Below are 124,804 nucleotides of genomic sequence, written 5' to 3' on the forward strand. Positions count from 1 at the left end.
AGTAGCTGGGGAGACAGGAGAAAAAGTTTTGAAAGAGCCTCTTCGCTTACCTCGTCTGGGTCTATTTGCTGACAATTAAAAATTGCTGCTCTGTGAGCTGCAAGTGTAACCCCCACTTGCTGCCATTCATGTGTCGCCCAGGTACGTCTGACAGGACTGGGTTTCTGGTTCTCCGTACATGAACGTCCCCGGGAAATTAGGGGACCTAATAAATGCTTATAAATATCTGCAGGGTGGGTGTCAGGAGGACGGGGCCAGACTCTTTTCAGTGGTGCCCAGTGACAGGACAAGGGGCAACGGGCACAGACTGAAGCAGAGGAAGCTCCAGCTGAACCCGAGGAAGAACTTCTTCCCTCTGAGGGTGACGGAGCCCTGGCCCAGGCTGCCCAGGGAGGCTGTGGAGTCTCCTTCTCTGGGGATATTCAAGCCCCGCCTGGACAAGGTCCTGTGCAGCCTGCTGTAGGTGACCCTGCTTCAGCAGGAGGGCTGGACTAGATGACCCACAGAGGTCCCTTCCAGCCCCTACTATTCTGTGATTCTGTGAAAGTGTGAGACGGAGGCACAGAAAGGCAGAGACTTCCCCAGTGGGAATAAAACCCACAGATGCCACTTTGCACTTCGAACTTACTCCTGTTGCTTCGCGTTGTTGAAGGTCTCTGCCAGGCTTTCAGGTCAAATGAGCACAGGATGTGGCTGTGGGTGAGGACAGGAGGGGCGGGCACAGCCACCTGTAGCTGCTGCCGCCCCGTGAACAGCAGGACACGTTGGGATGAAGCCTGGCCTCACGTGTCCCAGAGCGTCTCTCGTCAAGCACAGCCCTGCTGCAGTCTGCATTAGTGATATTAATGGCATAGTCTGCATTCTAGTGACATTAATGGCATAGTGGACTCTGATAAGCTATGTCAGAATAAATTAAATAATAAAAGCATTAGTTCATAGAATCACAGAATGTCTTAGGTTGGAAGAGACCCACAATGACCACCGAGTCCAACTCCCTGCTCCTCGCAGGACTACCTGACACTAAACCCTATCACCGAGAACGTCGTCCAGATGCTCCTTCAGCTCTGACCGGCTGGGTGCCGTCACCGCTTCCCTGGGGAGCCTGTTCCAGGGACCGGCCACCCTCTCCGTGAAGAACCTTTTCCTCCTGTCCAATCTGAACTGCCCCTGACGCAGCTTCGTTCCCTCTCCTCGTGTCCTGTCGCTGGTCACCAGAGAGCGGAGATCAGCACCTCCCCCCAGTGCCCCCCTTGAGGAAGGTGCAGACGGCGATGGGGTCACCCCTCAGCCTTCTCTTCTCCAAGCTGAACCAGCCCAGTGACCTCAGCCGCTCCTCCCGAGTCCTGCCCTCGAGACCCTTCCCCATCCTGGCCGCCCTCCCCTGGACACGCTCCCGTAGCTCAATGCCCTTCGTGTCCTGAGGCCCCCAAAGCTGCACCCAGTGCTGGCGGTGGGGCCGCACCAGTGCAGTGCGGAGCGGGACGATCCCCTGCCCCGACCGGCGGGCGATGCTGGGCTTGGTGCACCCAGGACACGGCCGGCCCTTTGGCTGCCAGGGCACGCTGGGGACTCCTGGTCAGCTGGCCATCGACCCAGACCCCCAGAGCTCCTTCCGCGGGGCTGCTCCCCAGCTTCTTGCCCCCCAGTTTGCACGTGTAAGTTAAGATGGTTCGCAGCAGAGGTTGTGGCAATGGAACATCTGCGTGGCACAGGAGGGAGAACTGGCCTGGTGTTCTATCAGCCAGAGGGCTCGCTGGGAAGCTACTTTTTGCCTCAAGTAGCCGTTCCCCAGGAATTCGTCATTCTCAATTAATGATTCTTTTATGGCAAGCATAGGCAGGAGCAGGGAACTGATGGGAGAAGGTGAGCACTGGGTTGCTTTTCCAGGGACTGGAGTTTCACTCTGCGCCTGATTCGCATCTGTTTGAACCTCCCCCGGCAGCACAGAAGGATTTGTACGGGAGGGCCTTTTTCTATACCGTGCCCCAGAAGGTTTGTTTGAACAGGGGGAAGGCGGCAGCAGCCGTGGAAATACCTGCTCACTACTTCCTGGCTTTCAGCATCTCATTGCTTCGTCAGAGCCTCTGACTTCACCTTTTTTCATTTATTAAAAATTGCTGAGTACAAAACTCAAGGGGATAAAAAGCTGGCAGATATTTACTCTAGAGACCAGGAGCTTGTTCCTGCACTCCCCGCAGCGAGCAAGCCGGCTCCGTCCCCGGCTGCGGTACGGCGGGGCCGGCCCTGGGCGAGCGAGCAGTCGCCTGTCCCCGCCAGTCCAGCACCCACCCAGCGCCGCTCCCAGCACCTGTTTTGTCCATTTTGGTCCTTGTGCTTCCTGTCTTGGTTCCTCCCACTCCCACCTTCTGCGGGCGAGCGGGACGGACGTCGTGGAAGCGTCGAAACGGCGCGCTTCCCGCGCGGCCAGCCGCAGAATACCGAGGGCTGGTGGGCAGCTGGGCTGCGCTGGTTTTTGAGCTGAGCGCCCGGCAAGCGCTGCTCAGCGCTGCGCAAGTCCCGCACGCCCTCCCGAGAACGCCGCGAGCCAGGCCCCCGCTTCCCGGCGGCCTCGGGGAGCTCATGCTGACGGCGCCGGCATCCCCTGAGCCCGCGCATCGGGGAGGGGAGGGGGGCTTCCCCCGCTTGCAGCCCCCAAGGCGAGGCCGGGGCAACCAGTGTGGCCCCCGGGGCCTCTTGGCAGCTCATGTGACCGCCATCGGACCTGTGACCATCGGACACATGGCCATCAGGTGCGTGGCCAATGGATGTGTGGCCATTGGATGTGTGACCGTTGGACACGTGGCCATCAGATGTGTGGCCATTGGATGTGTGACCATTGGACACGTGGCCATCAGATGTGTGGCCATTGGATGTGTGACCATTGGACACGTGGCCATCAGATGTGTGGCCATTGGATGTGTGACCACTGGACACGTGGCCATCAGATGTGTGGCCAATGGATGTGTGGCCATTGGATGTGTGACCATTGGACACGTGGCCATCAGATGTGTGGCCATTGGATGTGTGGCCATTGGATGTGTGACCATTGGACACGTGGCCATCAGATGTGTAACCATCAGATGCGTGGCCATCAGAAGTGTGGCCATCGGATGTGTGGCCATCAGATGTGTGGCCATCGGATGCATGGCCATTGGATGAGTGACCGTTGGACACATGGCCATCAGACACACGGCCATCAGATGAGTGATCATTGGGTGTGTGGCCATCAGATGTGTGACCACTGGATGTGTGGCCATGGGATGTGTGACCATCAGATGTGTGGCCATTGGATGTGTGACCATCGGACACGTGGCCATCAGATGTGTGGCCATTGGATGTGTGACCATTGGACACGTGGCCGTCAGATGTGTAACCATCAGATGCGTGGCCATCAGACGTGTGACCATCGGACGTGTGGCCATTGGATGTGTGACCATCGGGTGACCATCGGACACGTGACCATCAGACACGTGGCCATTAGATGTGTGGCCATGGGATGTGTGACCATCAGACGCGTGGCTATCGGCGCTGTGGTCTGGTCGCTCTCTCTGGGGGGTCACGTCAATATTAGCGCCTCAGAGAAAAAGCAGCTCCGGGCTTTCAAGCCCCCTCCCGTCCCACCTCACCCAGGAGAAAACCCGTGGACAGTCCCGCCTCGGCCACCCCGCAGCCCCCGTGCGTGGGCGCCGGGACCCCCGAGCTCCGCCTGTGCCTTGTGGCTCCCGGTGCCGGCCCCGGGCCGCGGGGCCGCGGGAAGGGCGGGGGCAGCGGGGGGCTGCGGCCCTGGGGCGCCCGGCCCAGGCTGCGGGGGGGGGCGGAGAGGGGGGTGCTCCGCGGCCGGGGCTTTGCCGTGACGGCCCCCCCCGCCCCGAGCCCCCGCGGCCGGGAGCCAACACCGCCCCTGCGGCGTGGAGGACCCCCGCGCGTTGCCATGGCGACGGCGCTCATTAAGCGCACGCATTTCCCACCTGCCCAATTGCCGCCCCCCTTCCCCGCGCGCACACGCTCGCGCGCGGCCCGGCCCCGCGCGCCCCCCCCCCTTCCCCCCCCCCCCCCCCCGGCCCGGTGCGGCCCCGCTCGCAGCCCCGGGCCGGGCCCTGCGGCCGCCGCGGCCCTGCCGTAAGGCGGCCCCGCGCCGCGCAGGCCGGGCCGGGCCGGGCAGCCCCGCCGCGGCTCGGAGCAGCGGCCTGGCCGGGCCTCGGCCGCCGGGCCCCGCCGTGCAGGTAAGGAGCGCGGCCGCGCCGCTGCCCCGCCCGGGGCCCGCCTCCCCGCCCGGGCCTGCCGCCGCCGAGCGGCCCCCACGGGCGAGGCCCTGCCCGGGCCAGCGGGGCCGGGCCCGCTCCGCGCCGCCCCCTGCAGCCGGGCCGGGTTGCGGAGCCCCTCGGGCCCGGCGGCGCCGTGTCCTGGCCGGGGGGCGGCGGGGCCGGGAGCGGAGCGGGGGGCGGCGGGGCCCTGCGGGGAGCGGAGCAGCCGGGTGCGGCGGAGCGTGCGTTCTCCACGCGAGCCGCCTCGCCCCGCAGCGGGGATTTTTTAGAAAAAAAGCATTAAAAAGAAGGCCGGGTTGTCTCCCGTGGGCCGGTCCCGTCCTGGTGCGGCTGCCGGTCCCACTGGGCTGACTGCGCTGCCCAGGCGTGACCCGGCCGGGACGGGCGGTGGGACCGATCCTCGCTGGCTTCCCAAGGGCTGCTCTGGAGACGCGGAGGGCGGAAGGCCCTTCCAGCGCGGACGCTTGGCCGTGTGCTCGCTGGTGTTTCCCCAACGCCGCGCGAGCTCCAGCTGTCCTGGAGCCTGGAGACGACCCGGGCGCTGTCCCTGAGCGGGCCCTGCGGCGGCGAGGGCATCAGCCCAGCCCGCAGGGCATGGAACAGCCAGCCCAGGCCACGGAGAGGGGGCTCCGTGTGGTCTAGGACAGGTTCTGGATTCATTTCTTTACTAGTTGTGAGAGAAGATAAAAGCCTGGACGTGTTGGAGTATTTCGGGACGAGTTGGAGTATTTCGGGATCGTGTATCAATCCCGTTTGGATGTTTCCACCTGCTTGTAAGTGTAGCTTCTACTCGTGGCAGGACAGCCGGTGTTGCGCAGGGCTGGATGCCGCAGCGGGGCTGGCGCTGTCGGGGGCAGTGGCTTACGGCAGCAGAGTGGAAGGTGGCACGTGCCTGTCCCCTTCGTGCCTCTCCCGGTGGTGGCTGGGGGTCCGCGCCCCGCTGGAGCTGCCCGGGCTGCCTGCTGGCCTCAGCGCCGAGCTGGGGTGACAGAGCCCTGGCCCAGGCTGCCCAGGGAGGCTGTGGAGTCTCCTTCTCTGGAGAGATTCCAGCCCCGCCTGGACGCGGTGCTGTGCCCCCTGCTCTGGGTGACCCTGCTTGGGCAGGGGGTTGGGCTGGGTGACCCCCAGAGGGCCCTGCCAACCCCTGCCATGCTGGGACTCTGTGATTCTGGGGGGTGTCACCTCGAGCCCTTCGGGGTGGCCCGTGGGATCAGTCGTTCTCCCCGCCTGTGGGTCTGAGCAGATCCGCAGGCCCAGGAGCCAGCCCTGGTGGCAGGATGCTCCTGGGGACAGCAGGGGACACCCAGCCCTAGTGCCTCTGCTTCGTTAGCTCAGCCTGAACCTGAAGCTGAAGGCAGCTGGCTGCTCTCTTACCCTTCTCCCTCCGACCTCTGTCTTCACAGAACCTGTTTGCTGTTCTGAAACGTGGAACACATTTCTGTGCCTCTTACTGCACGGAGGGACATTTCGTCCTGTTCTGAGATGTTGATAAATACCCCGGTGCGTTCCAAACCTCACCCCGCGCTGCAGCAGAACCTGGGAGGGATTTGTGGCCCCTGGTTTATTCCAGAGGAGGCATTGCCTCCGGATTTGGAGCAGTAGCAGATTTGGAAGGGAAGGGGGGTGTGCGTGTTTGCCTTTCTCTGCCAGGCCACTGCCTGTGCAAAGGGTGTTACCGAGTGGAGCGAGTGCTTTCTGTGGTGCTGTTGGTCTGTTAAATGCTGCCCTGGGCAATGCCCGAAGATGGGGAAAGATCCGAGGGAGCAGCTCCAAGCCCACCGTGTCTTTGCAGTGCTCTGGTGTGCCACGTGCAGTTTTAGCATGATCCCAGCTGGTGCTTTTTCTTGAAGGCTCAATTTTGCCACTGGAGGTAATTAATAATCCATACCTCAGCTGTTGTTAAGGATGGGCAAGTTCTCTGTTATGGCTGAGGAAATTCCCGAAAAAATAATTCACAGCATCACAGGCTGGCTGAGGTTGGAGGCACCTCCGGAGGTCACCTTGCCCAAGCCCCTGCTCCATCAGGGCCACCCAGAGCCGGCTGCCCAGGACCGCGTCCAGGCGGCTTTTGAGTATCTCCACAGTCGGAGGCACCTCCCTGGGCAACCTGTGCCAGTGCTCGGTCACCCTGACAGTGCAGAAGCGTTTCCTGATGTTCAGAGGGACCTTCCCGTGCACTGGTTTGTGCTCATGGCCTCTGGTCCCACCCCTGGGCACCCCTGGGTAGAGCCGGGCTCCGTCCTCTCCGCACCCTCCCTCCAGGTCTCCACCTGCGCTGGTGAGATCCCCCGAGCCTGCTCTGCCCCAGGCCGCCCAGCCCCAGCTCCCCCAGCCTCTCCTCGCGGCAGAGACGCTCCAGTCCCTCCACGGCCCTTCGCTGGACGCTCTCCAGTGCGTCCCCGTCTCCGTCGCACTGGGGAGCCCAGCGCTGGACCCAGCACTGCAGGGGTGGGCTCGCCAGCGCTGAGCGAGGGGAAGGGTCCCCTCCCGGGACCTGCAGTGACGCTGCTCCTGCCGCAGCCCGGGACGCTGCTGGCCATCGCCGCTGGCTCCTGGTCAGCCTGGTGTCCCCCAGTACCCCCGGGGCCTGTTCCACGGAGCTGCTTTCCAGCTGGGTGGTCCCCAACACATACCAGTGCAGATTTCAGGAATGTTTAAAAATCTGTGAAGCCACAAAGCTGATAAACATGGAAATATTGTTTGAAATGCAGTTATTTCAAGTCAATTTTGTGATGAAAAGAAACACTCTTTTTGACCAGACTGCTTTATAAAGTGCTGACGGGGCTGTGCAGAGGCTCTGTGCTGGGGAGCTGCTTTTCTCCGCTCTCCTCCGTGGCCAGTTGCACACAGCGTATCCCTGCTCTTTCCAAACAGTGGAGCGTTCCCGGGCCTTGCTGTGGTTTTGGAAGAGGGTGGGCGTGTGGCAGAGCTGGAGGCTCGTGTGTATAGCAGCCGTAGAAATGCTGGCTTTCCAAGCCCCTGTGTTGCTGGTCCGGAGCTCTGGTGTGCCAGCAGCCGATGTTTCGTGTTTGCTGAGCTAGAAGCTTTGGGAGCAGCAGAGCCGGTGAAGCCTGGGTGCCTGACGGCGTGTGTTCCCTCCGCATGTGAGCACCTGTGCACGGAGCAGCTCCCTGGAGCTCGGGAAGCTCAGCCCGCGCTCTGTGCTGACCCTGCGAGGCGCGGGGCGATGCTGAGACCCCGTTCTCTCTCTGCAGATGCTTGGTTTCCCAAACCTGAAGGTTTTACTCCGATAGGGACCACTGTTACGGAGATGTCTAATCTTGCAGCTCTGCGGAGAGGGACCTGGGTGTCCTGGTGGACGACAGGGTGACCATGAGCCAGCAGTGTGCCCTGGCTGCCAAGAAGGCCAATGGAATCCTGGGGTGCATCAAGAGGAGTGTGGGCAGCAGGGCGAGGGAGGTTCTGCTTCCCCTCTACACTGCCCTGGTGAGGCCCCATCTGGAGTCCTGTGTCCAGTTCTGGGCTCCCCAGTTCAAGAAAGATGAAGAGCTACTGGAGAGAGCCCAGCGGAGGGCTGCGAGGATGGTGAGGGGACTGGAACATCTCCCCTACGAGGAGAGGCTGAGGGAGCTGGGCTTGTTCAGCCTGAAGAAGAGAAGGCTGCGAGGGGACCTAATAAATGCTTATAAATATCTGAAGGGTGGGTGTCAGGAGGATGGGGCCAAGCTCTTTTCAGTGGTGCCCAGCGACAGGACAAGGGGCAACGGGCACAAACTGGAGCAGAGGAAGCTCCAGCTGAACATGAGGAAGAACTTCTTCCCTCTGAGGGTGACGGAGCCCTGGCCCAGGCTGCCCAGGGAGGCTGTGGAGTCTCCTTCTCTGGAGATGTTCAAGACCCGCCTGGACAAGGTCCTGTGCAGCCTGCTGTGGGTGACCCTGCTTCGGCAGGAGGGTTGGACTGGGTGACCCACAGAGGTCCCTTCCAACCCCTACTATTCTGTGATTCTGTGATTCTGTGCTGTCAAAACTAGTTGAAATAGGCTGGCGGGGTCTGACTGCAGGCAGATGGCCGTATGCACGCACGTGCTCCTACGTGGAGAAGGTGAGCGCCAGAACCGCTTTGCTGGAGCAAAGTGGGCCAAGAAAGAGAGCGCTGATGGATGGAAGTTGTCTTGGAAAATTCCTCCTTGCAGGCAGCGTGTGGTGGTGGTCTCTGGCGGGGCCTCAGGTCAGCGTCTGTGCGTGGCCAGGGTTTCCTCGGGTGGCTTTTCTCATTTCTGGCTTCTCCAGAGTGGGAGCCCGAGGTCCTTGGCTGTCCCTCAGCAGAAGGCAGGAGAGCGGAGTGGCTGTGCAGAGTTTTGGGTCCCGGTGGACCTAGAGGAAATACTGAAGGGCTGGCTTGTTGGGCAGCGGGGCTGACCTACACCCTCTGTAAGACATGGGGAGTTACGCTCCATACCAGGAGAAACGGAGAACTGAGGGCCTCGCTGGTGAGTCCAAAATAGCTTCCACCTCTACAGTTGCTTGCTGTTTGGAGATCTGGGCGGTGGGATTTCTGAAAGCTGCGAAGTGTTGGCCTAATTCTGGTCCTGTCAGGGCAGGCAGAGTTTCATGGGACACCACTGGGGCACATGTAGGCCAAAAGCTTTCTAGGATCCCAACTAAATAAAAAATTAGAAAATAAATAAACCTTTTGTTCAGAGTCTAGAGCAGTCACCAGAAAGGGAACGTGTTAGTTTGTTTTGCTAATTGTTGTGCTAATTTGCGAGAATTATGGTTTCCATCCTTCGGGGTTTTCAAGACCAGGCTGGTCTGATCCCGTAGCCGACCCTGCTGCGCGTAGGATGTTGGGCTGGAGACCTCCCGAGGTTCCTTCCAGCCTGAATTATCCTGCGATCCTTAACGGGCCCTACCAGGGCTTGCAGGGGACCCCTTGAAGTGAGCTCTGGGGTGGTGGTACCTGCCCCGGCTCTGGCTCCGTGTGCTGAAGCAACCAGACTCGTCTCAGCTGCGGGCATCCTCTCCCTGCCATCTGCCAGAGGCCCTGCTGCGAGGGAGCAGGGCTGTCCAAAGGGACGTGTGCCAGCGCCTGTCTCCTGCTGTGACAGCGATGCTAGGGCAGGTCAGCGCTGTGGCTGCGCTCCTTTGCAGGGATCCTTGTTCTCTTCTCCCTTTTTCCTCATCCGCTGCTCCTGACCTGAGATATTTCGCAGCAGGTTGGGCTTCCAGGGTTTTTTCTGCCAGGATTTTGCGAACTCTGCGAGCTGCAAACAACGTCTGCAGTCCTGATTCTCACTGCTCTGGGTTGGGGATGGAGCTCTGCAGCCCGTGTGTCGCGTCGTGCCCGCACGGGTCCCACCAGCAAGGCTCCGGAGCGACGCGGGGCCGCGGCGCAGAGCAGTGCTCTGGGGCTTGGGACTGTGCGTGCGGGGCTGATCTCAGAAATCCAGAGTTAAGGCTGAACGACGTGTGCTGTGGCTGATGTGAGCGGCGTCGGTGGTGAATTGCTGTCGGACACCATGGAAGCCCTTCACAAGAGGTGGCAGAGCCCTGCGGGCCGCTGGGTTTCAGCTGTGGCAGCGGCGTGCTGACGAGTTCACACCAGCAATGTTGCTGGTTTGGGGCCTGTCTCCCCTCCATGGGTCTTAAAAGGGGAGAAGTGTGGCTGGAGATGGCTGTAAGACCAAGATGTTGTGGTGTCCCAGCCCTCCGCGTCTTCGCTCCCCCGCGGGGTGGAGCAGGATGCGTGCGGGGGGAGCTGTGTGCGGGGTTTGTGCTCCAAGGGCAGGAGTCGGGGCAAGGTGTTGGGGAAAGGCTCCCGCCGAAGCGAAAGAGGTTGCTGTGGCCGGAGGTGCCGGGGGAAGGCGGGCACCGCTGCCACGGGGCAGGTGCCAGGAACAGGAGTGGCAGCCTGTGGTGGGGCAGGGCTGCGGGCTGGGTGGGCTCCGCTGCCGCCCTCGAGCTCCTTGGGGGGCTGCGGACCCTCGGAGCTGGGCTGCCCAGCCGTGGGGCGGAGGGGGGACACGTCCTTTGCTGCAGCAAGGCCTTGCTCGGGAGCTTGCTGCAGGAGGGATTGGCTGCAGGTTAAGTCCAAAATCGGAGTTATTTAGTTCTTCCAGTTTCAGGAAGAAATCCAGATGCCTTCTGTTCACCCTGAACTCGGAAGGCACGGGGGGACCTGTCTCAACAGCGCTGGCAGGCAGCCCCGCGAGGACACGGAGAGTGTTTGACACCTGATAATCACTGCTGGTTATTTCCTGCACGGTGGTTTGCTGTTGTGTTCACATCGTGGACCGCTGTACGGAGAGGAGTCTGAGCATCACCCAGCTTGGGCACTGCATCTAGTTATTGCTCTAACTTTCTAGGCATTTCCAGCCCTAAGTTTTGTTTAGATAAAAAAAAAAAAAAAAAGCCAACAGCTCACACAAAACAAGGAGTGGTCCTTGAAACATTTGACCCAAGTGATGAATCAAGGCTAAAGATCAGATTTAAGTGCCTAAGAAAATAGATGGGTTCCCAGGCGGTGTTAGGGTGAGCCAAGACAGGTGTGCTGCCGGTTTGGCTTTGGCTTTCAGCTGGAGTCTGGTCTCCAGCTGAGTTACTCGATTCCTTCAGTTCTGACGCTGAACAGTGTTTTTCTGACGTTGCGCCTGGAGAGCCTTAAAGGTCCGTACTGTCTGTCAGTTGAACATCAGGTGTTTCTGTCCACAAACCTGACAGCACTGTGAGAGAGAGGAAGAAGATCTTCCCCTAACGGGAGCACACCATCCCGCTCTTCACCCTCTGGGTGTAACCTGCTGGAGACCACAGAATCACAGAATCACAGAATAGTAGGGGTTGGAAGGGACCTCTGTGGGTCACCCAGCCCAACCCCCTGCCGAAGCAGGGTCACCTACAGCAGGCTGCACAGGACCTTGTCCAGGCGGGTCTTGAATATCTCCAGAGAAGGAGACTCCACAACCTCCCTGGGCAGCCTGGGCCAGTGCTCCATCACCCTCAGAGGGAAGAAGTTCTTCCTCGTGTTCAGACGGAACTTCCTGTGCCTCAGTTTGTGCCCATTGCCCCTTGTCCTGTCGCTGGGCACCACTGAAAAGAGCTTGGCCCCATCCTCCTGACCCCCACCCTGCAGATATTTGTAGGCATTTCTAAGGTCCCCTCGCAGCCTTCTCTTCTTCAGGCTGAACAAGCCCAGCTCCCTCAACCTCTCCTCGTAGGGGAGATGCTCCAGTCCCCTCACCATCCTTGTAGCCCTCCGCTGGACTCTCTCCAGTAGCTCCTCATCTTTCTTGAACTGGGGAGCCCAGAACTGGACACAGGACTCCAGATGAGGCCTCATCAGGGCAGTGTAGAGGGGAAGGAGAACCTCCCTCGCCCTGCTGGCCACACTCTTCTTGATGCACCCCAGGATCCCATTGGCCCTCTTGGCAGCCAGGGCACACTGCTGGCTCATGGTTAACCTGTCGTCCACCAGGACACCCAGGTCCCTCTCCGCAGAGCTGCTCTCCAGCAGGTCCACCCCAAGCCTGTACTGGTGTACTGTGACCAGTGCAGCACGGATGGGCTGAGGATGGTCTGGCATGGAGACCATGGCTGCGGGTCCCGGGGGGGCTGCTCAGGGCCAGTGAGGCCCAGGGGTGCCCTCAGGACCCCGTCCCCTTGCCTGCTCCTTGAAATTCAGGGCTAAACAGGTTGAACATTGCCAGTCCTATGAGAAACTCGGCTGCGTGCAGTGGGCTGCGTGTCCCCTCCCCGCCTCCGGTTAACTCCTGTCACTTGTGAAATTCTCTCTCGCAGCCAGTTAGAAGATCGAGGGTGACTGCCCAGTGAGAGAACTGGAGGGGGAACTTCAGGAACCTCTGTCTTCTCCGGGGCAGCATTTGCCAACCCTCATTCGCAGCCTGCGTCAGAGCAGTGTAGGCCCCAGTGGGAGCCAGGAGCAGCCATAGCTTGTGGTGGACCTGCTGTGCTCATACCGGCTTATGGTGGTGCCAGGTAAGAGAAAGCCCTCAGTGTCCGCAGGCTCTGAGCTGGGGTCTCACAACAGGAGCTTTACTAGATCGTGTTGGTACCAGCTGTGACCTTCGTGCTGTTCTCCCTTGGGTTCAGTGGGCCTTCAGTGAGCCTTAAAGAGGTTTCTGCTGGGAGATGGTAGAAAGGGAGGGACCGTCCTCCACAGTCTCTTGCTTACTCGTTTGCCATGTTTGTACTTGTACCCAACTCGATTACTTCCTTGCTGTCTTCCAGTGTCTCGCTCTGTGCCCGAGCAAGGTGATGGACAGCAGAGCAGAGATGGAGGTTGTGAGAAGCGCGAAGGGGAATGCCACTGGGGAGGTCGGCGTCCACGTGGTCACCACCGAGAGCACTGTGCAGAGCACCCACCTGCCAACGACTGCCTTCATCATACCAGGTATGCAGGACTGTCCTCTCTAACTGGTACCTCTGCAGCCTTCTCCCCCTGCATTGATACCTCATACTCCTTGTCTATCTGTGCTCCTCCCAAACCCTGGGAGGCAAAGCTGTGCTGCAGTTGCTGTCTTAGAGGTTCTCTGTGGCTATCCCACATTACTTGGATGATTTGTGGCTCATCATTTTTTCTTAAAAAAAAGCCCTGATGTCTGGGGCCCTGTGCCAGCGCAGGACAGTGTGCTGGGTGCTGGCTCTGCAGGGCGTGTGGGCTCCTGGGTTGCCGCGTTGTCGTAGAATCACAGAGTATCTCGGGTTGGAAGGGACCCACAAGGACCACCGAGTCAAAATCCCTGCTCCTCGCAGGACTACCTGACACTAAACCCTATCATCGAGAACGTCGTCCAGATGCTCCTTCAGCTCTGACCGGCTGGGTGCCGTCACCGCTTCCCTGGGGAGCCTGTTCCAGGGACCGGCCACCCTCTCCGTGAAGAACCTTTTCCTCCTGTCCAATCTGAACTGCCCCTGACGCAGCTTCGTTCCCTCTCCTCGTGTCCTGTCACTGGTCACCAGAGAGCGGAGATCAGCACCTCCCCCCAGTGCCCCCCTTGAGGAAGGTGCAGACGGCGATGGGGTCCCTTGAGGGAGTCCACAGCTCCTCCTAATTTAGTATCGTCGGCAAACTCACTTAGTATGCATTCGACTCCTGCATCCAGATCATTTGTAAAAACATTACAGAGCACTGGCCCTAAAATTGAGCCCTGGGGAACCCCACTGGTGACTGGCCGCCAGCCCGATGTGACAGTTTACTGTGAGTCTTTGAGCCTGACCCGTCACCCAGTTGTTCACCCATCGTACTGTGGACTTGGCTAACTGTGCGCTGGGCGTTTTGTCCGGAAGGATATTGTGAGAGACAGGATGAAAAGCTTGCTAAAATCCAAGAAACCCACGTCTACTGGCTTCCCTTGGTCAACTCCATGGGTGACCTTTTCGTAAAAGGAAATGAAGTTAGTTAAGCAGGGCTTTCCCCTCGTGAACCTATGTTGGCTGTGGCCAATGACCGCCTTGTCTCTTAAGTGTTTGTCAGTAACTCCCAGAATAACCTGCTCCGTAACCTTACCAGGCACTGAGGTGGGACCGCAGACCTCTAATTGCCAGGCTCATCCTTCTCATCCTGCTTGAAAACTGGGACAACAACTTTCAGCCCAGCTGACCAGTGTCTTTCAGGAGGTGTGTGAGCAAAGCATGGATGTGTGTTAGGTGAGATCAGGCTTGTCCTTTAGAAGCAAATCTCCCAATTTTTCCTGCTCCTGGTGCTTCAGTTCCCACTGCAGAAAGGCCCTGGGCTGCACAGTGTGTTCCTCTGAAATGAAGCTAAACTGGAAGATGGAGTCCAGGAGCTCGCCAGCACATTGTGTCGCATCCGGGAGTCCTGGTCATGGGAGCAGTCTGAGGGGAGGCTGAAGTAGGAGCCATTGGATGTGGAAAGCGTTGGTGCCACCCCGCAGCACGAGCCACTGCTGGCTGTAGATCTTGTTGGGCCACGCTGCCTGCTTGTAGGTGCTTTAGCCCACAGCACCAAGCCCTCGGCTGGGAGACTGCGTCCTCTCTGTCATTTTCTGCTGCCTTGGAGCTTTGTTTACAAAAGTTAAGTGTTCTGTGTATGCCTCTTGTTGTTTGTTTCCTTTCTTCCCTTCTCAAGCAAATGCCACTACCATCAACCTTCCCACGAGCACCTTAGAAATTCAGCGATTCCCCCGGGAACCACAGAGAAGCACAGGGGCTGAGAGGCCAGAGAGGGGAGCGGGGAGCGAGCCCATCACAGCTACTGTCATTCCCCAGATCAGCGGGGTGCAGACCTGCAGCACAGTCCGTGTGCTGGAGTGGAAAGATGGGGTGGCTACTTTGCCTGGGAGTAACCTGCGGGTAAGTGTAGCCCTGGGCCACCGTCTTTGCCCCTCCGCCCCTTCCCACAGCTGCTTGCCCTTGTAGGTGGCCGTGCCCTAGCCTGTGCCAGGCAGGGACCACCACGATGTGATGTGGCCCCTGGCAGCACCCACAGCCCAGCTGGAGGACCCCTCAGCTGTTCCAGCTCTGCGAGGCTCCTCTCGTGCCCCATCCCTGTGCCCCTGACAGCTTGTGAGCTTGGCAGAGAGAGCACACGCGTGGAGCTTGGGGGGCTGCAGCGGGTCTGCCCTGCGCCGGCGGGCAGAGGGACGTTACCTGCTGCGCGGGGCACCTTTCCAAGCTGTGTTGTGGAGCTGGCTCTCACCAAACCCCTGCACTCACCCTGGGAACAGTGGCCTTGCGCTCATCAGACAGCGGGTGCCTTTAGGAGTACCCCTCGGTACACGAAGTAGCTTGGACAAAATGCATGAATTTCTCGGCTGCTACTCAGCCTCAGGGCACCGCGTCCTGCAGCCGTCACCTGGCCCCTCGTGCTGCCGGCTGGTGCCGGTCTCACCCGAGCGCAGGTTGGATGCACTCTTGTTGGATGCACTCATGACCAAACCACGACCCTCTCATTCTCAGAGCTCACGCACACCCACTAGCTGTCAGGTTTAAATTTCTGTCCTCTTTGTTAACTGTTTTTCCTTGGTTTTTGGTTTGATGACGCAGTTTCGAATAAACGAGTACGGGACGCTGAAGGTGGTGAGTGCTGATAAGATGCCTCCGGTGGAAGCTGTAAAGGAGGGTCACACAGAGAAAGATGGGGACTCGGAGGTGGCACCCACCAGCAGGGACAATCCTACCGTGGCTCAGGGTAAGGGCACCATGGTGGCACTTCTGGGGTGGGTACCATCGTCCAGCGTAGGCCTTGAGTGAGGCAAACGTCTCCTGCTTCGTGCTCTCCTTCCTTGGCTGCACCTGGTGCCTCACTGCTCTGCTTTTCTCTGACTCAGATGTGCCGGAGCAGACCAAGCTGCCAACAGCAGAAAGCATGTGCCACTGTGACACCTGTGGCCGGAGACACGTGTCAGACGGAGCCCGGGAAGGCAGGGGCTTCTGCAGCGAGCACTGTCACCAGCAGTTCAAAGAAAGGTGAAGGCAGGGGAATGTGCTCCATGCAGAGCCATACCTGTCCGTCTGTCTGCTGTCCCTCCCCTGGTCCACATGCTCCAGCAAGGGATGCCAGCGCGTCTGTCTCCGGCAGGTGCTGGGGACCCCGCTTGTTTTGCTCTTCCCTGCACGCAGAGTGCCCTGGCTGCAGTGGGGGGGATGACTTGTCCCAGCCGACAGCAGGAAGCACAGGAGCTGGATTTTCTCCTGCCCGCTTTGTGGCCTGATGAACGTGTATCTGCTGGAGCAGGGCTGCAGCAGGAGCCTGCTGCAGTGGGTGCTCCCAGGCGGAGCAGCAGTGGGAGGCGTGGGTCACAAGGGCATTTCCAGCTCCTCTGCTTACTAATGTGTGACTCCTAGAACTCGTTTTCCAGCATCTCTGTGTGACTCTGGTGCAGCTTAGAGCCCTGCTACGAAACTATATCGCTGTCGATCCATCCCTGGGTTCAGGTTTCTGACACCTAAGCGTGCGAGGCTGATTCTGGTCTGTACCCTGGTTCTAACCTCTTGCCAACTTGTGCGCTAAGAGGAGCGCATGCATTAGTCAGGAGGCATGGGAGCGTGTGTGAGTAAGACATGGGGTGACAGTGAGTCTCCAGCAGCCGCTCCCTGACCGCCACCCCAGCCATTGCCACGTGCCGCAATGCTTTACTCTCCCTCTTCCCTGCAGGTCCGTCATTGTGGAAAACTCTGCCAGCAGCACCAATGCCACTGAAATCCTCAAGCCGGTGAAGAAACGAAAGAGGAAGGACTACCAGAGCCCGTCGGAGGAAGACTATGAATCTGAGCAGATGGTAGGAGGAGGGCAAGGAGGGCATGTGTGCGCTCAGGCATGCTTTTCAGTGCTGTGTCAGCTCTGTGTCAAAGGGGTAACCTCTTGGCTGTTAATGCCAAAAAGACTCGAACGTGTGGAGCATCAGGGCTCCCCGGCACTTGGCTGGCTATTTCGCATGCCGAACGCCTCGAGTCGGGCAGTGCTGGCCACGTGCTGGTGGGGCTGTAGGTACGGAGCGCTCTCCGCTGCTCTCTTGAGTCTGGGCCACCAAAGTAAGTGTTGAAGTAAGAGAGCGTGTGTCTGCAGGATGTGTACCCTGCGGAAGGGAGAGTGGCTGTGACAGGTGAGGAAGCCCTGCTTGCCAGCCCTGACTGTAGCAGATCCACTCCAGGTGCGATTGCTACCACTCAGCACCAAAATCCCCCTTGGGCTCCCATCAGCAGGTCCTCTTGGCCACCCATTTCTGGGCCAAGCATCAGCTAAATCACGGACGTTGCGGAGGCACGGTATGGCCCTTGGCACCGGTGTGAGAGTACAACACCGCGTAAACCTCCGTGCAGACCTCCAGCGTGGCGGGTTTCTGTTTTGTCTGCTCTCGTGTCTAGGAGGAAAAGCAGGAAGAAAGAAAAGCAGAAGACTCCGTCCTCAGCAATCCGGAGGCTGACGCGTGGAACGGGAGCCAGCACGGTATGGAGGGGCCGGGCGGGCGGTGGGGTGAGCGCTCCCACCGTGGCTGTGGGGTTCCGCTGCGGTAGCGTTTTGGTGCTCCAGCAGAGTCAAACACCCAGTGCAACGCGCTGGTGCGTGTTCCTGAAGGCTTGTAAGCTCCTCTGCTTGCTTCATCCTGCTCTCTCTGTCTCTTTCCATTTCTCTCCTTTCCTCTCTTTCTCTCCATGGGATGGGTGCACCCTTACAGATACGGCCGTGTCTTCTTCTGGCGTTGGGCCGTACTGTACAGTGCTTTCTGGGCCCTCCCCTTGGGAGCTGAATTTATTACTTGCTCGTGGATACCGTGTTTGCTCCCAGAGGCACTGTCCTGAGCAACAGCGTGACTCTGCAGCACGCCTGGCTCTGCCCCTCCTTTGGACGGTCTTACAGGAAACTTCCCTCGTGTGATCAGGAGCTCACAAGTTTGGGAGCTCTCCTGTAGGTCTGGTGCCGCTGAAGCCGGGTGATTTGGGGTTGTCTCATCTCGTGAGGGTCTATTCCTGGACCGTATCAGAGGAGATCTCAAACACAGAGCTGTCGACACAGAGGGGCAGGAGACAAGCTGAGGGATGCAGTGTTTGCTTGTTTCGTTTTCTCTCTGCAGTGTAATGGGGGTGAGGGGGAAGGAAAACTTGGGAAAATACTGAAAATAAATGTTTATGGGAAGCCTTTTGTCTTTGAATAGTGAAAGGTTACGCTCAAAGTAATTTTAAAATGAAACCCTTCCAGCTTCATACTCCTCTCCATAGCCAAATGTAGGGACAGTAGCAGGGGCCAGATGTCGTTAACCCCTGATGTTACCCTGAGTTAACCACTATCAAAAAGGGATCTCGTACTCGCTTGCCAGGTCCTTTTCTCTGCAGTCTGGGCCCTGAGCATGCAACCTTCCCTGCTGCATACAAGTAAGCAGTGCTGAGCCTTGTTATTTCAGCATTTTGTTTCCTCTTATTTTAGAAGTACATTGGCAAACAAAATGTGCACCGGGATGCTTCAGTGCAGCGGAGTCAGTGTGTGCTCTGGCTCCAGGTGTATTTATCATTCTCCAGAAGTGCAGAGCTTGTACTTAGGGATTCCCCAGACATGCCTGCTGCTTATTTCTATGTCCTAGAGAATAGTAAAGGTGTTTGTCACTCTGAAGTACTAGTGAAGCATCTAGGTTAGTAACCTGGGTCACCGAAGCTCAGCTTTCCTTTCTTCCATAAGTTCTGGTTTTTCCATCTCCGCTTCCCCTGAGCCCCAAGGAGGAAGGAGTTGGTCTGTTTCTCCCCTGCATTTCTGGCCTGCCCTACCCGAGGCTGTCTGCCATGGCTGACCTGAGGCTGAGTTACTCAGTGCTGGGGTAGTCGCAGCTTCTGGGCGCTACGAAGAGGGAGAGAAAGTGACTGGAGAGCAAGAGACTCGCGTTGTGTCTCCTGTGCCTCGGGCACAGCCTTTGTGGCCTTCCCAAAGGGGCCGAAGGCATGAAGGATCACCTCCCTGCCTAGGAAGAGACGATGCTGTCTTCTTTTCATGAATTACCCCGTGAGGGTAAATGCATCGTGAGGGCAGCAGGGTGGCCCTGGTGTGCCGAGGGGGCTCGGGTGGCGGCGGGCAGCAAGCCCGCTGCTGGTTTGACTGGCCGAGAGCCCCTTGCAGCTGGGAGTGATTCCCAGACCTCTGGATGGGTCCTGCTGGCCGTCCCAAATCCGTCAGTGCCGTGGCCGTGTTGGATGTACTGGCTGGAGGAGGACTGGTTGCAGAGGTGTCCTGACGCGTTGCGCAGGATGGCTTGTCCCTCGGGCTCCTTAGGTGCCTTAGGAGAGCATCATACAGCGACCGAGGACATCTGGGTCGTGGGGAGCTGTGTGAGAGGGGGCCTCGTGGCTCTGTCCCTCCTCGGACAGCCAGCCGGGATTGCTGGAGCCGGGGCTCTGGTAGGACGGTGCTGAGCTTTGCAGGGACACAGGGCTGTGGGCGAGAGCAGAATGCGGCCCCGGCCGGAGCCACGCGCTCGCCTGCCCTCCGTGCTGCCCCGAGGCAGGCAGGGCCGGAGGCCGGAGCGGACCCTCAGCAGCGGCTCTTGTGTGTGCGTTTGTGCTGCGCTCAGGTGCCAGTGAGGAGAAGAAAGAAGGCTGGTCTTGGGCGTCCTACTTGGAGGAGCAGAAAGCTGTCGCTGCCCCTTTAGATCTCTTCCAGGATGTGAGTTGGGATTTTCCTGTCTTTTTCCCCCTCTTTCTTCTTCTCTTTTCTTTCCCTTTTTTTTCCCACCCCTCCTCCTTCTCCTCTCTCCCTCGCTTCCCTGTTTTGTGGGGCTCTGAGCGATGCGCAAGCTGCCATCTTCACCTGGAGGCGAACAGTCAGCCTCCAGTTTTGATTTGCCCCGAGTCCCACTCCCCAGCAGGGTGCTGCCCCCCATCCCAAGCACCCCGCATTTGCCTGGGACACCCCTGTGGCTCTGGCAGGGTGGTGGAGCCTTTCCAGCCCTTCCTCGAAGCCTCTGCTGAGGCCACGTTGCTGCGCTGCACCCCTGCTCCCAGGCGCCTGATTGCCAGGGTGCAAGAGGAGCCAGGCCCGTGCCCTGCTCTCCCCGTCTGCGGCCGTTAGCCCAGGGACACCCTGTCCTGCCAGTAGCAAGAGACGCAAACCCACCAGGAGGTGGAAGAATGTGTTTTTCTACGGGAAAAGAATTAAAATTTGGGTGATAACATAACCTGTGGCCCACAATCTCCTGGTCCCGGCAGCTCCCGTTGCCTGATGGTTGCTCCTTGGGATGGTTCTAGACCCAACTACCTGTATCATTTTTTATATTGTAGTTTAATTTTTGTTTCCAGTACCAAGTAGCTTCCCAGCACAAGAATGGCTTTAAAGTGGGGATGAAGCTGGAGGGGATCGATCCACAGCACCCATCTATGTACTTTATCCTGACCGTGGCTGAGGTAGGCACCTCCGGTTCCTGGTTTATAGCATAGAATCATAGAATGGTTTGGGTTGGAAGGGACCTTAAAGATCATCTGGTTCCAACCCCCTGCCATGAGCAGGGACATCTTCCACCAGCCCAGGTTGCTCAGAGCTCCATCCAGCCTGGCCTTGAACCCTGCTGGGGAGGGGGCAGCCACAGCTTCTCTGGGCTTCTCTGGGTTCCTCCGCACACGTATGCGGTGGGAGGGGACGGGAGTGCTGCCGGCCGGCCCGTGGAGGAGACGAGCCTTGGGCCCTCGCCTGCATGCTGCTGCATGGGGCAAGCTGGTGCTCCAGCACATCGGCCGAGCAATCGGGGAGTTTCCTCCCAGTTCACAGGGCAGGAGGCAGCGCCGCGGAGCAGCTGCCGTGCCCCAGCCTAGCTGGTCTCTCCATCACCCTGACACAGCCGGGCCGTGGCAGGGGAGAGACTGTGGTGATGGCAACAGCTTCCTATCTTCGAGCTGATGCCCCTCAGACAGGTCTGAGCCCTTGGGGTGGAGGTTGTGGGGGCATCCCATTGCTCTCTCTTGTGTCCGCGGAGGTCTGTGGGGCTCTCCACCTCGGGCACGTGGCCACCGAACCAGCCTTGCCTCGCAGTGCTCCCCAGGCAGCCAGGGAGATCAGCCACGTAACAGTGGCTGCAGTTCTCACCGCTGGAGAGGTTTCACCAAGGCAGCATGGCATTCAGCCACAGTCCCCGTGCCAGCATCCCCCCCGGGGCAGAAAAGGGCATCCTGCCACTTGCTGGGTGCAGCAAGGTGCCCCTCCGTGGCAGCTCACGGACCGGCCTGAACCTCCCTTCTCAGGGCTGGCTTGCGGTGGCCTTGCACTTAGCTTGCTCCGTGCTGGGTGCCTTTTGGGACTGCCCTGTCCCTCCCGATTGTGCGCTGGGCTAGGACTGACTCCTGGCTTCCCCGAGTGATATGCTGAGATTGCGTGCGGGAGGGCAGGCGGCTGCGGTGCTCAGCCAGGGGCAGCAGGAGGTTTCCATGGCCATTTCCTTTTCCTGCCCTCCCTGCTGGTAGGTGTGCGGTTACCGGATGCGCCTCCACTTCGATGGCTACTCGGAGTGCCATGATTTCTGGCTGAACGCTGACTCCCCTGACATCCACCCCGCTGGCTGGTTTGAGGAGACGGGGCACAAACTCCAGCCCCCGAAAGGTAAGGAGTTAGCGAGTCTCGGTTGGTGGGACCTGTTGAAGGAAGGGGACAAGTAGCGGGCCCCCAGACGTAGAGCTGGAGGTGGGGTGGCTCCGTGGAGCCCAGGAGGGGATGCTGCTGTGCTGAGGGACTTCCACAGGACAACCCTTCAGGCACCCATCATGCTAAAGATCCCTGCTCGCTCCCGCTTTAGGGCAAAGCCCTGTCACCCCGGGTGTCCCAGTGCCAGGCTGGAGCCAGCAGCTGTCCCCGGGGCAGGTGGGACTGATGCTCTCCGGGGAGGAGCTGAGCTCTGGATTCCCACTCCACTGCTGACGTTTCCCAGCACTCCTTCAAAATCAGCCACTGGGCTTAAGCCGGGGGCTGTGGGTTTCCCAGCGTTGCTGTAGACCTTGTCCACCCACAGCAGGACGTGCCTGGCAGGGTGAGGGCTGGTCGGGGATGGCCGGGCTTGGCCTCACAACCTTCTGGCTGCTCTGTGTGAACTTGCTGCTCTCGTTTCCCTTCCTGAGGGGTTGTAGGTTACAAGGAAGAAGAATTCAGCTGGACAAACTACCTGAGGATAACAAAGGCTCAGGCAGCTCCTAAGCACCTCTTCATGGTCCGCAACACTGTGAGTAGCAGCTTCTCCTTCCTGCCAGAGCCTGCAGGTCCTTCCCCTCCAGTTGAGCAGAATGCCTCCGCCAGTGCTGGGCTTTGCTCTGTCCACTGCACACCTCCCAAGCCCCCAGGGCAGAGGGCCGGGAGAGCGTACTGAGATGTGGCATGCTTTGCTGCTGAGGATCTGTGGCTTGGACACTGGTTTGGTGTGCCCAAAATTGGCCATGGTCTGATTCACTGTTTCACCCACGTCGGTCACGTGGATGAGACAAATCTGTGCAAAAGTACTGGTGTGGAGAACTAACCACTGCTCTCAACAATTACTTTGTGAAATGCCCTCGGTTAATGTTTCATAAGTATACTTCTTTTGTCTCTGGTTTTTTGTCTTCATTGTCTCTGCCTTTATTTTTCATATGGCAGCTTGGGTAAGGAAAGTGGGAATACAGCGGAGCGCAAAATGCTGGTGGTTTCTTTGTCAGCTGCAGAGGAAACTCAACCTGCTGACAAATGAGCCTCTCCAAGTTAGTTATTATGTCTAAACCCTCCTGTTCATTGCTGCAACAACCCTGCTAGTGCGTGTGACGCAGCCTTTTGCACAAATTTTGGAACCAAGAAATAAAGGCAAGGTGGGATGAAGGGCCCCATCCCAGCTCCTCCTGCCTAGCCTACAGCATGGCTCACTGCTGACACTGGAGGAGCGTGGCTGCCAGCAAGCAGTGACAAAATCTGAGTCCGTGTCAGCTGAAGGCTGGTTTTCTCTTGGAGGTTACTGAAGATTTCTTTTCCTCTTTCGTTGGGTGGCCCAGCTGAGCTACCCTCTGCCTCTCTTCTGGCACGCACAGCAGGGCACTGCCCTTCTGGGATCCCGAGCGGTCCTGGGCCTGCCCGGAGGCCAGGGAGGGTCTGGTTTGGGGAGGGTTTGGGCAGGTGCCTCCTTGCAGCAGGATGTGCTGAGGAGGCTGCTGGGACCGCGGCTCTGAAAGAAGCCTGCCCCTCTCTCCACCCAGCACGAGGCTTCCCCGGGCTTCGAGGTGGGCATGAAGCTCGAAGCTGTGGACCGCATGAACCCTTCCCTGATCTGCGTTGCCACAGTGACTGATGTGGTGGACAATCGCTTTTTGGTGCACTTTGACAACTGGGATGATACTTACGACTACTGGTAAGTGCACAGAGGTTCCCGGGGTGCCAGTGCTGGGGAGATACCCTGCCACTGCTTCAGCAAGAGCGACGGGGTGCTTGGGGACGCGTGGGACAATCCCAGCACACTGCTGCAGAGGCTGGTTAAGGCCAATGAAAATGGCCAGTTGGCACAGTCAGGGTCCTGAGAGCATCTCTGTTTGCTTTCTGGCTGGAGCCCTCTGACCTTCGCTTGCTTCTCGCCGCGAGGAGCTGTGAGGCTGCAGCGGTTTCTGTCCCCAGCGGCTCTCACGCGCTGATGCTGGGCAGCTACCTGCTCTGTCCCAAGCAGACCTGCAATGCAGCAGCCCCCGAGTGCGCCGTGACCTGGTGGCAGCCATCACCAGGACACGAGCCCCCCGATCGCTCGGGTCTCACTACTCCAGGCTCTGAAAGGCATGGCCCACCTCCCCACTCGCAGCAAAGGGTTGCTGTTCCCTGGGCAGCTCTGCAGCAGGGCTTGCACCCCGTGCATGTTCCTATCCTACCCCTCTGAGCTGAGTCCCGCTGCTCTAGCCCTTGCCTTGCCAGGGCCCGTGGTGCCCTGGGTTGCCCAGGGATGAGGGTGCTGTAGACCTCAGCTTCTGCAGGGGCTTTTGCTGGGGGTGCTGGCGTGGGGGGTGCTGTTGAGTGGCCTGGGCCCCTGCAGCTCGCGCTGTCTGGCGGTGATGAGCCGGGTGTCTCAGCCCTGTGTAAGAGTTCAGGTGTGTTTTCTAGGTGTGACCCCAGCAGTCCGTACATCCACCCAGTCGGATGGTGTCAGGAGCACGGCAAACCCCTCACCCCTCCTCAAGGTGAGTCGGTGGCCCGGGAGCGCAGCCTTCGCTGCGGGCAGGCTTCCTCGGCATGCTCCCGCCGACGCTCCTGCACACGTGTTCGGGTGCAGCACGGTGGCTGTGTCGGGCCGAGTGGAGACACGAGGAGGACCCAAGCTGCCTGTGCAGGCCCAGGTGCTTCTGCTTTCTTGTGCCCTGGACTTCATGGTCCATGAGGAAACAGTAGCACTTCTTGATGTCTCTCAGGTTCCTGTGTGCCTGGCACAGACTTGGTTGGTCCTTCAAGGCAGCAGGACATTCAGGGATACTTGCCGTCTTGCTGCAGGCGCGTCTCACCTTCTGCATCTTCCCCCTTCTAGATTATCCTGACCCTGACAACTTCACCTGGGAAAAGTACTTAAAGGAAACCGGAGCATCTGCTGTCCCAGCTTGGGCCTTTAAAGTGGTGAGTGCCACATCATCCGCTCCACAGTGCCTGGGCAGGAATTCAGGTTTTCTCCATTGTCAGGTCTTTGCTTTTATGAAAAGCCAAGTGATGTCCAGTATGCTCATGCCACAGGCCTGGGGTTTGGACCTACACCGAAGGTTCAGAAGTCAGAGCTATCCTGGGCAAATAGTTCGAAACTGGGAAAGGTGGGAAGTACGACCATCCTCTCGGCTAGACAGGAGCTGGGTGATGGGAAGTCGTTTAGGCTTGCCTGATAGTTGTCGTCTCCAACTGCAGAAACAGCAGCTGTGTCCAGCCAAGTGTGGCTGCAGTATAGACCCCCAAAATGTGCCTCTTGGAGACCTCCTTCCCTTGAGCGCAGCTTTACCATCTCGTTAAAACACAGCTCAGACCTGGGAGGCCTGTCCCGACTCTCTCCTGGTGCCACTCGGTGCTGGGAGGGCTCTTACCCAGACAGGCCGGGGCTGGGAGCTGGGCTGGAGGAGTGCATGCTGCTGGGAAAGCTGCCGAGGGGCGCGGGAGCCCGAAGCATGGCCCCGCTCCCCACTCACCTGGGTTCTTCCTGGCCCCAGCGCCCACCCCATGGCTTCCTGGTCAACATGAAGCTGGAGGCAGTGGACAGGAGGACTCCTTCCTTCGTCCGAGTGGCCAGTGTGGAGGATGTGGAAGATCACAGGATAAAGGTGGGTGCTGGAGTCTTGATGCTGAGCCTGTGTCCAGTCACTGTGCTGGCTTGCTCCTGCCCTTCCCAACTCACTGCCAGCTGCAGTGGCAAAGTGTGTGGAGGTCTGTGGAAGCACGCGTGTGGAGGGTGGCAGGTCCCAGTGCCTGGCTCCAGGAGTGGAGGAGAGCCTTGTGCTGCAGTTCAGCTCTGCCCTGCTGCTTGCTGCCGGCTTGGAAGCTCCAGAGCTTCTCGGTAGGGTGCCCTGAGGTTTGAAGGGTGACCTCTCTACTCGTCTCCCCAGATCCATTTTGATGGCTGGAGCCACGTCTATGATTTCTGGATTGATGCGGATCACCCAGACATCCACCCCATCGGCTGGTGCTCAAAGACTGGACACCCGCTGCAGCCTCCTCTCAGTAAGTCCTGCGCCTGGGTCGGTTCCTCGTGCCAGAGCCCAAGCCTGCCAGGTCCCCACTGTCAGCACCTCCTGCGAGGCACAGAAATGGGAGAGCAGGTGCTGGCCGAGGATGGGCAGGGAGGAAGGGCTTTTCCGTGGAGCTGTCAGTTGGAAGAATCCTCCCTGTTTGGTGCAGGCAGGGAGACCAGAGCCCTGGCTCTGCCTGGAGCTGCAGCTGTGACAGCCTCTCTCCTGTTTCTCCTCCTGGTCTAGGGCCAAAGGAACCAGCCACCTCTGCCCACGGGGGCTGCCAGACCCTGGGCTGCAAGAGCATCCCTCACACCAAGAGCTCCAAGTACAGCTTTCACCACAGGTGAGCTCCCCGGCGCGGCTCAGAGGGGCCCAGCTTCCCCGCCAGCCCGTGCTGGCCCTTCCCCGGCTCCTCCGCACCCGGCACCCTCACCAGCAACCGGCCCTTCCCTGCACCCACCCCACCTGGCTCTGCCCCCTGCTTAGGGGCAGCCCCAGCTCTGCCCAGGGCAGGCCCCGGGGCAGACCGTGGCTCGTGTAACTCCTGCCAGCTCCTACGCTGTGCCTGTCCTGCAGCACCCCGAGCCCCGGGGGTGCCCTGCGTGCCCTGTGGGGACATAGAGGCACTGTCCCCTGTGCAGCCCGTAAGATGCTGTTCACTGATACCAGCTTCGAGGACAATGTTCCTCCCGCCCCTTATGGATGCCTTTCACTGGGAGGTTGTGAGCCGGGAGGTCCCACGAAGGAACAGTCCATCTCCTCCAGCTCAGGCAGTCGCTCGTGTGACCTTTTCCAGGGGAAACCAGGCGCGGCGGCGTGCCGACGCCAGCACGACAGCCTGGCGTCAAGAGGAGCGAGTGTGGTGGAGCAGTCATGAGGATGGGGAAGGCAGATCTGGCTCCCAGGGGTTTCTCTACCGGCCGCACTCATGACACTTGCTTCCTCCTCGCTCTGAGGCTAGTCTGGGTGCCCGTGGGGGCAAGGGAGGGAAGATGGAGACTGTGAACCCCAACGACCTGCTTGGTCAGCACTGTGGTGACTCGCACAGGGTCGCTGTGGCAGCAGTGGGGAAGGCGGGACGGGCGTTTGTACCTGGAGGGACTGGGTGTGCGCTGTCTGCGCACCCAGTGCCCTCGTCCTGGGAGTTTGTTCAGCACGTCTTTACTCTGCTTTCCACGGCCAGGGCTACGGCTTCCCGTGCTCGGGGGCGGCGGGTTGGCCCTGCTGCCTCCCCCCCAGCCCGTGCTGCTCGGAGCTGGGTCCAACGCTTGCCTCCCCTCTGTTCTCTAGGAAGTGCCCCACGCCGGGTTGCGACGGGTCAGGACATGTGACGGGGAGGTTCACGGCCCATTACTGCCTCTCAGGGTGCCCGCTGGCAGAGAAGAACCAGGGCAGGCTTAAGGCGGACTTGTCCGACACCGAGGCCTCGACTCGCAAGAGGAACCTGATGGGCTTCCCTCAGCGGAAGAAATCTCGGCACCACGGGAGGTAGGGGCAAGCCTCATGCGGCAGTGTGGGGCCCTGTGCCACGACTGCCATCTCTGGGGACGATGGCCAAGCCGGAGAGGCTCCTTGACCACGGGGAGCACGGTTGCTGGCAGCTGGTGTTTGTCCTTCCAGCTCTTTTGGGCACCTCTCTTGGTTTTTATTCCAACATTTTGTGTCTTTAGCTCTTGACCCTTTGGGTCAGGGTCCGAGAGGTAATCCTTGCTCCCACTGCCGAGGCATTGCGCTGTGTGGTGTGGAGGAGGGCCCTCGGGCCAGTCCCAGCCCAGTTGGAAATCAGTCTTCCTGTCTCTTTAGAGGGCGACCTCCAAAGTACCGGAAGATCCAGCAGGAAGACTTCCAGGGTAAGTGCCATCCTCTGCCACGGTGTCAGCACGGGGGCAAGGCTCGAGGAGCTGGGGGGTGGCTGCAGGAGGTGGGTCTGCCCTGGCTCGCTCGGTCAGACCTCACGCGGGCCAGCACCGGTGGGGAGCCTGTGGTCGACTGCGAAGGTTGACCATCTGGCAAGGAACGTCCCTCCTTCTTACCAGAGCTCTGCTGGGTCCCTCGTCGTGTCGCCTGGCTGATGTCTGTGAACCTTGGAGGGCTTTAGGGCAGGGAATTCGGATCCGCTCTCCGTGGCAGCACGTTTTCCCTGGCGCTTTGTCCCCTTCACACGGGGATGCTGTGGCAAAACGTCCGTGTGCTTGTGACGTGCCGGATTATTGCTGCAGCGCAGACACTGCTGCTGAAGAGTTTTGCTTAGCATTTGGTGCTGATGACTGACATTTATTCCAGCCGGTATCCGTTTCACCATGGGCTGTCCTGCTGCTGCCCCGGTGCTGGGGGTGAATGAAGAGGAGCTCTTCTTGGGAGCCATCCTTGACTCCTTGGAGCAGAGCGCAAGGGAAAAGCTTTGTTAAAAACATGAAAAGAACTGAGTGATATGGGATGGTATTCTCGTGTGAAACTTGACATTGAAGTTTAGTTGAGTATGGAAAATGAATGCTTGATGGTGGTGAGAACAAGGCAAAGCCAAGCCTGTCTCTAAACTTCTTGTCCTGCCATCCCCAATCCCACCAAACTCAACGCTTGGACACACTGATATCCTGTTAATTCAAGGGATGGCCACTAGCTCTTGATACCTGGACCCATGAGACCGTCTGCTGCCAGCCCTGGACCCTCCCCTGGATGAGGCCCTCCCTGAGCCTTGTAGGATAGGATGGGGTGAGATGTTCGCGTCCTGCTGCCTTGTGTCACATCTTCCATTTTTATTGCCAGCTATTTCTTCAGACAACGTGCACCAGTCGCTCTTCATGTCTGCCCTGTCTGCCCACCCCGACCGCTCCCTGTCGCTCTGCTGGGAGCAGCACTGCAAACTCCTGCCCGGGGTGGCTGGCATCACAGCAACCACGGTGGCCAAGTGGACCATCGATGAGGTAAGATGGTTTTGAAGACTCCGTGCTGGCTCCTAACCCACCGGCGTGGCTGGGAGCACCTGGCTGTGCAGCACCACGGTACACACACCGGGCAGGAAGGTGCTTCAGCGGCCGCTTCCCTGGGCTAGCGAGAGGGCGGTCTGCTGGACACGCGGCCGGACATCAGCCCTGAGGGCAGCTTCTGGGAAGCACGTGCAGAACTGCCAGGTTCTCACGTGGCTTGAATGTGACCCCAGCCTGGGGCAGGCAGGTGAAGGCAAACAGCAGTCTCTTCATCGAGCGTGTTGCAGTTTTCCACAGAAATCGGTTTCTTCTTTGCTCTCATGAGACCCCACCTGGAGTCCTATGTCCAGCTCTGGGGCCCCCAATAGAAGAAGGACATGGATGTGTTGGAGTGGGTCCAGAGAAGGGCCACGAAGATGATCAGAGGGCTGGAGCACCTCTGCTACGAGGACAGGCTGAGGGAGTTGGGGCTGTTCAGGCTGGAGAAGAGCAGGCTCCGGGGTGACCTTAGAGCAGCTGCCAGTGCCTGAAGGGGCCTCCAGGAAGGATGGAGAGGGGCTTTTCACAAGGGGGTGTAGTGACAGGACAAGGGGGAATGGCTGTAAACTAAAAGAGGGTGGATTTAGATTAGATATTAGGAAGAAATTCTTACCCATGAGGGTGGTGAAACACTGGCCCAGGTTGCCCAGAGAAGCTGTGGCTGCCTCCTCCCTGGCAGGGTTCAAGGCCAGGTTGGATGGAGCTCTGAGCACCCTGGTCTGGTGGAAGATGTCCCTGCTCATGGCAGGGGGGTTGAACCAGATGACCTTTAAGGTCCCTTCCAACCCAAACCATTCTCTGATTCTAAGTTTAAAAAATACTCTCCAGATCATAAGTCACTCCCCTGTTTTATTGAAAAAGAAATCTTGACCTCAGATTCTTCATCGTCACCTTCACTGGTATTGTTGGGCATCTGCAATGGCCTGTCTTGAGGCCTGGGTAGCTGGAGCTCTGGCACCAGCCCCAGCAGCCATCCCGGCCCGATGTCCCCGTTACCCTCTGCGTGCCCCTCTCCTGCCCCAGCCCCTCGGTGGGAATCGTCTCTGCGCTGGGGATGGCTTGTTGGAGATGAAGCTGCCGTAGCTCTTGCTCCTGTGCGGCTGAAGGAGGCCAGCACCCGTGCCCTGGTCCAGGGGTGATCTCTAGGCTCGGGAGGGTGCTGCAGCTGCAGCCTTTGCCCTCACAGCCGCCTGTTGCCTTACAGGGCGCAAAATGCCTCTGTGGAAGCCAGGATGCGGGCTCACGGGGGGTCTCCAGCCAGAAACACTGCTTCTGCCTTGACATTTTTCTCTGTTTATTCCAAGGTTTTTAGCTTTGTTCAGACTCTGACGGGTTGTGAGGACCAAGCCAAGCTCTTCAAGGATGAGGTGAGAAGGGCTGGAGGGCGAGTGAGGGGGCCAAGGACGGCCGTTTGCCAGCGGAGCAGTGGCCTTCCCGCACCGATTGCAGCTGAATGCTGAGAGCGCGTCCAGCTCCTGGCAGCGATCGCGCCCCGCGGCCCTGGGCGCAGCAGCCTGGGCAGATGCGGGGGCAGGAGGGGAGATTCCGACCCGCAAGGAGCTGTGCTGCCCTGGGCCCTGGCACGGGCGAGGGAGGGCCCCTCCGCGCAGGCTGGGATGGGGGAGAGGGAGGAGGACGGGGCCGCAGCCTTAGCAGCACCGTCACCTCCTGAGGGAAGCTGCTTACTGCTCACCCGTTCGTCCTTCCCCGCCTGCCATCGTTCCCCAGCACAGCAGTTTGGTGGCATTGCTGTCCCTCGGCCGGGTTCGTCGTTTTTGGACCCCTCTGTGGACAGAGGCGCAGAGCGGCTGCTTCCTGTGTGCTGTGCGCGTCGTGCTCCGGCGCAGGAGCCCGGGCTGGCCGCGGTGTGAGCTCCCGGGGTGGCTTTCCCCCACTCTGCCCTGCTCCTGGGCACTCGAGCTCCCAGCTCTGGCTTCTCTGGGGCGGCGTGGGAGTGCTGGGGTGGCCCCTGCCCTGCTCCCTGCCATCACCTATGGCGCCTGGCCGAGGGCGAGTGCCACTGCGCGCGTCCCCGGGCCGTGCCCGTGCTGGCCGTCCCTAGGAAGTGGTGGCATGGGTTTTCGGTGAGTGCCTTTGTCCCCGCTCTCCTCTCCTCTCCAGATGATCGACGGTGAGGCGTTCCTCTTGCTGACGCAGGCTGACATCGTCAAAATTATGAGCGTCAAGCTCGGCCCGGCACTTAAGATCTACAATGCCATCCTCATGTTCAAGAACGCTGATGACACCTTGAAGTGACTTTTCCTGGCCCAGTCGGGACCCTCCCTCAGCACCGGTGCTGCCAAACTGTCTGGTCAGGACAGAGATTCCCCCCGACCGACCGCAGCTTGTCATGTCCCGCTCATGTCCTCTCGGATGCTGCATCTCCACTCCCCCACCCGTCCATCTCCCATCCTCTGCCCTCCATGCCACACTGCCCTTCTCCTCCAGCGCTGGCCCCGAGCCTCGGGGGCGGCTGCCGGGGCGGAGGGCAGACGTGGGACCAGCCTGTCTCGGCGTGACGGCTGGCCCCGTGTCCTGCCGTGACTGCGCCGAGCCGGGGGGTGCGCTGAGGGGTGGGGGAGCAGGGCGGGGGGTGCAGCAGCTGGGGGCTGACACCGCTAACCGTCACCCGGGCGAGGGAAGGGACTGACTGCCCGCATGTTGCAAGGCTGGTCTTGGCTTTGCTTGGCAGCTGAGAGAGATTCCCCCCCCCCAATATGTTCCTCTGGTGGGGGGCTCGTGCTAACATCGTTTCCAAGGGACGCTCTCAAGGAGCTTCTGCTCACTTTGCCTTTTTCTCGGAATTCTTTGGGCTTTCCCTTTTGAGGCCAGACGATGACTTTGCTTTGCCCCTTCTCCCCGCTGGGAACCAGTGGCCCGCCTTTTGCGCCTGCCAGGGAGCCACGTGCCCTGGCTGCTGCGCTGCCCCTGGCCAGCCTCTCTGCTTTATTCCTCTTCACTGGAACGCAGCAGCCCCGGGGCCCCCCAGGGACCCCAGGGCCGGGAGGGCACAGAACGAGCCCCGTTTCCCCTTGCGCTTCAGGCTGTCTCGACCAGCACCTCTCTGGGAGGAAGGGTGCTTGGCTATCTCGTTCCCTTCCAGCAACTGAAAAACCCTCTGCAAAGGAGAGTTGGGACCTCTTCGGTCCACGGATTAGGAGCAAGGTCCTTTCTAGAGCACGGACAGCTGCCACGGCCAGGAAGCATCCGTTCCTCCGTAGGCAGGTCCACGGCTCGCTCCTGAGGGCGTTCCCACGTCGGCTGACTCGATCCTGCCGAGCCGCCTTCTCCCCCCTTTTTGCCCTCGCAAGGCCCCCAGGTTTTGCTGACTGAAGAGCAGGATCTTCTGCCGTCCCTGCGTTCCCCACCTGCAGAGCTGAGAGCAATTCTGCAGTTAGCTGGGTGTTTTCTGTCCTTTTAGTAACAGCATTTTTTCAACAAGGATGCGGGCACTTGGGGAGCGCCCGGGTGACACTGTCCCTGGGAACGGAGGAGAGGCCGAGCGGGCTGGGATGCTGGAGCCGGGAAAGCCAACAGGCCTGGGGGTCCTGGCCGAGTCCCCGCGTCCCCTGGCAGCACCCACGCCGTGGCTGCTCAGCCCGTGCACGCCGGCTCTGGGTGCTGCTGGAGCCGCGGTGCTGGAGGGCTCCCCGTAGCCTGTGGTGACGGGGTCAGAGTCCCGCGTCCGCTTTCTTCCCGTTCCCAAGAATGACGGATCAGCAGCAAAACAATTTTTCCCCCTTTCCCGGCGCCCAAAGACAGGGACGGCGGGACCTTAGCACGCGCACCAGCAATGTGTCTTGGAGCAGCGCTGCCCCGGGAGCCGCTGCTACGCCTGGGCCCAGCTGCCCTAGGCTGCCCGTGGAAATGTAGCATTTTGCCTCTGTCACTGAGTGTTTGAGGCCGCGTCTGACCTCCTCGCGACGCGTCTGCTGCTCGCTCTTCACGCAGGACTTGCAACCAGTCCCTGCATTTGTTTGGTCAATGCTTGGGGTTGATTTAGGCAGCTTTCCCTCTCCTTTCCTGTTTTTATTTTCTTCCATCTCTTGAAGCGTTGCAGCGTGGCCCGCTGCGGAGAGAGGGGGAGCGGGAAGGCGCGGCTGTGTCCCTGGGTGCCACCGCCGCTCCCCAAAGCACCCCTGGTCCGCAGTAAATGGCCCTGAAATCTCGCGGGCGGGGAGTCCCTTCCTGGGCCACTGCGTGCTGGGGGAGAAGAGGAGGAGCCCGGGGACCTTCAGCTGTGAGACTCTGTGACTGGTGCTGGGACCTCTCCAGGAGTGGTCTGGAACGGAGCGGCTCCCTCACGCAGGTCGTGGAGCTCGTAAGGAAACATCTTACAAAAGGGTCCTGCTCTCCTCTGCTCCCTTCCCCCACGCCGCCACTCCTCCCGCTGGGGAAGGGACTGGGCGCCGGGTGTTGGAGCTGAAGGATGGAGAGCCTTGCCTCGCCGAGGGCTGCCCTGGAGAGCAGAGGTGGTGGTGGGCTCGGAAGATCCCTCCTGAAGGCGAAGAGGAGCCGCACGCCGAGCGAGACTGGGCACGGCCGACAGCATCAGCCCTTGGGCACCATCGAGCCCTGCTCCGCCTGGGCACCGGCACAGCCGGCGGCGGTGCCTGCTCCAGCCCCGGGCGCCAGCGGGGAGCTGTGCCGGCGCGGCACTGCTGGCCCGGGCTCGGCCGGCCTCCGGGACGGGGCTGCCCCGGGCTCCCCTCGGCTCGGGGGTCTGGCGGGGCCCGAGCTCGGCGCCGGGAGCTGCTGGAAGGGCGACGCGAGACGCGAGGTCTCCTGGCCGTGCTCCCGGCTCCGCCGTTCGGGTGCAGAGCTGGGTTCCTCCGGGTGAGAGCGCGACGGGGCGACCAAGGGCTATTTACTGTTAAAACTCACGACCTCCTCCTCGTTTCCTTCGAAACCAAACCGAACCCGAAGCGCTGCGTGTGCATGGGTGCTCGTGGGAGCACCGCGACGCCGCTGCCTCTGCCGTCGGTGGGTGGGACGTGGTGCTCTCGGCGGCAGCAGAAGCTGGCGGGGGTCCCAGCAGGGGAGCCAGGGGAAGGAAGGTTTGCTGCACCCCTGGCCTTGGCAGGTCCCCCCTCCCCACGGGGCGCGGCGTGGGAGTCCCCCCTCCGCCAGCGTCCCCGGCAGCTGTGACCAAGGCAGAAGCACCAAAGTTTTTCATCCTTCCCCATCGCCCAACCACACTCCACAGGGATGTCTGCCTCCGGGTCGCTGAGAAGCTGGAGAGGACACTGGGGTTCTTGATCGCTGAGGTTCCTCGGAGAGATGTGACCGCAGCTGCAGTTTCTAAGTCAGTGATGAATTTTTCAAGTTGGAAGGGTTTGTCGAGCGGTGGCCACCGAGCCTGTGCTCCTGTCGCTCCCACCCCCAGCGCTGTGGCCGGTGCTGGGACACGTCCCACCCTGTCACCCCGTGCTCCAGCCTCGGGCGCGCAGTGTCTTCTGGGGCGGCTGCTCAGCGGTGGCTCCGGGAGCATGGCAGGGCTCGGAGCCCCTGGGGAAGGTGTCCCCAGCCCCGCGCTGGGTGGGCAGCGCCGTGCCGGCGCCAGGCCGAGGTCTCCCTTGGCGCGACGCCGCGGCCGTGCCCACCTCGCCAGGGCACAGCCGCCTGCCTCGGGCCTCCCTCCGTGGTGGTTGCGAGCACTTCTGGGGCAGAAAGAAGCCCTCCACGTTGTCTCGGAGGGTTGAGGGCAGCGGCAGAGGCAAATCCGGTGCCGGGAGTGCGACGAGGGGCGTCGGGAAGGCGAGGGCCGTGCGAGGGACGGGGCTCGGCCGCTGCTGCTCCTCTGCTCCTCGGGCGGAGGAACCCGCGGCGCGGCGAGCGGGAGAGCCGGAGGGAGGACGGCGGCAGCGTGCGTTGGAAGGAGCGCGGGTCCGTAACAAAAGCTTGTTTGCACTTTCATTCATTTTGCACTCATTTTTAATTTTTCCGCGTTTTTTTTTAATATTTTTGCGCCTCCTCTTTGTGTTTTCGTAACAAAAATACTTCTGTTGTAGCCGGTGAAGCTATTCTGGAACGTCGTGTCCCGAGTATACAGAGGTTTAAAGGTCCTATATATATGAATTTGTATGGCAGTAAATTTATATATATAGGTGATGGTGTGACGTGTTCTGTCAGTGCTTTGAAACAATAAACGGATGTGAGCAACGGACCTGGCGAGTGGTCACTGCGCCCCGCTGCCTCCGGGGAGAGGCGCTGGCCCAGCTGCGGACACACGGACACGGGCACAGACACACGGACACGCTGACACACAGACACATGGGCACATGGACACGCACACAGACACGCTGACACACAGACACACGGACACGCTGACACACACAGACATGCACATGGACACACGGACACACTGACACAGGGACACACAGACACGCACAGACACGCTGACACACACAGACATGCACACGGACACATGGACACGCTGACTCACGCACACGGACATGCACACGGACACACGGACACACGGACATGCTGACACACGGACACACTGACACAGGGACACACGGACACGCACACGGACACATGGACACGCCGACACACACACAGGGACACGCAAATGGACAGAGACATGGACACAGTGACACACGCACACAGACAAGAGCACAGACTGCATGGACACACGGACATGCTGGCACATGGACATAGACACATGGACACACGGACACACAGATGTGCTGACACACGGACACGCACACAGACACACGGACACGCTGACACACACAGACATGCACATGGACACATGGACACACTGACACACGCACACAGACATGCACACAGACACATGGACACACGGACATGCCAACACACGGACACACTGACACAGGGACACACGGACACGCACACAGACACACGGAAACGCTGACACACACAGACATGCACATGGACACATGGACACACTGATCACGGGCATGCTGACACACACACACGGACATGCACACGGACACATGGACATGCCAACACACAGACACACTGACACAGGGACACACGGACACGCACACGGACAGAGACACAGACACACTGACACATGCACACAGAGAAGAACACAGGTTACATGGACACACGGACATGCCGACACACGGACACAGGGACACAGGGACACACGGACATGCACACAGACACACGGACACACTGACACAGGGACACATGGACACACACACACGTGGACACATGGACACGCACAAGGACACGCTGACACACAGACAGACACACGGACAGGCCGGGAGGGGTGGGAGGCGGGGACGGCCTGCGGTGCCCCCAGGCCCCACCCCCAGGTCAGGGCCCCGCCCCTCCCGTAGGGCCCCAGCCCGAAGCCCCGCCCCCTCCTGTGACGCCACGCCCCCTCCGGGGCCCCGCCCCAGCGCCGAGCCCCGCCCCCTCCCGGAGCCCCGCCACCGCCCCGGCCGTGCGGACGCCCCGCCCCCCCCCCCCCCCCCCCCGCCGCCCGGTGCCGCCCGTCCCGCAGTGACTCCCGCAGGCAGCCGGCCGGGCAGGGACGCTTTATTCACCCCGCAGCGCGGCGGCGGAGGGGAATCCCGGCGGCCCCCGCCCGGTCCCGGTCCCGGGGAGCCGCGCCCGCCGCACCCGGCCGTCCCTCCCGGCGAGGCGGCGCGGAGCGGAGCTGCGGCCCGGCCTAGCGGGGCCCCGGCCGGCGGCGGCGGCTGCCCAGGGCCTCGGCCACGATCAGCCCCAGCAGGAGCAGCACCCCGGCCCCCAGCGCCAGGCGCACGGCGTTGCTGCGGGTGTAATCTGCGGGGGAGCGAAGGGACGGTCACGGGGGACCCCCCCCCAGCCCCCCGGCCGGGGGAGCCCCGCGGGGGGGGGCCGGAGGGGGCACAGCTGGGGAGCTGCGGGGCTGGAGAGGGGCAATGGGGGTCGCGGGGAGCAAAGGGAGCCCCAGGGGTTCCGAGGGCTCGGCCTCCCCCGTCCCTGTCCCCTGCGGCACCCCCTGCCCCGCGCCTGCCCTGTCACCCCGGGCAGGGCCACGGGGCTGCGACGTGTCCCCGGCGCTGGCAGGCGCAGGCACGGGTGGCCCCTGCCCCTTCCCCCCAACTGGCAGCCTAGCCAGCCTGCATCCGTGGGGTCTGTAGGTCAGCTATAGGGTCTGTCGATCATCTGAGGGGTCTGCAGGTCATCTGAGGGGTCTGTAGGTCATCTGTAGATTATCTATGGGGTCTGTAGGTCATCTGAGGGGTCTGTAGGTCATCTATAGGGTCTTCAGGTCACCTGAGGGGCCTGTAGGTCATCTATAGGGTCTGTAGATTATGTGTGGGGTCTGCAGGTCATCTATAGGGTCTGTAGGTCATCTGTAGATTATCTGTGGGGTCTGCAGGTCATCTATAGGGTCTGTAGGTCATCTGTAGATTATCTGTGGGGTCTGGAGGTCATCTGAGGGGTCTGCAGGTCATCTGTAGATTATCTGTGGGGTCTGCAGGTCATCTATAGGGTCTGTAGGTCATCTGTAGATTATCTGTGGGGTCTGTAGGACATCTGAGGGGTCTGTAGGTCATCTATAGGGTCTTCAGGTCACCTGAGGGGCCTGTAGGTCATCTATAGGGTCTGTAGATTATCTGTGGGGTCTGCAGGTCATCTATAGGGTCTGTAGGTCATTTGTAGATTATCTGTGGGGTCTGTAGGTCATCTGAGGGGTCTGTAGGTCATCTATAGGGTCTTCAGGTCACCTGAGGGGCCTGTAGGTCATCTATAGGGTCTGTAGATTATCTGTGGGGTCTGCAGGTCATCTATAGGGTCTGTAGGTCAGCTATGGGGTCTGTAGGTTATCTGAGGGGTCTGCAGGTCATCTATAGGGTCTGTAGGTCATCTGAGGGGTCTGTAGGTCATCTGAGGGGTCTGCAGGTCATCTGTGGGGTCAGTAGGTCATCTATAGGGTCTGTAGGTCATCTGTGGGGGTTTCTGAGGACTTGGCAAGGCTGAAACATATCTGAAGGAAGCTGTGATCCTCTGCTTGAACCTTGGGTACAGCTGCTCTCTACCCCCACATCCTCTTTCCTCTCCCCACAAGACGTGGCAGCTGCGGGGAGGAAGAGCAGGGTAGGATGTGGCCGGGAGGATGTCTTACCTCTCACCACCAAATCCTGGGCCTCGCTGACAGCAGACCATTGGAACGAAGCATTCCAGGTGAAACACTGGCAGCTGTAGCAGCCCCCGTCGCCTTTCGTCACCCGAGGGAAGCTGACCTCCCGGTCTTCATTGGAAGTTTGTTGGGCTTCAACCTGGCCCTCCCGGTAGAGGAAACAGGTGGCACTGGAGTGCGCGATGGCGCAACGGAAAGTCACGGAAGCTCCTGCAGCCACGTCACGCCCAGGCAGGATGGAGAGGACCGGTCTGGGGAGACGGAACTCTGTGGGGAGAGGAGAGGGTATGAGAAGGCACGCGTGGTTCCTGAAGGCCCCAGGATCTCCATGACCCCACCACTGGGATCGGGCAGAGCTGAAGATGGTCCCCACCTCTCCGAGCCAGGGAAGAGGGGAAAACCCCTGCCCATGATGCGGATGGGGAAGCCGAACGGCTACATGGGTCCCAGCCTGCCCGTGTGGTGTCTGTCCCCACGCGGAGGGGTAATGGCATGTCCCTCACCGTGCACCGTGACTTCCAGGGTTTCGCTGCGAGCCAGCACCGTGTCGCCGTCCAGGTAATGGCAGCTGTAGGCACCTGAGTCCTCTTGGGTGGCGTTGGAGATGGAGAACTCGGCCCGGCCGCCACGCGGCTCCAGGGAACGGAGCTGGTGGCCCTTCTTGTACAGCACGAAGCGCCCGCTGTCACACTGGCAGCTGCAGCAGATGGTGGTGGAACCTCCCGGTGGGATCACCCCTGGCGGCTTCAGGAAGATGGAGATGGTGAGGGCACCTGCAGACGGAGAGAGACGCTGCCAGCCAGGCGGGGAGTCCCCAACGCCCGGCTGCCCTCCAGGCCCCATCTCCACACAATTTCTGTTGTGTGGGGCTGGGGAAGAGCCCTGGGAGATGGGTGGGGGACCAGAGAGGTGTCCAAACTCCCCATCTACCTCCTCATGGTACTTACTTGGTGTAGCCTTGCTCTGTGCCACCAGCCAAGCACCTGCAAGAGAAACGGCTGTGTAACATCTCTGTGGAGTCTCCGGACGCCTCGTGTCCCTCCGAGAGCCCACCGGGAGCCCCTGGCACTCACCGAAGGCTAGCACGTGGGTCACGGGCAGCATCATGTCCCTCTTGGCTCCCTCCGTCCTCAGCTCAAGCAGAGCTTCTTCAGAGGAAGGCGCTGGCCGGAGGCACTGAGCAGCTGGGTGGCTACTTGTGGGTTCTGATATGTCCTCGTTGCCACAAACCACGGCCCGTCCCGCAGCGTGGGTTTCTGCAGACAGAGTCGCAGGGCTGGGATGGCTGAACTGGAACCGGAACGTCCCAGCCACCTGCCCAGGGCTGGGCACCCGTGATGAACTGGTCTTAGGAACCTACGCACATCAGGGGAGAAGCTCTCGGGGCTTTTTGTTTCTCTTTCTTGGCTCTGGTCACTTGATGGGGAAATGGCTTCCTCTCGGTCCTTGCGAAATAGGGTGATGTTCTGCGGCCGGGGCGGGGAGAAGAGACGGCGCAGGACTCGTTCTGAATCTCGCTGAGAAAGCTCCAACAAGTGGCGTCATAAACCAGTAGTTTTAATGAGACGGAATAAAAAGGGGGCTATGGAGAGCGAGCAGATCTGGCATCCCCTCGGAGGCAGGGCGCAGCGCTTTCCCGCAGCAGGGTGCACCCCGGGCAGGTTTTCCCACGGGACGCTGCGCCGGTCCTGTCTGTGGAGCTGTGCCCGGCGTCCGAAGGGGCATAAGGGTCGCTTGTGATCTATATTCCTCTTTTTCATGCTGCGCCATGAAAAAAGGTATTTTATCGCTCCATCTGTCCTCAGGCCTTTCTCACCGAGGTCCAGGAAGACCTCCGCACCATGTCATCGCGCCCAGGAACCCTGCGTGGTGCCCCCCGCCACTGCAGACCAGTGCAGACCACTGGTAGGGGAGAGGACCCTGGGGCCAGCCGTAGGCTACGTCCAGGCCGTGCTCTTCCCCACGGCTCTGCAGCAGGTTTGGTGGCTCCACGGGGTGGAACAGGAGGGAAGCAACCTGGCTTCGCTTTTGGCCTCCTCAGGAGCCGTTCCATCCCACCTGGCCTATAGTGCCTTTCGTCGGAGGAGGGACAGGAGCATCTCCTACCCGTAGGTCCGGGTCCACCCCACAGAGTTGGCCCCATTCCTCATCCACCCAGGCCTCCTCCCAGCTGGAGCAACGGCAAGGTCCTTACTCCAAGTAACTGCTCACTTCCACCACGCTTGGAGCCTCCTCAGCTGCCAACTTGCCTGGGTTGGCCAGTGGTGTAGACAGAGATCCCTTTGGCAATAACGAAGGGTTAATTAAGCAAGAGAAGTTGCTTGCACTTTTGAGTGATGTAGGAGTCAGGAGAGCAGGGAAAGGATGGGTTGTGGGACTGGAGCTGTGGGTTGTCCAGGAGCTTGTCCAGGGATCCCACATGCCTGAAGGCTGCAGCATCCGTAGCTCCCTGCCCTCCCTCCTCCATGCACGATCCCTGCCACGCTCAGCCCCGGCAGGAACACCACCCCGGGCTCGGGGCTGGGCAGATGGGCTTTGTGTGGCTGTAATCTACGGTGAAGCAGCCACTGGGGTCCTCCTGGGCTTGCGGTTGCCCCATGTGGTCTCCCCTAGACCCTCTCTACCCTTTTTCTTCCCCCTTCAGCCCTTTCGCGCTCCCTTGGAGATGCCACGGGGTAGGAGAAGGTTTGCAGCAGGGTGCCCTATGGCCTTCTCCTTTTCTGGGGCACCTCTTCTGGCCTCGTCTCCTGTCTAACCCCACTTTGCATCCTGCAGGCTTGACCAATTCTTGGCCTCTCCTTGGACAGCCGCCCTTCGGGCCCATCCACTGCCCACACTGGGCTGAGGGACACCCAATGGCTCCGGCCTCACCAGTGCCCAGCGGAGAGCAACTCCCAGGCTCACCCTCCCGGCTGTGCCCTGGCTAACGCAGTCCAGGACCGAGCTGGTGGCATCGCCACGGGGCCCATCCATGGGCGTGCTGGACTCCTGTGTGCCTTTTCTCCCGTCCCCCAGCTGGAGCCCTCCCTCGGGGTGCACGTCCAGGGCACGGGACCACGGGAAGAGCTTTGCCCACCGCGACGCCGTTGGGAGTTGCCGCACCCAGCAGCCCGCAAGAGGCGAGGGTACCGCAGCCCCCGGTCCGGGCAGCCATGGAGCCACCGGCGCGCTTCCAGCAGGCGAACGGGGAGGCACGGCGACGCAGCACGCCAACACGCACGCGTACAGACGGCCGGGCACGCGGAGCAGCGCCGGCACGCGGGGCACCGCGCAAACGAACATCCTCATCCCGCTCCCCTCTCCGGCTGCTCCGCACGTGCCCCTGGTCGGAACCCTGGAGGCGAACGTGAGCTTCAACATAAACCCAAGTTCACGAACGATGCGTCGGGCAGGGCCCGACCACCGTCGGCGGTTCTGCGAGGGGTCTGAGAAGATGTCGCATGAGTCGATGGTCGGTGCGGGGAGCCTCAGCTCTGCACCCCTCGTTGTCGCATTGCGTAACCGCTACAAGATGAGGCCGCTGCGCTGCTTACCTCCTCAGCAAGCGAGATCCCACCTCCAGACAGGGGTCAATGTCGCTGGCATTCCCACTCCCAGCCAGTTTAACCCTTTCTGCTGCTCGGCATCCTCACCTTCCATGCCAGGTCGTTCCTCGGTCACAAATTACCATCGCCGAGCCGTCACCAATGGTTGGGCCGTGCTCCGTGTTCCTGCAGAGGAGCTTTTTGTCAGATAACGTAACAGTCGCCAGTTCTAGGGCCATTGGACTGGCTCCAGCCTTCTGGTGCAGCAGCAGGATGTGGCCCGCTTGCCCACCTGGCTGCCCACCGGGTCCTCGCACTGCTGGGGGGCCCATCTCCATCCCTGTGGAGGAGCAACATCACATCCCAGCGTTGGCACATGGAGCTCATGGCTGTCCCCAGTCCCACCACAGCCCTGAGGCTCATGGGGATGAGGAGCCTGGAAGAATGTGAATCTGCATGGAGAGGGCATGAAGCCACGAAGCACTGCCCTGCACACCACTGCGGTCAGGAGCAAGGTGACAGAAGGACACTCCCCTGAAGCGCTGTCCCACTGCATCCCCTGAAATTTGTCCTACCCTCACCCCAAGGCAGCATGTCCCACAGGCGTTCCAAGCGGTCTCCGTATCTTTGTGGTCTTCATACGGTCTATGTGGTCCGTAGTCTGTGTTGCTTCAACGTGGTGTCTTTGCAGGTCTCGTGCTCTATGCAGTCAAACGTGCTTTCCTGTGGCCTCCACATGGTCCATGGGGCCTAAACTGGTCTCCGGTGACCCACACAGTGCAAGGGATCTCCATATGGTCCCTATGATCCATTTGATACAGCCTGTTCAGCTGGGACAGCTCAGATGATTCTGAAGGCCAGTCATAGGCAGAAGACCAGCAACCACCCCTCTGGGGTCCCTGCCCCTCCCAGCCTTGTCCTTAGCACCAATGTCCCCCTGTAACCTCTCCCCAGGGAATCTGTGGACTCTCACGGGCGTGCTGTCCTGCCTGAGCAGCCAGCATCCTGTTGTGAGATGGTAAGAGACGGAGGGAGGGATGGATGGATGGAGGGATGGATGGATGGAGGGATGGAGGGATGGAGGGAGGGAGGGAGGGAGGGAGGGAGGGAGGGAGGGAGGGAGGGAGGGAGGGAGGGAGGGAGGGAGGGAGGGAGGGAGGGAGGGATGGATGGAAGGAGAGGGTCTCTGAGGCCCTGGTCTGAGATAGTTGCCCTCCACAAATGAACATCCTGATCCCACACCTTCCTGATTGCATGTCTGGCTCCTGTGTGTTGCCCCCAGGTATGTCTTGGTCCCTCCCCACCCTTGACACACGTATTGTCCCACAATCCCCACCTAGATATATGTCCTGGTCCTACCTCACCCCAGAAATCCCTATGGATGGCCACAGGTCCAGCTCTGTGCCCAGCTGAGTCCACTACATGGATCCTTGCTGGCCCCATGCCTCCCCAGGCCCTCTGTCCCTGACCACCCCCGGGCTCAGGGACTCTGCAGGACAGGGACAGCCTTTGTTCCCCATTTCCTGTGTCCCTGCAGATGCCTTTCCCAGTGTCCTCCAGTTCCTCACGTCCTCCCATCCCCTCTGTCCCCACACAGTTCCTGTGGCTGGGGGGGGTGTCCTTGGATGCCTGTCCATGCGGACATGCCGCATGAGATCTACAAGGTCCACCAGACAGGGACATCCCTCTAAGAAGTGACCTTTTTGAAGGACTCAGGGTGAGTTCATGGTCACCCAGAGCGTCCTTTCGACCAGGGGCATGGGGAGCTGGAGGAGACCTGCTGAGCCTTCCCTCTCATCAATCCCACCACAGCCCTTCAACCCATGGCCATGTCCCCACCACACCACAGCAATTCGAAAAAGCAGGTCGAAAGCTTATGGGTAAGAATCAGAGAGAGAGGCAACAAAGGGAACCTAGTGGTTGGTGTCTACTTCAGGCCGCCAGATCAAGAGGAGCTGACAGATGAAGCGTTCTTCCTCCAACTCCAGGAGGCTTCGCGCTCGCAGGCTCTCATCCTACTGGGGGACTTCAACCACCCCGACATCTGCTGGAAAAGCAACACGGCAAGCTGTAGGCAATCCAGCAGGTTCCTAGAATGCATTGAGGACAACTTCTTAAGCCAGGTAATAAGCACCCCTACCCGAGGGGATGCGATACTAGACCTGGTGGTCACCAATGTGAGTGAGCTTGTTGGGGATGTCAAGATCGGAGGTAGCCTGGGCTGCAGTGACCACGCGCTGGTGGAACTAACGCTGCTGAGGGAAATTGGAATGACGAAGAGCATGGTCAGGACCCTAAATTTTAGGAGGGCAAATTTCCAGCTCTTCAAGGAAATAGTCAGAAGGACTCCCTGGGAAACGGTCCTCAGGGACAGGGGAACAGAACAGAGCTGGCAGGTCTTTAAGGATGTATTCCACAGAGTGCGAGAGCTCTCGATCCCCAAGTGTAAGAAGTCGGGCAGAGAAGGGAAGAGACCGGCATGGCTGAGACAAGAGATGCTGGTCAAACTAAGGAAGAAGAGGGAACTGCACAGGCAGTGGAAGCAGGGACTGGCTTCCTGGGAAGAGTGTAGGGAAGCTGCCCGGTTGTGTAGGGATGGGGTCAGGAAGGCCAAGGCACAGCTGGAGCTGAACTTGGCAAGGGATGCAAAAAATAACAAGAAGGGCTTCTACAGGTATGTCAGCCGGAAAAAGATGGTCAAAGAAAGCGTACCCCCGCACATGAGCGAGACCGGCAAACTGGTAACAGCAGATGAGGAGAAAGCTGAGGTACTCAACAACTTTTTTGCCTGTCTTCACTGGCAACCTCTCTCCTCACCCCTCCCGAATCGATGAATGGCATGAAGGAGACCAGGAGGGTAAAATCCCTCCAGCTGTAAGTGAAGACCAGGTTCGGAACCTCCTGAAGAACCTAAACGTACAGAAGTCCATGGGACCTGATGAGATGCATCCCAGAGTCCTGAGAGAACTGGCTGATGTAGTTGCCAAACCACTCTCCATGACATTTGAAAAGTCATGGCAGTCAGGGGAAGTCCCCAGTGACTGGAAAAAGGGAAACATTGTGCCCCTTTTGAAAAAGGGTAGGAAGGAGGAGCCTGGGAACTACCGACCTCTCAGCCTCACCTCTGTGCCTGGGAAGATCATGGAACAGATCCTCCTAGAAGATATGCTAAGGCACTTGGAGGCCAGGGAGGTGATTCGAGACAGCCAGCATGGCTTCACCAAGGGCAAGTCCTGCCTGACCAACCTAGTGGCTTTCTATGATGGTGTAACAACAAGGGTGGACAAGGGAAAACCTATGGATGTCATCTATCTGGATTTTTGTAAAGCCTTTGACACTGTCCCCCACAACATCCTTCTCTCTAAATTGGAGAGCCATGGATTTGATGGGTGGACTGTTCGGTGGATAATGAATTGGTTGGATGGTCGCAACCAAAGGGTAGTGGTCAATGGCTCAATGTCCAGATGGAGACCAGGGACGAGTGGAGTCCCTCAGGGGTCCGTACTGGGACCGGTGCTGTTCAATATATTTATCAATGACATGGACAGCGACATCGAGTGTACCCTCAGCAAGTTTGCAGATGACACCAAGCTGAGTGGTACGGTTGAGACACCAGAAGGACGGGATGCCATCCAGAGGGACCTGGACAAGCTGGAGAGGTGGGCCTGTGTGAACCTCATGAGGTTCTACAAGGCCAAGTGCAAGGTCCTACACCTGGGTCGGGGTAATCCCCGCTATCAATACAGCTGGGGGATGAAAGGATCGAGAGCAGCTCTGCTGAGAGGGACTTGGGGGTGCTGATAGATGAAAGGCTGGACACGAGCCGGCAATGTGCGCTGGCAGCCCAGAGGGCCAACCGCGTCCTGGGCTGCATCAAGAGAAGCGTGGCCAGCAGGGCGAGAGAGGTGATTCTGCCCCTCTACTCTGTTCTGGTGAGACCTCACCTGGAGTACTGCGTTCAGCTCTGGAGCCCTCAGCACAAGAAGGACATGGAACTGTTGGAGCGGGTCCAAAAGAGGGCTACAGAAATGATCCGAGGGCTGGAGCACCTCTCCTGTGAGGACAGGCTGAGAGAGTTGGGCTTGTTCAGCCTGGAGAAGAGAAGGCTGCGGGGAGACCTGATTGCAGCCTTTCAGTGCTTAAAGGGAGCCGACAGGAAAGATGGGGACAATCTGTTTAGTAGAGACAGCAGTGACAGGACGAGGGGTGATGGTTTTAAACTAAAACAGGGCAGGTTTAGGCTGGATATAAGGAAGAAATTCTTTACAATGAGGGTGGTGAAACACTGGAACGGGTTGCCCAGAGAGGTGGTGGAGGCCCCATCCCTGGAAACATTCAAGACCAGGTTGGACAGGGCTCTGAGCACCCTGATCTCGTTAGCGGTGTCCCTGCTCGCTGCGGGGGGGTTGGACTAGATGACCTCTAAGGGTCCCTTCCAACCCAAAACTTTCTATCATTCTATGATTCTATGAATTCCATCCCACAGACATGTCCCAGAGTGTGTCCCCCCCACTATGTTCTTACATGTGCCCGTCACTCCATATACACGCTCCACATCCTCCCTACCCCATTTCCATGCCTCCAGGTTCTCCCCACGCCCAGAACACTGCCATGTTCTCCATACCCTCACCACATGTCTCCGTGACCCATAGTAATTCCACCCCACAGCTACGTCCCATGTAACTCCATCACCCCATAGCTCTATACCTACGGCTCCCATCCTGTTGCCATGGCCCCATGGCCACCTGCCCCATAGTTGTATCCCCATAGTCCTTGTCCCACTGCCACACCCCATCCTGCTGCCATGGTCTTGTGGGCCTTGACCCATAGCCATATCCCTATGGACCCTGCCCCACGGCCATGGCACCACGGCCCCAGCCCCATAGCCATATTCCTGCAGTCCTGCTGCCCCATAGCCATATTCTCTGGTCCTCACCCATAGCCATGGTCCTCTAGGACCATAGCCATGGTCCACACAGTCCCGCTGCCCCATAGCCATATTCTCCGTTCCTGACCCACAGCCATGGTCCTCTAGGACCATAGCCATGTTCCCACGTGTCCCTGACCCATCGCCATGTTCTCTGGTCCTGACCCATAGCCATGGTCCTCTAGGCCCCATAGTCATGGTCCCCACTGTCCCGCTGACCCATAGCCATATTCCATGTTCCTCTAGGCCCCATAGCCATGGTCCCACGTGTCCCTGACCCATCGCCATACCCCAGTGGTCCCGTCCCTACAGCCGCATCCCCCCTGCCCCACCTCCGGTCGCCCAGCGGCCCCCACCCCACAGCCACTTCCCCCCCACCGGGGTCCGGTGGTCCCCGTGTGGCCCCGCACCCCCGAGGCCTCACGGCCCCGTCCCTGCCCCCCCTCCCCCCCCGCCAGCCACCGATCCAAATCAGCTGAGCGGGCTGCGCGGCGGGGAAACGAAACTGCTCGGGAGGGGCGGGGCCACGGGGACCGGCCCGGGGGGACCGGCAGCGGCAGCGGGGCAGCGCCTCGGCCGGCAGCGGCTCCGGCAGCGGCACCGGGACTGGGACCGGCACCGGGACTGGGAGCGGCACCGGCACCGGCACCGGCACCGGCACCGGGACTGGGACCGGCACCGGCACCGGCACCGGCACCGGCACCGGGACTGGGACCGGCACCGGCACCGGGACTGGGAGCGGCACCGGCACCGGCACCGGCACCGGCACCGGCACCGGCAGCGGGACTGGGACCGGCACCGCCACCGGCACCGGCACCGGCACCGGGACTGGGACCGGCAGCGGGAGCGGGACCGGGACCGGCACCGGCACCGGCACCGGGACTGGGAGCGGGACCGGGACCGGCAGCGGGGCAACGCCTTGGCGGAGAGCGGGACCGGCACCGGGAGTGGCACCGGGACTGGGACTGAGACTGGTACCGGCACCGGGAGCGGGACCGCGGGGACCCGGCGACCCCCGGCAGCGCCCGCCATGGCCCTCAAGCAGCCAAATGCGTGAGTGGGGCTGGGGGTGTCCCGGGGGTGTCCCTGGGGTCTGGGGGGGTGGGGGGCACAGGGGATGGCTGGAGGGTTCCGAGGGTCACTGGGGGCTCAGGGGTTGGTGGAGAGACCGAGAGGGTTGCTGAGGGAGGTGGGGATTGCGGGGGGCTCGGGGGTTGCTGGGGGGGTATGGGGGAGTTTCAGGGCTGCTGGAGGACTCCGGGAGGAGGTGGGGGGGGGGTCCTTGGAAGTGGTTGTTTCAGTGAGTCCCGGGAGGAGTCAGGGTCCTTGACCCCCACAAGGAGCGGGACATCCCGTTGCACCCAAGGAGGACGTGGGGGTCCTGTTCACCCCTGGAGACCAGCCCCCCCCCCCCCCCCCCGCCCCCACCCCTACTTGCTGCTTTGCAGGGAGGCCTTCTGCCAGCGGGCTCCCATCTTCCTCGACTACCTGCACAGCATCCTGCAGAAGTACCCCGACGGGGGGCAGATCCTCAAGGTGAGACCCCCGGGGAGCCCAGCACCAGTCCCCGGAGCTGGCTGGGAGAGCGGGTCGGTGCTTTCCTCCGGGGGCCGGGGGGACCCAAGCGTCCGGGCACTGACCCCCGAACCCAGGAGCTGGTGCAGAACGCGGACGACGCCGGCGCTAACGAGGTCGTGTTCGTCTCTGACGAGCGGGAGTTCGACGTCACCGGAGGGGGGCTGGAGGGCACCCAAGGTGAGAGGGGCTACGGGCGCTGGCAGAGGCTGAACGAAGCACAGGGGTGACACTGGCAGGTGGTGGGAGGGAGCGGGGGGTACTGGTGAAGAACTGAAGAGGGATCAGAGTAGACTGGGGGAACTGGGACCAATGAGGTGTTCTGGGATGTGCTGGGGGCACTGAGGGTACTGGGAGGACTCAGGGGTACTGAGGGAGGTTTTGTGCGACTGGAGGGGCGACTGAGATGGTGGGGACACCGAGTGCGGGTCGCGATCCCTCCTGCGTGCCCCATGTCTCCACTAACCCATGGTCTGACCCCCCCAGGCCCAGCCCTCCTGGCCTACAATGACGCCTTGATGTCCCCCCGGGACTGGGCAGGGCTCCTGCGCCCCGGGGTGTCCCACAAGCGGGGGGACCCCAGCACGGTGGGGCGCTTCGGCCTGGGCTTCACCTCCGTCTACCACCTCACCGGTGAGCCACACTGGGGGCCTCCACTGGAACCCAACTGGGGCCATGGGCTGGACTGGGGGGCACGGAACTGAAGGTGCCGTGGAGTACTGGGGGGCACTGAGGGGGTGCAGAATGGAGGGCTGTGTCTCGAGCTGGGTGGCGATGGAGGGCAGGGCTGCAGGAGCAAACCGAGGGAGGACTGATGAACTGGGACTGAGCTTGGGATCTTGGGAGTCACTGTGGGGTTGAACCTGAGGGTACTGGGCGGGTGCCCGGGGCACTGATGGGTTGGGATGATCTGGGGAGGTGGTGGTGTCCACGCCATCCCCATGGCCTCATGGGTCCCATGTCCCCAGACCTGCCAGGTGTGCTGAGCCCCCCTTCCTTGGGGGTGCTGGACCCCGAATGCCGAGTGCTGCCAGGTGCCGGTGCCCGCTGGGACATCTCTGCAGCCCGGGACCTTCCTGGCCTTTTTGAGCCCTTCTGGGCTGGGCTGGAAGCTGTGGGACAGCACCGTGACTCTGCCCAGGGCACCCTCTTCCGCTTCCCCCTCCGCCAGGAACCCTCGGGAATCGCTGCAGGGGTCTCCGATCCTGACCGCCTCCGTAGTCTCCTCCAGACCTTCCTCACCGAGGCCCCTCTTGCCCTCCTCTTCCTCCGGCACGTCCGCCGCGTGGCCCTGTACCGCGTGGCACCTGATGGGGTCCAGACCCTCATGGGGACCCTCTCGGCATCCTCTCGGCCTCTCCCTGTCCCAGCGCCATCAGGGGACGAGGGGCTGAGCCTGGCATGGTGCCTGGTGGCCCTGCACAGGGATGGGGTGGGGGACGGCAGCGAGTGGCTGGTGGCCACAGGCAGGGCCACGGAGGGCCCGGCCGTGGAGCTGGGCGCAGGGCTGGGGTGCTGCCCCGAGCTGAGCCTGGCGCACCCCCTCCGCGGGCCCTGCCGAGGGCGGCTGTGCTGCTTCCTCCCCCTGCCAGCCACGGACGAGACGCTCACGGGGCTGCCTGTCCACGCCAGTGCCCCCTTCGCCCTCTCCGATGACCGCCGCCACCTCCGCTGGCCCGAGGAGGGCGAGGAGGGCGAGGAAGACGCCCGCTGGAACGTCCTGCTGCTCCTTGGCCTCCTGCCACGGATCTACAGCCACATGGCTGCCGCGGCCGCGGCTCTGCCCGGCGCAGACGCCTACAGCATCTGGCCGGACCCCGAGCGCGCGCCGGGCTGCGGCCGCATCCGCAGCCTGGTGACCGGTGTCTGCCGGGAGCTGGCGGCTGCCCGCGTGCTGGTGCCTGCCGCGGAGCGGGCTGGAGGGCGGCTGCGGGCTCTCGAGGTGGTGCTGCTGCCGGAGGCCGCAGGGGACACGGCCGCGCGGCGGGCGGTCCGCGCCTTGCTGGTGGCAGCCGGGGAGCCGGCGGCCGAGGTCCCAGCCCACGTTCAGAGAGCGCTGGCTCTGGGGATGGCAGGCGGCGTGCGGGAGGCCACGGCGGGACACGTGCGGGAGGTTCTGCGACGCCGCGGGGCGGCGGGTCTCCCGGCCGCCGACCGGCTCTCCCTGCTGCGCTACGTGGCCGGGGACGGGTGCCACGTGGAGCTGCGGGGTCTCCCCCTCCTGCCTCGCGCCGACGGGACCTTCGTGGCCTTTGGGACCGCGTCAGCCGTCGTCTACGTGGACACGTCCGACTGCCCCAGGTGAGCGCGGGCAGCCCCGCTCCCCGCAGCAGCGGGGCGTGAGCCGGCTGCCCGGGGCGCGGCTCCCGCTCTGAGCTGAGAGGGGGCCAGGGTGGAACCCGGCCATTTGGGCGTCTCGCCGCCCTCCTCCTCTCCCCCGGCCTTGCCGAGCGGGAGCCGAGCCGGGCATCCAGCACACTGCCCTCCCCCCAGTGCCCCTCCAGACCCCAGCACCTCCCTTTGTCCCCACAGGGAGCTCCTGCCTGGCCTGGCCGGGTCCTTCCTGCCCTCGGACCTGGAGCCGGGCTTGGACAGCCTCCTGCGAGGCATTGCCAAGGCGGGTAAGAGACCGGGGGTCCCTGGGCCACCTCTGGGTCCCCTGACCTCCCTCTAAACCCCAACACCCCTAGGCTCCCTGGTACACCCTTGGGCTCCTCCGCAGCCCTCATATGCCCCTGTCCCATGCTGATACACCTCGGGTCCCCGATCCCGCTCTGAGGCCCCTCTCTGGGCTTCCCCATCCGTTCAGCGGCACTGTAGATCCCAAGCCTCACTGTGTCTCTTCAGGTTGGGGTGCATTGTCTGAGACCAAGGCCACCTCCCCTATCCTGCATCTCATGTGTCTCTGGGGACTCCCTCATCCCCTCTGTGCTCCCTCAGAACCTGGGTCTCCCCGTGTTCTGCATCTGAGCACCTCTCTGCCCCCCAGTACTCCCACCTTCCCTCTCAGATCTTCTCTATCCCCACCAATCTGGGGTTCCCCTGTTCCTCCTATTCAGGGTACCCACTGTCCTTCCAGAGCCCAGGTCCTTCCATCCCCAGTAGATCTCAGTTCTTTCCCCCACATCCTGGGTCACCTGCCAGGTCCCAGGTCCCAGGTCCCACGCATTCCTCTGCCTCCCACACAGGTCTGTTCCCCAACCTCGTTCTGCTGGACCCAGCCATGACTGCCCGGACCCTACGCTTGGCTCTGCCCCCCACCTGGACGTCCCAGCCTTCAACCCCAGTGACCTGGTGCCCGGCGCAAGGCCCCCCGCAGCCCCCAGCCTCCTGGTTCCCAGCCCTGTGGCAATTCCTGGCCCACCACGTGGAAGACCTGGGCACTCTGGAGGGGCTCCCTCTCATCCCCCTCTCCCCACTTGGTGCCCCCAGCATCTCTCTGGCTCTGCTGATACCCCAGTCCGGTCTTATCTTCCAGGCATGGGATGACCAGAGCCTGCCGCCTGCTGTGGCCACTGTCCTGGAAGCCCTGGGATGCCCAGTGGTGCGGCCAGGCACGTGGCACCGCTCCCTGTCCCGCTACGTCCTGCCTCCATCGCCCCTCAATGCCCTGCGGGCCCTGGGCAGGCGAGGGGCTGCTGCTGTGGCCTCCCGCCTGGCCTCGCTGCCCGCCGTGGACGTGGTCACTCTCCGGCTCTACCTGGCAGACCTCCCGTCCCTGACAAAGGAGGACAGGGCCACGCTGGCTGCTCTGCCGCTCTTCATGCCGCTGCCCTGCTTGGCCACCCCGCAGCCCACGGAGCTGGTACCGGCCGGTGCCAACGCAGCGCTGGAGCCAGAGCTGGAGCTGCCCAGAGACGTGCTGCTGCCGGAGACCGTGCTGCAGTGCCGGGATGACGTTGACCGGCAGCTCCTGGGAAGGCTTCAGACATCCCTCGTCAGTGCAGCCCACGTGGCGCTGGAGGCCATCAGAGCCGTGGCCCGGGGCACCTACGCAGGGCGGGCAGCCGAGACCCAGGCTCTGCTGCTGTGGGTGCTGCAGCACGGAGACGTCCTCTTCGCGCAGAGCCCCGCGCTCCAGCAGGCCTGCAGCAGGCTGGCCTTCCTGGAGACCCCCAACGGCCCCATGTGCCCGCGAGACCTCTACGACCCCGGTGAGAGCACCTTGCAGGCACTGCTGGGCCCTGAGCGCTTCCCTCCTGCCGCCTTCCGCAGTCCGCCTGTCCTCCGTGCCTTGAGAGCCCTGGGCTTGCGGCGTGGTGAGGGGTGCCTGGTGCCTTCAGACATCCTAGAGGCTGCAGCCAGCGTGAGTCAGGGTGACGCAGCAGCTCTGGACAGGGCTCAGGCACTGATCGAGGTCTGCAACCACGCCAAGGCACTGGCTGGCTTCAGCACTGAAGAGCTTCAGCAGCTCCAGGACCTGCCATGGGTGCCCCGTTCCAAGTGCACGAGAACGTCGGGGCAGCCCTTCCTGCCCCCCAGGGAGCTGCGGTCCACCCAGTACGAGCCCCTGGTCGGGCTTGCCATGCACCTGACCAGCGCCTTTGTGCCAGAGGCAGAGAAGCAGCTGGGGCTGAGCCAGACCCCACCGCCCGAGAGGGTGTGGGAGCAGCTGAGACAGCTGGTGGGGTGCAGGGACGTGGGTGAGGTCGGTCCCGCGCTCCACCCTGTCTACCGGCACATGCAGGAAAACCTGAAGACCTTCGGGGCTGCCCCGGGTGATGCCGTGGTGTGGACCGGAGCTGGGTTTGTCCTGCCACGTGACGCCGTGCTGGGCTATCCTGAGGAGCTGGAGCTGGGGATGCTGGTGCCCCAGGTGCCCCCAGACTTCTTGCCCTACAGCTGCCTCTTCAGGGCTTGGGGCGTGGAGGCGAGGGTGAGTGAGGAGAGGGCAGTGACAGCCCTGCGCTGCCTGGCGCAGGACATAGACGCACGCAGCTCCAGAGCTGGCACTGCGGCAGAGTTGCAGGTGGCCGTAGCTGTCCTGGAGTGGCTGAAGAGCCGGGGGCACTGGGGAGAGGGCACGGTGCCAGTTCCTGTGAAGACCCTGGAGGGCTCGGGCTTTGCCCTCCGCCCGGCTGCCTCTACCGTATACCTGGACATGGAGCTGGAGGCAGAGGAGGATGTTCAGGAGGTGGTGCATGAGGCTGTGCCATGCAGCACAGCCATATTCCTCGGCACGGAGCTGCTCAGCACACGGGTGCTGGGGCCAGAGCCGTTCACAGCCTGCGGCCCCTCGGAGCCCATCACCTTACGGCTTCGCAACATCCTCCGGGAGTACGGCGAGGAGGGCGACCTCTTCACAGAGATCGTCCAGAACGCAGAGGATGCTGGAGCTACTGTGTGCTGCTTCCTCCTGGACCTCCGACGCTGCAGAAAGGCCACCTCCGGGCTGCTAGACCCCGACATGGCTGCCTGCCATGGGCCAGCCCTCTGGGCCTACAACAATGCCCTGTTCACAGAAGATGACCTCCGTAACATCACACGGGTTGGGGCTGCCACGAAGGAGGGCCGGGAAGGCCAGATCGGGCGCTTTGGGCTGGGCTTCAGCTCTGTCTACCGGGTCACAGACGTGCCAGCGGTGCTGAGTGGAGAGACGCTGCTCATCTTTGATCCCAACGGCACCCATCTGGGCAAGCACATCCCCAGGGCTGGCTGCCCTGGCATCCGCCTGGACTTCTCCAACCGACCACGCATCCTCCGTGCCTTTGCTGAGCAGTTCTCGCCCTACCATGGTATCTTTGGGTGCCGCCTGCCTGAGCCAGGACCCTTTCCAGGGAGCCTTTTTCGCCTGCCTTTTCGCACTGAAGAGGAAGCCGTGACATCCCAGATTTGCTCAGAAGCCTTTGGTACAGAGCGCGTCCGTTCTCTTGGCGCCAGCTTCCTTGGCTCTAACCGGCTCCTGCTGCTCTTCCTGCGGAGGGTGAAGGAGATGTCCCTGGAGATGCTGCCAGACACAGCCACCTCTGCGGAGGAGACCATGCCTCTGGCCACGCTGCGGCGAAAGGAGATCCGAGACTTGGGGGCCCCTGGGGACCCCCCAAGCTGCGCAGCCATTGAGCAGCTCACAGCCTGCGAAGAGGCAGCCAAGACCACGTGGCACTACCTAGTGTTGGTGTGTCGGGGTGAGGGGGAATTGCTGGAACTGTTTCACCAGAACACAGAGGCAGGGCTCCATCCTCCACCTCCCATGGCTGGTGTGGCCCTTCCCCTTGCCCTTACTGCAGATGGCAAGTGGGTGCCGCGCCTGGGTGCCGAGGAGGGGAAAGTCTTCTGCCACCTTCCCATGCCAATCGCCTCAGGGCTGCCAATCCACGTGCACGGGGCCTTCAGCATCCTCTCAAACCGCAAGGGACTGTGGGACACGGCGGAGCGGGGTGAGTGGAACCGGGTGCTGCTCCGCAATGCTGTGCCAGCTGCCTGGCTCCGGGCACTGGACCACCTCCGCACCATGCAGGAGACAGGTGAGTTGAAGGGCTATGAATATCATGTCTTCTGGCCGGACACCAGCGCTGCCCGTTACCCCTTTACGGAGGCTGTGACTGGTTTCTACCAGGCTGTGGCAGCCAGGAACGGCCCCAGGCTCTTTTCTGATGGCTGCTCATGGTGCTCACTGCAGAACGCCCGCTTCCTGCACCAGGCTGTGGTCGGACACCCCAAGCTGGGTGCCGTGGCGAAGCGTGTCTTTGCCACCACGCTGCCTCGTCCCCTGTTAGCTGTGGCCTTGCCAGAGCACGTGCAGAGGGGCCTCGGGAAGGCAGTGGATGCTGGCACCTATGACTGGCCACGCTTTTACTGCGAGCTTGTGCTTCCCAACTTGGAAGACCTCTCTGTTGTCGACCGGGACGCGCTGCTGCTCCATGCGCTGGATATGTCCCATGACGATGTGGACAAAGTGCTGCAGACAGTGCCCTGCATTCCTGCCACCCCTCATGGCCACCTGCAGCTCATCAATCGCCTGGTGCATCCCAGAGGCCGCACCGCCGCTTTGTATGACCCTAAGGATGGGCGCTTCCCCACGGGGGATGCCTTCCTTTCCCCAGAAAGACTGAGCCAACTGGAGAGGCTGGGCATGGTTAAGGACACAACGACCCTGCCAGAGCTGCTGGAGCGGGCGAAGACAGTGCAGCTTATCTGGTCTGAGGACCGCACCCAGGGCTGCCGGAGGGCTGCCTGCATCCTTGAGCTGCTTCGGGATGCGGTGGAGGACAGGGTGAACAACACCATGCAGGCAGCTTTCCAGGCTGTGCCCTTCCTCCCTGGTACACTTTCCACTGGCGAAAATGTGCTGTTGCCAGCTGCCCAGCTCTACCATCACCTCCACGCCCCACTAGTGGGACTCATCCGCCCTGTCTTGGCTCCTAAAATGCTGGGAGAAAACTTCAGCCTCCCCAAGGAGGTTGCGTCCTTCTTGGGGCTGGACCGGCAGCTACCAGCAGCTACAGTCCTTGAGCAGCTGCAGGCACTGAGCTGTAGCTCCAACGCTCTTGCTTTGGAGAACCTGCAGGACAGCACCCACCGCTGCTACAGGTACCTGCACATGCTGCTCCAGAGGGATCACTCCAGCTGGGATGAGGTGGCTTCTGCAGTGGCCCAAGGGGAGCCCTTCATCTTGGTGGGTTCCCACTTTGCGCCAGTCACGGCTGTGGCTGAGACGCTGTCATTTGAGGCTGCCCCGTATCTTCACCAGCTCCCAGAGCAGTACCAGCCCTACAGCCAACTCTGGGAGTGTGTGGGGCTGCGCCACACGTTCACCTGGGATGATTATGCCCGAGTGCTCTGCGTCCTGGCAGAGCTGCATGCTGGAGAGCCGCTGCCTGCTGCGGAGCTGGCTCTGGCCTTGCGGCTGGTGTCCTGTGGCTTGATGGCAGATGACAAAAAGCCAGATGCCTACCAGACCCAGCAACTCTTTCTACCTGATCAGGAGGGCATTCTGCGCCCACGGGACAAGCTCCACTTCAATGATACGCCATGGATGTCAGTGGACGGACGTGTCCTGCTGTGCCATGAAGAGCTGTCCCGAGCCACAGCCTTGCACTGTGGGGTGCCCACCACACGGCACTGGGCACTGGAGAGGAGCCGACTGCTCACTGCAGATCTGAGCCACTGGGTGCAGCCGTTTGGTGCCCGTGAAGACTTGCCTACACGGCTGAAGAACATCTTGGGGGAGCACCCAGCATCCGCTCGTGACATAGTGACAGAGTTGCTCCAGAATGCGGATGATGCTGGTGCGAGGCTTGTGCACTTCGTATGGGACCGCCGGCAGCACCCCGCGGATACCACTTTCAGTGAGCACTGGAACTTCCTGCAGGGCCCTGCCCTCTGCATCTACAATGACAGCTCCTTCCAGCAGCAGGACATCGAAGGCATTCAGCAACTGGGGGTGGGTGGCAAGCAAGGCCGGCAGGATGTCACAGGCAGATATGGCCTTGGCTTCAACACTGTCTTCCACTTTACTGACTGCCCAGCCTTCCTGACTGGAGACAGTGCCCTGTGTGTTTTTGATCCCCATCTCTACTACGTGCCAGGAGCCACAACTGAGAGCCCTGGTGGGATGTTCGCTGTCAACCCTGAATTCAAGAGGACCTTTCCAGATATTTATGGCACCTTCCTACCCTCCATCTTCAACCTGAACCAGGGTGTCCTTTTCCGGCTGCCCCTCCGCACTCCAGTTGGGGCTACCATCTCCAGGGTGTCTAACATGGTCGTGCGGGACCAAGACCTCAGGGCCATGGAGGAAGTACTGGCTGAGGAAGGTGAGAACTTGATGCTCTTCCTCCGGCACCTCCGCACCGTGATCTTCTCTGAGATCCCCCCCAATGGGCAGAAGGTGTTGGAGAGGCTGCGGGTGGCCACAGAGCTGACAGATGGTGATGCAGTGCTGAGACAAAGTTTTCAAGAAAGATTGAGCCAAGCCACGGACAGCAACAGCCCCACCTCTGTGTCCTATACCATGACAGTCAAAACCAGCAAGGCCAGGGCCAGCACCGTGTGGCGGGTGATCTCCCAAATTGGGGTGCAGGAAGGGGCTGAGGAGTCTCCAGTGCCTGGGCGGCTGCCCTACGGGGCTGTGGCTGCCTGCCTGAATCCACTGGGCTTGGACAAAGCCACGGGCAAAGCTTTCTGCACCCTCCCACTGCCGCTGACCACAGGACTGCCTGTGCACATCAATGCCAACTTCTCGGTGGATGCGGCCAGACGCAGGCTCCGCCAGGACCCAGGCACCACAGAGGCAGCCTGGAATGCCTTCTTGCTCCGGCACTTGATGGCTCCGCTATACTGTGCCTTTCTCACCAGGCAGTGGAAAGCCCTGGGGCCTGAAGGGCACCAGTTCAAGTCCCTGGAGGTCTGCGAGCAGCGCCTGGCCTCCCACCTCCTCCGGTTCTTTCCTTTTGTGACGAAGGTGCTGCCTACCTTTCAAGACCTGGTGAGGGTTGTCTATAGGCACCTCAGTCACACACGCCTGCCCCTGGTGCCTGTGTACCGTGCGAAGCCCCATGGCTGCATGGTGACTGTGACCTGGGCATCTCCAGGTGGTGGGGATGTACTAACAGAGCCATACTTCCTCCGCGAGACGCCTGAGCCAGCTCTCCTGGAGGTGCTGCAGCGGCTGAACATGAACCTGGTGCCAGCATTCGCCCATCGGCGGCAGATCTATAAGGAGTTCGTTGAAGCCCATGTGCAGGCTGTTGACTTGCAGCCGGCCTCTCTCCGGCGCTTTCTCAAGGCCCTGGCACTCCCTGTGCCCTGCGTGCTGGCTGAGACACCCCTGAGGACCGCGGAGAGCTGCTCCATCCTGCTGAAACACTGCCTGGAGACCATACATGGGGACCAGGAGGAACTGGAAGGCCTGCCCTTGCTGGCCACAGAAGATGGCTGCCTGAATGCCCTCAGCATCCACCACCCAGTCTTCCACAACTCCTTTGCCCACCTCTTCCCCCGCCACCGCCACCGCTTCGCCAGCAAGCTAATTTCTGGCTTGACCCTGCCTCGCTTTGTGAAGGAGCTTGGCCTCCTGGAGGCCACACCACTCATCCAGGAGGCACTGGACCAGCTGAGCTGGACCACAGGGGGGCAGAAGTGGCTCAAGGAGCTGTGGCAGTTCTTCAGCGCAGTGGTCGACACACCCATGGAGGCCAAAAAGAAGTTGGAGGCAAACATCAAGTCATTCATGGCCCATCTCCAGGATGTGGAGGTGCTGCCTGTTCAAGGGGGTAAGACAGGCTCAAAGCACCTACTGCCACTCTCCTCCCTCCCCAGGGTTCTTTATGAGTGTGACACAGATGTGGCCAAGGTGCTGCACAAACTGGGCATCCCTGTGCTCCAGCAGTCCCTGCTGCCTTCTAGATTTGCCTACCAGTGCCTGAAGACCAGGGCGCTGCAGGCCACAGAGCCCAGGGCTGTGCTGGCCCAGCTGGCAGACACCAGAGCTGATCTCCACTGGAAGGACTTAAAAGAGTGGGATGTGACTGTCCTGCTGTACTTTGTGCAGGGAAAACTGGATTCATCGGCACTGGCACAGCTCCGGCTCCTGCCTCTCTTCCGGAAGTACGGTGGGAGGGACTATGTCTCTGTGGCACCCTACCACAAGGTGCTGTTGCTCAGAAGCCAGTTCCTAGAACTGCCCCCGGGTGCCCAAGCCCTGTACAGCCTGGAGAAGGGCATGTTGCTGCTGACAGCAGACAGGATCCACCAGGAGCTGGCCAAGGATTTGCAGTGGGAGCTCACAGATGACCGGCAGCTCTTCAGGAATGTGGTGCTGCCCCGGCTGTCCCAGCTCACAGCGCGAGAGCTCATGGAAGCTGTGCGCTTGTTCTTTGCCCTGCAACAGATCCGTGATGCTGAGTTCAAGGCAGATGTTGTGGCAGCTTTTCGGACTGTAGCCTTTATAAGCGATGCCCACGGTGAGCTGCGCCTGGCCTCCTACTTCTATGACAACACGCCCTCCTTCTGCACTCTGCAGCTCCAACACCGCTTTGTGCCTGAGGCTTTCTTTGTGGAGCTAGATTACAGCAGGGAAGATGTGAAGGACTTCCTGCTTCAGGCAGGTGTCCGCACCAGCCTCTCTGTGGAGGATTTTGTGGCACTGGCCCTGGGGATAGAGGACGAAGCCACTCAGGCTAGATGCCACACTGAAGACCTGCTGGCGCGACAGCAGGAGATGCTCAACAAGCTTGGCACCCTGTCGGACAATCCCTTGACAGAGGGTTTCCTGGGGCAAATTGCCTCAATCCACTTCTTGCCTCCACTGGACATCCCCACAAGCTTGAGGAACCTCCACCCACCTTTTGCAGCCTTCACTAAGCCTGTGGCCCTGAAAGGCAGCGTTTCTCACTGCCACGAAGATGTGGCTGAGCTCCTGTGGACATCAGCCACCATCCTGCCAAAGTCCTTAGCACTCGAGCAGAACCTCCTGGAGGCCATGGGAGTCCTTGTAGAGATACCCACCACCCTGGTGGTGGCCAACCTGGAGCAGGTGTGCAGGGCAGCCTGCCAGACACCACAGCAGGTGAGCACACGGGCCAAAGTGCTCCAGAAGGTGTACAGCTTCTTGCAGACCCATCTGGAGGAGGTGGACGCAGGGCACCTCGCTGAGCAGCCTGTGGTGCTGACCAAGTCAGGGGACATGGCCATGCCACGACAAGTGGTGACATCACTCCCGGACGAGGCTGACTTTTACCCCTATCTCCTCACACCTGACCCCCGCGTGGCTGTCTATGGAGACCTCCTGCAACACCTTGGGGTGGTCCTGCTCCCCACACTGACTCACTACAGCTGTGTCCTGGCCCAAATCCACCAGGAGAGCCATGTCAGTGGGACCCTCAATACTACCCAGAAGAAGACAGTCCTGCTGGCCACACGGCACTTCTTCCAGCTGCTGCGGGAGCCACTGCAGCCCCCCGATTTCTCCTCTGTGGCTGAGCTGTACCTGCTGAGCACTGCTGACTGCCTAGAGCCATCCCACACGATGTACTTCAACGACTGTGTGTCCTCAAGAACCTGCAGAGCCTTGGGGAAGAGCTTTGTGTTTATGGCTGAACTGCCAGGGACTGGGTGTAATGCTTGGTGGCTGCTGCAAATGCTACCACAGCGCCTGCGGCCGAGGGCACTCTCCGAGGTGACAGAGCAGCAGCTGGAGGAGGGCAGTCTGCGGCCATGTCGCTATGGTTCTCGCTGCCCTGGGCAGAGGCGTCTGCAGAACCTCCTGGTATCACCATGGTTTAGGATGGGGCTGGAGGCCCTGCTCCGGTGGCAGAGCTGCAGGGCTACGATGAGAATGGAGGGGGATGGCAGCTTTGCAGTGGAGCAGCTGAAAGTTCAGTGCTGCGAGGACATCCGCACTGTGCTGGTCCACCGTGGTGCAAAGGTGGCGGGCAGCTCCCAGCCACGGGTCATCCATGTGTGCCTTGCTAGTGGTGCCCAGCGGCTCCTTTACGTTCGGCACGCAGATATGGTGCTGGACCGGCACCAGCTGAGGATCCTGGAGACCCTCGCGAATGAGATCAACATCATCCTGGGTGGACATCTGGAGGCACCTGCCTTGTCAGTGCTGCGTGAAATGCTGGTCTGCCAGGAGCCACACGATGTGGCCGTTGTTCTGGAGGAGAATGATGTGGCACTGGTGGGTGCTGCACCAGTGCTGGAGGAGGTCATGGCACCAGAGCTGGATCCAGAGCTGGAGGAGGCTGTGGCAGAGGGAAAGCCCTGGAAGGATCAGCACAGCCTGGCGCCAGAAGTGAATGGCAATGTGGATCACAGCCTGGAAAAACTGCGGCAGCCGAGTGCTGCCAAGTGGCCAAAGGCGTTGCGGGACCTCTACCTCCAGTACAGCCCTGCGAGTGCTGCCCTGCACCGCTGCTGGGGACAGGAAGGCCATGGCTCCTGGCTCTGCAGTGAGGCGGCCACAGCCCCGACTCCATTCGTCCCGGAGGCCCAGCGGTGGCTGCGGCAGGCCAAGAGTGACCTGCAGGCAGCCCACAATGACATCAGGCATTGCTGCCCCAACTGGGTCCTCTTCAAGGTGCACCAGGCCCTGGAGAAGGCGCTGGTGGCTGCTGTACTTTGCCATGGTGAGACCTTTGAGGGCCAGCTGGGCCTGGTGGGGCTGGCCCAATGGCTGGAAGCGGTGGAGCCAAAGCTGAGGGGCCTGGCAGAGGAGGTGGAGTGGTTGCATGGCTGTGGCATGGATGACAAGGCCACACAGTACCCGAGTTACCATCCCCTCCCCATCACCCCCAACGAAGCCTTCCACAGCGTGGATGAAGAGGAGGTGCTGAAGCGGGTGCAAGGAGCGGTGGGGAGGCTGCAGGACCACGTGGGCGGAATGTGAGGATGTCCCCACAGAGGGGACACAGGCCGCCGGGCCACGGATGTGACGGATGCACTCAACCCCCTTAACCAAACTCACAGCAGCTTGGTGCAGGCTCCGGAGAAGGTAAAGTCCTGAGCCATGGCTGGGCCGTGAACTCCTCTAGTTTCAACCTGTTGTTTGAAAACCCACCACAGATCAGAGTGACAGAGAGAGCACTGATGCGTATGAGCTTGGGACACCGATCGTGCCATGAACTCATGAATAGCGGGTGGCTTTTTCAAGACTCATTTATCAATGAACAAAGAAAGTTGTGGGTTCAAGGGGTCTCCTATCTCATGTCATGTAACTTGCCTATGAGCCAACCCCTTCATCCCATAAATATCACAGCCTAAGTGAGCCTTCTCTGAGCTCTCCCGGCGAGGCGGCATGGCTGCATGGCGGTGATCTCCCCTTGAGCTGGGACGCCCCTCAAGGTTGCTCCTTGAGGCAGAGAGATCTTTCACCAACGGCAGATCTTCGTTAAGTGACCGATATCACACATAACCCTGTAGTATGATAACTTTGATTTTGCCTTTGTAACTTTGAGTGCATGCTGAATTGATGTTAATGAAATATTAAGAATACTCCTTTAGACATAAACCAAACTATTAATGAAGTCTGGAGCTAAGTCTAGATGCAGCCGCATCTAGACTGCTCTCTGAGAAGCAGTTTAGAAAGCAAGGGGGTCCATTCTGAACCTCGTGACTCCACGAGGGGGTCTCCCTTACCCTTTTGTCTCTGGTCTCTCTGTGAATCATTCTAACTCAAGTGTAACTCAATTTTCCTTTGTATGTTTTTTCTGTGTAGTAATTAATAGAGGGAACCTTGCCATCAGACGTTGTTAAGTCACACTTTTAAAACATCATATTAAATACACTTATTCTGATGCCTTTGACAGTTGTTCTTTAAGCCATCCTAAATCACTCATTTGTGACAAATTGGCGTAGTTGGCAGGATCCTAAAACAGAATTCACAACCAATCGTTGTAGTCGTCAGGATCCTAAATCCCTAATTCGTGACAATGGGACCACCATGGGCCCACGAGAGACCCACCACGGACCTGTTGTAGAGTCACCATGGACTTGCCACAGACCTGCCACAGGCAATTCCAGACTGTCCAGCCCTGCCTAGGCCACTGAGAGCCATGGGGTAGCACGTGCCATTGGCATGCCTTGAAAGAGGGAGAAATACAGTACAATAATAAAAGTTGCAGTGCTGGTAGACCCTTCACTAACAGCGTGGTCAGGGGACATGGAGAGGTCATGGCTGACTGGATGTGTGTGGAATGTGAAGGTGGCAATGAAGGGGTTTAGAGGACTGTGGTGGGCTGACCTTGGCTAGCCACCAAGCTGCTCTATCACTCCCCCTCTTCGATAGGACAGGGAGAGAAAATATGATGAAAATCTCATGGGTCATAAGGACAGGGAGATCAGTCACCATTTGCTGTCACAGGCAAAACAGACTTGGCTTAGGAAAATTAATTCAATTTATTGCCAATTAAACAGAGTAGGATAATGAGAAACAAGAACAAACCTAAAAACACCTTCCCCCCATCTCTCCCTTCTTCCCGGGCTCAACTTCACTCCTGACTCTTTCACCTCCTCCCCCGGAGCTGAGCAGGGGCACAGGAAATGTGGGTTGGGGTCAGCTGGTAACACTTCATCTCTGCCTCTCCTTCCTCCTCACGCTGTTCCCCTGCTCCAGCGTGGGGCCCCTCCCATGGCAGACAGTCCTAAACTAACTTCTCCAGTGTGGGTCCTTCTCACGGGCTGCAGTTCTTCCAGAACTGCTCCAGCGTGGGTCCTTTACATGGGGTGCGGTGCTTCAGGAACAGACTGCTCCAGCCTGGGCCCCCTGTGGGGCCACAGGTCCTGCCAGAAGACCTACTCTTGTGTGGACTCCTCTCCACAGGCCACAGCTGCTGCCAGGAGCCTGTTCTGGTGTGGGCTCTTCATGGGCTGCAGCTCCCTTCAGGGCATCTTCATCTGCTGTAGTGCGGGGTCCTCCACAGGCTGCAGGCTGGACACCTGTTACACCGTGGTCCTCCATGGGCTACAGGGCAACAACCTGCATCAGCATGGTCTTCACCACAAGCTGCAGCGGCATCCCTGCTCCAACACCTGGAGCACCTCCTTCCCCTCCTCCTTCACTGACTGTGGGGTCTGCAGCAGAGTTGTTGCTCTCACATATTCTCACTCCTTCCTCGCAGCTGCTGTCGCACAGCAGTTTTTATATCTTCTTAAATATGTTATCACAGAGGCGCTACCAACATCGCTGATTAGCTCAGCTTTGGCCAGCAGCGGGTCCATCTTGAAGCCAGCTGCAACTGTCTTTGGCTGACATGGGGGCAGCTTCTGGTGTCTTCTCACAGAAGCCACCCCTGCGGCCCTGCTGCTGCCATAACATTGCCACATAAACCCCTATACAAGGATGATGAGGTGGTGTCAAGGGGAGCATGGAGGACTCAAGCAGACACGAGGCACGTGAAGTAGCAAGAGAAGCATGAAGTTTCAATCAGATGGAGACATCGGCATAGGCCCAGAGGCCATCACCAAAGTCAGTGTTTGATTGTGTTGGCATACGGAGATGAAATGTCATGATAGGGATCATGACTCCAGGGGCTGCCAAGCTGCCATGGCATCATCTCCAAGTGTTGGGTTGTCCCTGCCATGAGGTCAAAGGGCAGTTCCTGGGGACACCAGATCATCTGGTTGGGCCAAAACTACACAACTAGGATGCCATGCTCAGTGCTGAAGGCTCGCTGTCAGGTGCCCTGACCCTTGACCAGCTGTAGAAGGTGGAGGCTTATGTGCCTTCAAGGCTGGGAAGACCAAGCACGTGGCTCCCATCTCTCTTGTCTGTGGTTCTCCCCTGTGGTGAGCATGGGATGCAAGAAGGAGCTGAAGCCAGATGTGATGTCAGTGGACAGCATGTGTGAGCTTCTGGGGACCACAGAAATGAGGGGTGGCTTCCATCAAGAAGATGCAGTGCTGCCAATCAGCTGGGCCCTCTGCACTGGTGGCACCAGGACTCTACATGCAGGACAGGCATCAAGGCTGTGGCTTCCCATAGAGGCTGGTATGGGAGCATCACAGGATTCCTCTGTGAGGCCCTGTGCCATGGGCTCTGGGTTCTCTTGCCAGCTGGGTGGGAATCTTGATGTTAGAGCAGGAAGAGGGTGCTTTGACCCTGCATGCCTTTGCTCTCCCATGGATGAGACGAAAGTGGCGGGCTGAAGGAGTCCTGAACACCTGGGTCCTCTTCTAGCTTGCAGGGAGGAGTTCCGCATGTCCTGGATGCTTTGGCAGCTTGTCGACAAAGTGTCCAGTGGGAAGAGAAGGGCAGGGTGCCTGCAAACCTGGACACCTGTGTTTGCCAGCCATCTGTGGAAGTCCAGGAGTTTGAGCATGGAGCATGTCCCCATGCCTTGGTCAACTGCGTTCTCTCCAGGACTTTGGATATCTGGGTCCTCTTCTAGCTAATCAGCAAGTTGCGCCTCCCTCTGAGAAAGGCATGCTCCGATTAGCATCGTAAGAGTAGTAAACATCGTTCTTCACCCATCCTTAGGCAGAGCTTGATATATTCCAGTTGCTCTCTCACATAAAGACCTCCACCACCTCGCCTTGCTGGCCTATCTTTCCGAAGAAGTCCGTAGCCATCTACGACAGCATTCCAGTCACGCGAGCTGCCCCACCATGTCTCTGTGACTGCAATGAGCTCGTGGCCCTGTGACCACACACAGATCTCTGCTTCTTCCTGTTTATTCCCCATGCTGCAGGCGTTGGGTGTACAGGCCTGAGGTAAGTGAGCACGCAGGCTTCCCTGGAGGGGTGCAAGAGGACCTGCCATAGCCATACCTGTCCTTAAGGTGGTTGGCCTTCTGGTCCACAACTTGGGAGGCAGCTAAGGAACATCTGTCTCTGCTCAGGTTGGCCTGGCTTATTCCCCAGTTGGATGCAATGGCTTGAACATCGAGACATTGGACCCCGCTCCCCAAGTACTTCAGGTGAAAGCCTGCCACGCAAAGTTGGCCAGTCTGCTGCCAACTGTGCTTTTGTAGCTCCCACTTAAACCAGGGAGTCCTCACTACATGCTGATGGCAGCACACCTTGTCCTTTTCTCGGCAGCTTTCAGTGCGCGTTGGGCGCAGGTCCTCGCACGGGCTCACGCCGGGGACGTGCCCAGCTGGAGCTCGTGGCAGCGCAGCCATGACCTACGACCACTTGCACCCAGAGCTGGACAGGGATGAATTCCACATGCCATGGCTGTAGCCAGACCGGAGGACATCAGCAATGCTTGGGTCAGCTTGCTGGCTGCTCGTAGGACAACAACAGAACACAGGAGATGGTGCTCACCCTGCGAAGCTGGCCCCACGCCCCAGCCCTTCTGCAGCTTGGAGCTGCCAGAGCCAGCAGGACTCCCTGCAAGGGAGCAGGCTTTGCCCTGGGGAGGAGAGCAGAAACAGCCCCAGCACTGTCCTGCAGCCATCATGGGACAGGAGCACTCAGGGGCCACCTCTGGGTTGGGGGTTGGGGGATGGACCCACGGCCGGGCTGAGGCACCCCATGGAACGCTCACGGATGGGTGCTGGCACAAGTGGATGGAAGGGATCCGCTCATGACGCATCTCTGCGGACTCCCTGAGGAACCACGGATGGCGACAGGACTCTGCCCAGTGCACTGCTCATTCATTTCATTGTATATCTCAGCACAGAAGCGTGCTCAATCCGCCTCGAGGGGCAACGTAAGAATTCCCCAAGGTTCCCCATGAAGCTGCAGTCCCTTAAGGGGTTGTCCCCATCCCCTGCTGCACAGCCGGCACCGCAGGTCCCGTGTCACAGAGGTGCGATGCCATGGTCTGTGTTCCTGCCACAACCACCAGCGCCCGACGACAAGCACGACGCAGCCCTTCTCCCCTGCTCCCGGTGCCTCGGACGCGCGACCCAGCCCTTCTCGCCTGCATCAGTCACAGTCTGTGTTTCCACCTTGGTGGCATCATGAATCACTGGCAGAAGACGATGTTTGTGCTGTCGGAGGTACAGCCCCGCTCCACCAAGGGGGGAAGCCCCCACTGCCCGGGGCAGGCTGGAACAGGCACTGCAGGGATGGTGCGGGGTGAGGACCCCGCTCTGGGGAGCTCGGGGGGCTGGGAGCTTGGCTTGCCCTCTCCACCCACCCCTGCGAGGCCACGGGCTGGGAGAAGCCCTTCTGGGCTGCTGCTGCCCTGCTGAAATCGAGCATGAAATTGAGCATCTCTGCCTAGGGGGCACCCGTCCCTGGGCTCGTGCCGCAGGGATGCTCCACAGGAGCAGCCGGGTGCTGCCCGGAGCCTGAGCCGGTGCCTCCTCTGCCCCTTCCCAGGCTGGAGCCATCGGAGCCAAGGCTCACCGGCCCAGCATCAGGATGCTGAAAAGCCACCTGCGCAGAGTAAGGAGTTGCTGGGTGCCAAGGCGGGCGCGGGGCTGGAGTCTGTGCTCAGGACCCAAGGGCAGGGAGCAGCACCGCTCACCCCTGCCCTCTCTGCTCTGGAAGGTCTGGAGGATGCTGCTGCTGCCCAAGCTGCTGAAGCACACGAAGCGCAGGATCCTGCGGCTGCAGGCCATGGCCCGTGAGGACTGGTGGGTGCTGGTGGTGAAGGAGCCATCTGGCCTCCAGCCAGCTCTTGCTGGGGCCGTGCCCAGGGGCCCCATTGCCCCATGACTCTCCCTGGGTAGTGAGAGGGGGCAGGGAACCCCCATCCCACATCTCTTCTCAGCTGGCCAGGGCAGGACCAACACACTTCTCTGCTTGGCTTTCGGCTTAGGATGTGCCAGCTCATGCTGGAGGCTGCGGAGGTGACTGCCAGCAGCATGGGAGTGGAGATGAAGGTGGATGGGGATGGTGAGATGGAGCTGGAGACAGAACTGGAGACAGACCCACCAGCAGCAGGACAGGCATGTGCTCCCCATCCACTGCCCACGGTCAGGATCAGTCGCCTGCTGCCGGGCTGGGGTGGTGGGCCCCGCCGCAGGGACAGGGCACCCGGTCCCCTCGTCCTGGCAGCACAACTGCCAGCACTGCGCTGCCCTGAGCACCCGTCACTTTGGGGAGGGAGCGATTCCTTAGGGCCAGGCAACCCCAGTCTAACCCTAAGCCCAGCCGGCAGAGTCCTGCTCTCTCCAGCGTGTCCCAAGGCTGTGGCAAATCCAGTGCCCAACAGGACGCAGCCCAGCCCAAAGCAGCTGCGGCCGTGGAGGCGGCCAGGGAGCCCCCAGCTCTGCTCAGCGAGGTGCTGCTCATTAGCCAGGCGGCCGTGCCACTTCTTTTCTTCCAGGGCTGATGGAGATGTGGGGCTTGATGGGGCAGGAGTCAACATTAGAAGAGGAAGACGTTTTTTCAGACCCAAGCTCTCTGTCTCAGACTTGCATTTGCTTTGGCACATGCGGCATTTCCAGAGTTGTGGTTTCCGCTTGCTCTGGGTTCCTGGTGCTATCGGGCAGAAATATTTAGCTCACTGTAACGCTTAGATCACAGTGATATAGGGCAGAAATGCTGAGGTCGTAGTGACATTGCTTAATTTAGGCCTGACTACTTTGTATAAACAATGCATGCCTTACTAACACTTCTGCCCTTGAAGAGGAGCTAACAGACTGATCACAGGGGAACATCCAGTCCAGAAGGTGCCGAAAGATGGATGATTGCTGGAGAAGTATGAAGTTAACAAAAACCCGGGGTAACTAGGAAAAAGGTAAAGGTGGCAGGGGGAGATCACAACCACCAACTCAATTCAGAACCCAAAAGACCTCACCCCCCCAGCGTGTGAGCATGCGTAGTTAAATGACAAAGGAGTACACCTTTAAGATAAGCATCTAAAGCACCGAACCAACCAGCATGCAATGAGTCATTGCTTCGGTTTTGTGAGAGTATATAGTCCTTGTGACTCTGCTAAGCCGGGTGCGAGCTTTGTGGAATTATCACCTAGCACCCGTATCTGCGCAGTATGCAATGAAGAGAATTCCTCCTCTCTCTGTGTATCTTGGCATATGGCACATCAGGTGAATGATCCCACTTTTGGGACACCACCACCTGCTCGGTCAGCTATGACATCACCAAAAGCTGCAGAAGGCAGGGGCACGCTCCTGCCCTCGTGGCTCCAGAGATACCAGTGACATCAGAAGCACCTGCAGAAGCCAGGTGTCCATTCATCCCTTAACAGCTCCCAAGCCACCAGTGACATCAGCTCTACAAGCCAGCTCCTGCTCCCACCCTCAGCCACCTGGGACATCACAAGCACTCGCACAAGCCAGGAGCTGGCTCCTGCCACGGCTACTCTTCCGGCACATGGGACACCAGAAGCAACTCCGCAGAGAAAGTTCCTAAAAAGGGGTCTTTGGAGGCTCAACGTGAGGCTTTGGACACCAAACCAATGAAGCTTTGTGCCCTGAAGATGCACCTTGAACCCTGAAATGAGGCTTTGGGCCCTCCAAATGCAAGACTGGATGCTTCAAAGGAGAATTTGTTCCCTGAAAATGAACCTTTGGGAGCTAAACAGGAGGCCTGGGGCCAGAAAAGGAGACTTCGAACTCTTTAAAGAAGGCTTTGGACTCTAAAATGGAGGATTTGGACCTTCAGAATCAGACTTTGGGCCTTCAAACTGATGCTCTGGGACCTTGAGATGAGTTCTTGAACCTTGAAATGCAGGGCTTGGAACTGATGAAGGGAGGACTTGGACCCTAAAAATGATGATCTGGTCTCTGAGACTCAGTGGCCTAAATAGAGGCTCGGATCATAAAAACCAGGGTTTGGACACTCCAGATGCGGCTTGGAGTTAAAAACGCCTGTCTGGATCCTAAAACTCAGGCTTTAGAGCCTGCAAATTAGGCTTTGGCCACTAAAAATGCAGCTCTGGACTCTCAAAAGGAAACTTTGCAAACTACAGCTGAGCCTTTGGACCATAAAAAGGAGACTCTGGAGCCTAAAATGAGGCTTTGGAAGCCACAGCTAAGAATGTGCAAAGTCCAAATGAGGCTTTGGACACTAGAAATGTAGCTTTGGAGCCTAAAAAGAGGCTTTCTGCCAGGAAAAATGAGCATTGGGACTCTCCAAATGAAACTGTAGGCCCTAAAAAAGGGCTGTGGGCGATAAAAGACAGATTTGGACCCTAAAAATGGCAATTTCAGCCCTAAAAAATGGGGCTCTGGGCACTAAAAAGGATGGGCTAGATGCTACAAATGTCACTTTGGGCCCCACAAAGGAGGGGAATCTGATTCTTGGTTCCTCTATGGCCCCCAGAAATGGAGCTTTGGTCCTGAATACAGGGCCTTGGGCACTGGAGTGGAGGCTTTGAGCCGTAAAAGGGGGCTCTGGACCTTGCAAAGGAGAGCTCGGACCCTCCAAAGGAAGGTTTGGGCCTCAGGAATATAGGGCTTCGGGCCCTAAAAATGGGGCTTTGGAAATGAAATTGAGGCTTTGAACCCTGAAATCAGGTTTTAAGCCCTCACATCATGCTTTGGTTTTTAAAATTAGGGCTCTGCACTATAAAAAAGGGTCTTCAGAACCTCAACATGAGGCTTGGGAAACTCAACAGATGAGACTTTATTCCTCTAAATGAAGGAGTCTGGATTCTGCAAGGAGGCATTGGAAGCTAAACATGAGGGTTGGGTCCAGAAAAGGAGCCTTTGGACCCTATAAAGAAGGCTTTAGACTCTAAAATAGAGGCTTTACACCTTAGTAGACTCTGTACCTTCAAAATGGTGTTTTGGGCCCTTAAGATGAGTCTTTGAACCTCAAAAGGTGGGTTTGGAACTTAGAAATGAGGGTTTGCACTCTCAAAATGAAGCTGTAAACCCTAAAGGAAAAGTCTGGACTCTAAGGATGAGTCTAGGGGACAAAGCGCCGCCCACACCCCGTCCCTTGGCAGCGACGGACTCACGATGGAGGACGGCGGCCCTCTCGCAGGGCCGGGCGCTGGTGGTGGTGGGGCAGAAAGCAGTGCAGAGGAGGTGCCAGGCAGCCTGGCTGTCGCAGCCCTCGTGGAGGCAGCGGCAGGTCTGGCCCAGTCTCAGCAGGGCGGGCAGCATCCAGAAGGAGATGATGTGCAGGAGCTGTGGGGATGGGGGAGAGCATCAGCCCTGGGACCGCCCTGCTTTCAGGGGGAGACCCCAGTCCCACCATCTGCCCATACGCACCATCTGAGGGAAGACCCTGGATGGCAGCCATGTCCTCCCCCTCCTCACCACCCCTCAGGCTGCTGCAGGGTCACTTGGGCTGTGGGGAGGGATGTGGCTGAGGTGATGGCGGGCAGCCCCGCAGCAAGCTTCACCCCCCACCCATCCTTGTCCACCCCACCTCCATCCTGGCAGCCTCACCGTCACATCCTAGTCTCAGGCGGTCGGATGCCAGCAGTGATGGTGGTGAGAAGCCCATGGCTGCCTTACACGAGGCCTTACAGAGAGACCAGAGAGCTGGACAATCCCCAACCGTATGAAATTCAACACGAGCAAGTGCCGGATTCTGCACCTGGAACGGGGTAGTCCTGGTTAGACATACCAAACTGGGGGGCAAGAAGCTGGGGAGCAGCCCCGCGGAAGGAGCTCTGGGGGTCTGGGTCGATGGCCAGCTGACCAGGAGTCCCCAGCGTGCCCTGGCAGCCAAAGGGCCGGCCGTGTCCTGGGTGCACCAAGCCCAGCATCGCCCGCCGGTCGGGGCAGGGGATCGTCCCGCTCCGCACTGCACTGGTGCGGCCCCACCGCCAGCACTGGGTGCAGCTTTGGGGGCCTCAGGACACGAAGGGCATCAAGCTATTGGAGCGTGCCCAGGGGAGGGCGGCCAGGATGGGGAAGGGTCTCGAGGGCAGACCTGAGTCCATACTTTTTTGGTGCTATTCAAACGCTGAAGCCAGCGCACCAGCTTTTGTTTCTTGCGCTGTTGCTCTCTCCTTCCCCTGAGGGTTGCTGTTGCTGCCTAGACCTCCAGCCAGGGGATCTGCACAGGCGCCTTCGTGAGGGTGCGGAGGGTCCTACTCGGAAGCACTTCATCAGTCTGACCTGACCAGAGCTTCTGTTGTGTGCTTGGTGTTAACATCTTCAAAACTGTAACTTCTCACCTGGGTAGAAGTAAGTTGAAATTGCTTTTTTTCAGAAAGTAGAATAAAAACTAGGAGGAGAGATGGGGCTAACATGCATGCAAACCAGAACCAGCGCTGAAAAAGTTGCAGTTTTATTTGTTTAGTTATGTTAGCTTTAATTGTGCGGAGCTCCATCTTTGTGTCCTTTAATTTTGTTTGAGCAGCTGCCCTAGGCTGAATGTGTCCCAGAAGAAGCATTATGTTTCAGGGATTATTAACTTCTTGTTTGGGCTTCCTTTTCCAAACACAGTTCTCTCTCCTTGCCTGTATTTTGTCTCCAGAAATCATTTCCCTGAAATAATGCTTTATAGATTCTAATATGCATCATAGGGTGAGGTTTGACAGCACCAGCTGAATGGGAGAGGAATATAGGTAAGAGGCAGGGAGCAGCCTTGCCCAGAGGAGCTCATCCCATTTCTCCCAGCCATGAGCTGTGATTCTTTGTCTTTTGCTGGGCAGAAATCCTTCCTTTAAGGCAGAGAAGATCAGAGGTCTTGTTTAGACTTTGATCAAAAAAGATCGAAGTTACATACACGTTTGCTAACATCAGCTAAATTCAGTTACTTTCCTAATCAGGAGGATGCTAATGAGTAGCCACCGAAATCTGATTATCAGCAATCGCTCTCCAATTTTTTTCATTTTTCAATACTGTGTGAGTGGGTGAGCCTCACGAAGACCCTTCTTCAGAGTTACTGAATATCGGAGGTTTTATTAGTGACAACCACATTTGGATATTCTGAGTTAGTTACTGACAATATGGTATGTATCTATGTTTTAATGCAGACACGTACATTCACTAAGGGGAAATCAAAGTTTTGAAACAGGTAACCTATGAATCTCACACTCTTAAGAGATGCAAGTGCAGTGTCTCATCATGGGGTAGCAGCTGCTGAAATAAATTCAAATCACAATTTTGCTTGTGTTTGGCATTCTAAACGTCCTGAGGGTCTTTCATAAAAAATCCAGCCCCTAACAGCCCACACTTCCTCAGGAAAAAAACGTGTTACTCAAATCTTCTGTGGCCCCAGAACTATTTCTTAAATATTGTATACCATGGTAATCTTTACACTCAAAGGACCTCTGATGGTCTCCTGATAATCTTTTTCTTGCAAAGTAAGTGTTGGCCCTTTCACTTGTTTTAACACAAGTCCTCTTCCCTGTCTTTATGCAATATTCATGTGTCTGAAGGAACAAGAAACACTTGAATTGTTGAAAAACTAAAACTCTTTAAAAAAAAAGTTAATCCATTTGTAAGAAAAACGTTATTTTATCCGTTTTACTTTGTTTTGTTTCTGCCTGCATGAATGTTAAATCCCAGTGAGATTATTTTGCTTCACTTATTTTGTTTACGTGGATGTTTTTCTATGCTTGTACATAATCTTTGGTCTCGTGTTCTTTTGATGTTGGTTCCGTATTTATACATCCCAACCTAGGCAAAAGTTGTTCTGCACAGTCATTAAATACAACTTTGCATTATTTTTGGTTTCTCATAATCCCCAGGCCCCGAAGGAAATGTAATTTGGAATGAGGGACAGTGTTTTTCTGTCTTCAGATAGCTGAAGAGGAAGGTCAGGCTTTGCTGGGTTAATTCAATTTGTATCCATCCATCCATATTCACATTTCTAGTAGACCTACCTGTAAGACTCCCTAATGGGAAGACTCAAGAATGGACAGAGTTTAACCCCTCTTGTATCTAGAAAAGAGGAGACTTTACGGTGCTTTCTCTCTTGGCTGGTTCATGAGTAAGGAGATGCTATGTTCTCAACTGACCCTTGGAGGCTGAGCACTTCATTACTAGAGGTATTTCTGCAGCACAGACTTTGTTCCTATTTTATCTTATTTTTTATCATTACTAGATGTTTTAGCGTGTGTTGCTATTCATTTCTCATCTCAGGTCACAGAAATTGTTCTTTTGTCTCTTCAGGCAGAGCAGTCCGTAGCAGAGGTGACAGGGACTCAGAATAAGCTGAGTGCTGAAATAGCTGATCTACGGCTTGCAACAGCAAACATGAGCAGCATCAACGAAGCTCTTGCATTGGATAAGGTGCAACTGAACAAACTCCTGCTGCAGGTGAGCAGAGTTGCCCAAGATCTTGCCAGGTGTTCATCTCCAGCTGCTGCTTCTGCTCAGACTTCATGCCTGCAGACAGAATGACTGACTGTGGAAACGTTCCTTTTGCTGTCCAAGCCAAACCTACAGAGTAGATCTTACTGTATTTTATTTCCTCTGTGTTTCTGTGATTGTAGCTGGAGCAAGAGAATGAAGTTCTGTTAGGTAAAGTGACCGAGATGGAGAGAGCAAGGATGTCTGACCAGGAGAAGCTGAACTTGTGTAACAGAACCAATGCAGAGCTCTGCGCAGAGAAAGCCCACCTGGAGCGGCTGCTGAAGAAAGCAGAGGAGCAACAGGAGGGACATCACTGCAAGGAGATTTCTGCTCAGAGCCTGTGCAGTGTGTTGGAGGAAGACATATATTGAAAAAAACCAGATAAAAAGTCTTTGCATACAGTACAAAAACTAACAGGAACAATCTAAGGCTATGCGGAGACTGATGAGGCATGTTGCGATGGAGCGCTTTGGAAAAGGAAGAAATTTTACCTGCTCATCAGGCTCATCCTGCTTTTCCAGGTCTACGACTGACCCCATCCACAGAAACCAGCACTAGTTTCATCCCACCACAGCTTCTGCTGGGGAACCCGCGGTAAACACCGTGCTCCGAACTCTTCTCTTACTTCAGGACTCATGCCTTGAGCCACGCGCCCTGCCACAGTTCCCCCGCTACAGCAGGTCCCGGCTTGGCTCTGGCCAAGGCCTTTTGCTGGACACCGGTCCTGCTACCTCAGGCCATCGCTTCTGGCGGATCTGGCTGTTGAATGCAACGGCTGTCTCTCAGGAGACTGATGCTCCAGAGATGTTAGTGCCAAGTTAAGGTTCAGAGACCGATCCAGCTTCCGAGTCTCTGCCTCCAGAACAGCAGCTTTGGGCTCCCTGACCACCGCTGCCAAGGAGTGAGACAGCTCTTGGTGAAGGTCCGACAGCTCCTGGCTGGTCTTTGTGCAGCGCTCAATGTACTCCTGCTTGTATTTTCGTTCTTGTGCCAGCTGCGTCTGCAGAAGTGACACCTGAAAGAGGCAAAAGGTGAGCTCAGATAAGCCCATGCTCTCAGGGCCATCTGCAGCTCCACGGTACCGGCTGTCAGGGGAGACGCACCCGCAAACGCCAGCCCTGACAAACACTGTGTCCCTGGGGAATGGGAAGTAACAGGCTCCCAGAGTCACCCTGAACCGAGCTCAGATTATCAACAATTCCGAGTTTCTTTCTGGCATACCATTCACCCGTACAACACCGAGACATTACATAGGTATTAAAGAGAGAGGTTCCTACAGGATTTAATAACCCATCTCTTTTTTTCAAGAGAGACATTTGGGCTGCTGACACCGAAGTTCCACACGCTTTTTCCTCAGCAGGAGAACTACTGTGTTACAGAAAAAATTAGCCAAAAGTTAAGAAGAGTCAGTGTTTTGTGTTCTGGTATGCTACTCATATATTTATATATGTGTTTGTATCACTAACTGGCTTAGCATTAGTGGCTAACTTGACTGAAGACTGAGGCTGCACGTTGTGCCACCTGGATACGGCAAACTTTCACCGACTCCTTGCCAAGCTCAGGGCAGGAGGTCCCAAGGAGTCGGTTGCAGCTCGAAGATGAGGAAGCCATCCACTGACAGCCGCAGGGCCTCTCTGAAGAGAGGGGAGACAATGGAGGGGCCCAGTGAGAGACACAAGCTCCCAGACCCAGATAACACCACTGGATCAGCAGCTGCTTGGACATCACGTGGAGAACTCTTGTGGGGTGGGAACCGAGATTGTCAGGGTGCGATTGCCGAGGAATTTCTTTGGGGTCCCTCTCCAGAAGCACCCAGCTCGAGCTGTTTTACAGTGCTGTATCACTCAATAAATTTGTCTGGTGTATGTCATGTCAGAGACTCTCCTTTGGGAAACCCAGGATCGAGCCTGAGGGATGAGGAAGCGCCTGACAGTGAGTGGGTGTGGAGGAGGTCAAAAAGGGGCACCCGTCAGCTCCCCGGAATCACCCGCTGCGAAGGGACTCTGGTCCCAGCCATCAAAGTCTTGGGTGGTGTGTGTGATTATTGACAGTTCCAAGTTTCTTTCTGGCACACCATTCACACGTACAACACCGAGACATAACATGGATATTAAAGAGAGGTTATTACAGGATTTAGTAACCCAACTCCTTTTTTCAAGGGAGATATTTGGGCTACTGACACCGTAGTTCCACATGCTTTTTCCTCAGCAGAAGAACTACTGGTTACACAAGGCAGCGAAGAACTGTTCTGTTATGATCTAGTTTAAAAACTTCACTGCTAGCACCTGAAAAGGGAGCAACCTCTCATTTTGACTAACTTCAGAGCATTTCACAAATGCGCAGAGCATAATTTGATGAACAAAGCCCAGGAGGAAAGTGAGCCTTAGAGTACTGCTGAGGCCTTGAAACTCCTCAAATTCTACTCTTTCCTGACAACCCGGAGTTGTGCCTCTCTGTCTTTTTGGTGGGAGAGACCCAGCTGCTCTCACCTCCTGTTAGGTTTGCAGCGCAGTGCAGCCACAGCAGCTCTGGTATGTTGTCCTCTGCCTGCTCTGGAGGGGAGGAGATGAACATGGAAAGTAAGAAGTCAAAGGGACTTCACCACAACAAACAATATACATAGGCTAGTGAACACCGCTACTGAAGAGAGGGATAGATCTGACCCTCTCTCTGACATAATGAGGACATCTTTGTGCAATTGGGCTTGGAAGTCTGAAAAACCCTTCCATGCTAGAGACAGGAGTGGGAGAGGTGGCCATCTGCTGCTACAAGCATCTCCCATGAAGTGGGAGACCAAGTTCCCATTCCACTGTTTCCCAGTGACAGTTTAGGAGTGCCCTAGCTAGCCAGTTGAGGACTATTCTTGGAGCAGAGCACCTTCATTTTCCAGCCAAACTGCTGAAGAAGGTCCACAGCGCAGGCAGATGCAATAGTCACAAGGGGAAGGGGGTTCAGATAGTTATCTGCAGCAATGGAACTTCAGACACTGAGGCTTCCTGGTGAAAACATCCTGAAGATAGACATGGCTGGCTTCAGCAGTATTCTCGGCTCACTTGCAGAGCTAAGCATCGTGTACTTTACCGACACAAATATTACACGCGTTTTGCCCTGAACGCCTGTGAAGATTCACCTCCTCAGGGAGACCAGCGCGTACCAGACCTGTAAAAGGACGTGGAAGAGAAGTCTGGCGAGGGCTGCTGCTGCCACCACCACTGTCAAAGGATGCCATAGGGTTCAGTAGTTGCAGATGTCCATACAGTGCTTAGGTCTCTGACTCAGTCCAATACTGGGATCATGATCAGCACAGCATAGCAATACGCAACTAACGACTGCCTGAAGGATGTAAACTCTGGCACTGCCTCAGATCCCTGGAGCTCTGATATGATGCAAGCTCCGCTTAACAGAGTCAAGGGAAAATGGAAATAGTCAACAAGATGAGTAAGACTCAAGGGGAAAATCCTTTGAACAGTCTCTAGTCTCAGCTGAGTTCCAGTTTTCTAATTCCAATCCCTCTCCCACCCTGCCTGACCTTTAGCTAAGTCAGAGACTAGACCCCGGTGAACGATGTTTGGCCATGGCCAACAGATGGGTCTGACTGACACTGCCTGCTGTACTCACTTCCTGACAGCCAAACAAAACTTGGGCTGTAGCATCATGCAAAGGTGTGCCCATCAGTATGGCCACAGGAGCTTTTGATGAGAGCTTCCTACTCCTCACCTGGTTCTGTAACTCAGCCAGTTGACGACTGCAGCACGCGTGAGACTCCTCCTGTGAAGAAAATGCAAGGATTTCTTTTTGGTCTCCAGTCTGGTCAGGGCCATGGTCTAGATTTGACTTCTGTTAGCTCTCTAGTAGGGGGCTGCTGCCACTGGGATTTGCCATCGTTCCTCCATACAGCCAGAGCCTCCTCCCATCAAGCCTGTTCTCACCTGTCTAGAAGTAGGCATCTTGTGCTGGTCAGACTTGGACAGAGAAAATCCGCTTGCATCCGGCAGCGACCGACCACCACAGTCTCTCTTCAGCCTCCTCCGCTCACGTTCCACCTGCACGTTGGACAGGAGAAAGGGTTACAGAAACTTGCCACCAAACAAGGAGCAAAAGGGCCTCTGAATATCACGGCAAGGAGATGTCTGCTCAGAGAGTGTTAATTGCACCAGAGAACACTGAGGGTAACACTCAGTGTAGACTATGGAAGAGGAAGAGCAAGCGGACACAGTTCCTGACACAGCGAGTCAAACGTGTGTCAATGGGGACACTGGGGCAAACAGAGTGGTACCGGAGCACATGTGCATTTGTGAAGGCAAAGGTGAGCCAGAAGAGAGAGAAAATACAAAACCGTGTTGTCCGCAGGGAGAGGTGGAAGAGGGAAGGAAACGAGCAGAGGACTCCAAAGCACTGTCTGTGGAAATGTATTGTGTTCCAGAGGACCACGAGGCTGTGCAGAGGCAGCGAAAGCCTGGTTTACCTGCTCAAGAGTCCTCCTGAGCTCAGCATTGAATTGCTTCAGCTCACTCTTGTCAAGTTCCAGCCTCGCAACTGCGTGCTGCAGACGTTCCAGCCGCTGCAACAGAAGTCTCTTCTCCGAGAGCCACGACAGCTGCTCCCCTTCCGCAAGAGCCTGCTGGGTATTCAGAGAGGAGATGATGTGAGCTGGTGCCACGTAAAGGTTAAGAAGGACAGAATCAACACATCGGGGAGAGTGACAGGACTTGGACTTGGTGCTAAGTCCCTTGTTCTCTCCTGGTCCACAGGTCAAAACAACACACTCTTTTTCCTAGTGGCCCTCCCCCATATCACCTTGGAGAAATCCACACAAATTTGCCTTCATGCTTTTTGGACCGCGGCCCAAGGACATCCTGAATGTGCAACAAAGCCTTCAACCTGATCAGGCAATGGTACAAATTCCATTGTTTTTAACACACCGGAAAAGCTGTACCTCAGAAATCCACATCTCTGGGAGCATCCTCTAAGCACCATCAGTGTAGCTGCCATTCAGCCATCGTTATAAAATCCTACGAAGTTTAGTACATCAGTCTGGTCAGCTGTGCCCTTTCCTTTCCCTGACAAATGCTAACCATGACACATTTGCTAAGCTTGCCTAGACAGGAAAGAACCAATTATCCACCCCCAAGTTTTGGACATGAGATGATTTTAATGGCAAGCTCTGTAGTTCTTTCAGTGGTTCTGGGCTTAACAGAAAACATTCTAGCAGGTGAATGGTCTCTGGCCGGAGCCATATAGACAGGCAAGCCTGCTGGCTGCAATCATGGATTCTTTGGCCAAGCAGGTCATCTGCTTATGGGGATATATGGTCCCATATCTTTACGGAAAACATCTTTAGACACCTTTATAGACATTTGAGTTGCCTGATGATCAGTCATAGTACCTACCTGAAGATGAAACCGGTCCTTGTCCCTCTCTGAAACCATACTCTGCAGGATGGCTATTTCTTCCCTCAGAGTCCCGTTGGCCGTTTCACTCTCGGTAAGGGCAAGAGTCAGTGCTTGTGCCTTCTCCTTCCATGTGACTTCTCTGCTTTCAGTATGCTTCAAAACAGCAATCACATGCTCCAATTCTTCCCCCTTTGCTTTCCGCTCATCTTCCAGTTGCTGGGTTAGCTCCTTCTGCCTTTTCAAGAGATGGTCTCTCTCCTGGAGAACTTTCCTCTTCTCTGCTTCCTCTTCCTCCCATTTTTGGAGTTTCTGGATTTGTTTCTTTAGGGCCTCCCCTTCATCTTTCCATCGCAAAGTTGATGTTAATTGTCTCAGGAGTTCACTCTGCCTCCTAAGCTCTTGTTCTCTCCCTGTCAGAGTCTTCTCTAAATATCTGACTCTGTCTCTCTGGTCCTTGATCTCTTCATCCTTCTTTGTCAGAGTCTGCTGAACATGCTGGAGATCTTCCCGAAGACCTCTGATTTCCTCTTCTAACTCTTTTTGCTCACCTTGAGCCTTGGTCTCTTGTTTCCGCTCTGGCAAGTCTTCTTCCAGGAGTTTCTCTTGCTCTCTGTGGTGTCTAACCTCTTCGTTCTTCTTGGTTAGACTAATCTGGAGATTCTGCAAGGTCTTCAGTTGTTCTTCTTGGCACTGGAGTTTCTCCATGAGAGTTTCATTGTCTTCATCTCTCTTCCTCACCACTTCCTCCAGCTGATTCACTTGCTTCTGGCATAATGTTAGTGTTACTTTCATGCTTTCTTCACGAAGCTGGAACATGTTAATTTGCTCTGCCTGCCTGAGGAACTCGAAACGGTGGTTCTTCACTGTTTGGCTCATTTTGTCTAGATCCTGTTGCAGACTCTTGACCTGCTTGCCTTCTAACTCCTTCTGCTCTCGAAGGCCCTGGATGTGCTCTTGCAAAGACACTATCTCTTGATCTCTAGTTTGTAGCAAAGACTCAGCACATTCTAGTTTTTGCAGTGTGGCTTTAGTCTGCATTGCTGCCTCATCCTTTTGCTGTTGAAGCTTAGAGATAGCCTCCTCCAGAACCTCTATCTTTCTTTCTCTTTCTTTCAGAGTCAGTTTTGTAGCTTGAAGATTGATTTGCGTAGCTTCATGCTTTTCCTCCTTTTCCTTGTATGCCTCGCATTGCTTTCTAAGGGATAAAATTTCTTGCTCTTGTTCCTTTAGGGCCACTTGAAGATGCTGCAGAATTTCCTTCTGCTGTTCAGAGTCTTGTTCTTGTTTTTGAAAGGTCTCAATCACTTCCTTCTGAGATTCAATCATGAAATCCTTTTCTTTCAGTACTGCCTTAGTGTATTCTAAGTCTCTATGCAAGGCATCCTTTCGTTCTTCTGTTTGCTCCTCATAGTTCCGTGCTTGTTGCTTTTGGATGTCTATCAGTCTGTCCTTTTCTTTTAAGGTTTCTAAGGTCTGCTCCAGTTGGTCATGGACAGTCCTTACCTGCATTTCCATGACTTTTTCAGCTTCCTGGATTTGCTTTTGCTGTGACTCAAGCTCTCGATCTTTTTTAGATAAAGAAAGTGTCATCTTTTCTACTTTACCAAGAAGCTCTTGCAAGTGGCCCTCGTGCTGTTCCTTGGACTGCTGCAAGAGCCTCAACTGATTCCTTTGGGAATCACACTCACTCTCTCTGTCCTTAAGAACTGCCCTCAGGTGTTCAAGGCTTGTGTGAAGAGATTTCACCTGTTCTCTCTCCTTTTCCAGTTCTTGGATATACTGAGTCAGAGACACAAGCTCTGCATTTTTCTCCTTCAAGTCTCCATTCACATGATCAAGATCCACAAGCATATTTCTCACTTGCGAGGTACCATGTTGCTCTAGAATCCGTATTTTCTCCTTCTGGAATTTGATCTCCTGGTCTCTCTCCTCCAGCTCCTTGCTCATCCTGCTCACCGCAGTCCCCTGCACTTCTCGCTGCTTCTCCAGCTCCCGTATCTCTTCTTGCTGGGATCGGATCTCCTGGTCTCTCTCCTCCAGCTCCTTGCTCATCCTGCTCACCGCAGTCCCCTGCACTTCTCGCTGCTTCTCCAGCTCCCGTATCTCTTCTTGCTGGGATCGGATCTCCTGGTCTCTCTCCTCCAGCTCCTTGCTCATCCTGCTCACCGCAGTCCCCTGCACTTCTCGCTGCTTCTCCAGCTCCCGTATCTCTTCTTGCTGGGATCGGATCTCCTGGTCTCTCTCCTCCAGCTCCTTGCTCATCCTGCTCACCGCAGTCCCCTGCACTTCTCGCTGCTTCTCCAGCTCCCGTATCTCTTCTTGCTGGGATCGGATCTCCTGGTCTCTCTCCTCCAGCTCCTTGCTCATCCTGCTCACCGCAGTCCCCTGCACTTCTCGCTGCTTCTCCAGCTCCCGTATCTCTTCTTGCTGGGATCGGATCTCCTGGTCTCTCTCCTCCAGCTCCTTGCTCATCCTGCTCAACACAGTCCCCTGCACTTCTCGCTGCTTCTCCAGCTCCCGTATCTCTTCTTGCTGGGATCGGATCTCCTGGTCTCTCTCCTCCAGCTCCTTGCTCATCCTGCTCACCGCAGTCCCCTGCACTTCTCGCTGCTTCTCCAGCTCCCGTATCTCTTCTTGCTGGGATCGGATCTCCTGGTCTCTCTCCTCCAGCTCCATGCTCATCCTGCTCACCTCAGACCTCTGCACTTCTCGCTGCTTCTCCAGCTCCCGTATCTCTTCTTGCTGGGATCGGATCTCCAGGTCTCTCTCCTCCAGCTCCTTGCTCATCCTGCTCACCGCAGTCCCCTGCACTTCTCGCTGCTTCTCCAGCTCCCGTATCTCTTCTTGCTGGGATCGGATCTCCTGGTCTCTCCCCTCCAGCTCCTTGCTCATCCTGCTCACCGCAGTCCCCTGCACTTCTCGCTGCTTCTCCAGCTCCCGTATCTCTTCTTGCTGGGATCGGATCTCCTGATCTCTCTCCTCCAGCTCCTTGCTCATCCTGCTCACCGCAGACCTCTGCACTTCTCGCTGCTTCTCCAGCTCCTGTATCTCTTCTTGCTGGGATCGGATCTCGAGATCTCTGTCTTCCAGGTCTTTATTCATTTTGCTTACAGCAATCCTTTGTTTTTCTTGCTGCTTCTCCAGCTCCTGTATGTGTTCTTGCTGGGATTCTGTCTTCTGGTTTTTCTCTGTCATGTCCTTTATAACCTGATCAAGAGCAGTTTTATGCATTTCTTTCTGCTTTTCCAGCATTCTCATGCGATCCTGGTATAACTTAATTTCTCCCTCCCTCTGTGACATGATGGCAGTCATATGAGTGAGATTCTGCTGCAAAGCTTTTACCTCTGCTGCTTCTTTCTGATTTTTCTTCTTCTGTGTTTCCACTTCCTCATTTTTAATTTTTAAGATAGACAGTGTAGTTTGGAGCTCTTGTTCAAGGGCATGTTTCGTATCTGTAGCTGTGTTTGCTCGGGTTTCAGAGGCTGTGACTGATTCCTGAAGAAGTTTTATCTCCCATACCAGTTCTTCTTTAAGTGCTTGCAGTCTGTCCCGTTCATGCTGCAAAACAGGGAGGAAAAGACTCAATAATTCCATCTATATGTGTTTGGTTTTCATACTAGATTTGAACTCCTGCTCCAGTGGCAGTCAAGGGCTGACGTTTGAGCTTTTCTTTGAGGTAAGAAATGGCCCTTCACAGCATCTGCCAGTCTCACCAGGACATCCCTTCTTTGCTTCTCAGTGCTCTCGAGTTTCCTTTCCAAAGATGCCACCTCCTGATGCAGAGTCATAGCTTCCTCCTTTAGAGCAGCGGCCTCTTCCTGCAAGGCAGCTTGAGAGTTCTTCATGCGTTCTGCCATCTCTGTCTCTACAGCAGTAAAGGTGAAGGTGAAAAGCAAAGCAAAACCAAACTGATTTGCATCCTACAGAGAAAACATAATTTTCTTATCTGCCTGTGTTTTCCAGGCCCTAAGCCCACAGCGCCTTTTAAAGCACATATAAATGAAGGAAACTTCCAGACAAAGAAAAAAAGACTGAAAGTGGCAGGGTCAGAAGGATATGAAAATGTGTTTGCTCTTCTGCTTGTTGAAAGGCCAGGGCTAAGGGCATGGCAGCACATCACCCACAGTGCTAGAAGCAGGAAGAACCGACATCGCTGAAACAAGGACAGGGACAGCAGGTAACAGTCGGCTCTAATGTCCTAAAGGAAAAGGAAGAAGAAGCAAAAGTGAAGACTGACTATGACACAGTTAATGGACCAGGAACACTTAAGAGACATTAGAGAACAGAACAGATGTCAATGTTGTGCTTGAGGATGCACTTTAGTATTTGTCCAGAAGAATGCTAGGAGAATATGTTGTGCACTGGCAGACAACAGAAGCAGGGAAATATTCAGTGTTACCAGGACAACAGCAAGGCAAGAACAACTGAGCATCACACCAGTACCGAGACCTGAAGCAAGAAGGACTACAGATAGACAGGAACTAAAACTGAACTGAATAAACTAGTAGACAGGAACTCAAGAGGGAAAGAACTGACCAGTGGGACAAGCAGGATCCAATGGCAGAATTTAAAGTATATAAGCTGTTGTAATATGTAACATACATAGTAAAAACTACAGATGTTACAGAAAAAGGGATGATCTAAGGCCTGGAAAACTCTCCTGTAAAGAGTCTGAAAAATGATCAGCAGTTCCATCTCAGAGAGGGAACGTGAAGAAACACTGAACAGGTAAAGCCATGACGTGAGCAGACAAGAGCCTGTGGGGGAGGCGATAAGCAATGCCCATACTTGTTGCCATACTTGTTCCTGCAGTCTGAGACAAGGAAAACAGGAAAATGAGATGAAAATGCAATTCTGATGTGGAGAGTGGAAAAACAATGATAAAGAAAGGAGCAGGGATGCCTGTCCAGCTATGATATAGAGAGGCCAGTAGCCCTGGTGGCTCTGCGATGGCCTGGAGGTTAGAGGAAGAGGTGACTAGTTACATGTGAGCAACAGTTTATAGATAAACCCAACTTGAACTATGTTACCAAAGACATAAGTAAGAAGTGACAAGGGAAGTAAGAAATTGTGTTTGCTGTGGCTGTGAGCACATACACCAAATCAGTATCAGCAAGAAAACAGGTAAGAAGGATGCAGAGGCACTAGGCACCAAAGAACTAGGAAAAGCAGCAGAAGAAAGGATGAAACAACACAGGAGCTTAACACTGAACTAATGCTCTGTGAATCTGCCATGGAAGAGGAAAAGGAAGACAATAAAAACAAGGCTTTTTGCACGCTGGCGCTTTTAAAGAGCATATGGAGAAGGATGCTGTGAGGCATCAGGCTACACCTACGCCTACAGAGCAGTGACATGTGACCTGAAGGCACCACCTCTGCACAGGTTTCACCACTAGCACAACCAGACGCACTGCCAGCCACCAGATCTTTCTCTATGAAAAGCTTTCGCTGGTAGTTCTGTAGATAAGTCTCGTGCTTGTTGTTTTTCCCCTCCTCCCATCTCCAGGCACTGCACTTTTCTTCTGCATGGTATCAGAGATCCCCACTGGCGAGACAGGATAGGGTCAGTGGGTTGGAAAGGAGAAGCTGTACCTTCCTGGTGGTTTTTAGCCAACTGTTTCTGCAGCTCTTGATTGTGGGCACTGAAATGATCCCTCTCAGCTTGCCTCCTGCTCAGCTCCTGCTCCAAGTCCTGTATCTTCTTCCTCGCATCATTCTGGAACAGGTAAGAAGAGAAACATTACTTCACAGAGCCACTGCTGGCAGGAGACAAAGAGGGACAAACACAGGGCAGAAACAGCCAAGGCAGAAGGGGGCAGCTGGACAGCACTGGCAAATGTGATCACGATTGTCCTTTCTCCCCATAGCAGCAAGCCAAACTGGCCTGTAAGAATTTACACCCCTTCTGGCTTTGGCACTCTGCTTGTCAGTTCACTCTAGCAGAGGGACAGGATTTCTGGGTGCACCAGAGACACGTTACCAGATCTTGCTGAATCTGCTTCAGGTGCTGACACAGGTCTTGCAGGGCTGCTGCCACTCTGTCCACTGTGAGCTCTGCAGGGAGGTCCCTGGCCTGAGAAACAGTCAGGCCCCAGACATGACCCTGTTCTGAAGAGAGAAGCCATTCTGTTTCAAGCTTTCCTTGAAGGGTCTCCAACAAACAAGGCCTCTTTATGCACAGGAGAAGGTGGCAGCGCCTTTGACATCATCCTAGAGCTTAGATTACAAGAAGATGTGTGTCATAGGCTAACGTTATTTTGATGACCACTAATGTCTGTGCTGCCCCAAGAGAGAATGCACATGCCCTATGACTCGACATGACTTGGGCCCTGTTTCATTTTGATGCTGGTCATTTCTCCACACACAGACATGAACTTGTCTATCTACAGGGACGTCAGGCTTTCAAGACTTCCCAAGGCCTGAATCAGCCTAAACTGAAAGGATGAGTCTCTCATATTGGGACTGCGAGAACCACCCCTCCCTCCACCTGCTCTCCTGTAGGCGCTCTGTAGACTTGTTAACCCAGCCTCCCACACTTGCCTGAACTCCATGGGACTAAGTCTCTGCTGTCACAGATCACGCGGTGGAGAACCACGTGCAGCTCATCCAGCTGGGATCGGGCTTCGCAGTGGGCACTGTTCGCCTGCTGGCACTCTGTGGCCAATGCCTTCGCTCTGTTCTCTGTGCTACAAAGCCTCAAACGCAGTTGAGACATCTCAGCCTCCAGCATGTGCAAAGAGTCCCTTGAGCACCGTTCGCCTGCTCGGGACTCCTCCAGATCCTGCAGCAGCTGCTTCTCTCGAGTTGCCAGGCCAGCTTCCTTCTCCAGCACTATGTCCTGCAGTGACTGTATCTGTAACACAGATGCACAGAGAGTCAGGGACAGTGCTGCTACCAAGGCAGCAGAGTGGGAAGCAGAGGAAGGAATGAAGGAGAAATTGCTTCAAGCAAAAACACACTGGAAACAGAAGGCACACAGCCAAGGATTCAAACTGAGCAAAATAAGCTAGAAACAGGTATCTGGAGGCTAAGGGGCCAAAAAGAAGTCTCCCCATTACCAAAGGACCGGTCGTTCTGTCAGGCTTTCATGCCTTCCAACCTCAGAAATGAAGCTCTGTGTGTGTGAGTGAGGGTGAGAGTGGGTGGGTGGCAGGGCAAGGTGGCAGATCAAGCATCCCTGCATGGAGAGCGGGGCTGCCAGGGATTCTTAGGAGTAGAAGGGGAGACAATTAGCATCCTTGGTGGTGCGTCTCCAAACTGCCAGATGAACTGGCTGAGGTGGAAGCACCTTCCACAGACTGCAATAACCACTGTTTCACCAGATTGCTCCGTGCAATGAAGTGTAGAAACACCATCTGGGGAAACATTTGTAACAGAGGTACTGAGAAGCTCCAAAGGAGTCCTCTGTTTCTTCTCAGAGATTTAATGCTGTGAACCATGAGAGAGCAGGGGAAAACATAGGCAGAACACAGCAGTTCGCAGCCTTGACCTCAATGGGCAAAGTCTCTGGGGAGAACACAGAAGGAAGTGTTATGTTGCAGAGAGGGGAAACAAGTTGGGGCCTAGAAGCTGCAAGTGGTTTTCTGTGACCCTGGAGAAGAGGATGCTAGTGCATAGGTCACCTGGTTGTTGAGCTCTTGTATTTCTCTTCTGTGGTCTGAATGGAGCTGCTGGGCTTGGTGAATAGCAGAAAGAAGCTGAGACACCTCGTTGTGCTGGGCAAGGTTGTCTTCTTCCAGGGTTCTGAGGCTCAGTTCCTTCTCTTCCAGAGACAGAGTCAGCCTGAAAGAAAGAGCATGCAACTCATTACTACATGGTCTTAGGACTTCCACCACCAAGGGGAAAATTACTTTGTCTGCTGCGGTTTGTCTAAACAACTCAGCTGCTCGTTCAGTCCTCAGGCAGGTTGGCAGTCACACCCAGGCATGTGCCCACCACGCCTACTTCCACAGAAGAAGGCTGAATTACTGGGTAGATACCCGATCATTTTTTGATGCAGCAATGTGAATATAAACATAACGAAGTCTTGAAATGAAGACGTTAGGGAAGAGGAAGATTTTTATTTTGACTAATGAGACCCCAAGGGAGAGGTTTTGTTGGTAACGAAGAGACATTTTCTTCCTCTAGCTCATATGTCCTAGTAGGAACAGCAGCAACTGACAGCCAGGTGATCGCTGGGGAATTGTGTAAGACTTGCCAGCACCCACTACTTTCAGCTAGAGAAACGAAGGCCGATATCAGAAGTGGTAATGGAGGCTTGGAGGAAATACTCAGATCCTTATATAAGATGCAGGATCCCTCATATGGGAAGCAAGACTGCACTGCCTTTTATTTCTCTCCTTCAGTGAAGGCATGTGTTGAAGACTGGCAGGACTTTACCAGGTGAAGTAGCCTACCTACCCTTTCCCTTCTCTCTTGCATTCCTTGGACAGTCAGTAACATCTGTAGCTGTTGAGGCCGGCAGAGACCCTGCTCGAGCCCCTCTAGACACCTGTTGGGATTTTTTGAGAAACGAGGAAACAGATGGCAATAAGATATATTCCTGTTTCTTGGGTGCCTGTCCTGGTTTTGGTTGGGTAATTTTCTTCCCAGTAGCTGCTATGTTTTGGGTTTAGTATGAGACGAGTGTTAATAACAAACTGGTATTTTCAGTTGTGGCTAAGAAATCAAGGACATTTTTCAGCTTCCCATGTTCGGCTGATGAGCAGGTGGGTAGGAGCTGGGAGGGAGCACAGCCAGGCAGCCAGCCCAAGCTGGCCATGGAAATATTCCATACGATGGACGGCATGTTCAGTTTACGAATGGGGGTTGGCCAGGGGGCAGGGACCCTTTCTCCTGGTTTTGATCTTTTCTGTGAGTTTGAATTTTTTTTCTGCGAGTTTGGGGAGTTCTGTGAAATCCGCAAGTTTTGTGATCGCTGCTCAGGGACTGGCTGTGCAGTCAGTTGTCGGGTGGTGAGAAAAATTGTATTATGTATGGCTTGTTTTGCATATTCTCTTACTATTGTTTTCTTTGTCTTATTAAACTGTCTTTATCTCCATCCACAAATTTTACTTTTTGTCCATTCTCCTCCCCGTCGCACTGAGAGGGGGCAGGAGGGAGTGAGCAATGGCATGGTCCTAGTTGCCGGCTGCCAGGTCAAACCATGGCCGTGTCTCAGAGGGGAATCTGGCTTAGTTCAAAATCAAGGTTTTAAGCTGGCTTCTGCCAACGAAAGGTATCAAGACGGAAGACTGATACAGACCCCAAATATTTAAAGTTTGCTGGACCCAAGGTAGAGCTGACGAGTGTATCTAGCTCATTGTACCACAGCTCATCCTGTCTCCTCTGGTGTGTTTCAGGTTTGAAATCCCTGAAAGGTTCATGTAACAGTATTAACAGGCTGACCTAATGAAAGAACACCTCCTTTCATGGAAAGAATATTCCAAAAGCCATTGCCTTCAGAAAAAACTGTAATGGAAGGACTGAAAGAAAAGAAAATGAAACACAACATGAAGAGAATAAAATGTACCTGCATGGATAGTTCAGAACTCTGCACTCTGCTGAGTGCTGCCAGAGCCACTTGTATATGCAAAAATCTGAAAGAAGGAATCCATTAAACAGAATGGAGTCTCACAGGCTTTCATTTACCTTGCTTTTTCACTCTCTAGGACCTTCAATGAAGCCTGAAATTCGCTGTTGTGATGCTCCACTTCTTCCCGTCGACTCCTCTCCCCCTCCAAAGACTGCAGACACACTTGCAGCTCCTTGTTCTGATGTTCTACCTTCTCCCATTGACTCCTCTTCTCCTCCAGGATCTTCTGGAGGTGCACAACCTCCAGCACCTTCTGCCTTGACAGTTCCTGTGCTTCACTCAGATCTTGCTGAGCTTTGCGGCGAATCACTTGCTGGGACTCTTCGGAGGCTGCCAGCTGAGACATCAACTCTTCCACCTCGAGCAAAACATAACAAAGCAGTCAAAGACTACAGCCTGTCACTGTCAGCCGCATCACATACTGTGAGGAAAGGAAAAGAACAACTTTAAATTTCACCCTATTATGAGAGTACCAGATTCATAACAGATACAGCCAAATTGTTGGAAAATCTAAGTGGGTCACCATGTTTCTCTGAAAAACCACCCTAAAAAGCAAGGCTAGCAGTAACAGGCCAGCAGAAACCCATCCTGATGGTGACTAGCAAGCAGGCAAAAGGACTAGCCCACCTGCCCAGAGCAGCAGCTGCGACTCAGCTGACCAGTAAGCCTCCTTCAGACCAGCCGAGACGGAGGCCACAGTATCCTGGCAGTCAGAGGGATCACCCCACCAGCCTGGTGGGCATTGGCAAGGCGAGAAGGCCAGACACCGCCTGGTTGATGACTGGAGTAGCTATTGCCATTTCTGTCACCTGTTTTTGTAGAGCATCTCTCTGCTGAAGAAGGATATTCATTTCCTCTTTGATGGTTTTGATTTCTTCTTTGTGCCTCTTCTCCTCTGCCTTGATCTTACCCTGAGTTTCCTGCAGCTCTGTTTGAAGCCTTTCTGTGGTGTTCTGGAAACACAAATGGAGAGCAAGCTACTGGGACCTGCCATGAGGTCCAGCTTTTTCCTCTTTCTGTCTCAAAACCACATTCGTTCAGCTACTTCCTTCTGCTTCTCTACCCAGCTCTGCTTCCATTGTAACCCTTCCTTCTTGTTGCTGATCTCTGGAGCTTACCAGGCTCTGTGCTTTCATTGCCTACAGCAGTCCTTGCCTCCTCAGTCCCAGGACTTCTGTTTTACTTGCTTGTTACTGCCCTTCATGCTGCTACCTGGCGCTCTCTGCTTACGTCCAGTTGCCAATTGCCTGTTCTTTCAAACTACCCTACTAGTCAGGCTTACCTGCCCGTTTTCTTGCTGCTCTTTCACCTCCTGCCTGAGCTGCTCTAGCTGCTGGCAGGCTTCTCTTAGCTCTCCCTGAGTCTGGAGTAGCGTCTCTAATAAAGCATTCTTCTCGCTCTCCTTTTCTAGCAGGACCTGCACAGAAGTAAAGAGAAGACGAGTTTAAACTTACCACACAAAATTTGTGTGGCAAGACTCAAAGGCTGATGGGCTCACACATTCTCAAAGCACCGGGCTGCTGGTCTCCTAAGTCGTTATCTGCCCTCTTGGAGACACAGCTTCCTAAGTGAGACTGCCAGTATCAACATGGTCCATCCACTGTCCCTCTGTCCAATCTCCAACAGACTCGTACTCATCTAACAGGAAAATGTGTGGCATTTCTCCAGTGTCTCGCCTTGGTGGTGAGGGTATTCCTCATCTTCTGCTGTGTCCCATTTGTCTTTGAACAGTGACTTTTGCACCTAGTTAGCAGTAGAGAAAATGCAAGGCTCCCAGAGGGCTGAAGCTTGCAGCTCCTTCAGAAAACATATTCTAGGTGGGGTTTGCGGAAAATTACTTCCGTTTTATGGTATTCAGCAGACGCTGGTAAAGTACTGACATCACAGGGACACACTTGTCACCTCTGAGCACTGCCCCGCCATTTCAATACCTGTATACACAGTTGGGGGTACTGCTGTCCCTCAGCCGGCGGCATCAAGAGGACTTTGGGTAGGACACAAGTAGGACTCTCGGTGTATGACAGGGTTGCTTTGGCACAGGAGAGCTAGGCCCAAAGTACCTTACCAGCGAGTGACTTAAAACACAGCCCAGAAGACACCTCTGTTTTACTGCTCAGAAGTATTTCAGAGGAGTCTTTAGAAATATTCTTCTTTGTCAACAACCCTGCTGCACCCCTCCCTGTCCCCCCCAAACAAAAATCCCATCCTCGTGGGGATTCAGTCCCACAAACTCCGTTTGGTTTTAAGTGTAGTGAAGGCCATAAGCACATATCAGTAAATATCAAAAGAGGATCTTAAAAGAACAGTGAAGATACTCTGAGTCTTAAAATAAACAGAAAACAATAGCAGCACAAAAATCTAAAGTGCAAGGTGACATTTCCTCCTGGCTTCCTATGAGAGGTCTCATTCCTAGTCCCAAAGATAGCTCTGCACGCCCTTCACCCCACCAAATTCAATATAGAAAACATGCAGGGCATGCTCCACACAGCCCGATACCCAGCCATCTCCCACGGCTCTAGCCTTGCAGAAAACCAGAATTCTCCTTTCACAGTCTTTACCTCTTGCTTGGCATTTTCAACTCTGGTTCGTTCCTCTTCTTGTCGAGCTTGCATGGTAGCAACTTTCTGCTCCATATCAAACAGGTGCTTCTCGTGCTCCCCTTCTGTCTCTGCCTTCTCCTTTTCCCATTGCTCCAGCATCTCCTGCAGCTCTGAATGGTGTCCTTCCCGCTCGCTTGCCTGAGGAGGGGAGGAAAAGACTTCAAGATGAAGTCCCAGCCAAGCTCCTCAAAAAAATGTGATGCTTCAACCCTCCCACAAACCCCTACCCAAACGGTGCCCCGTAGTGGCTTTGTGCCCTCCATAAATCATCCTACCAAGAAACTTAGAAGGAGGGTCAGCACGGGGAAGAGAAGGAGGTGTTACCTTCCCCTCTCTGATGGCCGCCTATTTCCTAGCACCTCTCGCCTCAAGATTTCTCTCTATTCTCAGAGCCTCCATTTTCAAAGGTCACCTCCCTTTCCACGAATGAGGAGGTGCAGATGGACTGCAGGGTGAGACAGAGACTAGTGCCCTGATGCCCTAGTCACAGGACAGGCCAAAAACTGCAGTACCAGGAACGAGGAGCCTGTTCCATATGCTTCAAGCCCAAAGACAGTACCTCTGTCAACCGTGAAAGGACAGAGAGAGAGGAACAAAGTTCCTGTGACTGCAGCTGGCAGGAACGTGAGGAGTCTGCTTCATGGAGGACAGGAGAGGTGCCCGAGGACTGGAGAAAGGCCAATGTCACTCCAATCTTCAGAAAGGGCAAGAAGGAGGACCCAGGGAACTACAGGCCGGTCAGCCTCACCTCCATCCCGGGAAAGGTGATGGAGCAGCTTATCCTGGAGGCCATCATCAAGCAAGTGGAAGAAAAGAAGGTTATCAGGAGTAGTCAGCATGGATTCACCAAGGGGAAATCATGCCTGACCAATCTGATAGCTTTCTACGATGACATGACTGGCTGGGTAGACGAAGGGAGAGCCGTGGATGTTATCTACCTTGACTTCAGCAAGGCTTTCGACACAGTCTCCCATGATATCCTCCTAGGGAAGCTGAGGAAGTGTGGGCTGGATGAGTGGTCGGTGAAGTGGATAGAGAACTGGCTGAATGGCAGAACTCAGAGGGTTGTCATCAGCGGCGCTGAGTCTAGTTGGAGGCTGGTGACAAGTGGTGTCCCTCAGGGGTCAGTACTGGGCCCAGTCTTGTTTAACTTCTTCATCAACGACCTGGATGAAGAGTTAGAATGTACCCTCAGCAAGTTTGCTGACGACACCAAACTGGGAGGTGTGGTAGATACACCAGCAGGCTGTGCTGCCATTCAGCGTGACCTGGATAGGCTGGAGAGCTGGGCAGAGACGAACCTGATGAGGTTCAACAAGGGCAAGTGCAGGGTCCTGCACCTGGGGAGGAACAACCTCATGCACCAGTACAGGCTTGGGGTGGACCTGCTGGAGAGCAGCTCTGCGGAGAGGGACCTGGGTGTCCTGGTGGACGACAGATTAACCATGAGCCAGCAGTGTGCCCTGGCTGCCAAGAAAGCCAATGGGATCCTGGGGTGCATCAAGAAGAGTGTGGCCAGCAGGACAAGGGAGGTTCTCCTTCCCCTCTACACTGCCCTGGTGAGGCCTCATCTGGAGTACTGTGTCCAGTTCTGGGCTCCCCAGTTCAAGAAGGATGAAGAGCTACTGGAGAGAGTCCAGCGGAGGGCTACAAGGATGGTGAGGGGACTGGAGCATCTCCACTACGAGGAGAGGTTGAGGGAACTGGGCTTGTTCAGCCTGAAGAAGAGAAGGCTGCGAGGGGACCTTATAAATGCCTACAAATATCTGCAGGGTGGGTGTCAGGAGGATGGGGCCAAGCTCTTTTCAGTGGTGCCCAGTGACAGGACAAGGGGCAATGGGCACAAACTGAGGCACAGGAAGTTCCGTCTGAACATGAGGAGGAACTTCTTCCCTCTGAGGGTGACAGAGCACTGGAACAGGCTGCCCAGGGAGGTTGTGGAGTCTCCTTCTCTGGAGATATTCAAGACCCGCCTGGACAAGATCCTGTGCAGCCTACTGTAGGTGACCCTGCTTCGGCAGGGGGGTTGGACTAGATGACCCACAGAGGGCCCTTCCAACCCCTACTATTCTGTGATTCTGTGATTCTGTGATTCATGGTAGATGGGAGCCTGGTGAGATCTACCCCTTTGGGACCACCCAACCTTCTGCTGAACTCGTCTTACGCCCATCCTGAATCACTGAATCTGTGGCTGACTTTACTGCCCCAGCATAGTCCTGTGGGTCTTCACACACCTTCAGGTACGAGCTATTGGCTCTGCTGCCTGGCCTGGCAACGTGGGGCCTCTGACAGGTGATTGTTGCCATTTCATACACTCAGGCTATTATTCTTCTAAAGCCAGCCCACAAGGCTTGCTTGAAGAATTCAGAAGCACATTGTTTCCTACCAGGTCTTGCAGGAGCTTGTTTATTTCCACTTCATGATCGGTTTCGAGAAGTTTGAGGGTATCGTTATACTGCTGTTCCGTCTGCAAGAGCTGCTGCGCCATGTTTTCCCGTTCCTGCTTCATGAGAGATCTCTCTGCTTCCAGCTCACATTGAAGGCACTTCACTTCCCCTGCAAACACGACCAATGGCATTGTTCAGAGTCTCACAAACAGGAGTTCTGACTTTACTGACCTCAAGCCATTCGAATTTCAGTGTAGGAGGGATCTGCCCCCAGCTCCTTCACTCCTCAGCACTGCAGACAGAGCTATTTTCATACCACCTTGCCTAGACAGGGCGATCATCAGAAACAAAGCACATGAGGTTCTCGCCTTGTATCACCTCCTTGGCCTGTGTGACCGTGTGAAGACGGATTTCAAGCTGACTCCTGGCGATCTCCAGCTGAGATAGGTGCTGCTGAGCCTCAAACAGGCTGGATTCCAGGGTCTCCTTCACTGACCTGCAAGTTATGAATATGGAGAGAAATGAGTTTCTTGCTCCTGACACCTGCGGGGAGTTATTCCAGTACAAAGTCATTCAAGATCCCTACACCCAAGGACGGAAAATGCACTGCATGGAAACTTGTAGACAGAAAACATGTTTCTACCGTTTAAAAAACACAATGCCCCTCCGAGGGAATGCCCAGGCTTTCCTTATGACCTAGCATAACACAGAAAGCCCAGCCAAATTTGATCTCAATAGCCAAATCTTAAATTGCTGTTGACTGATCTATGACATACGGGTAGCTGTGCCCACAAAGTCTGTGCCAGCAAGCAAACATCCAGCCTCTGCTCACAGCCCTTATCTCATCAGCACTTCCAAGCTGTTCTGCAGGGGAAACAGAATACGTCCCTGGCTGACTCTTGAGTTTTTCACGCTCTTCATACTGTAGGTATAGGTAGGTAATTTTCCAGACTCCCTGTATTTAAAAGGGACTAAAGAAATACATCAGACAATAAAGTAAAATCTCATGCTTGTATGAGCATTTGTAAGAAATCAGAACTACACTTTATCTGCACAAGAACTACCAGAAAGGAGAGACAGGTATCCTTCAGTTTGAACTGTTGGAAGTTCAAGAGAAAAACTTGCTACTTTTCTTTAAGCATTGCTAAGCAAGCAGGCAGTAGCCCAAACAACGTGTTGGTCTTTAAAATGGAAGTTGTAGTACTGCAGAGGCAACTTGTCACACCCACAGACTTCAACCAACTGCTGCATATGACACATGGGATTCTGGAACCAGGAGCTGCAGTTACCTCCCTGACCTAACACCGTGTCCTGTGCGCCAGGCTCCTACAACACACAGCACTGCCTCGCTAGTACAGGGACGCCGGCAGAACAACGTCCTTCAAGGGAGAGGGACACCTGAGCGGTACAGCAATAAAACCCACGACAGCAGGATTTCATTACTTTGATGGACAATGGAGGACGTCTCTTCAAAAAGGAGAACAAGCACATATTTCTGATTACGCCAATCTCTGGCAGTCCAAAGTAAATATGCCCCATTTTAAGGACAAATAGAAGTCAGTCTCTAAAACAGCACAGAAAAGACAGAGTCCAAACCAGCAGCAACAAAAGGCTCTTGAGAACAACATCTGGCAAGAAGAGTTGCTGATTTTTCGTTATCTGTTGCCAAAGGTTCTTCATAACCAGTTTGTCTCTTTTTAAAAAAAATATTTATCCCTTCAAAAAAAAAATAGCCTAAACATTTAATAGTTTAATAACAGCCCAATGACTGACCAGACATAATTAAGCTGGATCAAATAAGAGAAGCTGGAGCTCAGAAGAAGCAGCAGCTCTCAAGAAATCCACTGAGTGAAAATGGTGTTTATCAGCCTTGCTGCAACACACTCTGGAGTGGTAAAGTGTAAAAGTCAAGAAGCGTGACAAAAAAAAAAAAAAATCTCTAAAACATCATTTGTACAGCTCTGCAGGTTCAGGAATCTTCTAAGAAACACCTAAGAGGAGGACAAATATCTCGATATTTTTAAAAAAATAAAAAAGCAGTACTTGTCACATTTGATCTTAGAAACCTGATACAGCAGCAGCACAGAATCTTGTTCCTTCCCTGTACAACTTCTCCACGACGTCTGTCTCTCAACAGCATGTGGTAAGGAGTACAGGACCCAGACATCAGCAATGGGCAAGAATCCCCCAAGACTGTTGGCAATTCAGAAGAGGTTTCCCTGCTGCTGGTGTAACCAGCTCTAGGACCTCCACCATACTTACCATACTTAACAAGAGCTAGCTTAGAGGCCCTCACGATTTTCAGCACCAGCATCTAGCTTCACCCTAAGTGGCAGCGTCCTACTCACAATGTCCGTATCTAACAGCCTTGAATGCTGAAAATCCCATGTCAAACTACTCCACAAGGAGCGATCTGTGTTCAAATGCACAGAACAAGAAACCAAAGCCAGAGAGAAAGTTCAGGTTTCAGTAAACATCTGCATGGTTTAATTCTTACTCAATTCAGAGCCAAGTTGGCTTGCTTTGGACTTCACACAGGAATGTGCAAGGGGGCATAAACATGAGCCCAAGGCTGAGGAGAGCTTGCTAGCTTTAGCTGTCAGAAAAGTAATGTTCAAATCATGGTGCACTTTAGTCTTCCATTTTCTGTGCATGGAAGGTGAAAGCATCTGAAAAGCACACAGGATGCAATAAATCCTCATGTAATGATTACCACCTTTACAATTATAGCCATCAAAAAATGTCCTGCCTAGGGTCTCCTCCCTGCCTTTACCTGGCCTCTGTCAGCTGCTCGGAAAGGCCTTGCCTGTCCCGCTCCACGGCTGCCAGTCGCACCTCCAGGGCAGCCTTCTCATGCACCAACACCTCCCTCTCCTTGGACACCTTGGCCAGTGCGTGCCCTTGGCGAGAGGCCTCCTGGCGCAACTGCTCCAGAGCACTGCTGGCTGACTCTTGCTGGCGGTGAACCTGAAAGCAGGACAAAATGCAGGTAAAGAGTCCTTTCTCTGGAGCTCTGTATGGAGCCAGCCAGTGCCGCTCCTCAGTCAGGCAGAGGACAAACAGCTCCTGGACTGTGGGCTGAAAGTTTAAGAGCATCTGCTGCATACCACACTAATACCCTGGGCTGCTGAAAGGCACTGCCACTGTTAACTTGAAAGAGATGCGTAGGGCCCTACTGGGCTGCCTTCACGACAAACATACATACCCCAGACTACGTGTTTTCAGGCAGAAATACCGAGTTTTCCAGATCTGCCACCTTGCAAACTAAAATTCTATCCGAATCTATTCCAGTGCTAGAAATTTTCATGAAGGGTTAAGGAAAAGCAACTTGGCTCACTGAAGAAAGTGAAAATACACACGGTCTCTCCTTCTAGGAAAAAGAAAAAGGATCAAAGTGTCACCCACTTTAGTGTGTAAAGCAGTTGGATGCAATGAGGTGATGCTGGGCAGGGAAGCAGCCCTTGTGGTGAGCAGTGCCGTTCAGTGGTTTATGAAAGTCTGGCTGATGTGGCCAATGAGATGGCAGACTCTGTTTGTAGTTCATGTCAACAATACAGTTGACTTGTCTTACACAAGAAGCTGTCTAATATACCTTGCTGGTATTCAAGCTTGAAGATTAACCATGATAAACTTCTTCCAGGGTACCAAAATCAGTTAGTCTGGAGTGAAGAGTCTCCTGTGATCACCTGTTTCTCATCTTCTTCCTCAAAGCTTAAAGAAGCTCTAACAATTCCTAGAATCATAGAATCCTTCATGCTGGAAAAGACCTTTAAGATCACTGAGTCCAACCACTAACCTAACACTGCCAAGTCCACCACTAAACCAGGTCCCTAAGTGCTACATCTACGGGTCTCTTAAATACCTCCAGGGATGGTGACTCCACCACTGCCCTGGGCAGCCTGTTCCAACGCTTGATAAGCCTTTCAGCGAAGAAATGTTTCCAGATATCCAGTCTACATCTCCCCTGGCACAACCTGAGGCTGTATCCTCTCGTTCTATCACTTGTTACTTGGGAAAAGAGACTGACACCCATCTCACTGCACCCTCCTGTCAGGCAGCTGTAGAGAGCGAGAAGGTCTCCCCTCAGCCTCCTCTGCTCCAGACTGAGCAGCCCCAGCTCCCTCAGCCACTCCTCATGGGACTTGTTCTCCAGCCCCTCCCCAGCCTCGCTGCCCTTCTCTGGACACGCTCCAGCCCCTCAATGTCCTTCTTGGAGTGAGGGGCCCAGAACTGAGCACAGCACTCGAGGTGCGGCCTCACCAGTGCCAGCACAGGGGCCCGATCCCTGCCCTGCTCCTGCTGGCCACACCATTCCTGATCCAAGCCAGGATGCCATTGGCCTTCTTGGCCGCCTGGGCACACTGCTGGCTCCTGGTCAGCCGGCTGTCGACCAGCACCCCCAGGTCCTTTTCCCCCAGGCAGCTCTCCAGCCACAAAGTTGCTAGTGTATCTTAAAACACAATTTCAACAATTTCAAGATGTCATTCCCATTCTCAGCAACACAAGACAGCAGCCTTGCAGCTTCGGTCCCGCTCTCTAGGCTCACACAAATGGAGTTTTGAAAGTTGCAGACTTCACAACAAAAAGCCTCAACAGAAACATGTAGCCCTGTTGTTTGCCTCTGAAAAAGGATTCAGAGCTACGCAGTATTTTTCTTTTGCCCCATGTGAGAGCAGTAGCCCCACTCAGATTCACAGACAACACAATTATCTCTTTGCAGCTTATCAAACGCCAAAAAAAGGGGCCAACACAGACAGGTGGATTAAAGAATCTGTAGAAGCAGAGGATAACTCAGAGAACTGCACAACAGCTCTACAAGCCATGAACATGTTTCCAAAAAAAAGTAAACAAAGCCTTCTGACCTCCAGCACTACCAAGCGTCTCCCTGGCAAAACCACTGCAGAATCCAACAGATATGGCTTCGCTGAGCCAAGCAGCCATACATCCACCCAGAAGTACCAGGTTTTTGGTCTTACCTGACTGAGTTTCTCTTGGGTTTCTGCCTTTTCCTCTGCCAGTATCGTCAGCTCCACGCGCAGCCCCTCCTGTTGCTCCTCTGCTTTCTTCAGCAGCCGCTCCAGGTGGGCTTTCTCTGCGCAGAGCTCTGCATTGGTTCTGTTACACAAGTTCAGCTTCTCCTGGTCAGACACCCTTGCTCTCTCCATCTCGGTCACTTTACCTAAAAGAACTTCATTCTCTTGCTCCAGCTACAATCACAGAAACACAGAGGAAATAAAATACAGTAAGATCTACTCTGTAGGTTTGGCTTGGACAGCAAAAGGAACGTTTCCACAGTCAGTCATTCTGTCTGCAGGCAAGAAGTGTGAGCAGAAGCAGCAGCTAGAGATGAGCACCTGGCAAGATCTTGGGCAACTCTCCTCACCTGCAGCAGGAGTTTGTTCAGTTGCACCTTATCCAATGCAAGAGCTTTGTTGATGCTGCTCATGTTTGCTGTTGCAAGCCGTAGATCAGCTATTTCAGCACTCAGCTTACTCTGAGCCCCTGTCACCTCTGCTACGGACTGCTCTGCCTGAAGAGACAAAAGAACAACGTGACAACAAAGGCAGGAAAATCCCTGACTCAAGCAGCAACTCCACATCTCCTGTGTGTCTCTGATATACGCCCACTTCAGCCCTCCCAATAAGCACGTGGGGACTAACTAGAACCTGTGCAGTCTGATCACCCTTTCCCAAGAAGGAGAACATTTTCCCTGTCTTCTCTTGCCAGAAACAGCATCTGTGGTGGTCTTGCTCTCACAACTCCCTCTCCCACAAGTGCTACCTAGGAAGAAGGTGACCACACCTTCTCCAGTGCCACGGTAAGCTCATGTTTCTCCTGCTTCAGCAGATCCCTCTGAAGGTGTGATTCCTCCAGTGTCTCTCTCGTGACTACCAACTCACTCTGTAATAACGAATGTTTTCCTTCAAGTGCAGCTAGGTCCTTCAGTCTAGGGGAAAGGGAAAGACAAAACAAATTTTTTATTTAAAAATATTCTCATTGCCAAACCCAAGAGTACATACAATATCCCAGATATAGCAGTTTGAATGATTTCCAGTAGCTTTCTATGTACACCTAAAGAATGCTGGAACGTCCTGACTGGGGCTGCATCACTCTGTGGCTGACATAGGTGAAACATTCATCTCTAAGAAAGTGAAACAAGCTTCTAGAAATCACAGAACATTTCCACGAAGTTCAGCTCCTCTCCATTTAACAGCTTCCTGCCTGTTAGCTCTCTCTCTCCTTTTTGATACATTGGATACCCACAGAAGAACTTTGGAAAGTCTTGTTAGACACACTTTTAAGTCCAGATTCAAGTGCCCACAATTACTCTTGCCTTCCACAGTGAAACGATGAAAGAGCCTGCAATCTGTTTGGGGAGGAGGCGTGTATGGATTTCCAATCCAATAATCATAGGATGATTCATGCTGGCAGGGAACCCAGGAGGCCTCTAGTCCAGTCTGCAACTCAAAGTAGCTGGGCTCAGCTATGGGGTCAGCCCAGGTCGCTCAGGGCTCTGTCCAGTTGGGTCTCCCAAATTTCCAGGGGTGGAATCTGCACAACCTCTCTGAGGAACCTGTTCGGCTGCACAATTGCTTTCATGGTTCAGTTTTTTGTTCTCCTTAAATCTAGCCTGAACCTCTCGTTTCAGCTTATGCTGTTCATGAACTACTCTCGTCAGGTTTGGAAAGATCTTTTTAAAGGGTCATAAAGAAAGTACAAGGAGACAGCTATGCTGTATGTCAGCAGCTACCCACACCTGCCACATGCTCCCTTCACCCTTCTGTGCTACAACTGATGAGCATGCAAAATTCATTCTTTTACAGCGGGCCTCCTAAAGTCCATCAATGCCCACCCTTGCCCAGAGAAAGCTTTAATGCTCACAGGAGCTCCTGGTCACGACGTGCTCTCTCCATTGTCTGCTGCTGCTCCACCTTCTCCCCCTGGGCTGAATCTTCCTTCAGCTGCAGTTTAGCGTTACTTTGACGCAGACGCGAGGCTTTTTGCTCCGTTACTTCAAGCTGTTGCTGTAGCTCTTCCCTGGTTTTCTCAAGGTTTGCACAGTCGCTGCAGAGACAAGGCTAAGTCAAGACAAGACCTCTAGCATGAGGTCTGAAGAGTCAAAGATCCCATTTTCATCATTCCAGGATGCAGTTGTGGGGAGAACAGTAAGGAAGAACTTGCTCTTCCCCTCACAAGCTAACTGAAGAGGGAACAAGAAAGGAATACAGGCTTTTGCCTTCATTCAGTGAGCAGCAGTGGCTAGGAAAGGGCACTCAAAGAACAGAATTCAGAGAAGCAGTGTGTCAGGAGGGAGGTGTTGTGTACTGCAACATTGCTCTGAATCTCCAAGACAGCCTGAGGATTCACAGTAGAGCATGAAAGCAGCAACAGCAGGATGCTAAAGTGCCAAACAGAGGCATACACATGGTCGGGTAGGCGAGTTCTTTGCCTCTGAACACCTCTGAACTCCCAGAACCAGCTGCAGATTGCCTCAAGAATGCACAGGAGAAGAGGAAACACTCACCTTCTGAGTGCTTCTACCAGAGATTGGAGGTGCTGCTGGTGGCTGCTGGATGTCTTGCATTCCTCCTCCAGTTGCTCCAGCCTTTGCTGCAGCTTCCTGCACTTCTCTTCTTGCTCCCTGTGCTGGTGCATCAGGAAATCGATTGTGTCCTGCCTGGCAGAGAGCTCTTCTTTTAGGGCCTGCAAGGAACGGGCAGGGAAAGAGCACAAACAAGCAATAAGGAGCAGCGAAGATGGGTCCAGATAGCTGCGAGAAGCAGCAAGCAGAGAGATAGCTCACCTGAAGGCAAAAGCTGTGAGGAGAGGGTGGAGATCAAGGAGAGAAAAGCAGTAGGACAGAGCTGGTGAGACAGGCAAGGCAATACGATACCAAGAGTGGGAAGGCTAGAAAGAAAGTGGCTCACCTGGCTAAGGAAATGGAAAGGACTCAAGCTAAGCGAGGCATTAGCAGCCAAGCCTGCGGCCAGTGGTGAAGACAAGCAGAAATTCGCACCTGGGCTGCTCCTCGCCTCCTTGCCAGTGCTTCCTGAACCAATGCCAAGGCACGCTCTGCATCAACGGAGCTCAGACAAGAGAGGATGTTGCTACACTCTGCAGGCTGGGAACTGTCGGTGCAGATAACGCTGACCGTGCTGTCACTGTCATCTAACACCACCTGAAAACACACATCAAGCTGTTACTCTTTGCTCATTCCACTTGGTTTTCTTTATCTATTTCTCCTTTTTCCCCCACTCCACCCCAGAGTCATTAAAAACTCAATTGTCTAATTTCTTCAGTCAGCAAAGACTGTTTGTCCCTGTGGCCACAGGCACTCCAAGGATTTCTGAATACAGCTAATATAAACAACAAGAAAGAAGTGTGAAGTGGCTGGAGGCTGCTTGAACGCTCAGTGTCTTTAAGTTCTCAGGAATAATTTTGGTCTCCTTCAGCTTCTTAGAGCCACATACACGAGCACCAGATCAACACTGGAAACGGCAATGGAAGGAAACACTAACACTGCCCAGGAAAGAAGGAAGCTGATGAATACTAGAAAACAGCAATGAAACAGCAAATATTTATAATTACTCTGAGCAGCAGCACAAGAAGACAAAAATAACTACATAATGGGAAAGAAATGACTTTGTGAGAGGCTGCGTAAAAGATCTAATGATTAAACCCCGTTCCGCAGAGCGATGTTTAGGAGTAATTTAAAGTTACCCCTAAACAGCTCAGTTGCAATTCTGGAGAGATAATTAAGGTCAGTGAACGTAGAGGGAAGGAGCAGAGTAAGGAAGTGCACCGACTGAGTCAGTGACCTTTTATAAAAATCTAAAGAACAGCAAAATCATTGTTCAAGGAGTGTGGGGGAAGCCTCCAAGCAACACCGGAGTACCAGTGTCAGGTAGCCAACTCAGAAAGCACAGTCCAAGAGAGACCTCAGTGGGACGGTGAAGACAAAGGTACAGAAACTTCTAGTCACTCGGTGGAAGTGTCACGGGACAGCCAACTTGGAAGTGATAACGGATTTATGTTAGAAAAGTGGTCTAAAAAATAAACAGCCAGTACCAGTTAACATAGACCATATACAACATATATATCTATTCCCTGGGCTAGTCTGTTGCCTTCCTCAAGTACTTTTAAAACAAATTTACAGGGATGTGGTCCCAGCTGTGTACTTACCTCAGTTATATCTTGTATCAGCTTTTGGAGCAAAAGATTCTCTTCCTTGGCACTTTTAGTCAATGAAGCTTCATATTCTTTCTCTAACCGACTTGCTTCCTGAGAGCAGAACAAGGAAAGGGTAGGCAGGGAAGAGCTGCTCCCCTCTGTAGCTTTCCCATCCTCTTTAGCACAGTCACGCCAATAAGCCTCAGCCCTAGTGATTACAGTATATTCCTTCCCATATCTATTAAATTTCTTCTTTGCCAGAACTAAGCAGAGAAAGACCAACAGCTAGTTTTTATAGACTGCTATGAAGCTGCCAATTCCAAGGAACTTTGATCCCTAGAGACTCAAAGTCACAGGCAGAATAGCAGTGGCACAACCTCCCTGAGGAAGATGCCTGAATTGCGAGCAGCTCGCCTTCCACTGCCTGCACCTGGACTGACTCCACATGTGCCAAACACACCAGGAATATCTTGGCCATGTGCCTGACGCTCCCACACGGTTAGCATCTTTACCACTGCTTCTCTTGAGGAACTCACATCTCTTTGTGCTAAGGCTGGAGAGCAAACACTGGCCTGACTCCCAGATAAAGGTAAAACATACTAGAATCTCCACAGCGTCGCTAAGTGTTTTCATGGTCTTCTCCTTCTCCTCGTTCTGCTTCTGAGACTGTACAAGCAAGGCTGAGAGCTCCACCACCCTGGGAAGAGAAGTTCCACGTGCCACTCCAAAAGCATTGCACACCATCGCCTGTTAAAGCGACAAGCAGCTCCCAGCAGCGTACCAGACAAAGTTCAACCCGGAAAATACGGCAAAGGCAGCCTTCACCTCTACAGGTTAATATGCTTCATGTTGCAGAACAGCACTTCTTGCCCCAAAGGCCTTCTGCACTCAGACTTGCAAGGCACTGGCAGTACAGAGGTGCCACACTGCTTATGATGGCCCTGGGCAAATTCCTCCCAGGTCCTTTAGCACAGCCCTGGGTAGCAAAAGAGCTGTATGAGAGACAGAGCTCTCTTTATGCTGGTCTCACTTTCTCAGCAAGGCTCAGTTAACAGCAGAAACATTGTAATATGCAATCTCTCTTCCAGTCTTGTCTTACTCAGAAGAGATTCTGTCAATCAGATGCTTTTTCTACCCATTCTGATGAAGGCAACAGTTTCACCAGGGACAGAAACAAGGTTGTGCAGCACGGGTTTGTTTTAGACATGAACACAGCTCACCTCCGAGTCCAAGACGCAGCCGCAAGAGGTAAAGTTGTTAATAGCAAAGTTTAAAACACCTTCACCTGTCTTGAAGCTCCTTCTTCTCCTGGTCCTCCTTGACTTCTAAGCACACCACTTCCTGAGTCTTCTGGCTTCTGTCCTGTTCCGCTTGTGGCTGTGCCTCGTCCTTCAGGACAGGTCTGCCCGCAGTGATGGACGCCCAGAGCTGCACAGCAGAGCTCAGGCGGGAGCAGCTTACAAGTATGGATCCAGAAACTCTCATCTGCTCTGCCTTCAGCTCTGACAAATCTCTGAAGAAGAATAAAGAAAGAGCCAATGTTCACACCACCATCCCTATCAGCTGACTCACGTCTGAGGCACGTAATTGTGCAACAGTAAAAGCTGGCAGGAAAGACGACATCTTCGTTGGGGACGAGTCTTTCGTCTGACACTTTGGGGTCAGGACACATCTTGACATCTGAGCAGTCAGTCTACCGGATAGCTGAGGAATGAGTCTGTTTTCTTCTCAGAGATAAGACGAAATGCATGGCACAGCCAGAAGGCTTCAAGCACCTCTAATTACTCTTATTAATTGTTGCTCCTGCTCTATCTTATTAACATACTCTAATTACCATTAATAGATGTAAGAAATTTTACCAGAGTCCCCAGCTTTTACACCCAGGTGGTGAGCCTTAAGTGACCTATTATTATCAGCACTTGCACTACTAAGAGGCCCGTGACAATATCTACACAATAAACATTTCAGGAAGGTGGTGTAAGAGTAAGCCAAGAACTTTGTAACAAAAAAGCACAAATAACACAAGAATTAAATAGTAGGTCAGGCATGCTTTCACATTAAGGAAAGCTTGTAATCAAATAAGATAAATGGCTGACAGTAACCCAGAGTTTGAAACTACATGCTGACACCAGAAGAATGTACTGTTAAGGCCACACTGTTTTCGTTTGTGTAGAAGGCAACAGTGAGGAAGCAACCTCAGAGAGCCCAAGAATTAGAAAACAATCATAAAAAGAGATATCAAACTAAGCAAAATAAATTGGATAAACGCAGTAACAGGGTAGAGAAGCTATTCTTTCTCTCAACCATGTTGGTACAGGAATAAGTGCATACAAACCGACCAGAACAAATGTAAGCTGGAAATGAGAGGGGAAAAAAACATATATATTCATGAATGACCTTTCCATCAGGAGCAGTGAGAAAAGAAACTCAGTGAGATTTAAGGCACATTTTCATCACTGTGAAAGGCACTGCTCTACATGCCGCATGCACAGCCTCAGCGAGTCTCTTCGCTGTGTCCATACTTGCCTGTGTCTGTGTTAATCTGCCCAGAGATCACCATAGCCAGGTTCACCTGTTTAGGCCCTTTGCATTGCTTACAGCCTGAGCTCCTCAGTTTTATCGGAAAAACAGCACCAAACAAAATGATTCTGAAAATAGCCTAAAGCACGCTTAATGGCGTTGCTTCGGACTGTCAAAGGAGAAATCGTTTCTTTAGCTGCAAGTACCGTAACATCGAGGTACAAAGAGCAGGTGTGAAGGGAAGCCGCGTGTTTTCCGCAAGAGATCCAGCCTTCACTGCTACTCACCGGTCAGTGGCAGTCTTCATTTCCAGGAAATGACGGCGGAAGGTTACCACCTGACGCCAGAGGCTGAGCAGACGGTTATGTTCACCCCTGATGTAGCTGTCATAAAGCTAAACATGAAAACAAAAAAAGAAATGCCAATTCAGCCTTCGCTGTCACTGTGCAAGTCACAACCCCCGTCACCAGGTCTCCTGTAATAACAACTGCAGCAGGGGCACCAAGGACTGGACAGGCCCCACAGAAGCCTCCTCACTAAAGCTGCTGCCTGACTTCCAAGAAGGGAATACCCACACTTCTCCTGCAGGAGTGGCTGTCAGCAAAGCAAACCGATCCCGATCCATTATCTCGCCTTGCAGAGGTGTCCAACAGTCTCAGTAGACCAACACAAAAACAAGCCCCTCCAAGACCAGCATCAGATTTGCTTACAACAGGCCACTGGTAAGGGAGGTCCATCTTGTTCTTCTGTTGCCTGCTCTTAATCTGAAAACACACAGACCTCTCCAGTCTCCACCGCTCTAGACAGAGATTTAAGAACAATTCAAAATACAAGCGTTCCTGTGTGACTGCCCTACAGTGCCCAGCAGCAGCCAGCATTCGCCTTTCAGACCGAGCAGTATGGTCACAGCAGGTGACCACAGTTTGCTGGCACCCCTCCATCTCACACCCCTATCTTCTGCTCGTTAACACCAACACAGCCTCAACAGAGCCACAACTTTCACACAGCAAGTTCTCCACGCCAGAAATAAAAAGCAGCCTCACTCCACTCTGGCATCACGTCTGACACTCCCGTAGCCTGTCCTCACCTCATGCTCGTTGCGCCATTCACGTGCCTTCAATTCCAGCTCCTCCCGGGCCCGCATCCAGTCCGCCGTCAGTTTTCCAACATCTTCTTTCAGGGCTGAATTAACCTCATTCGCTTTATTGAGGTGCTCCCGCAGGAGAGCGTTCACTTCTGCCAGATTCTCGCACCTTGGAAAGGGAGAAACAGCAAGGAGGTCACTGAACAACTGCTATCCACAAGCAGCACCCCCCTGATTTTCCAGCTCCCTCAGCACTTTGTTCTCAAACTGTGAGGCAGTAAAAGTGCTTTCTAGGATGAACTAAGATCTCTCTGCCATGGCAAACTCCTCTGCTTCTCCTTGCTTTAAGCCTTCAGTTTTCATCTACAACTTTGGTTTCCCTTTCCTCTTCAACTTTGGTGATGCCCACAGCTCACGTCTTGCCTCCACTTCGTGCTGTCTGATCACTGGATGCATCACCTTTCTCTAGCACTGTCCCGAGTCACTCACCTACTGAACCACAGAATAATTCAGGCTGGAAAGGGACCTTTGGAGGTCACCTGCAATAACCCCCGCTCAAAACTGAGCCATTCAGCACACAAGGCTGTTACTGCACCACAGAAAACAGACTGGGGACCTTTCTCCTTTGCAAGCGGCTTGCCCAACCCCTTCCCTTGGGAAGACTGGCTAGCACTGACAGGTTTTCCCTCCCTTCCACGAGCATCCAGTATACCAGGTATGAGGGAACGCTTCTTGCTTGTACCTTTGCTGCTCCTCTTCCACCTGAAGTAGTGCCTTCTCCAGGCTGTGGTCTTCTGCAGCCTCCCACCCGCCTGGAAGGGATCCCTAAAGAAGAAAGGAAATGTTTAGTTAAATTCTTGTGTCCCCTTCACTACTGTTAGCATCCATCGCTTTCCCCTCCATTTGCTGGGGATCTCAGGAGCTCGTGGCTTCTTACAGGACTAAGAGCTTTGTGACTACGGAGAGGAGGGGAAGGGTGTTACTCAGTGTGAGTAGCTCTCCTCAGTCTCCCACTGTTGCACTCTCACAGCTAGGTATCCTCACGACCGCGAGTGCCCGCTTTGACTTGAAGCCTGGGAATGCTCTCCTACCTTTTGTTTCCTAGGTTTGCTTTAGCCATGAAGCAGAAAGCAAAGCACAGAGCCAGCTCTGTATGTTGAACGCCAGCGTTCCTGCCTGCCAAAATGCTGTGTTTCAACCCATTCTTTTCCAGAGACAGCCATATAACGTACCAGGCTGCACAGCCCTCTCCTGAGACCTAGGACAAAATGCTACTCCAGCAGTAAAGCACTCTTTCCTAAAACTAAAATCCTTCTTCAGAGGGTTTTCTGCACTGGCATTTCTGGGACTACCGGCTGCTCTAAGAACGGCAACCGGAGAAAACACCGATAGGCAAACTCACCGTGCTTCTTCAAACCCTGAGGTAGCAAAACCTTGTGCTCCTCTGTCATTGCTTTGGGGAGCTTTTTTATGTCTGGACTAACAAATACTACGTCCCCCACGTTCAGCGGGCAGCCTGCACACTCACCCCTGCCGCCGCCAGCTGCTGCTCCAGCTCCCGACACCGCGCCTGGTACTGCAGCACCTAGACGGACGGACACACAGCGTGACGACGAGCGAATGCACCTGCTCTTCGCCGAGTCTGCGCAGCCCAAGCACGTGGCACGGTGCTGCCGACGGAGCCCAGAGGAATCGTTACGCTATAGGGAAGCTGCGCTTTATCTAGCGTTAAAGACAGCGCGGCAGGGTTTCATTCCCCCATAGTGCTGTCTCCGCATCCTAGCGCAGCGATGGCGAGCGGAGCGACGAGCCGGGCTCAGCCACGCCTGGCCTGTGGCCACCACGCACCCCAGGCCGGTGCTTCCAGCGGGCCAAAAGCCCCGGGGGTCCGCCAAGGTCGGGAACCGAGGTTTGAAGGCTGCTCTTCCCCATTCCGCGGGGGCCGTCAGCTCCCACCGCAGCCCTGCCCGCCGCTGCGGAACGCGGGCTCCCCGCCGGGCCCCGGGCACGGCCGGCCCCCTCGCCGCTGCCCGCGCTTCCGGCCAGCCGGGCCCCGGTCCGGCGGCCGCGGCGGGGCCAGGTGCCCAGCACGCCGGGCCGGGCGGCTGCCGGGGCCTCCCCCGAGCTCGGCGCCGTCCCGCCGAGCCCGCGCGTTCGCCCGCCGCCGCCGAGGCCCCCCTCAGCGCGGCCCGGCCCCGGGCAGCCGCTCCTCACCTTGGCCTGCAGCTGCCGCACCAGCCCCGCTTGCCGGTGCCGCGCCTCCTGCGCGCTCTGCAGCCGGCGCTGCAGGGAGGCCTGGCCCCACGCCGCCGCCATGGCCTGCCCTGCAGCCGGGCCCGCCGCCCCGCCCCGCCGCGGCCCCCGCCCGCCGCCTGCCGGGCCCCGCGGCGGGGGCTGCCCCGCGGCCTGTCCCGGCGGGCTGCGGCCTGGCGCCGCGGCGGCGGGAGGCGGCGCGGGAGCGGGGGTCCGGGCCGCTGCAGGCGCAGGGCGCGCCGGGAGGGGCGGTCGGCCATGGCGGCGGGGCCTTGTGCTGGGCGTGAGGGGGAAGCGCCGCACGGTGGGGTCGCCGCATGCCCTGCCCCCGGTCCCGGGAGCAGGACAGCGGCACCCCAGCTGCGGGAGGCCTCGCTGAGCCGAGAGCTCCCGGAGCTTTTCCAGGAGCAGCCAGGCCAGTGAGGAGCCGCGAAGGCAGCCACGGCGGCCACCGCCTGCCCCGTGCGCCGGGCCGGAGCCTGGCGCCTGGCAAGTGGCCATCACCAGACCCTTCCTGCTCGGTGTGACTTGCCACGCTTCTAGTTGGTGTCTTATTTTTCTCTCTTGACTATTGATGTCGTGAAAAGCCAGAGCTGAAGACTCAATAGTCAGAGGGCTATTAAACTGGTATTCTTTATTACGGCACCAGGCACACCGGGGATCTCTCCTCCAAAGGTGCACGCCAAACACCCTGTCATTTCAGGTTAAACACAATCACAATATACATATTCATTATATTTCTGCGAAATGCTTAGCATATTCATGACTTTCCCAAGAACTAATTAGTGTATGTTAATATCGTTCACGCATGTCTGTTAGCGTCCTTGGGCAGTCTGTGGGGGTCTCAAGATGAAGGCTCATACTCCTCATCACAGTGTCCGCTGGTTGATCTTTGTTTCGGCGCAGACTCCGTTCTAAGATCAGTTTGCCGTGTCCTTCCAGGTTGTTTTGCTCCGGTCTTGTTGCCCTCTTGGTGCCTCTTTCTCTCTGTAGCTTGGTGCATCTGCCCTCCCAAGGCTGAGCTGTCTGGGGTACAATTATTGGGGAGCCTCTTTGTCTTAGGCTTTCCTGTCTTCTCAAAACAGCAAGGATCTACTTTAGTTTAATTACAATCACTCTGGTAAGTGGAAATTTTACATTTACAGGTGTCACTATTAAGGCTGTCTAGATAATGGTCTCCAATGCCGTGGAAGCCTAAATGTAACTGAGCCGGACTCCGCTCCGTGTATTCAAACATAGCTGAAGCATCATGAGAGATCCGGGCAAACCCAGAAATACTCCGAACGGGGGTAGCGTCTTGTGAGGCAGTGACTGCAAAAAAGGGTTTAGGGAACGAGCTCTCAAAACCTGCTTTACACGAAGCACCTGAAGGAGCTCTAGACGATTGATCAGAATATTGAGAGGTTAATCTAAAGCAATAAATTCCTGCCAAATGAGAAAAAGATAGGAAAGAAACCAAGTGTCTGACACTGCAGCTGGACAAGCTCAGTCTACGAGCACGATGCCGCTCCGCGCACAGCACTGTTGCGGGGTGAGTGGATCATTTCGCACTGCCTCGACTTCTCACACCTCCCTGAGCCGAAGCACTGCTGTGTCAGAGCTCAGCGCCTCGCCCTGTGTCCAAGCACCATGTCGGGCTCCGTCTCCGCAGGGACTCGCAGTCACGGCAAGCAGCTGGCTGGCTCCAGCCATGCGCTCTCGCCACCCTCCCCGGGTGCTGTGCCTGCAGCACGGGATGGGGACGTGGCTGGGGCAGCTCTGAGCACTCTCCTGTGGCCTTGGATCTGCGGTGGAAGAAAGAGTGTGCCAGCCTTGCTAGGAAAATGCTGCGGCCTCGGCTGGGCTGTCGTCGCAGGGCTTGGCTCCCAGTGGCCCAGCTTCTTCTAGCCTGTAGGGCTTCAGCTGAGCTGCTTGCACGAGGTCTCCTGAGATTCTCTCTTGTTCTGCCTCTTCATACTGGTTCTGAGACTACTCAAAGCCAGGACAACTGGCTTTCCATTGATTCCAGGGTACACCCGAAAATGCTGTTTCCTTTTCCATGCCGTGCCTGGTGTTCTAGCCCTGCCACCTACGCATCGTTGCAGCAGACAGGCACTGTTAGTGCTGGTGTTCTTGAGACAGGGCGTGCAGTGGACAGTACCTCTGGGCTTCTCTGTAGGCTTGTCCCATCTGTAGCTCACTACTCTTCGGAGGCATAGCCAAGTCACTTGAGAACCAATGACACAATTCTTTCTTTGGACTTCTGATTTTTTATTTATCATAGGCGATGAAATTCCTGATAGATCACTAGAATAAAGATTTCCATGTGCAGCTCAAACTGCAAGTTTGCAGCAGCGAACAGATTCTGGCTCTTGGCATCACATACCCAGCGGAGCCCCCTTGGAGCCATGCTGGGGTGACCAGCTGTGTGTGGTCCATTGCAGAGTCCTTGGCTCTGGGGGCAAGCCCGGCATTTTCTGCTTGGCTCAGCCCCTGCCTGTGTTCCGCAGCATCCCCTGACAGACCAAGCAGGTGATCTGAGCTTTTCTGAGAAGGACCCTGCTGTTGCCTGCGGCAACCCTGGGTAGGCCTTCAGCTGGCTGGAGTTCAGTGGCAGTGCTGCGTCCGACTGACAAACATCTCCAGGCGGCAATATGATCACAAGGTGTGTGCTTCAGGGAGCACACCGGGTGTTATGTGTGCCTGTGCCCAAGCATTAAAGAACAGTATAGACAGAAGCCTGCACCCTGGAAGGGGCCGGTGCGCTGTGGCTCCGGCGTCTACCCCACTGTCACCTGGAGCATGCAAATGTATTGACTTGGGTACAGCCTTTTGTCCTCAGGGAATGGCGACATTTTCAACACTGTGAAATGTTCCTTCGGCTCCCCAGAGCCATTGCTTCCTCTAGCCCGCTCTGGATGTCCAGAGGGACTCACTGAAATTGTCCATTGAGAAGGTGACACAGCTCATGTAGACATAGTCTCAGGATCTGGAGAACGGGAGGCAAAGCCCTTCCAGGGACCAGGGGCCCAGGGAGTCACAGAATCACAGGATCCCAGCATGGCAGGGGTTGGAAGGGCCCTCTGTGGGTCACCCAGTCCAACCCCCTGCCCAAGCAGGGTCACCCAGAGTAGGCTGCACAGCACCGCGTCCAGGCGGGGCTGGAATATCTCCAGAGAAGGAGACTCCACAGCCTCCCTGGGCAGCCTGGGCCAGGGCTCCGTCACCCTCAGAGGGAAGAAGTTCTTCCTCATGTTCAGACGGAACTTCCTGACTGTGAAAAGTCGTCCCTTTTCAAATTCCTACACACACTGTGTGAGGAGCTGCCTTTACAGAATGGGCCAAGAAGGACAAGTGGGCTGGATGAACCAAGCCACTCGAGTGGTACACGGAAACTTGGCCAGTGGAGAGAAGTAACAGGCTTTGAATATCTCTTCCACCATGTCCTATATCTGATCTAAAGCCGCACCGGAGTGAGGGTTTCCATCTACGTATCGAAGACACCAGTTGAGTTTGAGCTTAGCCAGCTGGAATAACCCCGCAGTGGTGTAGGGCCATAACAGGACACCCAAGTCTGTGGGTCTTATTCAAGGCCAGTGTTCCACTCTGGGGGCCATGGGGTTCACTGCACTCTGTACAGCAACCCGGCACCCATGGTTCCAAGCACCCAAAGCAGAGTGCCTCAAGAGTGCCTCTTCTAAAGAGACAGACTAGCTTGCACGGCTTGCTTTGCTTGCTTTTGCTCTTTTTTTTTTTTTTGTCCAGGCCTGTCCAGTCCACTAAGATATATTAATTGTTTGAACATATGATTGATCGTGCCTTTAATCTGATTTACTAAGAGACAAGGCCCACGTAGTCACATTGTCTTAACCTCCTGCTCTTTCGTGTCATGTCTTAAAACATTTGTAATTCTGTTTGCAAATCTCAGCTAAGTTTGACAAAGCAATAGAGCTCTTAAAGATACTAGATTCTTACAGGTGTTGTGAAAATTGGAAGCTGGATAGATTAAAAGTGGGAAGTCAATATTTAGCTGTTTTTTTGGCCTACTGGCAAGCTAATCGATACCCCCATGGCGCAGAACCAGGCCCAACACACTGCCTCCTGCCCGGCAGGAAGGTGGGCAATACTGGAAGGATAAAAGGATGGCGTGGTTGGGAGGGGATGGGGACAGCATGGAGTGACTGCTGGGGAATAGTTTTGTCGGAAGTAACTCAGCGAAAAGCTGCTTTGTTTTGATGGGGAATAACAAAACTGCATCAGAGGAAGGGCCATTAGGTCAAAATCAGGAGAGTGGGTTTTTGGGTCTACCTTATTTGTGACACCTGTGAAATCACTGAACTCTTCTGTCGTTCAGTTCCTCCATCAAAACAAGGTAAAGCATTCAGAGTTCCTCATGTAGAAAGGGCTGCAGGTTGTTATTTGTGAAAGTAGTGTGGTGTTTCTGGTACTGGTCAGGGTGGGAAATGCTACAGCATGCACAAATCAAGCTAAAAGTGTTGTACCTTTTCCCTTTCTTCTTGCCTCAGAAATAAAAACAACTGAGGAAGGACTGGGCTTAGCGTCAGTGCAAGATGAGAGAAGGGTCCCATTAATCCCTGTTCAATCCAGCCCAGTGCCTCATTTCCCGAAGGCTCATTTAGAACAACAACAGTTCGTTTTCTGCAACTTATGAAAGACACGCTTGCTGCACGCTCCCTTTTGTGCAGCTGAAAGCAGCAGGATAGCCTTGCCCTGTAGGTAATGCTGGTTTCCAGCTACCAGCCTTCCGATGGCCGTGGGGTGGGCAGCTCTCGGAAATGTTGTGTCCCGTTTTAGAACAAAGGCTGGCGTTCAGCAGCCTGCGGAGGGAAGGCGGCTTTCGGGGTGTCCCCAGCTCCCCGGGCAGCTCGGCCGGCAGAGGCCGGCTGCCTGCAGGGAGCACTGCTGCCCCGCCGCCCACCCCGCGGGGCATCCATCGCAATAAATGCGCAAAAATACACCGACGGCAGGCCTGGTGGCGTGGTGTTTGTGAAAAATTAAACTTCACCCTCGTGAAGCGCCTGCATTGCCAGCTCAGCCCTGCAGTCACCAAGGACAAAGTGAAGCCACTGTTACAGCTCTCTGGAAAAACAACTAAATGAATTATACTCAGATATTTTAATGTATGTGTCCAGTGGACTGTATGACAGGTCTCGGTTGTTGATCTTGCAGTTTGTCCCATTTAAACGTGAAGTTCATCGCAGGCTAAGGTAGAGGTCGTATTGCCACTTGAAAAGGCATCCTCTGGAGTTTTGAGCCTGTGGAGCTGTTTCACATGAGGCAGAGTATGACTCATGCTAATGAAAAGGGTAAAGAAGATTTTTTTAAAGAAATATATCGCAGTTAAATTAGTTTAGACAGCATGACATCAGAGAGTAATTAAATAGGTTTGTTGGAATTCCGTTTCCAATTCCTGAGTTCAGGTTTGTAAAAGATTTCTGAGCACCTGCAGGTCTCTGTGTGTGAAATATTTTCACTGGAAAGGATTCAAAACTTTAAAAAAACCTTTTAACACAGAGGCAGCATTACGCCATTCTTCCTTCTTGGAAAAAAAACCCCTTGGATTTAAACAGGACTCCTTCAACTTTTCAGTCAGTTTTACAGAAGAAAACGAGGTGGTAAACTTTCTCTTTTCAAGAACAAGTTCTTTATAGCTGCTAACTGAAGTCAGGGGAGATCGTATCTGAGTACATGAGCATTTCCACTATGGGACTGGATACAAGTATTGAACAACGAGATTTGAAATGTTTTAATCTCAAACGAAAACCATTTTTGCTGACTTTGGTTTTTAATTTCTTTCATGTTTTCTTCTGCCAAGCTGGAGGAACCTTTTCTGATTTTTCCTTTAGTGGCATTCAGAGGAAGACCAGAGGATGAAAATCCTGCATTTTCTCACTTTACTGCTTTGGCATTTGACTTGGCTGTCTCTGGATCTAGTTCCTGGAGCGCTGAGTAATTCTGAAGCAGGCCAGAGTAATCCAGGATCTAAACTAGGTTTTTTAAAAGCAGAAGGAAAAGAGAGGAATCCCTCAGCACGGGCAGGTACACTGAGGACTGCAAGCCATGGATATAGTACTGGGACCTCAAAGGCTAGAACTAAAAGCAGTGCCGTTCAGGCTGGAGCTCTGCTGGCCAAGAACGATGAATCAAAGAAGGTTCTCTCAAGAACAGCAGCCACGGAGGGCAAGGTAGGACATCTCCCCAGCAGACCTTCCGGAGTAAGGACAGTGACTCCAAAGGTTCAGAATCTTAGCAGCAAGGTGGCTTTGAAAAAAACTGGCACAAGCAGTACTGACACTGATTCTTTCAAAACCAAAAAGGCGAAAGAGCCTGTAACCCAGAAGGAAACTAAGGAAACTTTCAGACATCCCCCTATAACGCCACATGAATACATGCTCTCTTTGTATAGGACTCTCTCAGATGCAGAAAGAAAAGGTGTTAATGGAAGTGTAAAACTGGAGGCTGGACTTGCCAATACAATAACCAGCTTTATAGACAAAGGACAAGGTAAGAAGCTCGTGTGTGCGTGTGTGTGTGTGTGTGTGGACAGAGAGAGATGTCTGAGTGTGTTTATACACGTAGAGAGTATTAGAAAGTAATCATACTTTGTTGAAGTCAAATAGCTCTTTTTAATGTAAATGAAAACGTACAACTTTTTGCTGCAGATTTTGTCCTCCTGTGTATCGTGGAAAATTCATTTAGAGGCAGAACTAGGTGGTTGTGTGGCAGCCAAACAAAACATTTATAAAATATTTTAGACGCATATTGTTGAAAAGCAATCAGTCTTTGCATGCTTAGGTGTTTAAAAACCTTTTAAATTTTTGTCTTATTTTCTTTCCATAAGTAGCTCCTGGAAAGTGCTAACATTAGATTTTTTTGTAAAGTATGTCTAACAACACACGATATGCTAAGAACAGGGCTATTCCATCAAATAACCAGTTTCAGTATCAGAGGGTCAGCTTGATTTGTTCAAGGTAGAATTGTGAGGAACTACACTGTAGACCCAGGAGTCGTTATAGCGTAGGGTGGGTGTATCTGTACTAGCTGGAAGCTCATGCTCTCAGGTTCCACCAGCCTTCTGTCCGCAGAAGCCCACAGCTAAGCACAGACTAGCGAGAGTAAATAACTTCTGGGACTCCAGCACTTGCAGTTCAACATTCTGGTTCCAAGCTTTTTTTGGAAATTTGGACTAGTGTCTGCCTTCACACGAGAAATAACCCGGCTCCCAGAGAATGATGTTCACCTTACTGCTCTGGTTGGAGAGCCCCATGTTGCTTCCAGTGACGTTAGTAAGAGTTTTGTCACATACTTAAGGAAGCAACACAGGCTACAGCTGATAAGGTAATGGTGATGGAAGGCTCAGCCGGGACTGGATTTGTTTGCCATTTCGTTATGAATAGCTTGGCTTCTTGGAAGGGATGATTCACTGCTCACAAGTGCTGCATTGAGGTTCTCAGCTCGCCACTGGAAGGCATCGCCAAAATGTTGGTTTAGCTTTATTCCTTGTTAGTGCTGCTCGTGAGCTTAACCAAGCAAACGTAGCGTCAGGTTAAAGGGAGGCATGTTTTTCTGCGCAATCTGAAAAAGCTGTGAATCATGTGGAGTTAAGTTAATAAGGCAATTATCCTTGTGTCTGGCAGTTCCTGGGGGATGTTGGTTTTAAAGGACTAATTCACTATTGTATCGTCCAAGGGTAAATTTGCTCATGTTTGGAGCCAGCATGAGGCCTGGGCACTGCTGAAGCTCTGTTTCGGTAATTTAAGTAGGACACAAGTGGTGAATAGGCCCTGTGAGTACTCAGCCTTGAAAAAGGACTATTTTTCAATTGGCTAATTGCTACTTTGAAGCTAGAAAATGCCCGCCAGTGAAAGAAATGTGATTTCTACAAGGCAAACTCAGAAACTCATTTCCCTGTTGAGTCACTGAGTTCTTGTGGGTCTCTGCACGGAGCTGATCCCTTAGACAAAAATTACTCTTTCTGTTTGGTGGCCTAATTAAGGAAACTTTTAGGCTTTGGGAAGATCATTAAGAATTGAATAACTGATATTGATCTGTGCTTGATATACATTTAAAAATGTGTGTGCTTTTTTTAGACGAGCGAGCGCCAACTATACGAAAACAAAAATACATTTTTGACATCACTGCCTTAGAAAAAGATGGTTTGCTGGGAGCAGAGCTTCGAATATTGAGGAAAAAGCCTTCTGATTCGTGGAAGTCTCATTCTTCTGGAAAAACTTCCCAAGTGAAATTATTTAGTTGCTCCACAAACAGACAAGCAGCAACACTCCTGGACTCTCGTACTGTCAGTATCACAGATACACCAAAGTGGGAAGTGTTTGACATCTGGAAACTTTTCAGGAACTTCAAAAACTTGGTTAACTTATGTTTTGAACTGGAAACTTTTGACAGGGGGAGAGCTGTTGATCTCAGGAGTGTGGGATTTAATAGAACAGGAAGACAGGTCAATGAAAAGGCTCTCTTCTTGGTATTTGGGAGGACAAAAAAAAGAGACTTATTCTTCAATGAAATCAAAGCTAGGTCTGGCCAAGATGACAAAACTGTTTATGAGTACTTATTCAATCAGAGGCGGAAGAGAAGAGCTCCTCTAGCAACACGGCAAGGGAAGAGGCCCACTAAGAATCTGAAGGCAAGGTGCAGCAGAAAAGCCCTCCATGTGAATTTTAAGGATATGGGCTGGGATGACTGGATAATCGCCCCTCTAGAATACGAAGCGTATCACTGCGAAGGGCTTTGTGAATTCCCCCTTCGATCCCACCTGGAGCCCACCAATCACGCAGTTATCCAAACATTAATGAACTCGATGGACCCAGAATCGACACCCCCGACTTGCTGTGTCCCAACCAGGCTGAGTCCTATTAGCATTCTTTTCATTGATTCTGCAAACAACGTGGTCTACAAGCAGTATGAGGACATGGTGGTGGAGTCGTGTGGTTGTAGGTAGCAGAACAGTTGCTCATGTGAATATGTTATGCAAGGAAATATGACACATTGAACATAACCTCTCCTCAAACAAGGTTAACTAGATTTCTGGCTTCTAGGGTAAGTGCGTTTACAAGGATGCAACAATAAATCCAGTGCTTCTTTATGTCTCTCCACCGTGGGCCTATTTCAGTAGCATTCGGATGCTGTCATGCAGCCTGATAGAAGGCCTTGTGCTGGCAGCAAGAGACTGGCTCTAACTGAAGTCCGTGATAGAGAATATTATACCTCCACACCTCGAGATCGCCTGCTTTTAGCCTTGAGGCAGTGGGTAAAGACGGTATCGGTGAGCTGTGGATATGACCTGTTTGAGCCTTTGAACAATGTTCTTGAGGCTGAATTTATGTCTGAGTCCCATGTGCTTTGTGCATTAAGAAATGTAAGAAAAGAGTCCTGATGTCTAGAAGGGAAAGTTGTGTTGTGGTATGCTCCCATCTTGGTGTAAATAGTTCCACTGTAATATGATTTCTTTCTGATTAGCTCTTGAAACTATGCATATATAAAAAAGGAGTCATTAAATATAACATGTTGATTTAGTTTTAAGTTTTATGTGGAGATAGGTGATGCAGGAGGTATTTGCTTCCATGTAGGTTTTCCTCCAAGCTACATATCTTTCTTAAGTATCCACCTTTCCATTATTATGTAGCAAGATATATTACTCTGTATAAGGTCCAAGTTGTTCTCAAATGCTCATGGTAAAAGTGTTCAATTATGGCATAAGATGTAATAAATTATTGACACAGTGCTACAATGTGTCTAGCTGTCCAACGCTGCATAATTATAATGCTATTAAGAAATTGTTTTTAATGTTTTTGTACAATAAATACAAGGGACTTTTCAGTGCAGCAGAATACCAGCAGTATGCAAAACATGTCCATGTATGTTGCTTGCCTCTAACTCTGCTGCCACAGAGAGAAACCGTGGAAACGGAAGAAAGACCTGCAAGTATGGCGTGGTTTGATCTGGTGGGGAATGACACTGTCACTTGATGTATCTGGGGCAAAAAGGAGGTATGCAGATGACTGCAAAAGAGCTCAGGTATCCTTTTATTCCACCCTCCAAGGGCTGCGTGTTTGCATATCCCCTTTCTCTATTCTAGACATGGCTTATAAATTTATTGTGGGATTACTCTGTGTGTGTTTTCACCTACAAAACTAGGTACCAGATGTTCAACTGTAGACGGATCTGAAAGGCCATAAGAACCATCAGAAGTTATTGAAGCAGCTTATCAATCCTATAAAATATAAATGCTAAGGTTTCATATTGTTCCATCACAGTTTACACCATCAAGTCACACGGCTGCCTGGATCTGAACTCTCCTCCGCACAGCATCACTGGTGTGGGTAACGGCAGGGAGCTGAGTATGGCCCCTGAGGTCCCTCTGGTCAGTATCCCAAACTGGATGTGCTGTGTAGCTCACACTAGCAGCAAACTGTCCTGAATTCCTGCTCAATAGCCATAGGGGAACGGTGACAAAGAGCTCTGCCCTTGCTCCTGCACTCTCTAGGCACCTGAGCCTTTAACCAGCTCAAAATAGCTGGTGAAGTGGCCTTGCTGCCAGACACACGGCGTTCCCCTGTGCAGGCAGACCTGTCGCGTGCCATAACCTACAGCAGGGCGGTACAGAAAAGGCACTGCAGGGAGCCTTCATGTGCATGATCTGTCTGTAATAGCACTGTGGTTTCTACCTGCAGGAACTGATACTGCTTGGTGCAGGCCATGCGATAACACAAAACAAGGTGGGTCAGAATGCTGTACTAGACAGGAGGGCGAATTGCTAACTAGCAGGTTAACAGGCTTGTAGAATGGCGAGCACTTCAAGCTACTTCGTAACATGTGCATGAGAAATTCTGGCATCTTAGGGATCTGTTCTGTGGGCCAGGGCTGTCCCCAGGGCTCCTCTGTCTCCCTTCTGGACTCTTGGTGTGTGCGCTTCCCAGGTCCTGCTCTTCCTCGTCCTGATGGAGTTGTAGGCCAGGACCAACAGTTACCATCCCCTGCGCTAACTGCTGATCACCAGCTAGTCTCATATGACTCTCAAAACAACAAAGAGGTCTTAATTCTAAACTTTACTACAAGCTTATTTAGATACGGTTTACCATTGCTACAATAGGAGAGAAGACATTCTCCTGCCAAGTCCACAGCCAAGAGGGCACCTCAGATTTCTTCTGCCCGTTCCGTTCAAGCAGTTCCTTTGCTCCTGGCTGTTTTCTAGGTGACTGGCTTGCAGCTTTTAAGGATCCTTTCTCTAGCACTGGCCACAGCTCCCTTCTGGAGAGGTTGGCTAGATGACCACGAGGAAGGGTCATCTCCTTCCTTCCTTGCGTGAAAGAGTGCTGCTCCCCGTGTGCAAGCCTGTTTGCACATTCCCAGTGAAATCCCTGTTCCCACACATGACAGACACAGCTGTGCCGTGCCATTTATTAACCACACAGGCACATTCCTCAATGGTCCAGGGTGATCAGTTTAAAATAGCAATCACTGCCTATTTAAATTCACTTGAAGCAAATGTAAGTTGTCTTAACAAACAAGTTAACTCCTGGGATTATAACTGCCTGCAAAGGGCAGTTTGCTGCAGTTCCAGCTGGATTCCTGAGATGCTGCAGCAGCTTTGGAGGAAGGTAACGTTGGTGTTACACGCAACGCATGACCGTTTGGAAATCTGAGGAGGAAAATCGCTGTACCCTTCACACTACAGAGCTGTTGATCAGCCTGAGGATCCTGGTGAGGCTGGTCAAGATAGAAGGTTTAAAAAACCTCATAGGTATCTGTCTGAGATTCCTCTTTCCTGTCCTTTTATGAATTTCTCAATACATGAATAAAGGAAGATAAAGATTCTGGTAAATGGGAATTAAGCTGAGTATGTATCAGCATCTGAGTGGGAAAAAAATGCTAAGATTTTGCAATTATCCCAAAAAAAACAGTATGAACTGAGGAGAAATTGAAAGAAATACTGACATACTTAAAGTCTGAAAAACCCACACTTTGGTAATGGTTCAAAAAACCAAATTCTACTAGGTAGTAGTTATACCTTGAAGGGAAAAGAAAAAAAAACACCACTGGTAGGTCTTTAATACCAGTTTAAACAAATTTGAAACTACAGACACTAAAATGCTAGAATTATCATGGATCATTACTGCATCAGAATTGCCAGATATTGGGTTTGGCCTAAACAGAAGCAATTTCAGACCAAGTGTTCAGGTTAGGAGGTAACATGACATTCGCTTGGCTTCGCTGGTAGCTCAAATGTGGTGACATCCACAAGGGACGGTCCTGGCACTGCTCACGTTGGTCCAGCTCAAAGTGAGGAGTTCGTAATGGTGGGCAGAGTAGGTGGCACGATTAGGGTCATTTTTTCACTTTTAGCTCTCAGACTGAATATCCTCGGTTTATAACACTGGCTATAAACCAGCGCTGTGATGTCCAGAGTATCCTTTTGCATTTATGTTACTGAAATTGTTTGATAACTCTGGGAATTCCAGTTCAACGCTGTTTTATTCTGGAGTGGTCTACTGACTTTCACCATGGTGTAAATGTATACTAGCCTATGGGTGCTTTATTGGTGTATTGTTTGAGTCATTGAGATCATCTGCCACAGACATCTGTCTTCGTAATTAATTATAAGATACTTACTAAATGGTTATGATCACCTAAATCTACGGTGTGGAATGGAGGGACCTCTTTCACAGTGCTTCTCAAAGCAGTTTCTGTTATTCCTAATTCAACTAAAATTTCAATAGTAACAAAAAGATGCTGCCACGGTGAGCTGTGATTTTTTTTCTGAATTCCACATATCTATTCAACTTCTGCTCACAAACCACTGCAAATCTTGTCAAGACTTCACATGGAAATCTGCAGTTTTGGTTATCTGGCCTGAGAACAGAAACACATATCGAAAATTCCCCAGCTATGTGAATGGTGGCCATTACAAGCATTCGTTATCACTGATAGGCACAAAAGCACAGCTGAGGTGGACTTCACTCAACCCTCGTTCCTCTCTGAAACCAGAGGCTTTGGGACAGGGCACAGTCTGCGGCTGACGCACAGCAAAGAAATGGGAAAGGAACAGAGGACCTTGAAATTGCCGAAGTTTGGCACTACTTTCTTTAGCCTGGTCATTATATAATGTGCAAAGATAGACACCCTAAATTATTGTTACGGCTTCTTCCCATGGGTGAGCTGGTGTTAGCAACTGGATGGTAGAAACGTGCAGAAACCTGAGCTGTAAAGCAATACAGGTTAAAAGTTCAGCTTTCCACCTTTACGATGGCAGGTTTCACTCTCTCACTGAGAATGCCTCATTTGTATTTACTTTTTAGGGTCATTATCTGTCCCATGAGAGTCTTTGTGAAGGTCCAAATTTCAAATAAACAGTACACTATAAGACAGGTATGTGTGGATAATTTTTGTTGTGTTTGGCTAAATATGGGCACTAAGCTCAATAGGTAAACATAAAAGTATGCCATTTAAAACAATGCATTCCCATTAGTGTTTGAATATGTGCCTAAACTCCATGTACACTTTTACATGGTTATGTCATTTCCTGTGTAAAATGTGCTTGTTTATATAGCAGCCATATGAAAGATGCAGTAACCCGCAATGTGGGCTATTTGAAGCTTTCTTTAAGAAACATAAAAACCCCTTGACCCTTGTATAATAAAAGGTGTTAAAAGATACTGCTTTTATAACATCTTAGCCAAGACTAATAAGAATGTACAAAGCAAACAATTATTTTTTTTTACTCCATAGTCCTGGTCAATCACGTGTTATTTTATGAATTTACTGTTGCTGTTGGGTAGTAAAATGATATTTAAAAATAAAATTGCATGAAATTTCATTGCTTCTCAACCAATTTAATAAACAAGGAAATCTTAACATTTTTTTAACACCAGTAAATACAGTGCAGTAAATACACTTCACTGAGCACTCAGAATAGCCCATTTATTCTGTCATTCTGAGTTTACTGATGTCCCTATTTTGCTGGGGGCTTTTTTCAGAACTAGTTTCAACTTTCTGCAACGATTTGGCCAGCTGAAGTAATGCAAATGGATTTTGTTTTCCCTGATGTCATTTTGAAGGACACAGCTGTCAAGAAAAAATTACAAAATTACTCCGTTAATAATAACAGTGATTAATTGGCTGACCCTCTGCTAGGGGACAGAAAATGCTCTTTTCACTGGGTTTTCTCTAAGTCTCTTTGCTGTAATATCTTGTGCCAGGCTTTGCCATCCAGGAATCCAGGCTGAGCAGGCTCTGCCCATTCTACTGCCAGAGAAACGCCATTAAAATGAGGGTTATGCTTCTGCACGTTCAGTTACTGTCTGCCTGCTTTTTATAAGATGCCATTTATCATGGCATAAAGTCAGCAATAAGCCTTTTATTGATAAAACCAGACACAGTTCATTTTGCTCGTGCGAAAAGCTTCAAAACATCAATCTTTCTCCAGAAATGTTGAAGGAGAAGCACGACTTGGGTCCTCCCCGGGCTTAGAGAAGGGGATGTGTATCTTCGTGGGAGCTCTCTTTTCTGTGAAGGTGCAATAAGACTCATAAACTTTAGACGGCAAAGTCGTCATTAACTCATACGGTTAGCGATCAGATTACAGGAACCCAGCTAGAGAGGATAAACGGTTAATGGTAGCGCGGGGAGCAGCCATGCCGCAGGAGGAGGTGCTCTGCAGAAACACTCGAGGGAACATATCTTGGGAGGCAGGACTCGGGGAGAAGCGGCTTTCGGGGGAGGCAGATGGGCAGTTCCACAGCAGTGGAGGGCAGCAGGGGCTGAGGAGGGGTGGGAGACTGAATAATAAGCTGGGCTGAATGCAGGAGCAACCGCAGAGTGAATGTACACCCAAAAAGAGCTAGAGATGGGTTGGGTGGCAGTGCTGCTGGTGGGAATAGATGTGTCTACGTGCCTACCAGGAAGAAAAAACTTTTTCTAAGTGCTTGGTGTGAGTAATTCTTTCTTTCCACTTGCTTGTCCTTCTGATGTTAGTGGCTTTCAGGGCTTTACTCAGACCTCCGGCCCAGAAGATGCTGATGGCTTAGAACACAAGCAGGCTGCTGAAGCCCACCAAAGGCAGAGAGCTTCTGACAGTGGCTTTGAACAGCCAGAAGCTGTGGTAGCTTTAGCACAATACTGACTGTGGCCATGTGTGCTCTTGTGGGAGGTCCAAAGCACCAGAGCTGGGAATCCTGAGTCTGGATGATGAGGCACTGTCATTTACGAGATTTTCAGATGGATCATGAATTTCACTGCTGGGCCACAGGCAGACAAGCAGTCTCTCTTCTCCAAGCCATGTGCAGTCTGAGGTTAAAAAGACTGATCATGCAGCTCTGGACAGTTACTTCGAGTGCCTAACTTTGGCATTTTGGTGCTTTTCACAACAGCCCTTGGCTCCAGCAGGCTGATTCAGCCCACTGAAGTAAGTGGCTTCCCAGAGAGTTGGAGGGAAGTGCCAGGCCCTGGAAGAGCGAACTGCAGCGTCTGCGTGCTGAGCAGGGAGCTGACGGGCAGCACCAGGCACAGTGCCCCAAACGAGTCTCGTCTCTGGGGACAGGTACCTGCGGCTTGGGTCCCTCCACCCTTTTGGGATCCAGCTGCAGGCACAAGAGGGTCTTATTGTCTAGGGAAAGAAAACGCAAACAGTGGAGAGGTTTTGCTCTTTTTTTTTTTTTCACTTGGCCAGGGCATGAAGGGCTTGGGCCCACTTCCTTCTCCCTGCTGCGCTTCTGCCTGGCTGGAGGCACCAGGACGGGGGAAGTCTTCGTGTCTCCCGCTGCGCAGCTGGACTCGGACTGCTACTCGGGAAAGTTCCATTGCTGTCTGCACCCTATGACATGAAGCTGGACAGCTTGCAAAGGGGTGCTGAGACAGACATCTACCCCGGCACACCTTGCAGGGAGCGTGCCCTTTGGGCAATAGGTGATCTGACCTAGATTTCTGATATAAATCACACAGAGGAAGGACTTGTACTAAATACTTCCACATTGAACTGATTCCTTTTACAGCTGGGTCCTTAGGTAAACAGCTGTATGACAGACAGCCTGATACTTTACGTACATTGTGAGAACCGCTGATGGATGAGTCCTACAGGCAAGAAATACAGAGCATGAGGAGGGGGTGAGGAGGGAAAGGAAGTACTTGAGTGACTGGCAGCAACACGGCTGATGCCCCGGCTCTGGGCGGGCATCCAAACAGCTACTCTGGCACATGAACGCATTTGCAAGAAGGTGTCACTGACACCAGTGATGATACATGTCGCTATATTTTTACAGATCCCTGAGCTACAGCCTGGTGTCCAGGCTTGGTCAAGGCTGAGATGTTTGAACATCTAGTGTCTACAGTCTGCACATTTTCATTTCATGGCATCTACACTGGAATTGAATTCGTGTAGGTTGGTGATGGAAGACGAATCTCAGATGTATGCAGAAATGTTGCAGAAATGGGACAAGTTTATTGATTGCTTCATTTTTTTTTTTCCTATGGCATAATGTTTTGTGAATAATATTTGATCAGTAAGTTCCAGGAAATGTAAGCTGGAATCTTTCTGAGGCATAGAAACATTAAAACCAGATTGATTCTTTGGAGTTCTAAGAAAAATGAACTGCTGTTTATCTCAAAATACAAACACAGTGGAGCTATCTCTCTCCCAAAACATTATAATGTTTTTGGTAAGAGAAAAAGCTATGAGAAATCATTCACCTCCTGCAAGAGTAATGAAATATTCCCCATGCCAGTAAGATAAGAAAGTGATGCGGAGCATGTGCTGGCGTTGTCAGAGTTTTAAAACATTTAACCT

At 54.8% G+C, this 124,804-nt stretch overlaps 6 protein-coding genes across 16 annotated transcripts; 3 read left to right on the forward strand and 3 right to left on the reverse strand.

Annotated features, from left to right (window-relative positions):
• The first annotated feature begins 4,158 nt into the window (after positions 1-4,158).
• On the forward strand, positions 4,159-30,896 carry L3MBTL1 (L3MBTL histone methyl-lysine binding protein 1). Of its 5 annotated transcripts, none has more exons than XM_075438579.1 (23): positions 4,183-4,223; positions 12,021-12,218; positions 12,471-12,633; positions 14,332-14,555; positions 15,249-15,393; positions 15,533-15,671; positions 16,360-16,483; positions 17,070-17,151; positions 19,259-19,350; positions 19,983-20,087; positions 21,138-21,273; positions 21,786-21,886; positions 22,881-23,032; positions 23,767-23,843; positions 24,185-24,270; positions 24,846-24,956; positions 25,239-25,353; positions 25,608-25,707; positions 26,655-26,852; positions 27,168-27,214; positions 28,131-28,288; positions 29,635-29,697; positions 30,452-30,896. In XM_075438579.1, exons 3-23 carry the CDS (start codon positions 12,498-12,500, stop codon positions 30,584-30,586), a joined length of 2,526 nt encoding a protein of 841 aa, XP_075294694.1. In that variant the 5' UTR covers positions 4,183-4,223; positions 12,021-12,218; positions 12,471-12,497; the 3' UTR covers positions 30,587-30,896. The 5 variants fall into 5 exon arrangements, with proteins under 5 accessions (XP_075294696.1, XP_075294694.1, XP_075294697.1 ...); XM_075438582.1 differs by having other exon boundaries at positions 21,795-21,886; XM_075438580.1 differs by lacking the exon at positions 4,183-4,223 and adding an exon at positions 4,589-5,038.
• Positions 30,897-35,975: 5,079 nt separating this feature from the next.
• Positions 35,976-38,872, reverse strand: LOC104333143 (osteoclast-associated immunoglobulin-like receptor). Of its 3 annotated transcripts, XM_075438618.1 has the most exons (6): positions 38,801-38,872; positions 38,510-38,692; positions 38,384-38,419; positions 37,940-38,209; positions 37,422-37,703; positions 35,976-36,091 (listed from the first exon to the last, which is right to left on the reverse strand). In XM_075438618.1, exons 2-6 carry the CDS (start codon positions 38,541-38,543, stop codon positions 35,976-35,978), a joined length of 738 nt encoding a protein of 245 aa, XP_075294733.1. In that variant the 5' UTR covers positions 38,544-38,692; positions 38,801-38,872. The 3 variants fall into 3 exon arrangements, with proteins under 3 accessions (XP_075294733.1, XP_075294732.1, XP_075294734.1); XM_075438617.1 differs by lacking the exon at positions 35,976-36,091 and having other exon boundaries at positions 36,351-37,703; XM_075438619.1 differs by lacking the exons at positions 35,976-36,091; positions 38,801-38,872 and having other exon boundaries at positions 36,351-37,703; positions 38,510-38,790.
• Positions 38,873-46,577: 7,705 nt separating this feature from the next.
• On the forward strand, positions 46,578-61,699 carry LOC104333145 (sacsin). The gene is made up of 7 exons (XM_075438645.1): positions 46,578-46,940; positions 47,336-47,423; positions 47,540-47,642; positions 47,949-48,095; positions 48,431-49,763; positions 49,995-50,083; positions 50,651-61,699. The coding sequence occupies exons 1-7, from the start codon at positions 46,918-46,920 to the stop codon at positions 60,790-60,792; spliced, it is 11,925 nt and encodes a 3,974-aa protein (XP_075294760.1). The 5' UTR covers positions 46,578-46,917; the 3' UTR covers positions 60,793-61,699.
• Positions 61,700-62,281: 582 nt separating this feature from the next.
• Positions 62,282-108,086, reverse strand: CEP250 (centrosomal protein 250). 5 transcript variants are annotated; one of them, XM_075438926.1, is made up of 32 exons: positions 107,968-108,086; positions 107,282-107,338; positions 106,496-106,578; positions 105,757-105,922; positions 104,957-105,063; positions 103,435-103,662; positions 102,750-102,846; positions 102,162-102,260; positions 100,996-101,157; positions 100,504-100,682; positions 99,861-100,043; positions 98,781-98,925; positions 98,362-98,508; positions 97,955-98,185; positions 95,752-95,945; positions 93,347-93,474; positions 92,978-93,147; positions 90,550-90,729; positions 89,274-89,408; positions 88,801-88,944; positions 88,048-88,349; positions 86,040-86,199; positions 84,958-85,270; positions 84,398-84,525; positions 84,010-84,133; positions 82,131-82,282; positions 78,415-81,975; positions 77,490-77,645; positions 76,954-77,067; positions 76,742-76,792; positions 70,160-74,039; positions 62,282-65,126 (listed from the first exon to the last, which is right to left on the reverse strand). In XM_075438926.1, exons 1-31 carry the CDS (start codon positions 108,067-108,069, stop codon positions 73,752-73,754), a joined length of 8,286 nt encoding a protein of 2,761 aa, XP_075295041.1. In that variant the 5' UTR covers positions 108,070-108,086; the 3' UTR covers positions 62,282-65,126; positions 70,160-73,751. The 5 variants fall into 5 exon arrangements, with proteins under 5 accessions (XP_075295041.1, XP_075295042.1, XP_075295043.1 ...); XM_075438927.1 differs by lacking the exon at positions 62,282-65,126 and having other exon boundaries at positions 70,986-74,039; positions 77,490-77,642; XM_075438928.1 differs by lacking the exons at positions 62,282-65,126; positions 76,742-76,792 and having other exon boundaries at positions 70,986-74,039.
• Positions 66,185-69,966, reverse strand: LOC142363567 (uncharacterized). Its single transcript, XM_075438932.1, has 2 exons — positions 69,724-69,966; positions 66,185-67,280 (listed from the first exon to the last, which is right to left on the reverse strand). The coding sequence occupies exons 1-2, from the start codon at positions 69,869-69,871 to the stop codon at positions 66,211-66,213; spliced, it is 1,218 nt and encodes a 405-aa protein (XP_075295047.1). The 5' UTR covers positions 69,872-69,966; the 3' UTR covers positions 66,185-66,210.
• Positions 108,087-113,876: 5,790 nt separating the features above from the next.
• GDF5 (growth differentiation factor 5) lies at positions 113,877-116,965 on the forward strand. Its single transcript, XM_009938607.2, has 2 exons — positions 113,877-114,510; positions 116,097-116,965. The coding sequence occupies exons 1-2, from the start codon at positions 113,877-113,879 to the stop codon at positions 116,963-116,965; spliced, it is 1,503 nt and encodes a 500-aa protein (XP_009936909.1).
• Positions 116,966-124,804: the final 7,839 nt, after the last annotated feature.

Source organism: Opisthocomus hoazin, chromosome 18 (assembly GCF_030867145.1).
Source record: "Opisthocomus hoazin isolate bOpiHoa1 chromosome 18, bOpiHoa1.hap1, whole genome shotgun sequence".
NCBI classification, from domain to species: Eukaryota; Metazoa; Chordata; class Aves; order Opisthocomiformes; family Opisthocomidae; genus Opisthocomus; species Opisthocomus hoazin.

Coding starts and splice junctions, on each gene's coding strand:
- LOC104333143 (XM_075438617.1), bottom strand. CDS start 38,543: ATGATGCTGCCCGTGACCCACGTGCTAGCCTTCG. Junction 38,210..38,383: donor ACAGAGCAAGGCTACACCAA/GTAAGTACCATG, acceptor CTCCGTCTGCAG/GTGCCCTCACCATCTCCATC. Junction 37,704..37,939: donor CCTGGAAGTCACGGTGCACG/GTGAGGGACATG, acceptor CTCTCCCCACAG/AGTTCCGTCTCCCCAGACCG.
- LOC104333145 (XM_075438645.1), top strand. CDS start 46,918: ATGGCCCTCAAGCAGCCAAATGC. Junction 46,941..47,335: donor GCCCTCAAGCAGCCAAATGC/GTGAGTGGGGCT, acceptor GCTGCTTTGCAG/GGAGGCCTTCTGCCAGCGGG. Junction 49,764..49,994: donor GACACGTCCGACTGCCCCAG/GTGAGCGCGGGC, acceptor TTGTCCCCACAG/GGAGCTCCTGCCTGGCCTGG.
- GDF5 (XM_009938607.2), top strand. CDS start 113,877: ATGAAAATCCTGCATTTTCTCACTTTACTGCTTTGGCATTTGACTTGG. Junction 114,511..116,096: donor CTTTATAGACAAAGGACAAG/GTAAGAAGCTCG, acceptor TGCTTTTTTTAG/ACGAGCGAGCGCCAACTATA.
- CEP250 (XM_075438926.1), bottom strand. CDS start 108,069: ATGGCGGCGGCGTGGGGCCAGGCCTCCCTGCAGCGCCGGCTGCAGAGC. Junction 102,261..102,749: donor GCGACGCTGTGGAGATTCTA/GTATGTTTTACC, acceptor TTCTGCTCTCAG/GAAGCAAGTCGGTTAGAGAA. Junction 77,646..78,414: donor AGGACCGGTTTCATCTTCAG/GTAGGTACTATG, acceptor CTGAATACCCAG/CAGGCTCTTGCGGAAGGGGA.
- L3MBTL1 (XM_075438581.1), top strand. CDS start 12,498: ATGGACAGCAGAGCAGAGATGGAGGTTGTGAGAAGCGCGAAGGGGAAT. Junction 25,354..25,607: donor CCCGCTGCAGCCTCCTCTCA/GTAAGTCCTGCG, acceptor CTCCTGGTCTAG/GGCCAAAGGAACCAGCCACC. Junction 26,853..27,167: donor AAATCTCGGCACCACGGGAG/GTAGGGGCAAGC, acceptor CTGTCTCTTTAG/AGGGCGACCTCCAAAGTACC.
- LOC142363567 (XM_075438932.1), bottom strand. CDS start 69,871: ATGCTGCCCGCCCTGCTGAGACTGGGCCAGACCTGCCGCTGCCTCCAC. Junction 67,281..69,723: donor GAGGGCCGCCGTCCTCCATC/GTGAGTCCGTCG, acceptor TCTGCCCGATAG/CACCAGGAACCCAGAGCAAG.